The 144,179-nt window shown below is 47.9% G+C and overlaps 1 protein-coding gene across 1 annotated transcript; it reads left to right on the top strand.

Annotated features, from left to right (window-relative positions):
• Positions 1–1,532: 1,532 nt before the first annotated feature.
• BNIP3 (BCL2 interacting protein 3) lies at positions 1,533–108,499 on the top strand. Its single transcript, XM_075702731.1, has 6 exons — positions 1,533–2,113; positions 74,257–74,404; positions 87,178–87,232; positions 89,347–89,414; positions 92,035–92,187; positions 103,199–108,499. Exons 1-6 carry the CDS (start codon positions 2,056–2,058, stop codon positions 103,239–103,241), a joined length of 525 nt encoding a protein of 174 aa, XP_075558846.1. The 5' UTR covers positions 1,533–2,055; the 3' UTR covers positions 103,242–108,499.
• The last annotated feature ends 35,680 nt before the right edge of the window (positions 108,500–144,179 follow it).

Consider the following 144,179-nt stretch of genomic DNA (forward strand, 5'->3'; position numbering starts at 1 on the left):
GAACGGACGTAGAGCTTGAAGTTCTGGACCAATTGGTCTCAAAGAGAAGCTTGCCGAGGAGGAGTTGCTTCTGCTCATTCATTCATTCATTCAGACAGACAGACAGACAGACAGACAGACAGACAGACAGACAGACAGACAGACAGACAGACAGACAGACAGACAGACAGACAGACAGACAGACAGACAGACAGACAGACAGACAGACAGACAGACAGACAGACAGACAGACACCGCCTACATAGCATTCTACGGCCCGACAGCCATAGAATCTAATAGGGATGCTCCCGAGGCTCCCGAGTAAGCCGTGGTGATTTTGACGTCACCGCTTTCGTCACACCTGCCTTGATAATGGAAATTTTGGGCCAGTTAGCATGTCATCATGGATCGGAGTGAACATGCTTTGTGCTAAACAGACAGAGACGGGACGAACGGAGAAATGAAGGAAGAATCGATGCCGACGATCACATGTTGACGCTGCGTCGTGGCACCGGGTGAATGGTTAGCACTCGGGCTGCTCAAACAGATAAACTTCTCACGGGCTGCCAACAGCAGACGCCGTGTACGACTGGCGAATATTACGGCCCCGTCAGCGAGGAACCAATCGTAGCGTGCGTGCTTCTGAGCACGTGCGTTTACCGCAAAAGAATACGAGAGGCCCAAAGTTGAGAGATGAGGAGCCGACGGGGGCAACACGATAAGAGCAGAGCGACAACTATATGTTTATCTTTTCAGTGCCAGTTGCGCGTTCGTACACGTATGCGTGTTTGGTCACCGTTATCTCTGCGACGGCATATCCTCTTATCTGGCTTCCCTGCACTACACTTATGCGTGAGGGGTAAAATGCGCTCAAGCGCAGCTGATACGTTCTCCAAACGCGGGGTGCTATTTCGGGCCGATGGTCCGCCAAGGGCTCAGGACGATAGGACGATAGTACCCTTTGCGGCGCGGGAATTCGGCTTCACGGCTTGAAAGCGTGAACGCTTTCGAACGACTGCTCTGACACCAAATCTGTCAGTATCCCAGGAACACTATGAGTGTCCTGAAAGTCGATAAGTGGCCTGAAAGCCTGTTGACTACCACAGTGATAATCGTTTAAGCTCCGTATTTACGCATTCCGTACAGACACATTCGAAAGGAAAGTTTCAGAAGCGCGCCTCGCAGGCACGAACGAAAGCGAAACTGCTGGGAGCAACCTCAACGTGTTAGACAAAATTAATAAGTGTGTATTGAATTGCATTTATGCTCGCTCTTACACACAGATACCCTACTTTTGTGTACTTTGATATCCACTTTTTATGTAAACAAACAAGGACATGGTTTCGTAGTCGCGGAAGTTGTTCTGCCACCTTTTTTTTTTTTTTTTCTAGCATGAAAATGCGCTTCTGGGTTCTCGCGCAACAGCTGTTGTAGCCAGCGCCACCACAAAACTGAGTAACTCCGCAAGAAGCCGCGAAGCGGCGCCACCGTTTTCAAAACAAACGGTGACGTTGCGCGTGGGGTGATTTCTCGCGTCGTCCCCTCGCGCTCGCTCCACGATAGCTGTGCAACCTTCTCTCGCACTCTCGGTAGGCGGTGGGCGCGTGCTTCTCTGCTTGCTGTATTCCTTTTGCTTGGCGCCGCCAACAGCATTTTCGACGACGCTTGCTTTTCATTTATTTCTTTCGGGGAAGGGGGAAACGAACCGGCAGCAGGCCATCGCCGTTGAACGCGCTCGTCCAAGGTCCTCGTCCGGCCGACGGCGAACGTGACACACTGCACAAGGCACGCGCTCGCTCGAGTAGAGAGACAACAGACGCGACGATCAAGCAACCCCCCTACAAAAGACCAGTGCTGCAGCTTCTGTGTCGACCCGACTTTCGACAACTAGACTGCGGTGCTAGCTCGCGCTCGGTCCACCTCGAGCGTTCGCCCACGACTCCGACGCTTTTCGTTTCTCCTTTCGGATCACCGTCTCATCCGAATCCTGCTTTTCCCGCCTCGCTGGACTGCGTCGCCTAGCAGCTGCTCTTCGACCGAAGCCCGCAGTACTACGTGCGAGTCCGGGCGTCGATTATGTCGGCGACTCCGCCGCATCAGCCGCCGGCCGCTGCCAACGATGACTCGCTGAACGGTAAGTAAACAAAGCGGAGACGCTTCCTCGCTCGTTTTCTCATCGACGCGGCTCGTCGGGGACGGAAAAAAATGTGCGCGAGTTGACGCCGTAGCGCTATCACGCGCGCGCCTTTTGGCACCGTTGTGTTCGCGACCAGTTTCGTTGGTGATGGCTGCAGCGGCATCAGCATACATGGCGCTCGCTCAGCTGTGCGCGCGCCTCGACTCGCCCGCGCGAAATGTTCCTATCTCCTATTTCGCGGCCAAGACGCTGACGCAACTTTCGTCCTCGCGCCTTGGTTGTCGTGATTTGCTTTCGCAGCCGAGCGGCGACGGTTTCGCGCGCCACACTGCACGTATGATCAGCGTTTGCGCCAGTTCAGCTGCGATTCCTCGATGCACGCTACGCCTTCCGCGCAGTTTACGAGACAGGTCGTCGGCTTGAAAAGTACTACACGACGCGAGTGCGCCCGTTATGGTTTTCTCGTGTAGTTCGCGCTCGAGGAAGCGTCTTGGAACCGGCTGTTCCAGACGCGTGCGAGTAGCGACATTTGACGAATCGCGTCGTGCCGCCATCTGCGTTTGCTTTGCGGTGCTCCATTGTAGCCGCCTCTCGTTCATTTAATTAGCGCTGGCTGTCATAAGGCCACCGTCAAATCAACAGAACGAAATGCGCTCAGCTGGTCGGGCAGATGAGCTTCGCTGCGCCACGAAACGCGATCGCTTGGCTCTTTGCGTTTCTTTTTTTATTTGGTGCAGGTTTGTTTTTCTCAACTCGCGCGTTTTGTTTAGTCAGCTTCCCGCTCGCACGCGTACTCGCTTCCTGGTATTTTTTTAATTTTTTTAACTTGGCGGCTATGCGTACTGCACAGAAGAAAAACCTCGCGACCGAGTCCTCCCCACTCCTTTTCCATGCGACCCTGTGTATCCGCGAAGTTGTCGCGCCATTTGTGCAACCAATTATATGCAGCGAAGCAGTGAAGCAGACGACTCTATAAAACTGCTGCGACGCAGCGTGGGCTCGCGCTATCAGTTTCGCCTTTCTTGTTTTCGTTTCTCTTCCCCCTCGTGTTGATTGAACGTGACGTTCCGCCCTACGTGTTGCTATAGGTCGGTTCGCGCATGGGAGGCGCGGACGCGTTATTTGCGGCTTCGCGATTCTGCGTTGCGTGGTTGCTGTGCCGCGCTCGCGATATGCGTCTTCCTACTCGCTTGCATATGCTGCCAACGGAAGCTCGCAAGGGCAGCCGCGTACTTACTTTCGTTTTTTTTTATTTGCTTTTTTCAGTCTCGCCGAGTGTGAAATTTATCGAGAACCGGACGCTACCGCGCAGCCGGCTCTCTCGCGTCAACGGTATCATTCGTGTGCCTGCAAAACGATAGGAACGCTACGAAAACTGAATCAGAGGATGGTGTGATTGGTCGCATCTCAACACGGGCGTTTCTTGCCGATCGCCGAGCAGACGGTTCGCGTTTAGGAATATATTGAGGCGCTTTTACTGTGCTATAGGCCAGCCTGTTTTCCCTCCTGAGCCAGCGTTGCTACGCTAGTTAAATGCTGTAAATGTGTCTCTGTGAATAACGTGTATTGTGGAACTAAAATAACAGTAATAAAATACCAACTCAGGTACTCAATTATTATTATTATTATTATTATTATTATTATTATTATTATTATTATTATTATTATTATTATTATTATTATCATTATTATTATTTCAGAATACTGCAGGCCATTGCTTGGCCCAAGCAGGAATGAATTTACATTGTTACATAACCAAGAGAATAAAATTTATACAATATTAGCAGCACACATATATCAAAAGAATAACGGGAAGAATTTACGGGACAAAAGGTACTTTAATGTGTAAATTTTTATACTGCTTGTGCTGCAAGAACTTTGTTCGTTTCACTGCAGTATACCGATCATCTCCGTTCTTATGTTAATGATGAATCGCCCTTTACATATTAGTGTACCATAGTACTCGAAATCCAGTTTCGCAGCAGCGGAGCTTGCCTGCAGCACAATATACCGGTGTGAACGTAATGTGTCGTGGTATCGCATGGTGTAGTAACTCTGTGAGCGAAATAGCTGTACGTGCGTGACGCTGAGCGCGGCCCATACTTTCTGCGACCGATGTTCATTCTCTCTTTTTTTTAACGCGAACTGCTTGTTAAAGGGACACTAAAGGTTACCAGAAAGTCAAGTTAAAGTGGTAGAGCAATGTTCTAGAACGTCTAAGGCGTCAATATAATCGCGAACAGCGCTTTAGTAACCGAGAAATTGAGGTAAATGCATGACACTATTTGAGACCCCCCAGCGACATTCCGGTACTAGCCCGATGACGAAAGCACTCCTCATAATTTGTGTTACTAATACTCAACTACTCGTATTAAAAATATCATTTCATTCGATTATAAGAGGGAAGAAAATGCTACTTGACTACGTCTATTCGATTCTAAGAAAAAATAACATTTTGACGTTACCCTTCAGTAGTATGGGTGGTCGAAAGGTTTCGTTTTCGCTCGACTCTGCGCCGCGCACGCTTTGGAGTTTCAGTAGTTTCGTTATCGCGTCGTGCTGTGCTGGTTCTGCTGGCTCGCGAAACTTTCATTTGGAAGATGCAGCGAGAATGCCACGTCCATGTGACGTCGTGGGAAGCCCTCGTTGCTTTCCCGCTCCTGAGAGCCGGTGTCGAGGCCGCCGTCGTAGTATGCAACGACGCCGGCAGCGCGAGCCCTCAGCAGCAGATCGCGCTCGTCAGTGCTCAAATCGCTGAAGTTGAGCCCAGCATCGCGAGCCAATCTGTTGATGTCAGGGTCCATTGCAACGAGCGTCGAAGTTTGCGTCATAGAATGAAGTACCAGCTTATGGTCGCGCGCTTATCCTTCCGCTAGCCACCATACTCCCGCTTTCGCTCTGCTGTCGGCTCTGTCTTAATTGGCTCTGTTTCTGGCCGCGCGTTTGCGTTTTGCGCGGAAAAGCCGTAGCGCCGTCTGCGGACGCCGTTTTATTCACCGACGGCGCAACGTCACTATGAGACCATGATGTCAGTACTCCTCGATCGGAGGGCGGGCGATTTGAACTGCGCTAGAGGTACGCGGACTCTTCAGAACGCATTTTCTCTTAAAATAAGTCTACTTGGCACGAAACAAGCGTTTCGAGGTTTCTGGGATGGTATTTCAACAGTCCACGTTGAATTAATAGTAACCTTTAGTGTCCGTTTAAGGGGAAGGCGGAGGGCGTTAGATATTATCGACAGCAACCAGGGCATTGTGTTCGTGAAGGCTGTCTCAAGCGACGATATTCGAACGCAAACTGCAGTAAAAAAAAAAAAATAGTTGCACGAATATCGCGGCAACTCGCAAATATTCGTATTAACCGAAATTTGTGTTAAGGGTAATAAATAACAGTTACAGCACCAAAGTTAGGGCAAAACAGTTTGTTTATGGCCGGGGCGGCGCCACGATCTTTTCCTTTTGGGGAAGCGGGGGGTGTAGATATGGGAGAGGTACGCTCTATATGAACTATAAGGCCAGTTTTGTCGCGCCCTTGGGGTGTGACGGGGGTTCAGGTTTTAAAATTTGGGGTCAACCAAAGCCTTCGGAAACTCCTACGCTCACTGTGATTCGAAGCACGGCGAAAATCGTCATTTTAGGGAATCTTGGTTGTTTTTTTTATCTGCTAACACTATGGATCTGATAATTTTTCTTTTACTTCGGTGGACACGCGTCGCAAGGCACATGAGACGTAAGGTCGCAGCGGGAGACTCCGGAATAATTTTGACCTTCTGCGTGTTTTTTTTTTAACGTACGTGCACCTAAATCTTAAGTATCCCCCTCCCCCCCATCGAAATGCGGCCGTCATCGAACCGGCGACCTCGAGCTCTGCATCACAATGCCGAAAGCTACCGCGGCCGAAGACGACTTCATTACGAAGTGGGCCGGTATACAGGATACGTGCTGCGTTTCCGTATTCCTTCCGCCGACGCTCATCTTTCACGGCGGCGTTTGCTAACCAGAATAGCCGTTGGGGAGGTGCCATCATTAGAGAGTTTTAGAATAGGGGCCCCAAACGTTTTGGGGTCCCAAAGATATAGCGTCGAAGCCACTGCGCATGCGCACGACGCAAACTGCGTTTGGGTTTTGCGTTGGGAACGCTTTTTCACCGATTAGCGGGAGCCGAAATAGCGGCCCCAAAAGCTTTGCGTCGGCAAACATGGCGGCACCCATCAAAGCGACGACTCTAACCTAGGACAAAACTGGGTTCGATTCGCGGTAACGCGTGAAGTTCGCAAGCTAGGAGAAGTGACTGCGGTTATCGCTTTCTCACAACTAGCTGGTGTTATGAAGATTGACTCATTAGACGCCGCTGATTTTGAATTCGATTGTGGATTTTATGGCTCGTAGGCCTAACACGCCTAAGCTTGGCTGGTGAAGGCTAGTAAAGTTGGTTTGCTCAAAACTAAGCGCAACTAATTGTTTGCTGCTTACAGAATAACCTCTAAATTGTAATTAAACGCGAATACTCGCAAGTCAAAATTATTATTCCTATCATAAAATGGTATATTTTATTTAATTATTTCTAATAGATTTTTTGACGCCGTATAGTGGCGCTGTCAGTGCAAGACGCTATCCGCAAACGCAAAGCCCTATTCTAAAATTCTTCAGTCCTACGTGCCCCAACGCTAACACCCGCAAAGCTGTTTGGGGCCCCAAGCTATTGTGGCTCCTATTCTAAAACTCTCTATTAGGAAGGCCGTACAACCGTATCGGTGGGAAAGAATCTAATAACTTTCGAGAGCGTCTGCTAGTCTTGCAAATAAATGGTTGCGGTATACGTACGGTTCACCATTTGCGAAAGCTTGCAGCAAAAGAACCCACCGTTGTGGTGGAAACTGGCGACAGGTGGGATTCCTCGCATCGACAGTGCACAAAAGATACATTTCGTTCGTGTGGTCGCGGCAAGTGGTTGCGACTAGCTCTTTTTTGCCCGGTGAGGTGGTGAGACGTGTGGTGCGGGAGGATATCGGAAAAGGGAAGGACAGCGTGCCTAGCCAATCGGATCCTTTCGCTTCCTTTCCCACCATTTCGGGCGCGCGCGCGCCGTTTTTTAACGCGATAGCGTTAAGGAGCTCGTGTCGCAGAAAAGCCGGTGTCGTCGGCGTCGGTGTCGGCGTCGGCGTCCGCGGCGTTGGCCGTGAGCGATAAATCACGGCAGGCACTTCATAAATAAAAAGCAACTTCCAAGATGGGCTGGGTGGGAACCGAACCAGGGTCTCCGGAGTGTGAGACGGAGACGTTACCACTGAGCCACGGGTTCGATGCTTCAAAGCGGTACAAAAGCGCCTCTAGTGAACGCGGTGTTGCCTCAGAAACGAGCTGTTTCTAAGGCTCAGGCGTGCGTCGCTTGCTCAGGCGCACATTTCGTTGTCGCGCCGAACGCTGCGTTGCTCGACGCTCACCGCGTCCGATGCGGGGGCGCGTAGTCGCTGCGCCGTAGCCCATTGTCTTACACCCCTTGGCGGGTCGACGGGAACGCTGTCGCGTTCCACTCTTGAAGGCGAAGCTTAAGCGTCCTCCAATTTTTTTTCTTTTTTTTTTCTTTTACGGTCTACCGGCTCCTACGTGATGCTACACAGCTGTGACGTTTGCACATCGGGTAAAGGCAAGTAGGTGTTTTATAGTTACACTGGGCTTTTATTAATGCTTAGGTGTGTTCCGCGCACACAGTGCACATTATACTATGTGTACGTACGTCTCTCGGTTTTCGCGGCACCTGTTGTGCGAGAGAGAGAGAAATATTTAACTGAGTGACAAGTGCCTCTAGACAATGTGTGTAAGAATGGGAGTTATAGACCGATTTACAACGTTTCTCGCTCTTTGGGGGTGCAAACTATTGTACAGTGTAGCCGGCTACTTCACGATGGCGAAAGGGTGTTGGGGAACAACGTGTTGTGAGCGCCATAACTATAGCTTATCGTGAATAACGTTTGCGTGTATGTACGTAAACACTTTCGATCCTGGCGCGTTGTAGCCTTAGTAGCGCTGCCTTCGTCGTTATCGCCGGCGGCGTTGGGCCCCGGAACGTCAACCGGGGGGGTGGGGGGGGGGGTATTCTGCACGAGTCCAACTAGCGGACTGTCCATTTCGGCCGCTGCTGATTGGATGCAGCTGTACGAGAGAGGAGGAGACGAGCGGCTCTGTAGCCAATCAGCTCCCTGCTCTAGTGGCCACAAAGGCTTCCCTCGCGCGGCGCTGCACGCAACTACCTCCCCCCCCCTCCCCCCGTCATTTTTTTTTTTCCGCGCGTTTGCCTTGCGTCGAGCAAAATCCTTGAAGGAACCAAAATAAAGTTTCTCTCTCTCTCTCTCTCTCTCTCTTGCGTCGAAATCATTCGGGGTCGGTAGCGAGCTTATCGCATAGTCTCGAGTACCGATACCACTATAGCTTCCAGGTCTGTTGTTTACCATTTCTTATCCTAACTTCTCCTCGTCACTCCCCATTTATTTATTTATTTATTAACCAGTTACCCGCTATTACGCTTGGACCAGGTGTCCCTTTAGGAAGGATCCAGTCGTGTAATGTAACGACTATGGCTCTGTAGCCAGCCCTGCCTATCGGAAAGCCATATGCGGCGTTTTGCTGCTATAGTTGTCGTGGAAGCGACACAATCAATTTATCCTCAGGCACCTCACCGGAAGCGGCGCAGGGGTTGCGCCCTTTTCGTGTATTTTTTGAGAAGTGTGTCTCTTTCTGTAACGCTCGAACGGTCTCTGGAGTAAATAAGCGGAACGGAACACAGCCTCCGAGATCGGCCGGTGCGCGCGAACCTTTCCCGCGCTCCGACCCATTTCGCAGGCCCTGAGTGAAACGAAATCGCGGAGACGCACAGCCGTGGAGAAAGGGAATAAACTAGGAGGGAAGCGTCGCGCGATTCCGCTAGCTTCGATAAGCCAGCCTCCTCTGTCACTACCCCTGCCACTCTCCGGGCCTTGTGCGCGGTGCCTTTTGGTTAGAGTGATCTCGGTTGGGATTCGGCCCACGTGGTTGCCGTTCGAGATTGTTTGGTACGCGGTAACATTTAGCGTCGCCTGCGGTAACAGCCATGGATGCACGTAGGGGGCATCGGGTGATCGGGCGCGTGTCGTTGTTTGCCTCAAATGCGTTGCCTCGAAGATCGGGGCCGCCTGACCCATGGCGACAGAATTTTGAAAGCGTCGCTCGCGATTACCACCGCGGTTAGTAGAGTTGTCCGCGCTCCCGCCTCGAAGGCCGTGAAGAATTTCCGAGCGTGGTCTATTGTTTCGTCAAATCAGCTCTTGTGCACCTTAAACTGCGGTGCGCATTAGCTTGCTAATTTTTGTCCCGCTGTGTTGCACCTATTTTAGGAAGATACGAAACGTATTGGGGGATAACTTTTTGTCGCATTTTCGTTTAGTAAAATGTTCTGCTGTGCGTCTTTAGTTGCGAGAGAAATAAACAGCATTGGCTCTAAGTGCCGAAGTCCTCGCCTAGCCTTCAGATTTACGTGAACTATTTTGTAAGACTGTGTGGTGTGACGTCGTTACGCTGTTGAGACGCGCCCGTTGAGTTCTCGCCGGCCTGAGAAGCCGAAGACTTTGAGCAAAACGACCGCGTCGACTGGGAGTCCTCTACTTTACAACAGCTCACCAGTCCATCATTAGCCACAAGAAGGGGGTATTTTTTTTTTCCAATGGGATCGAAAGCAATTGGTGGGTGCATCGTCTTCACATGTTTTCGGGGGTGAAGTGCACGATTTAGAAGAGGGTCCCCAAACGCGGTGAACCGTCGTCGGAAGGTCGTGACGGTCGGCTGCACACATTTGCATGGCGAAAGGTTTCCTCGTTTGCCTGAAAACGCCCCGAAACACTACCACTCGTCCTTGAGGTGTTCCTCTGGTTGTCGGGCACCATGCCGGTTATACCCGACGCCTTTGTTCGCTACACAGCGCCTGCCTGCTGCAAGCGGCGAGCCGATTCTACCTAACGTGCGGTGGTTCGGTGCGCTACCCGTCTGACATGACGGAGGCTGGACTGCGTCGCACGCTTTTACTTTCACTAACCTCGGCGTTTGTCGTGCCGACCGTGTGCGCCTGTTCCGCAGCCCCCTTGCACCAGATGCAACCAAAGCGAGCCGACTAGAATGTACCACTTGTCTATCTTGTCACTAGGGCCTACTTCTCCTTCGTATATTTTTTTAACGCCTCGGCTTCGAGATTGTCACCTGACGCGCTCCGTCCTCGTCTTTCCCTTCCTCCATGCGCAAAGCACGCTTGCGGAGCCCTTTCCACACCGCGTTGACAGAGCTGAACGGTGACTAGTGGGTCCCGGTCTCGCCGCCGACTCGGCTCCGGGACGTCGTCATTTCTCTTCCGGATCGCGCGTTGTGTGTACTATTTATATCGTCCGTGGGCCTCTCCTCGACCCGTGCTTGACGACGCAGGCGTCAGGAAGTGTGCGTGTGTGCGTGTTCGGAAGGGGGTTGGGGGACACGTGGAAGTGGGCCTACTTGAGTGACCGACTGTTGCGACTACGTTCGCGCGTGGACCCGCTGCTCTATCGAGACGCTGCCACCCTTGTCGTCAAGTGGGAGTGCTGCTGGGAGAAGGATATATAGTGGGAGCAGAGGATGGGACTGATGCGCGAGGGCTAGTCCTGTTCTGCGCCTTCTACGCGTTAGAGAGAAGAGAGAGAGCGGCATCCGAAGAAGGCACTCGGTCGCGCTGAGCTCGTCGTCGTCCATCATCGGCACGGAAGGCGTCGCCGACTGCTCTCTCCGCGATGACGGATGCCGCGTCGTGCCCGGCGGGTTGACGGCGCCCAGTGCATTCCTCACGCGCGGCTCGTGTGTATTGCACGAACGCGTCGCGGATCGAGCTCATGTAGGGCGAAAGCGTTCGGTGCATTAGGTAGGGGACCGGTCATATCCCACGCAGCTCGCTGCGGACGTTTACCCGCGCCGGACGGCGCAATGACGAGCGTCGAGGGTGCAGCACGGTTGTGTGTGATATATACTGTGCTATTGTAATAGCTTTGTCGGTCATTTAAGGGGGGCGACATGGATCAGATTCTGTGGGTATAGTTGCATGTTAGTCGCATGATGTTGGTCATTGTGCAATGAAGTGCAGCCAATGCTGGCAGTTCTCGTAGTGGGGGAGGGGGGGGGGCAGCGATATTCAAGAACACTCGCTTACAGCGCAGGTTAAAGAACCCCGGATTGTCAAGGCTAAGCTGGAGTTACCCGCTATACATAGTATGTATGCACGTACGTCATCCAAGGATACTCCGCGACTTCAGGTTTACGGCGGCGCCATGTTGGGGGACCTATAAGCCTATGCGCGCGCCTGTTGATAAGGTTCCCCAAGATGGCGCAAGGTAGCGGAAGCAGACGACAGCAGCAAATGTGACGTCACGTGCATACTATGTATACAGTGTGCCTCATGATGAGATCGCCGTTATGGCACGTAAAACCGCGAAACTAGATTTGTTTTTCGGTGCTGGCAGGTTAATAAAGGCAAAGGAGATCGCAGATGGCATCGTTAATTCCGTAGAGGCCATTGAACATACTCTGGTGTCGCCAACGCATGTATCACTAACGCATCAGCAGACCTTAGTAGGTGGCGCCATTACTCACTCAAAACGACCATTGGCTCCGTGTAACATGCTGCTTGGCTGGTCTGTATCCGCCGTTCATTGTGCGCAAAAGCAATATTTTGGATGGAAGGCTGCGGCTCCTGCTAGTTCTGGCGTTTTCGATCTAAAGTGTACCAATGGGATCATTACTTAACTAATCATTTTTGCCTGCAGTATGGTTAAGTTGCAGATGACCGTTGTCAAGAAGCCGGTACCTTTAACGATGAGCTGCTGGCGCTCCGTGTGAGCGACGTATGTTTCGGTGCGTGCCAGCAGCAGCAGCAGCAGCATCATTGCCCGTCTGTCACACGTTCGAGTGTGTGCGCGGCGCCAGTTTTCCGACCAGGGTTCTGGGCGTTCGACAGCTCCGAACGAAACGCATTGCAGCGTTCGCGCCGACTTCTTCGGGGGGGGGGGGGGGTGAACACGTCCGATAAGCGTACTCTTTGTTCGGTCGAACAGTGCCCACGTGATTGCCCGCCCAGAAGTCCGGTGCAGCGGTGAGACTGCACTTACGGTACCCCGCGGCAGTGTATTGCCGATGCACGTGTCGCCAAGACGAAGAAGGAAAGAACAAGAGTGATAAAAAGAAAGAAAGAAGTTAAAAGGTCAGGGACGTGCGCGGACGACCAAACGTAGTCCTTTAACTCCTCGACCGGTTGCCGGCCACCTGTGTTCGAACAGCGAAGTAACGTGCACTGCGGTGCAGCCGACGGCTTGGGACGCGCGCAGTTGAACGAGTCTTCCGAACCACGGAGGCGCAAAAATATTGACTTTTCATCCGCGTCGCAGCGGAAGGCTGCGCCCGGGACGATCGCAGATGTTTCTTGGGGGATATGAGAAGGGGGCGGGCGGGGGGGCGTTGAACTGACATCTGCCTTCCGGTGTCGGGAGTCCTTGAACTATGGCGTAAACAAAGTCGGAGGCGTCCGTTGGCTTCGTGCTTGGTGGTCTCCAAACGAATTTCAAGGGTTAAAAAAAAAAAAACTTTCCCATATATATTTACAGTAATAAACGGGTTGACACTAAAGCTTACGAGACAGTGATAACGTAAAAGAAACGAAACAATTTATTTGCAACATGTATATAAAGAAAGGAACATTTGTTTTAAACGAGGGAAGCGCCCGCAGTGGTTGTCGCTGTAAGAAACAAAGCTGTAACGGCCCGATATTGTGTATCCGTAGCTACAACGTATAAACGCAGGCTGCGTGACATCGCTCGCTCGCCGTGTACGTTGCTAGCTTTGCTCCCGGCCGTAGAAGAAGGGGTTGGGCTTTCCAAAAAAGTCCCTCCTCCACCCAAGCAGCACCGCCGATTTTGAGTCGGCGGAACCTAAAGCGCGTCACAGAAAAAAAAACAAAAAAACAAGAAAGCGGTGCCGGCGCGTTCCTCGCGCTCGTGGGGGCCCACGTGCCCACGAGCACGCCTGCCTTCTCTCGTGCGAGATCGGTCGCGTTGCGTGCCTGTGCGTCGGGGAGGGGAATCACGCGTTTCGTGCGCCCTTTCGTCGCCTGCGCTGACAGCAGCGAAAGCAGAAAAAAAATTGTAGCCGCGAACGAGGCTTTGAGAGTCGTCGCGGGCAATTGATGAGGGAAGGAAGGGATAGACAGAACGAGGAGGTCGGGCGCTTGGCAACGCTCCTGCGCGCCACCAGCAGTTGGTGCGCTTCCCTCGAGCTTGCTTTGCCAAGTCCGGCTTATAAGAGACCGCTATCCTGTGGTGTGCAGTGTTTGTTGTCCCCTCGGAGGAGGAGTTCTGCCCTTCGCTCCCTCCTCTGCCACCCCTCCCCTCCACATCGATCTCGCGGCGGGAAACGGCGGGGCATGCGAAACCGCTCACTCCCTAGCCTGTGTAAAGGATTCCAGCGCTTTCCGTCTCTCTCTCTTCTCGATGCGCGTGTTTATTCAGGCTGTCTTGTTCAATTCGGTTCTCCGATTTTATTTCCGCAATTTATTCTTTCGTCCCCGTCTTCCCGTCTTGCCGCCACCTCTTCCCTGTCGTCTTGCTTTGTCGTGCACACACCTGCATTATGTAAAGCCTTCTTCCTCGTTTCACATTTATAATTTGTTTCTACGCTTGCTTTTCCCGCGGTTTGTTCTGCTTTAAGTGCACACCCCCCCCTCCTTTTTCTGTTTTGTTTCCCTCGCGTCTTGGCCATTTCTCTTTTCTGATTGTTCGCCTCGGCGCATTCGCTGAGCGTTCCTCTTCTTTTCGTGCGGGTGCGTGCGCGCGCGTTGTGCGCGATGCGTTGAAAAAGAAAGAAGGAGCCCCCCCCCCCCCCACCCCTTCGGCCTCGGGAGGGTCGTTGCCTGTGTTCCGCCGACGAGCGGCCGCATCAACTGCACGTGTTTGTGACGGCGCCGTGGCCCCTACTGCCGACGTGTTGAGAGGCGCGCTACGAGGGGTTTGAGGGGGAAGGGGGCAGTGGGGGGGGAGGCGCCGGACGAGCGTGGCGAATTAGCTCCGCAAGATGGCCGACGAGCAGCGAGAACCAGTGCGGAGGGTTGCCACGGCGTATGAAAAGAAAAAAAAGGAAAATAATTGAAGCCGCGTTGTAACGGCTCTCGGATAGGCTATGCGAGGCCTGGCAACATATATTAGACAGTTTTAGTATAGCGTACGCTATTCCATTGCGTACGCTAAAAAATAGCGGATCGTCACTGCGCATGCGCTGAACGCTAAACGAAATAGCGGGTATAGCGGGCGTACGCAACGCAAACGAGTTAGCGTTAGCGTTTTTGCGGGGTTTGCGGAGCTTGCGGGAAACATGGCGGCGGTCCGGGCTGCCCACTTCGAATTGAATTTGGCGTTGCTTCTGTAAAATACACTTCGTTCGTAGCAAATGACTGTGTAAACGGCTTTCGCTTAGTCTCAGGCCGCTTCGACGACAGAGTATTATGGATAACCTCGTGGTGTTTTCGAGATCGCTTCTCGTTTCGAACGAGTCGAAGCCTAACGAAAGAAGCGTTCGAGATGTCAGCGCCACCTGTCGCGAAAGGCGCGAAATAGCCGCAACGACGGCATATGGCCTCTGAGATCCGAAGATATCGCCGGCCAACTAAAATTGTAGAAAACGTGCGCTGCTTAGCGTACGCTATATTATAGCGTATAGCGTGCGCTATAGTTGCGGACGCTAAACTAAAACTGTCTATTGTAACTGCGCTCGGCGTTTCCTGTCGTCGTGCGTTTGCGCGAGGACGTCGACCCCGCCCCGTGCGCGTGGCGTGGGCGTCTTGGAGCGCCTTGTGCGGGTTCTCGAGCGCATTTTCGCGGGTCATCGTCGTCGCCTTCTTCATCGTGATCCTAATTTCTGAGTGTGGTTATATGGGGTCGAACCGAAGTGATTGGGAGCAGTACGCTTTCGCCATCTCACTTCTATGCAAGAAAGAGTATTAAAATTGCCGTGGAATTAACAAACAAGAATGATTGTAAAGAAGGGACACTTTAGCACGCGCAACACGTAAAACACTGAAGTGTACAACTGCAGGACGACCGCCTCTTCCAGCGGTCTCCACTTTACCTCTGTCTCGCTTCATCTGACTCCGTCATTAAACGCCTGCAAGTGTGCCAATTTAATCGCGCCACCTAGCGAGTTCTCTATACCGTTTTCGACTGCGTCTCCATCTCCTCGGCGCCCATTATTTTTTGCTCCCGTGGACAACCGCGCTCGTCTACTGTGTATGCATTGCGAGCGCCCTGCCCGGCTCTGCACGTCTTGCTCCTCCTAATGTCGACTAGAGTATCGGCTACTTCCGTTCGCTAGTCACCAATCGGTGCCGCTGTCGCCTTATCTTCTCGTCGGGCATGCGGAATGTAAACGCGACCCAACAATAAGATTTCGGCGCGCCATAAGGAACTTCACGTCACCTTCAGCAATAAGGGTTCAACTGGGTCTAGTTGGCAGGACGTGGTTCGTCCTTGTCGCTCTGCTGTCTTCGCTGCTGAAGCCGTGGCAATAAACCGAACGAGAACTGGAGACGTCGTCGTAATCTGCCCCCGGCCCTTTCCCTCGATGTCTTGGCCAAAACTGAAATTTTGGAAACTGAACCGACGACGTCTCGCGTGAGGGCCCGGCGTGCATAATGTTTCAACAACGCCTTTTCAACCCGTTTTCTTTCGGGTCGCGAGTCGATGATAACAGGGGCGCTATAACGTAAAACTATTCCAAACTGTCCTGTTCCAATTCTGCAATTAGCCCTCCGCGATTGGTCGGAATCTTTTTTTGGACCACCCCCACTTCACCTTTCTGTCACGCGACGTCACGAAAACTGCGATAGTTCCCCATCTGATATGACGTGTACAGACTGATTATGTATGATTTGTCCGAAAAAAAGAAAAAATAGCTATTTCTGATTCGACGCCTTTTCGCCGTTAGCCCCCGGCTGTTGGTCAAAAGTTTTCGGGCCCACTTCAACTGCCTGTCACGCGACTTTACAAAACCGCAAGAGCTCGCCGCGTCAAAGTGACGTGCATGCGTTAAAGATGCATTAATATGCCGAACCAAACTGAATTTTTTTCTGAATAGCCGCAGGATGGGCCCGTTCCGAAAGGAATAAAAGACGGCTGCCGCCGATCGCTCAGGCACTGGCTACTCGCACCTGCCGCAGATCATGGTTTTATTTGCATATAATAAAACCTCTTGCGTGGCCGTGTAACGTTTTCGAGCACTTTCAGCACGTTTACGACCTCGTTCTGCCAACTATTCTTTCGTGAGGATCCATTTTAGCGTCATTCCTAAGCTTCCGTTGCATGCAACCGCGATTTTCGACCAGCCGCCGCAAGCTAAGTAAGGGAAAGCGGACCAATCGCAGATGCCGGCACATCCTTTTTCATCCGGTTATGGACTTTCAGTGCGGTGTGTCGGCCCTATCTAATCCCTCTCCGCTTGAGCGTGCTCCTCGCCTCTTGTCAGGCAATTAGATAAGACAAGTCGCTGACTGTAGTTAATGTTATTCGTTTTCCAAGCAAACATCCTATAAACGAGGGGAGCGTTTGATTGGTTTGTTCAGACAACCCTGCGGGTGGCCGCCCGGTGCTTGCGTCGGCGGTTACGCAAATTTCACGTCAGGAGATTGGAATAAAAGATATTGGAATAGTTTTACGTTATAGGTCCCCAGGTGTGTAGCACAGTGCTGAGCGATTGAAACGCGAACTCGCCAGCGCGAGACTGGGGGCTCTATTTATGCCACCGGTGGCCACTGGAACACCGAGTCGATGCATTTCCGTGTCACGTGGAAAGCGAGAGAGCCTTCGTGGTGCCTCGTGACTGCATTCTCACCACCTGTGTATCCTTGACGCGCACCCAGAGACGTGTATTTTTTTTTCTTTATTATTACTATTATTATTTTTGCATCCCGTCTCCTCGGTATGTGGCCGCCGAATCAGCGACCTCGCGCTCGACATTGTAACTGAGCCAACTCGCCGGGTGGGACAGCGGGGAAAAAAAAAACACGGATAAATGAAACTCTAAAGACTAAAAAACAACAGCAACGTGAAAAGCAGAGAGCGAATGTATAAGCGGAGCTTATAAAGTTTACGAACTTCGCATAATCGGACTTTTATTTACTTATTCATTTTATTATTATTTTTTGGTGATGATGATGACTGTAGCAGTAGTGTAATATATATATATATATATATATATATATATATATATATATATATATATATATATATATATATATATATATGCACAACTAGCTGCGGGACGGTGTGTTTTGCTTCGGGCTCGACGGAGCGTCGACCGTGTACTCCGGAGGGGGGAGGAGGGGGAGGCGTTGGCTGGGGACGGCGATGTTTACCATCCGCGACGGCCTTCGCCGAGGAGAAGGAATGCGCCGTGCGCGGCCGTGTTTACATGCGCGGAGGACGGCGGCGGCCTCGCGTTTTCTGTTGGCTCGCTCGGCTCCCCGCTGGTGCCCCCCCCCATCCCTGCCTCCCCCCCGCACCCCCCCTCCGTCTTTCTTTCTCGCCCCCGACGTTTCGGATCGACGCGCCCTCGGCTTCAGAGCGTATAGCTTGGAACACCTAGGGACTTCTTTGGGGCACCCGCCCGCCCGTCTCGCCTTGTGCGTGCGCGCGTGAGAGCTCGAGAAGATGCTCTTCGGTGGTTTTTCGACCGGAACTGTTGCGGGCGTTTCCTTTCTTATTGTTTCTTTCTTTGTTCGTTTCTCCTTCTTGAAAGCTTTACGGTATGCGTGGCGTGCGTGTTTCTCCTTTCGACTTGCCTTGTGTCACCTCGTCATCGGCGCACGGTTTGCGTGAAGTTACTTTGTGTCATCCCCGCCTTTTTCGTGAAATGCGCCCGCGCCTTCTCTATCTGTTTCTATTCCTTTTTCTTTGCACGAAATATGGGGAGGGGGGGATAGGGCGTGTTCCCTTAGAACAGTGTTCTTTCGCGGATTTGCCAATGAGCAGAGGCTGCAGGCACCCCGCCGTGGTTTAAAGCTCGACCGAGCGACGCCGCAGCCTTCCTGCAGTGCAACGGCCGACGCTCGCATGCTCGATGTCTTGCCGAAGAACGTTCAATGGCGCCCATAGGAGGCCTAAATTGGCAATCCCCCCCCCCCCCCCCTCCCTCTGCGTTTCGCTTGTACAATCGGCATAAATTGAAACGCGAACAGAAGTAAAATAATAATAACAATAATGGCTTTTTCATTTCTTGAGGAAACTAGGCTGTACCGCGAAAGCTACGGTCAGCGTTCCCGTTGCTTATTACGCGGCTCTTTTTCTGGCGTCGCCTTTCCCTAAACAGCGGTTTTGTGAAAGGGGGGGGGGGGGGGTGCTTGCACGCTTGCTTCCAGGAGCTGCTACGCCGCGACTTGTTTCGGGTGCACGCGGTCCGGCTGCCGGTTCGCTATCCTGGCGGTGAGCCAGTGGACGACCTTGGCAAAGCGCAGCGGCAGGGACTCGGTCCCTGCCTTGGCCCGTTGCTTCGGCCGCGTTCAACTTAGTCGAGCTCGCTTTTCGAGCGGCGAAAGTTGAATCTCATTAGACGTCGCGGCATCGTTGGAACAGTCTTGCGGGCCCTTCGGCCCTGCACGTATAGCTTCTGACCCCCTCTTCTGCCGGCGTTTGCGATTTGGCGCCATTACTATCCGGAGTTCCCGAATCGGAACGGGACGCCTCCTTTTTTAAGCGGAGAAAAGAGCCGGATTCTGACGACGTGTGGAATGTTGCAATGACTTCGTGTCAGTTATCTTTCAAAATATTAAAGAAAAAGAAACCAGAAACTATAGACAACACGCCGTACGCGGAAGTTTCCAACAAGACTGGCGCGTCAAGAAATTTCTACGGCTGCCCAGTAGGATGATTGGTAAGACAGAAGCGTTCACACGCAAGAAGGATGTATAAATGGCAGAAACGATCAGTAAAAAAAAAAAAAGAGAGAAACATTGGGCGGGCGTGGTCACGGTATAATTTCGATCGGGTATGTGTGGAAGAAAAATACGATTGGGAAAATGGGAAACTACGATTGACACCCGAAGAGCCTAACCTCGCGGACGCTTGCGTGAACTGCAGAAGCGTACTCATCTGGGCCGGTTGATTCGTGACTTGAGCGGAAGCAGCACAAAATAAGAAAACATGAGGAAGGCGACAGACAACGATCCCTTGTCGTCTGCTGTGGTGTTTCCGCTCATCAGGGCTTAAATTAACTTAAGCTAATGGTAATGAATATCTGGCTTGCAGCCAACTGACACGCACTAAATGACACTGAAGAGAAAAAAATAGCTTGCAATAGTGTTAGTAAATTACGCTTCTCTGATAAAAAAATTTAATAAAAGGTCAATCTTACTGTGAGGGGATGGTTACGGTAAGCCAGCATAGGCGCAGTAAAGAAAGGCAAGTGGCGACGCCGTGTTGAAGTCCCCGCAGTAACTCGGCGCGACTTCGTGGATTTTGACGGCTTTGCTCGGTTCCATTTAATTTATTTGCAGGCAGAGATGGACGGTATTGTATCCCAAAAGAGCCAAAGACTGAACTCGACTAGTTGTGAGAACTTTCGTTGGCTCACAACGGCCCGAATGCGAGAAAATACCTTGAAATGGATATTATCACACTGAAGCACCAGCGCTTTATTCGGGCGCGAAAACAAACAAAATAAAGGAAGTCGGGTTTTCATTTTTTCTACCGGTAATCAAACTCTTACCGCGAAAACGCCGCAAGAGTTTTAAAAGGATGCTTTGTCGGCTTAAAATGATTTGGCCGTTTCACTCTACCGTCAGTTTAAACTTAGGCTATTTGCCACAAATGCGGGGAACATTCTGCCAAGCCAGAGGTGGCGCGTTTAGCCAGTCGTTCTGCGCGCTGTTAGTCTGTTTCCTGGGCGATTCGTTTGCTCTTCGTCTCGTTCCGATGTCGATTCCAGACCTCCTCCTGCTTATCAGAATTGTCGCCGTCCATACTGCCGCCTCAACTGTGGTGGCGGCGCACGCGAGGTCTCCTTTTCAATCCTCCGACATGTTATCAGGCATGCGACGCAGCTGGCGAAGCGAGCGGAGGCGAGCGCAACGACGAGGAACTTGGTGTGACGTTATGTGCCTCCTCGGAACAGGGCCACGGCGAAATCGGAAGTTCGCGGCCAGTAAAGCTTTCGCTTTAAAATCAGGTCGCATAAAGTCGGTCGCTCTCTTCTTCATTGCACGAGCCGTCTACAGGTCGCGTCGCTCGCTCCTTCCTTTCGCATTTCGATGGCCGCCGCGCTGCATTACAGCGTTCGGCTTCTTTGTCTCGGAACCCGGCCGCGCACCTTTCGCGCGATACTGCTGCTGCTGCGTCTTTTTTGACGGCGACTGTGATTGCGCGCGCCTGTCGGCGACGCTCTCGCAAGTCCAGAGACGAAAGGTCGTCCGGTACGGCGCCCCCTTTCCTCGCGCATTCACTTCCGCCTCGTTTTGCGTAATACAACTTGCGCGACTGTGCGCGAGGCCGTCGCTGCGTGCGGGACATAATCCAGCTGGCGTGCTGCAGCGAAGAGGAAGAAGAGGGAGCAGACGACGTCGTCGTCTGTCGGAAGCGCCGGCGGCGGCAGAAGGCACGACGGCGGCGAATGGGTTCTAGCGCGTCTGCCCCGATCCGGCAGGGGGCAGCAGCCTCGGAGGACCTCTGTTCTCTGTCTCGCCTCTCTGGCAGTTGCGTGCAGTTTTGCGTGTAGCGCAGAGTCTGGTGGTCTTTAGAGTTTGCGGAATCGGGGAAACGTGCGTATGTGCGAGGAGCTTAGGTCGCAAGAAAAAAAGCCGAGCTTATACTGTGGGTTCTTTGGTATACGAAGCGCCGCTTCCACCCCGTAATCTCTTGTCGCGGTTGTGCGTGTAGCGCCAAGCGGGTTGTGGAAAGACGTCGTGGAAAACCTCCCGTTTTGTTCTGGCCGACTAAATTCTCAAAATTATTTTGTCGGTTTCTTTATCTGTCTTTTTTTCCATGTACGTAGTTTTCCTTTATTCATTTTAATTCCCGCATACACGAGAGCTATTTGATCTCGCTTCGGCCAACGCACCTTTGCAGCAAGAATAGATCGCGGACTACGTAGCCCAACATATCTGTGGCCCAAGCAGAGTCGCTACTACGAGGCGCGCTTTGCAGACCAGTCGCATTGGGTGCTACGGGAAAGCTTTGCAGTAAAACGCCCTCGAACTGCGCGGCGCTACACTTTGCATGCGCGCGGCCTTATCTGTTAACAGCTCCGAGTTTCCAAGGCTACTGCCGTGGCCGCCGGCGTCCAGGAGCCGTTTCTGAACGGCGGTCGCTTCTCTCGTATTCCTCCTGTCTTGCACGCAAATCCTTCTCCCGGTTCGTGTGCACCCAGAGTGCAGGGGTAGCAAACCGGAAACTGGCATCTGGTTAACCTCGCTACCTTCCTTTCCTCTCTCTCTCTCTCTCTCTGTACCTTTATCTTTTGTGGGCAGCAACGAACTGCCGCCGCGTGCATCTGGCGCGGATGTCAGCGTACTGTATACACGCAGAAGGGCAAAACAAACAAGAAACCTCGAGCAGCAGGATAGCGGCCGTTCGCGGTGCTGCACGCATTTTCCCTTTTTTTCCCCGAGTCTCGGCCTTGGCTGTGCGGGCTGGCTGTATGTGGCACGTGCGTCTTGGCTTCTTCCGTCCCCTTATCTTAAGGCGCTCACGCGGGAGAAACTCGTTTTGTGCTCCCGTCTGTGTTACGGCCGGTGGCCAGTTTGTATGTACCTATGCCGGCGGGCTGACACATGCCTGCGTTCGTACAAATAAATAAATAAATAAATAAATAAATAAATAAATAAATAAATAAATAAATAAAAATGAGCGAGAAATAGCGAGATAACGAAACCAGTATCAAATGTTGTGTATTTCGGCCTCGCGTGCCATGCCATTTATTGGTTGGCACGCCTCGCGCGCGCCACCAGTTTAATTGCTCTCTCTTCCAAAGCGTTCCGACGTCTGCTCCTTACAGCCGGTCTTTGCTAAAGTGAAGCCGCCACCGACGCGCCTAAATTGTGCGCATTGAAGTCTGACGCTGGCTGTACAGTCGTCAGCTGTACGAGAGAGAAGGCCGAGTTTTTATTTTAAGCGACAATCGCTCGTCGTCTGGGGATTTGACTTTGGCATGTTATTGATGTGTAACAAATAGCTTTCTATAGTTGAACATTAACAGTCTCAGTGAACACTTTTATACGGGACATTGCACCAAGTCACCACAGTGTCTTTAAAGACATCGAGTATTCCCTTTCGCAACGCTCCACGAGGTACACAGAGAGAGGGAGATGACTAGACGAAAGGCAAATAGATCGGCCCGAGCTTGTATGCTCTGGCCTGCTGTCTCTACATAGGGGTTAGAAAGAAAGGAAAAAAGTTATGCGTGATGATGATAATAATGTCCCTCAGGACAGCCGTGATGACACTGGGGCTATATACATATATATATATATAGCATACCTTGCGTTGTGGCCAGGAGGCGCACATGCATATATCGCGGCGTGATGTTATATCTGCACACTTCGAACTGGCGGGCACCTCTCCGCCTCGGACCGCGTTGCCGCGGAAGTGTGAGACGAAAGAAGTCCGCAATAAGCGCGGCCAAGCAATGCGGCGACGGCGAATTCGCACAGCTGTGCGCGCGTGTTTGAACGAGATCCGATTGTCCGGCTTTTCCGCGTGTTTGGCGCGTGACCCGCAGAGATTACGGGGGGGAGATTGCGCGTGGCCGTCTCGCAGCTGGTGGGAGTTGAGAAAAAAAAAAAAAAAAAGGCGTCCGGGGCGCGCGCGCTGTGCGCGCAGGTGATCGCAATACGGGCTGATAAAGCGGCGTGTGCGCGCGTGGATATGAGTCACCTAAGGGCCTCGGCTTGCACCGCACATGTCTTTCTTTTTTTTTTCTCTTATTTTGACTTGCACGTCCGTGTGTCTCTCCGCTCACGAGCGGGCCTGTCCGAGCGGGCAGGCAACGCCGGTCACCGAACCTTTTGGCCCCGCCTGCTGGTGAACCAGGCACCGGGAAGGTGCGCAACTTAAAGCAGTGGCTGTCGTTTCAGCTGAAGCACACACTGCGCCCATATAAAAGAAGTCACCATGCGGTGATGTGCGTTTTTTTTTTTCGCATAAGAACGTAAAAAAAAAATAAACTAACGTGAAGAGCCATTCCATTCTGGATGACGCGCGGATCTGTATATATGGTCATAAAATGTGATGATTGAAAAGAGACATGTCGCGATGAATCTCGTTTTTTTTTTTTCACGATTTTCTTGCTTTATTAAATTGGACACTCAATGCTTTTTTTTTTTTAATTTTTAGCTTTCCTTCGTTTGCTTTTTTGGATTCGTTATGTGGTCACCCAGGTGACCATCGCTTTATGATCGCCGTGATATACGGCCAGTGGCTCTGTGGCGACAGTGGAAAGGTTCTCGGCCAACGTGAGGTTTATACACGACCGATGACCCGTCGTGGCCACACTGATGTTTGTGTAACATTGAACACTTAAACTTTCCAAGAGAAACGCCACGAACCACTTTCCGCCTCGCCGAGACACGTCTATGTTGAAATCACCCACAATTAGGATGGGAGTAGTAGTTGCCCATGGTATCACGAGGCTACATGGGCAATCGAGGAAATAAAACCTCGCAGTTGAAGAAGCTGGCTTCCGCAGAACTCATTTACCATACCCAGTGACCCTGCATGTGATTCGAGTTGTCAATTCACCCTCGCTCTGGCATCTCGCCTTGACCAGCTCCTAGTTAGCTTGGATAGTAGAGCGACCGCCTCGGAAAGGTGCTGGTCCTGGGATCGAATCCCGGACCAGGTCGAATTTTTTTTTGTTCAATTGGGAAGCTTTATTTCTCAGAAACTCGTATGGGTTTCCTTCGTAGCTTCGTGCTACAAGACTTCTTCAGTTTTCCTTTCGTTAGCTTTTTTTTTTCTCCACCTTGCAGGCTTGCGCCGAACTGATTAGACGTATATTAACTTTATTATTCACCGTTAACGTGAGGACGGAAGCACGAAGCTAGCTTACGTTACTACAGGCATCCTCTAGCTGTGGCTGCTTTCGGGGAGAGAGAAGGGTCTCCTCTGTCAACGCCTCCCACGAAGTCTTCCGACACGCATGCTGTTCAGTGGAGCAAACTGCGGCGACGGAACTATGGTTTCGAAACGGCTCCGTGTGTCGTGTTTGTGCAACGGTCGTGTTTGCTCGTCGTGTGTGTTTATGCCGGCTCGCAATTGGGCAAGCGAGCGTACACGGCGGTTCGTCCGTCGGTTTCAACAGGCACTTTTTGCTCCCACGTCGCGACAGGATCACCCCGTTCCCGTTTTGCCTGTCACGTGCTGTTGTCGTTGCCGTTCATTGGGTCTTGCGTTGAGCGGACTTGAGGAGCGTACACATGCAAACAGCGCTCGCTTGCACGCTAACTGGGCAGTGACGTACGTTCAGGAACCATAGCGAAATGCGCGGTACTTGACGATGGCCGGCGGAGAGGAGGATTCAGCACGATTGTGTGTGCAGTGTTTCCCGAGGGCCCCGCGCACATCGTTCGAAGAGAAAGAAGCCTTCTGCTTACGTTTCTTCGCGACAATCGGACTTTCAGTCGTGTGATGGTGCAGCTCTATGCGTGACCCAAGAGGGGCGCTAGCAATTGCTGCAGGCCTTTTCTGTACCGTACCATAGACCCATCTGTTTCAGCACCCCCGCAATAAACGAGTGTTTGAAAGATGTAGAGAGAGATTAATAGAAAGGAGGAACTGAGATGTAGGCTTTTTACACCTGTGCATTCTAGACGTCTGCTCGGTGTGGGTCGAAATAAAAAAAATACATTAAAAAAAGATTAAAAACAACAGTAAGAACGAGAAGACACGTAGGTCAGCGTGAAAAAATTTCAAGCACTTTGGAGTTTGTTGTTCATTCGAGTGTATACAGACACTAATCTGGTGCGTCACTGTAAGATTGCTATTCCCCCCTTTCCGCTGTGTACAGTGGCCAACTGGACGCTTCTGAGGATATAAACTCCCTACCTTCGTCTGTCGGTACCGACCTACACTTTCCTCTCGCGTATTAGCTGACCCCTTTTCGAGACGAGCGGTGCAAGTTTCTTAGTAAACGTCGCGCGCACTTCTGTTGCACTGGTCGTCTGCTCCTTAAGACACGGTGCACTGACCGACTGCCCGCTCCACCGTTTTCGGCGCGCCCAGCACCTCGTCTGGGGAAATCTGAATTGACCTCTTCTTACAAAGAAACGGCGCGGCGTGCGTCTAAATTTATCCGCGACGCCGCGCGCTAACATTGGCGACGCTCTGCGCACGGGATGGTGCGGTGGGGCGACACGCATCATCCCGAACGACTCGCGGCTGCGATTTTCGCAACGTCGCAACTTTGCATATGCGACGACGCCGAGAGTGTGACCCCCCCAGAATCGCGTCACATGAGAAACGCGCCTGTCTGAATCTGTCCGCTGACGCTCTGGGTGACGTTCCACGGCCAGTGCTTCCTCGTCCTCCTCACACAATATATTCGAATGCTGCTTAGTGCAGACGTACCTTTCCGCCGTGACTGTACTGCAGCGCATCGACCGAATTGCGGAATGTCGTCGGGCCGTACTCTTGGAAGAGACACGAGCCGAGCTGTATTAATAAACTACGCTTCTACGACACGAGAGATTACTGCACTTAACGACGAGACGGGACTCGCGGTTAACCGGAAAGTACGAAAAAAGAAAGAAAGAAAAAAGAGACGCGTGACACCTCCGCCTTTGAAGTTCCCGCATCGCAGCGAGCAGTGACGTCATTGATATTTATGGCGCCTGCTTGGGAGTCGTTCAGTTTTTATCGCCAGATATGCACTGCGTTCTATTCTAACGTAGTCTAAGGCTGAAGTTGCCGAGTTTTGAAAACCTTTACGAAGCCACGACGGCCCGCGGGCACGAGAAAAAAATACGTTGGAAGTCGTGACGTCATAATGACGTATTCCGGCGCCGGTGTTTCGGCGCGAATGAATGGAAGTTCGGCATTTATTATTTTTTTTTTCGGTACTACCTTACCAAAATTGTTTAGACACGCTGTTGTTTCCGTCGACTTTTTGTCACGTCCAATAGAGTGAAATGTTGACGCATTGTCTCCTCATGGAAGTAATCGACCTGTTTCCGCGAAAACAACGCACGTACAGTTTTGGAAGAATACTTTATCAGTTTGGTGCGTTAGTTTCTCTTTAAGCTTACTGCCAAAACACCTCCGCTAAAGCCCCATCCATGACGTTTTCGTCCACCGACAAGCGGCCAGTCACGCAAGGGTGGAAGGGCTTTACGACGAACGCTTTGTGGTACCGGACACGCGCTGTCAGCTTTCTTGGAAGCAAGGAAGGCAAATCCGGCAGATGAAAGAAAGAAAAAAAAAAAACCCATTCCCCGAGGGCAGGGTTGATCTCTCTGCTCTTCTTCGACGAAAATCGGCGCGAGCAATCGTGACATGTCGAGGGCCTTATGCGCGCGTGCGCAGGTGTACGCAAGAGTGCGTCCGTCCTGGCTTGCGCCATTCGCTTGCCGGGCGAGATGATCGGACGGGAGACCATTAAGCAGGCAGTAATCTCCGCTGGGGGCACGGGGTGGGAGGGGCGCTTAGCTTCGCCAGTTCGCTGCAGCGCTGTATGGAGCCGTCAGACACGTAGTCACGAGTGGATGACGTTTACCATACCCGAGGAGCGACTTTTCGTCCACAGCGGCGTCCCCAAATTACCGCAAGCAGTCGACTTTGCAGAGCTGACGTTGCGTTCCCTCGCGTATACGGTTTCTTATGCCGGCGCGCATAGTAATGCGTGTTCTGTCCAAGGTCTCGTTACAGCAGTATCTGTCTACTTACCTACCAGTCCGTCTGCCGGTCTGTCTGTGTTGGCAATTTTATCCGATATCAACTTACGACACTATAGCGGCCTCACGGCGAATTCACGAATTTTCGAATTTTAAAACACAATTGGACATCGTGTTTACGTGAAGCTACGATTCGCCCCCAATTTAAAATATGCCTGCCGGCAGGTGAGCGCTTCCTATAACCGCGGGATGCTGCGGCCTCCGTTTTACCGGTGATGTAATCCGGCTGTCTTAATTATGGCTCCCAAAGTGTCTCTCGGAGCCTACAGTATCGTAAAAAATTGAGCGAGACACTACAGCGAAACGGTTGCCCCGCAGGCCTTTCTATTGTTTACCACGGTCGCGGTTCTTTCGACCGCTTTTGTGGGGCAGTCGCAGTTCATGTTCGTTTATACTTCGTGAGAATCCCTTTACGGGGCATATTACATTAAGGGGTGGGGTACGACATAAGTAATGGAAAGAAACACCAATGTGCGTGCCACTTTGCTCATGCGGTTTGTGATTCGGCCGTGAAAGATAAAGGCTGGCAGGTGATGATGGCAACAATATCGAGAGGAAGGGCATTCCAGTCTGTCGCAGCTTCGGGCAAAGAACGAGGCTGAAAACTACTCCATGTTAAATGTGCCGAAGGTTCTTATACGTGCCAAAACCACGATATGATTATGATTATGATGCGATCCGTAGCGGGGGATCGATCGAGACGCCGCATTAATTTCTTGAACACCCGGGGTTCTTTAACGTGTATCTAAATCTTGCCACAACTTTTGAGCTCAGTAACGCGACGCCGTAGCCACTGTTACCGCGGCGGGTAATCTCGGATTTTGTTTGCACGAGGGCGTGAAACTTGATGCTGATGGTTGTTCCGATAAGGTGTACGCACGATACAACTATACGATGTACCGTGCTCGACGATCGAAGGGTGCGTGTAGAAAAATAACGTAGCGGTAATGACAGTTGGTATACGGTGATGCGGCGATGAGAATATTGCTGGTGGGAGGCTGGAATCGGACTTCGTTAACGCCGATGTGGTGGCAGTGTTCTGAATGCGCGAACCGTGCAGCACGGTTTTGTTCCAGTTCAGCCCCTTGCAAAAAAATCAATATAGGCATTCTGTTGCGCTTCTATTATGTTATTGTTACGTGCAATAAAAATGCATGTTGGGATGCAGTTGAATGTGGTCGCTTATGTCTTTATCGGAAGTGCGTCGACGAAGATATGCTCGACGAGGCCTTCGGACTGAAGAAGCGTGTTATACAGCGTTGACCGCTCGAGTGTTTTGTGTGTAGGCAAGCAGTTCCACTTGTTTCGGCTCGCGGCGGAGATAACGTTCGATGAAAGCCTGGTGTTCCGTTAGAAGTTGATATCATAATGTGAGTAGATCACGTGAGCACAGTTGGTCAGATCGTCAGATACAGCGGCGCCCATATATAGGTATTTGTACGTCTGAAAGGATTGTAGGAGCGAGTTAGTACACGCGTATACTGAAAGGTGAGAGGATTGCGGCTTACGCGAGAATGCCATCGGTCGTTTTTACATTTGCTAATCGTTATGTGTTGACATTAAACGAGTGTTACGCTATTCGGAAATCCGAGTAAGAAATCACTCCCGAGTGGTTGTGTGGCCATCAGTATAAGGTATGCGGTAGGACAGATGACGCATCATCGGCAAAAAGAAAAGGAATGCGGATATTGCAGGTTGATGCACGTTCCGGCGTCGCATTTGTCTTTAGGCCCCGGAAAATATTATGTCAGGCGAAGCAGCTGCAGGCACGAACCGCGTTTGCTACTCGTCAAAAAGAAAGAAAGAAAAAAAAAAACCCAGTGATTCCCCGCAATCACGGACAGGGCAACACTGTCTCGCGGGGCTTTTCGTTATCGACGAAACACGGAGGCTCGCTCTTCCGGGAAATTGCGGTCGCACTCGCGGTATACGAATAACTCCGACGATGGAGGGGGGCGTGCACACGGACGGACCGACACGGCAGCGCAGAACTCGGCACGTGTTATTGTACTGTGTGCACACGCGCGAACCTATAATTCACCGTTCCCGCTCGTGTTGCATCTACGTGGCGTGTAACAGTACGAACGTATGTGCAGGTGCACCCGGAGCACGTGCAGAATTGACGACGGCAGCAGGTACACGCATTGCGCTGTCGATGTCTCGTGTCGACTGCCCGTTTCCGAAATCTTGCCGTGCCGGAACGACGTGTTTCGCTTACCTTGGCGTGAAGCATAACCGCTGTATAGATAGCTGGTTGTTCGTTCTTACACTGCAAAGCTGGGACAACGAATGTGGGTGTACGTGTGCGTGTGGCACTGCCTCGCGAGGTTGTTTGTGCGTCCCCGTGCGTTCTTCTATACGCTCCTCCTACAAGTAGCGCTCGAAAAAGGAGGCTTAATTAACGTATCGGATGTGCACGACAGAATCGTCGCGAAGCTTGCTTGCTTGCTTTCGCTTTAACCGGCAACTTACGGGCAGCACTGCTGAGAGCGTCCTATAAGAAAGCGACACTTACGAAACGCGCCGCGTGGTCGAGCCCTCTCCGGCTTCTTGCCGACTTCCGTGGGGATATTGTAACGCGCCCATTAAGTATGTTTGCATATTTACGGGAGAAGGAGAAGTAAGAAACTTGAAACGTGGCCGCGCGCCATATGTGCTGCATGCAGGTGGCGCGCGTGTTCTAGGCACCGTCTTTTTTTAAGTTCGCGAAGCCCACTGCTGCAGTTTCTGCGTGAGGGTTATCATCCGAGCTTGTATTTAAATAAACATCTACGCCGCAGGGCATTAAGGTTCGCGAAAAAAGGAAGATTGCGCGCTCACCAAACTGTGCCCCTAAATTTTACGCCGCCTGGTGCCGACAAAGCACACCAGCTGTTCCACGGTGGCTATATATATACTATATCGGCGGTCAGCTTTTTGCGCAGCGCGTCCTGTGCAGACTGCCTAATTCTCGAGCGGCTGCGTTTTAAGGGCTCGCCAAAGGTAAACAACCTAATCGCGGCATGAGAAGCTTCGTTCGTCCTCTTATTTTTTTTTATTTTTTTTTTTTAGAGCGCGCGCTCGCCTCTTGGCAGAGCCTCATTGTTTGCTCCGCTCGGTGTAGAATAATCGTGTTGACAACATGCCAGGACACCCCTAATGAGGCCGTGCGTGGCACTCCCCTATAGTCGGGAGACTTGCAACGAGGATCCAGTTCGAGACGAGCGAATGCAATTTTGTGCAGTGTATACGACCAGTGCAGTATAGTGTTATTGTGGCTTATAGATATATATGGCAAAAACAACATAATTTCGTTTTTTTTTAATATATAAACGTCCAGTTTATTATATCAACCGCCATTTCTTTCTTTTTCTTGTAAAGGCGACGATATTATTCGGTTCTGTTAGATTTGTTGTTCATAAGGTGTTCCCTTTAACAGTGCACTGCATATTCTATACTCGTCAGTATGCAGAGAGCTCCCGTAATACTTTCGATTAAGCCTTCTGGAAAAACAAGTTTCAATACCCTATATATATAGATGGCACTCCTCTGGCCTCAGTTCTGTCGTGCAGTTGGAGTATTTTACAAGCGTCTCTTCTTACTGCTAAAGTAGAACAAGAAAGCTGCGTGAGCTCTAAGCATGGGACGCGTTCCTTATACCTGTACTTCGTCAAGAACACGTGCCCGTAGTGTGCACTATGAGACAAAACACTTCTTTTTTCCTTGGCTAACTTGATTGTCCAAAATACGTGACCGGAACTTAATTTCCTGAGCGATCATGGGCACATTGGGCCTCTTCGATTATCTGTCCCCGACAGTGTCCCCGGACTGCCCGAGGCGGTGCTTTCAGCCAATGAGTGTTACGTATGCAGCGTGTGGGGACAATCCGGGACAGTCGGGGATGGACAATCACAGAGGCCCGCTGCTCCCCCACCACGGACAAGAGAGTCTCACCGCGGATATGCATCCTTTATCGATGACGCGACTTTATCGACGACAGGTGCGACTTTTCGTTCGACCGGCGGTCACCTCCGCGTCAAGTGCAGCCGGATTATTTGATCCCGTTGGGAGAGCGACGTAAGCCTTGCGAGGACGCTATAGAATAGGCAGCACCTGCGGAGGCATGGGCTGCCACCTGGCCGACCCACGGCGTCAGGTGCTCCGGCACCCCGTTTTACCATAGCGCCGGCGTGCTTCGATAACCATCGAGAGTTTCCTGCAATTACTGGCGGGAACTGTGGCGCTGCGATCGTTCAGCCACCATGGGGAATGGTGGGTAGCTACACGGATTTGCCTGATCTGCGTCCTTGGGGCTTCGGACGTTCTCGTGGCTTCGTTTATTACGCTTTATGTGGGCTTAAATTGGCCTAAATTTCAAAGCAACGTATCCCCCCCCCCCTTTTTTTTTTAGGAAGAACTGCATGCATGAAAGCGCGAATGCGGGGAGAAACAAAAAAGACTAAGTAGACGGAATGTCTACCTCGTTTTTTTTTTTTTTCCTGTGTTCGTCCTTTCATACGCGCAACTCTTCCTAACATAGCCGTGCACCGACTCGCCCAGCAAGTAGTTCTTTTATACTTTTTTAAATAATGCACAGGGTAATAAGACTGAAAAGCACGCGTAATCGCTGTTGATTGCAGTGAATGCGCTTGTCCATGCGTACGGGCATAATGGTTTTAATATCTGGATTATGTGCTAGAGGTTCTGTGTTGGGATGCTGCCATCGGACAATTTTAATAATGCCTATTTAATTATTTATATAGTAGCAGAATACTGGGATCCGACGGTGGCGTGAACGCCCCACGCGTCGTTGACTCCCTATGCGAAAAGGAGCGCTGTCGGAATATATAGTCGTCTTATCATTGCATTGTGCCTCTCTTGGAAGAGAAACAAAATTCTTATTATTGCGATAGAAATGATAAGGACACTTGAAGCGAATTTCCTCCGGCGGCTTCGCACTGGTGCTCCGCATATACTTACGTACGTGTACGCTATTTGCTCATCCATGCATGGCGCATATGCGGGCCTTATTGCTACACTATTCAATCACTGAAATAGCTACCTGGTACCAGGTCCTATAGCGTTCTTGACTAAATTATTCCTCAGAATTTCGAGAATGGCAGCCCACAAGCAAACGTCATCAAACGTAACGCTCACAAAGCATGCCTTTTATCCTAAACCACCTCGGACTATTAAACATTAAATGCACAAAACAATAGCAGTGCTCAAGCCTGATATTAATGCAATTTTACGAACGCATATCCTCACGGACAGATTAGTGGCGCCTGTGTGATGTCATTGCGGGTCCTATACACGGCGCAGAAATTTAAAGCTGTTAAGGGTGCGCCAGGCGCTTTGCCGCAGCCGCGTTTTAGGCGGACCCGCGTGTGGTTAGAACACCGGCCGAAGAATTCAAGCGAAACGCCAAACCTCGCCATCGCAGTGAGTGCCTCGCGCCCTTCGGGAGGTATATGCTGCCAGCTTTTGATTTCGGGAACGCGCTTACATGTAAGCGCGAAACGAATAACAGATACGCACATACGTTTACGAAAGGCGACCGACAACTGTTTATTGTTTGCCATACATTGTCCTATTTGCGCGCTTTGTGCTGTAATACCGCCTGCGTGTGTCTTCGTTCGTTTAGTGCTTCCGAGTCGGCGCGTTCTCGAAATTGATGCGCACCAACTAGCCACATTTATTGCTCTGCAAAGAAAAACTCTCTCTGCCGCTGCGCTTCCTTATGTCGGTTCTGTAAAAAAAAAAAAAAAAAAAAAAAAAAAAAGAAGAAGAAGAAGAAGAAGAAAAAGCAAGAAATCGCTTCGACGTCCTCGTCCTCCGGGCTTCATCCCGTATCCCGCATCCCGTTAACCTTACAATAAACGCGCCAACGAGTGCGCGGTTTGTTCGCTGCATGGATCTAAGTTGCGTCTGCAGTTCAAAAAGCTATACGGTATAATGGATACAATGTTCCCCACGAGTTATCACGCCTAGTATAGTTCTATAACACCCGCTTCCTGATTGATTTATCGATGGCATTTGGCGTACATTCGCCTTCAACGTGAGCTGCAACAAGGTGCCCGTGGTCAAAGGGAGCTCTGATGATGATGATGATGATTTGGGTTCCTCTTTGAAACGGGGTGGTGGCAAATAGTTTCCTAGTATGCTATATACAAACGTTTCTTTATGTATACTATATACAAACAAATGTATATATATACAAACGTACAAGCATTTTGTATATATACAAAATACACTCTAAGTGTATATACATATATACATGTGTATATACACTGAGTGTATATACATATACATCTCCTCTGTCTTTTCTTTCTTTTCCTTAAAGCTTGTATATCTAAGCTATACCGCTGCCTACACGTATAATATGCCTGTAACGGATCCGACCCTTTCAATCTTTTTTTTGTTTTTCTCCAATACTCCTAACGTCTCTTGCTTATAACTCGACTGCTGACGGTCTGATGCTTATGTCCACTTATGGAAGGTGTAGCGCTTATGGAAGGCGTAGGTTCCCTACGGTTCTCACTGGGCGAATCCCTTCGCATTCCATTATAGCTTGTGGAAGACGTAGGTTCCCTACGGTTCTCACTGGGCGAATCCCTTCGCATTCCATTATAGCTTGTGGAAGACGTAGGTTCCCTACGGTTCTCACTGGGCGAATCCCTTCGCATTCCATTATAGCTTGTGGAAGACGTAGGTTCCCTACGGTTATCACTGGGCGAATCCCTTCGCATTCCATTATAGCTTGTGGAAGACGTAGGTTCCCTACGGTTATCACTGGGCGAATCCCTTCGCATTCCATTATAGCTTGTGCCGAGTGTTCTCCGAATTTTCGCTGCAGTACACACGTGCCTCACCTTGTTGCGAATATTTGCTCCTGTATGTTTTCGGCCCCATAGGCAACTATTTGGAGCCTCAAAGCGGGGCACTGCCCTTTGTGTTATCGTACGAATTCTCCCTTCCAATATCTACCTTGCCATTCTTGTAAATCTACGTGGTCTTTTTTGTTTCGATTCTTTGCACCCGAGTCGCTGTCTCTATTTCTTTCACTTCCTTTCAGATGACTCCCGGTTGTCTATTTACACTTTCAGATACCCTGTACTTGGTTGCCAAATCTCGTGACCTCTTCCTCCGTTCCGTGTCCACGCTTTTAAGGTACAGATACTTGTGCACCTTAGCCGCCCGTTTATTTTCATCCACGCTCCTCAGTTTCTGTTCGAAACTTATTTTGCTCTGCGCTTCTCTGACTTGAAAAGAGGCTCAACCCGCGTCACCCCTGCAAAAAAAAAAAAAAAAAGAAACATTTAGCCATTTAAGTGTTCTATATATTTCATAGCGTTCTCGCTCAAACTACTACGCTCCTCTCCGGCGTCCGAGTGCTCGCCGGCTTTCTAAGCAGACGACGGCGTCACAGCAGCGGGAGGACGATTCCGAAATGATCGCGGCGGTACAGCGACAACTGCGTGACAACGGCGTCACGAGGACAGTGGTATGACGAAGATTTTGTCCGCTGGCCTCTACTAAAGCAACCCCTTCAGCTTCTTACTGCAGCTCGATTCGTTCGGCTTTTCTCGAATATATACTTCAGTTTCGCCCCGGAAGAGCGAAGCAGTTACGCGATAGCTGGTGAAATATAATGCCCAGCTTTTGTATATATCATGCGTTTTAACGTCTTTTCTGCTCGTACTTCTTTATTTTTTCTTAAAGCTCCTTTCCAATTAGAGAGCGGAGGGTCTCAGACAAGAGTTACGTGACCTTTGTGTCACTGGTCCTGGGCCGTGGCTCAGCGAGGAAGTAAACAAGTCTTACAGGTGCGGCTAACCGGTCTCGAGCCGTTGTGCCCTTGCCCCTCCTCCTGCTCCTCCTCGTCGTCGCCTAAATGTGGTCGACCCTGTATAAACCAGCGAGCGTAGCTAGTGGTTTGTTTATATACCTCCCCTCTCTGCCGCGATCGCATAACGTGGTCCGTTTGAGAAATAACTAGGCGCTGGAGCGGAAGCTTCCTGCTGGGCCGTGCTAACGCGCTCGGGAGCGAGCAGACGGCAGTCTGGTCGCAGAAAGAGCAGGGTCACGTGCGCCCTCGACGATCGCGCTCGTCCTGATTGGCTGGCGCCGGCTGTCGTGTCCTCCATAGAGTTTCCTACAAAATTACTAGAGGGAACTCTGGCGCTGCAGTCGTTGTCCTACCATGGGAATGACGGGAAGTACATGGATTTGTCTGGTCTTCGTGCTTGTGGATTCAGACGTTCTTGTGGCTATGTATATTACGCTATATAAATCTTATTGTCGTATATTTCAGCGCAATCTATATTCTTCGAAGTGTAGAAGACGCCGGGGAACGCGTACAATTGCTATTAATTGCAATGATTGAGCTTGTTTACGTGCCCAAATCGAAACGCACCAAGCGTCTCAAAGCACTGGCATGCCCGCGATAAATTCATAAGTGCGTTTCATTCGCTTGTCGATACATGCATCCGTGGCTTAATGGTTTCAATATCAGGCTTCTGTACTAGAGTCCCTGTGTTCGAATCCTGCAGTCGGGCAATTTTAATGATGTTTATCTAATTATTTATTACGCAATAAACTGTTCAAAATGACGAGTTTACTAAGTCACAAAGCCGTTTGAAGCCAAAAAGGACGAAGTTTAGGCAAATCCATGTACTTCCCATAATTCCCATGCTGGGACAACCGCTCCTATTGTAGCTCACGTAGACACTAGCGCCAGAGTTCCCTCTAGTAATTTTGTAGGAAACTCTATGGTGTCCTCCACTCTAGTGCCAAGTGCGTTATTAACGCGATAGCGTTAAGGAGCTCGTGTCGCAGAAAAGACGGTGTCGTCGGCGTCCGCGGCGTTGGCCGTGAGCGATAAATCACGGCAGGCACTTCATAAATAAAAAGCAACTTCCAAGATGGGCTGGGTGGGTATCGAACCAGGGTCTCCGGAGTGTGAGACGGAGACGTTACCACTGAGCCACGAGTTTTTTTTTCTTTATTTCACTGAGCCACGAGTTCGATGCTTCAAAGCGGTACAAAAGCGCCTCTAGTGAACGCGGTGTTGCCTTAGAAACGAGCTGTTTCTAAGGCTCAGGTGTGCGTCGTTTGCTCAGGCGCACATTTCGTTGTCGCGCCGAACGCTGCGTTGCTCGACGCTCACCGCGTCCGATGCGGGGCGCGTAGTCGCTGCGCCGTAGCCCATTGTCTTACACCCCTTGGCGGGTCGACGGGAACGCGTCGCGTTCCACTCATGAAGGCGAAGCTTAAGCGTCCTCCAATTTTTGTCAAGAGACAAAAGAAAAGTGTTACCTAACACATCACTGTACCCTCTCGAAAAGAGAATGTATAGATGTGCCTGGCTGGTGCCACTGCCGTTGCCAACACCCTCCATCAAGCACTGTGTACGTTGGCAATAGTAGCACATCTACGCATATGTCTGCGGGTTCCTATCGGGACGCTCCGCGCAAGCCGTGCAGGAGAGATGAACGGATTTAGCGTCGCCCGAGAAAGAACGAGGGAAAAGCTCGTTTAGGAAACGGCGTAGAGGTCGGCCTGATGTGGACTCTTCTTGAATTTCTGCGCTGCCCGCTGGGGAATGGGAGAGATTAAGGGCCGCGGCGATAGGCACGTTAAGACACGCGCAGGCGCTTGACGGACACGGACCAATCGCAGCCGCGGGTCAAGGCCTACGGTGCGCAGGAACGTTAAGGAACCAGAGTGGCCCTGGCTGGTGCTTCCAGGAATAGCTTAATCTGTAAGTGCACGCACACACCTGCACGCAGTTGCTCCGTCCGCAAAGGAACACCGAATTTGCGGTTAAAGCCGCCGATTGCTCGTCCTTGTTTTTTTTTTTTCTGCGCTGAAATAAGCTTGCACGAGGTTAGACTCTTAAACGCAGATGTTCAATGGCACGTTGGCAGGAATCGCTGTTTGAACTCAGATGAAGTGTTCCCTTTCGTGTAGGTGCACCGTGTACGTGAGTACACACTTGAAAACTGGACGAATGAATAGCCGCTGTCGTGCATAGCTCAGTTGGTATAGGGCGTCGCACGCGGCACGAGAATCCGCGGGCATCGAAGTTTTTCTTCCACCTTCTATTTTGCTTAATTGAGACTGCGTAGTTAACTATGAATTTGCTTCTTTCATCTCGAGTAATAAAGCTGAAAAATGAAAAAGAAAGATTGCTCTTTTCTTGGCTTCGTTGTTTGTTGACTTAATATGGTTCTTTATCGTTAACTACAATAGCTGCATATATATAAACACTACTCGTGGCACGACAACGCATGTTAATAATCATGTGGCGTCCTTCTTTTTTTTTTTTTATATAGTGCACGGTCCTCGATTTTCGCGACACTTGTCGGTCGCGTTCCCAGCTTAACGAGACGCGAGCCTGTTTTCGAGAGTTTTGGCACGAGCCCACGAGATGCGACGCGCAAACGAACCGCTCTTGTGGTTAGAGCCCGCCGCTTCCGCCCGCGTCTATCGCGCGGAGGCAGTCGACAGTCGGTGCCCTTTTTCCTGTTTGAGCAACGCGTGCGTAAACCAGCTGTCCTGTAACTCCGTCGCCGGTGCGTTCCGAGTGATTTACGCGGGCGAGCAGTTTCGTTGGTAAAATATATATATATATATATATATATATATATATATATATATATATATATATATATATATATATATATATAGAAGAGAGAGAGAGAAGAAACTGTGCGCATATATTCTGCAAGCTTGAAGGAATTCATCCGTGCTTTTCGTGGCGTAGAGGAGCTGGGGAGCAAATTTTTTTTTTTTGTCCGCGTGCGTTTTATGCTCCGCTCGAAACAGCTATAGGTCGTGCGGTATCGTTCCGAGCGCATGCGCGTAGTGAAAAAGTCTGACGCGTTGCTGACGCGTTGCTGACGCGTTCGGTTGCGTTCGGCAATGTCTGTGCGCAGCTGCCCGCAGGCGGAATTGCGTGACTCATTACGGTGTCACACGCATGCATGCAGTCACCGTGAAAAAAAAGAAAAAAAATAAAAGAACGATCGGTTCGAAGTACACGCGCGCGCATTGCAAAACTTGGAAGGCAAAGTTACCCTATATTGTTGCGGAGCTAGCCTCCAAAACATTTGCCTCCAATTTGTCTCTATTATAAGACACTGGCGGTTGGACGTGCTGGCAACCGCGCGTCTACCGTCCCATATGCCTGCTTAGGTATATCGAGTGTCCAACCGGCTGGGGTTCCTGCTAAACTAAGTGTGTGTGCGTGTTTGATTTTGCATGTTCAAATAATTCCGGGGAGTATAAATAAAGCGGGAACAGTCCTCCGTGCGGCGGGTGATTCAGTGCCAATTGGGAAAGCCTCGATGACGTCAGGCCTCGTAGTTTTTCGTTTTGATTTTTTTTTTTGCGCATTAAGATACCGTGAGGCGATAACACGAACCCGACACGTCGCGCCTCGCTGTTACTGAGAGCGCCGCATCCCAGCCGGTGTAGCAACGATGCTATTTTCTGCCGCGCGGCAACGGCGATGGCTATACACAGTGTTTCCTGTGCAAAACCTGCGCGGCGCAGTTCGTCTATGAATGACCCTGCAACATATAGGCAACGTCGACGGAGCGTTGCTATTTTGTCCCCGCACCATTTGTGCGTATAGCACACACGGAGTGCACTGTAAAATAATTTACACCCTTAAAAGTGAAAAAGGGTGTAAATGTGTCTATAACTCACACCCTTAGGATGTTTATTATGTAACGGACACCCTAAGGGTGTGAGTTATAGACACATTTACACCCATTTTCACTTTTACGGGTGTAAATTATTTTACAGTGTGACGGCAGCTTCCGACGGGAGAACGCACATCGATCCGGGCAGGTGTGTACCAAGAACGAAAATGGGTCGAAATGTTAGTCAAAACGCATTTCGCTTTTTTCGCAGCAACACCAAGCTTTCGCCAACACGAGCGCGCCGGTCTAAGTTGACTTAGGACGGAAATCGGAAGAGGCTGGACAAACGCGATATGTTATGTAACCACGTAACAGGGAAAAAAAAAAAGACGCGTTTAACGCGCTCTCCCGTGCCTTGTGTAGCGATAGGCGCGGGCAGTGAAGCCCTCCGTCTCGCCTTCCTTGTGTTCGCGAACGTGTTCGCCGCCGAGGTTGTCCCCCTCAGAAACGGTGCCTGTTCCGAGGAGAGAGCGAATTTCGCCGTCATTTCGTCGACGGGACTCTTCCCCCCCGGACGTATGCGCTGCGCGTTTTTTTGCGCTCATCCCAGCAAGCTCACTCGCGTGGGGCACGTGTATATAAAAGAGAGCGCGCTTGTCGGTCCCTGTCTCCCCCCCCTTCCCCGTACGATTTGTATGCGGTATTTTTTTGTTTTGTTTTTCGATGTCTGCTGTTTTTTTTTTTCTTAGTGGAAGAGTCGCCTTTGAGATTAAAGCTTGGAGAAAAGTAAGGCCGCTGATAACTCGGAAGGTCAATAACGCTGCTTCCATTGCCCTCTTGCCCTCTGCATAACTTCCATTGCCCTCTCTTCAAAACCGCCGACTAATAACATTGTTATCACATTTTCACGCGCTTTATCATAGTAGATCCCCGTTCCGCGAATCTTGCATCAATGCAGCTTATACTATTTTTCAGCGTTTTGATCACCCATTTAAAGTGCAACCCCTTTTTGCTCGCACTAATCTGTACCGTCATTCGCCATTACTTTCGGCAATATATCATTGGAATAGACTACCGAGGGACATTGTATCTGCAATTAACCACGATGTTTTTGTTAACAAGTTGAAGGTTTTCCTAAATGTGTGATTATCTCTGTGTTGAATGCCTACTTGCGTATGTTATTCTTTCTGTATACAATTATGTCACTGTCACTGTATCTTACCAATGTTCTTTTTCTACACGTTTCTAATTGTAACTGGCTCCCCCCCCCCTCCCCCCTATGTAATGCCCGAATGGGCCCTTAGGGTATATGAATAAATAAATAAATATACCTGTTTGTTTTCTCCTTCTTTAAGTATATTTTACCTCCGGCAGGCAGTACTCGTCGGTTCTAAAGACAATCTTATTATCTGGGAAGCGCGGTAGAGCAGACGAGCGGCCCCAGCCATTCAGCAGCGGCCGAAATGGACAGTCCACCATGTGGACTCCTGCAGAATGCTTCCCCTGGCTGCCTCGAAGCTTCCGGGTACAGCGAGGGCAGACGATTCGATCGAGCAGCTAAATCCAGGTGGCGTGAGCGAAACGTCGTTTCTTTGCGTTCATTTTTATGTGCTCGGTGAATGCATAAAAATGAGCGCCCACGTTTTTTCTTTCTTTTCTAATGCACGCATGCAAATCGACGTTACTAGATTATTTATCTAGTTGCGATGCATGCAAATAGTACATTGCTCCTGAATTGCAAGGGGAAAAAGAAATGTCTCCGACCGCTGCCGTATAAATGTGTTAACACATGTCAGTACAGCGTGAAGCGTGCATGCATTCATATGTATTAGCGCGGACGATGAATCTAGGAAAATGAAATTTAAAATTGCACGGATTACAGGGGGAGGGGGAGGGGGGAATGGTAAGATGCAGATTCCCTTATTTAGCAATTCTTCCACTTTAAAACGGAAGAAAACGCCAATGCTCGAAAAAAAAAAAAAAAGCTGCCACATCAGTGTACGTTGACCGGGTTCCCGCCTATATCTTGGCACGTGGGACAACGAACAAGGCATACCGTCTTTCCAAACATCTGTCACATAGAAATGTTTTTTGTACATTTCGAGAGGTGAAAAAACCATAGGCAGGCGTTCATCTTTCAGTAAACTAAAAAAAAATAATAATAATGACCTGCATACAGGTTGCACGTTTTAAGGATTATGTTTGCTCAGCCAGGTGCAGTATATATGTTATACCGTTTACGACTAAATCTCCCCACGCTCTTCCCTATTGGAAAATCCCATATTCCCCGTACCACAATCCTGTTTGTTCCCACAAACCCACGTGATCACATAGGGTTATGGTAGAGGACGTGAAGGATTTCCCGATAGGATGATATTGCACCGTTATTTCTGGAGTGAACCAGTCGCACACGAATGTGAATCGAATCTGCGAAAGCCCTTCTATTTTTTTTTTTGTCTTCGTGTTTGAATCGTTCCGTTGTACACGCACGGTGTGCGCAAGTGATACAGCGGTAAGAGGTGCGTACCATGCAGAGCTCATAACGAGTGGCGAGCGTCCTCACACAAGTGTTGAAACCCTATCGGAAGGCATTTTCCTTGAATTTTTTTTCAAGAATGACTGTCAGTTGGCCGTGTTGGTAAACGGTTGTGATAGAAAGAACGCTACTAAACCTGGATACTTCTTTTCTATCGCGAATTTTCTTCGTAACACGAGTGCCGCTTAAAAATAGCACGTAACCTCGCGGAGTAATTATGCACATTAAATTCCCGTACTCGTCGCCTCACGGCGATGGCGTCCGGCTTTTTCTTTTCTTTTCTTCTTTTTTTTCTTGAGCAAGGCACTTTAGGGTTCTCTTCCCGCGATCATGGCGACCTCCATCCGACGGAACGAAGTGAAAAGATAGAAAGCGAGATACCTATTTACGTACCGCTTCGCGCAAACAAATTCGTGGGGTCGAAATTAAACCGCACTCTACCAATACAGCGTGCTCGTGTTTTCATGCGCATTTTTCTTTCGCTTTCGTGGGCAATTTTCGCCAAAAGCTTGCACAGAAAGCCCCCCGATCTGTTGCTGAAAAGTAGCCCGCGCGTCATATTATCGTGACGCTCGACGCGTGATTTTGAGAAGGATATGTTAAAAGGACATTCGATTGTATTCTGCTCTATAAGAAACGAATAAATAACCTTGCCCGGGCGACTCCATTTCAAGAGGCTTAATCGAGACGGCGGTAACAATCAATGTGCTGCTGCTACGCACGACATTCGAATGTATAAACGCTCGAATGAATGAATGCTGTACTTTGGCGGCAGCGCCGGGCATTGCGTCTTCGGAGAGCCGTTAGCGACGCCTCGAACTGTATACGCGTGTATGGGGCCAGCAGCAGTCGCGTCGAACCACGCGTCTTTCGCCTCGTGTCTTATACGCTGCTTGGTTGCGTAGGAAAGAGGAACTCGCCCCGCGTGTTGGTTGGTGTCTCTCTGCCTGGGAACAGCGGGGGATTGGGTTGCCGCTCCGTTCTCGGCACGATAGACGGAACAATGCGAGGGCGTTGTGGTGTGTAGGAGACACCGGTGCGCACCCGTGGAAGGCGACGGCTGCTGGTGTGACTGGCTTCGTCTCGTGTTGGAGCGGAGCCTGTTTTATTTGCATTCGCGTCACATTGCGAGTCTTTGTTCTTGCAGCACGATAAACGAGCCGTATGCGTCGTTGCTTTGTCTTTTTTGCCCTGTCCTTATTGTTTGCGAAACCCAATTGCCTGAGACAGAGAGAGAGAGAGAGAGTCGCGGTTACCAGGCCGGCCGAACTCACACGATGAGACGACTCCCGGCCTTTGTTCTTTTTGGTTTTAGTTTTGTTAACATTATGGCGCTGAGGCTTACGGGTCGGCCTCCCTGCTTCATTAAAATATCGCAGGCCCTCTTTGGGCACACTGGGACATGCACAGTCAAACGCAAAAAAAAAAAAAAAATTACAGACCGCGCGGGATCCGAGAGAATGTTGAGACTTCGTAGCACTTCTAGACCGTAGCCAACAATAATCGTAATCAACATTGTTTTTCGTCGATACTGTAGCACAGGCTAACCAGCTATGGACCAACTGCGCTAAGCGCCCGCTCGCAGAAACCAGAATTCTTGGGACACCACGGACTACAGCGCGAGCGACAACACAAGTGCGCTGCTGGGTTACCTGAAGCAGCCCGGATTGCGTGACAAGATTGTGACTGTGCGACACTGTGCACTGAGTGACGTCGCAATGTCCTTTTGTCTTACACTTTGTGTGACAGTGTGGCGCCTCGATAGGCTGTGTGGCAGTGTATCGCGACACTCTATCGTGTGTGACAGTCTTTCATTGTTCGTCCATGCTTTTCTGCTTGCCTTTCTTTTCTCTCATATTTCGGGACCCCTTTCCCACTTATGCAGCGCAGGGTAGCCGGCCGGAGTTACCCTCTGGTTAACCTTTCTGTCTTTGCTTTTGCTGTATCCCTATAGTAAGAGCTGGAAATCCTAATATCAGCCGGCGTTCTAAGGCTGCGCAGGTCTTCAGCGTTTTCTCACATTCCGTGGTACGTATTATTTTGCGGTTGACTGTACAGTCGGCCACGGGAACTAAAGGGACACGGGTTCCATGACAAGTGGGAATTTCCGCTCTTTTAAGGCGTGGAAATTATTACTTAACGGATCTCTGCGTAGTTCGCAAAGACTACTGCAGATCGAGTCAAACGTTTCTGAATTACAGTCAATGTGGCCTTCGCGGAAAATTTAGTTTTTTTTTCTCGCCCACTTTCTGTTGTGCAAGCTCTTGCGGCCGACTGTGCGTAATTTCTTTAGCAGTTTCATAACCTGTTCACAATTTTGTTGCTTTGTTAATATTCGAGAGAAAGACAGACATATATAGACATGTGTTGCCTTCTGAACCCCTTGTACGAGCTTACGCGTTATGGTTGTAAACCGTGGCAGAACACAGGCTGGGCGAAGGGTCGTGGTGTTCTTTTTCGCAATTCGTAGACTTTTGCTCTCTATAGTGTTTTGTTATTTCGTTACTTCGTTTCTATTTTAATCTTTATCCTCCCTAAGATTTTGGCATTGCTGGCCATTTAAGAGGGCAGACTCTCGATCTTTCGCATCTGATAGAGATGACATGGCTTAGCTTTTTTCTAGTTACTCGTTTACAAAAAAGCTGACATCGGACGTGGTAGCGTTCTCCGTTCTTTGCAGATGTAAATGCCTCCGCTGTGCAGGCTCTCGCGTAATGCGCGCGGCACGGCAAAAGCGGGCTTCCCCGCACGATATGTATTATTGCGGAGAAGCCAGATTTAAAGGGTTCTCTATACACGTTCAGACACGTCCGAAGCCGCGGTAACCGCTTTTTGACTGAAACCGTCATTCCCTCGTCAGTGGCGCGTTCTGCAAATGAAGCCATCGAAGAGTTGTTGCAGTCCCGCTCGTAATAATGGCGCTACTGGGTTATTTTGGCTGCGCTGTTTGCGACTGCTCTGTCGATCACGTGTACAGCTTTTCTCGAACGAGCTTCGAAGCCAGCTCGCTCGATCGGTTGCGTATACGGTTTCCGTGGAAGGTTTAGGCTGAACCGAAGAGTAACACAAAAAAAATAAATAACAATAAAACTCGGAGAAAGGTCACAAGCGCGACGCAGCTTCTGTTTTGAGGGAGCTTTAGCAACGGGGGTCGCAAAGCGGGGCTTTGCGACTGCTTTTAAAGGAAGCTGCACGTAGTCCTCCGTCCCTCGAGAGAAGAAAAAAGAAAGGCAAACGTCGTTGGGAAACTGTAATGTGCGCACAATGCGATTTTTTTTCTTGTATAGGCCAGATACCGATCCGCTTGTTTGAACAGTTTGTTGCGGACTAGCCAGTATCATACGATCACTGGAAACTAATGGAGAGGTTTATGGTGCCAGGTCGGGCAAGTCCCATAATCCTCGCTGCCGATGTTGTTCTCGTCGTTAGCCAGGAACAAATGGCAAAGGGCACGGACCGGCTAAGTACAAGGCCAGGAGAGGGCGCTTTGGTCGAGCGCTGTGTCCGGCTATTTCTAAAGCTTCCTTTTGTCTCCTTCGGGGCTTCCTGTCGGTGGCGCAGGTAGGGGGTGGGGGGGGGGGGCGCACTTCCGTCGCCGCTATAGGCGAGTGCGTGTCTAAACAGGCGAGCTGCGGGGAGCGTCATTTGAGCGCCCGCGCCTCGCCGGTGAGCGTCGCGTCGTGTGCGACGCCGTCGCGCGCGCGGTTGTTGAGCGCAGCGCGGAACGTCCTTGTCGCGTTTTATTTTCTCTCCCCTGTAACCCTCCTCCTCGAAACTCACCTGCCATCCTTTGTTCCCAGAACCGACGCTGTTACACGCGCCGCGTGGCGCGCCGCCGTCATCGCGGCGTGTCGCGTGTAGCGACGGCGGAAGGCGCGCGCGGCAGACGGTGCGTATACGCCACCGTGCGTAGTTGACGGCCGCGCATTGCGCAGTCGGCGAGGCCGTGCTCTGTGGCGAAGCAGCCAGTCGGGCAAGCGTGCAACGTGTCGGCGTGAGAGAGAGAGAGAGAGAGAGAGAGAGAGAGAGAGATAGTGTACGTGTGCATGAGAGAGAGAAAGAAAGAGGGATAGTGTACGTGTGCATGAGAGAGAGAGAGAGAGAGAGAGAGAGAGAGAGAGAGAGAGAGAGCGCTTCAGGAAGCTGAAACGAGACCTGGATGATTCCAGATACGTAAAAAAAAAAAAAAGCTAGAAAATCTAGGCGAGCTAGTCCTCCATCGGAACGTAATCACAGAAAGAAGCGAGATGTGGACGGTTGCGTTGAATAAACAGCCGTGGTAACGACGATACCCTTCAGTTTCTTTGTTTTGTTTTTTTCAGCTCGTATATTCGTTTCCCTCCCCCCCCTCCCCTTTCGTGTTGCCTAGCGCATCGGACGCTCTGCGGCGCAGCAGGAAAATGTAGGCGAGCATAGGTACACGTCTCCGGTTTCTCTCTTTTTTTTTTTTTTTGCGCGAGCAGCGCGCTGTTGCAGCAGGGCTGCCCCGCGTATGCCCGGGAGATTCTTCCCTAGGGCGCCAGGGGTGGGGGTGGGGGGGGGGGCTTTATTCCTGTAAGTCTTGGCGCTCCGCGAATGTTCGTTAATTGGGCTTCGGGCCAGTTGCACCGAAGCGCGCTTATATAATTGGCCGAGTCGCGGTTCTTCGAGACGGGGGAATTTCGGGCCAGTCGGTCCGAGATGCATGTTTAAAGCATTCCCCAGACAAATCGCGGAATGCAAAGCTCGCTACCTCAAATTCAATCAAGCCGTCATTGTAGAACGGGGAGAACCTATAGACTCGAGCGAGAAATTCTGGAACCGGCACACATGCGCAGACTTGGCCTAGACGCGTGTGTAACTGAGCCTTCCGTGACTCTCCTATCCCGGTTTTTGATTAACCAGTGATTGTTGTTTTTTTCCCTCTTGGCACTTTTCATTGTCATCTATAGGGTGCTTTCTGCCACGTGTGTTTCATCTTGTCCTTGAGTACGTCAAGGCGCGCCACGTTTTGGTGCTATACGTGTTTCGTGGTAATAAACATCAGTTGCTATACATAGCTGCCGCTCGTCCTGTACACTTCGTCGTCTTGCGTCCCGGTCTGAAGTCGCGGTTATTTTCCTCTTTAAACGTTCCCGGCTCTTCCGTATTGTCGACGCGTCGCACCTTCGTCTTGTGTTTGTCACAGGTTCGCAGGCACCTCCTGCTCGCCTTAACTGCTTTCGGCGTCTGGAAATACTTTCCGCAGCGACACGCGAATGCTTCGCAGAACGGCGATTCCCTTACTGCGTCGCATGTCGCGATAGCTCTCTTCTTTTTCATTTCTTTATTTTCTCCCGCGTATGTGTAGATTTCTTAGCTCCGTTTCGCGCGAGCGAAATGAAAAAGAAAGGAAAGGGGAACACTGTGGAACAGACGAACAGCATCGTTTTCATTCAGTTTCATTATACATTATCTCGTCATTGTTCTCTTGTTCGCACTTACGCGCAGCTATAGGATTCGTGCCAGCTATATAGTCTGCTCGCGCATTGCTTGGTGAAATTTAAGTATACATTCTTCCGAGAGTCCTCTGCAAGAAGAACCGGTTCCTTTCAAAGCGGAGCAGACCCTCCACGCGATCAGTTCGCAGTTCGGTGCATCTTCAGCCCCTGCAGGTCGCTCAGACTGCCTCGAAAACGATGGCGTTCTGACTCATCGGTATACGACATCCACGCTGCTTGGAACTGAAGACTGCATTGACGCTATCGCTGCGCCAGTTGCGCCCACACTGCGCCGAAAGGTTCTCTCTGGGGCTTTTGAAAACGAAACTATAAAGTCCCGAAGCGCCCTTTCTCCGCATCGTCGCGAAAGCGGCTTCGTGCGCACCAGCGGCTGCGTGCGTTAGCACCGAGCCAAACCTCTTCAATGCAGCCTGGATTGTATGCCGCTGTTATTTTTTTTTTCCGTGGGCTGTTGGCTGTTTTCAATGCGTTCCGCTCCGCCGCTGTCCTGTTGCGTAGGCAACCGGACGGCGTCGTTTTTTTTTTCGTTTTTTTTTTTTCGGGCGGCCGCGAACGATTGCGGCGGCGCGGCCGGGTCAGATCCGCGCGCTGCTCGTCTCCTCCTGTATACGGCCCGTGTAAAACGGCGACCGAAGTTTCGGACGATGAATGCTGCGTCTTGCTCGAATTTTCGAACCTAACGAGCACGATGTCGCGTGCTTCGGGGCCCGGGAACAAAGTTGTCGCCGTTGAACTTGACGTCTATCCACCCACATCTTCCTTGCCGAGGCGATTTCGCGGCTTCAGCGATGCCGCATGGTTGCTGTCTGGTGCTCGATCGCACACGTACCAGACAGCGACTGAGGAAGCGACGCAGGCCTAGTTGCATCATAAGACCGTGGCAAAAAATTCGCTTCCAGCCGGCGTGCTGGCGGACATCGCGGAGTCGCCGAAAAGGTGGCCGTCAATATTCATGAGCCGCCTCTGCGATTGGGCGTGGTATGGCGGGCTACACCGGCGGCCATGAAGCAGATATTGGGTCGGTGGGCGACATGGGTGCGATCTTGTACGCGTTCCAAAATACAACGGAGGCGGTCCGTTTCACCGAGCCGCACACGATTGGTCAATTTGAACCGTGACGAACGTCATGACGTCAATTGTGACGTGTTATCTGCTGTCAATAATTCCGTGTCGTCTGCTAGTCGGACGAACGCATCGGAACGGACCGCCTATTTCGTGACGTAAAGAACGGACCGCCTCCGTTCGGTTTTGGAACGCCTGCAAGATCGCACCCATGGCATGATGATGTTGTCAAGTATACCGTGAACGCTTTCGCGAACTTTGTTTTTTTTTCACTCCCTGGACCGAACGGCGAAAGCTCGCGTGTAGGCAGAAAGCTCCGAAACAGAATTTGCACATCACGCGCAGGCTAATGTGGCAGCGTCTGCGCAGTCAAAGGCCGCGCGCGCATATCTGCGCTTCGCGACGGCGTACGACGCTCATCGAGCTGCGCGACGAGCGAAAGCGAAACGCCCACCCGCCGTGGTTGCTTAGCACGGGCTGTATATACGGCGTTATATACGCTGCTAAGTTCGAGGGATCAAGTCCCGGCCACTGCGTCCGCATTTCGACGGGCGCGAATTGCAGAAACGGCCGTGGCGGGATCGGGGCTCTGCAGAATCGGGGCTTCAGCGTGTGCGTACTTTGGGTACACACGCTGAAGAACCCCGGGTGGTCCGAATTAATGCGGAGGTCCCAGCATTGGCGTGCCTCATAATCAGTATCGTGTTCTTGTCACGTAAAACCCCTGAAGTTAATGTAATTAGAGGACCCCTGGGCTGTGGAACATCGCGGCATATTAACTACGGGGATGTATACGTATACCGATGTATACCGACCAGTGAAGCACAACACAGCGCAAAATGAGGTACATTTTTTTTATACCTCTGGTGTTCGGAAGAAAAAAGTACCAAAATTTATTTCACTGCTAAGAGTTCATGTTTTTGTTCTGCGCGGTTACGCTGACTATTTGACTTGAGGTTATGAACCAGCGACCACTTATTATTTTCATATGGCTTGCCCACAATAAAGGCTTCATATACCTATGAACGTATGAATAAGACTCTGGCAGACATGATGAGTATGTACATCGACGCGTCGACCACGAGAACTGGGACGAGATTTTACCATATGTTACATTTGCGTATAAGACGGCTCGCCAAGAGACAACACGCGTGACGCCTTTCAACCTCGTGTACGGACGCGAAGTGACAACAATGGTGGACGCAATGCTGCCACACGAGTGCGCGCTGACGACGAGACTGGTGCCGAGGAGTTTGCGCAACGCGCAGAGGAAGCCAGGCAGCTTGCGCGTTTGCGAATCCAAGAACAACAGGAATACGATGCCCGACACTACAATATTCGGCACAGACCCGTCTCATACAACGTCGGTGACCAGGTGTGGGTCTGGACTCCGATTCGTCGGCGGGGGCTGTCTGAGAAGCTCCTGCGAAGATACTTCGGCCCGTACACAGTTCTGCGCCGCATCAGCGATGTGAATTATGAAGTTGTCCGCGACAGCCATAACTGCTCCAAACGCTGGCGGCATCTGCCCGAGTTTGTGCACGTGCTTCGTACGAAGCCATACTTCTCCTCATGGCCTCAACTTTGCACCGTCTGTGCACAGCCTTCGGCGGTTGGTGCATCGGGACGATGCCTTTTTTCTTTCAAAGGGGGGGGGGGGCAAATGCCACATCCTATATGGTCGCCGCGGATGTGTGCCAGGTGGTGAGAACGACGCTCAAGTAGCGCGCGAGTAGAAAAACAGAGGCGACAACGACGTCGCGTTGACTGCTCTGATAAAGTGCTTTCGTACGTCCTCTACACCGGCTTTCCCGTCTCCTACTAGGCTGCGACAATATATATTATGTAGTTTGCTATCGCTTTGCGTAAACCTGTTCCGAAAGCTCTACGTTTACTGCTCCAAATGCTGCTCCGAAAAGGCACGGGCCAGTGTCATCGCTTATAGATTGCGCTCACGCACTGTCGTTCGCGGCCGATCGAGCGAGCGGTCTCGTTGTGCCGCCCGCGGCTGGAGCGAGGCAGGGGGCGCAACAAAAATCGAGCGACGAATTCGGCGGTGCGCCCGCTAGCGTGTCCCCGTGTGCGTTTACGTCGCGTACGGCGGTGCAAACATGATACAAGGCATGATCTTAAGACCTACAGTGTTTGTTCGTATGTCGACCGAACACCGTAGCACTGAAGATCTTACCTTGCACCGTGGTTTTAAATCTTTTGTTTTGTTTCCTCGTGGAAGAGCTTGGCTAACGTTACCTGGGACGCACGGCACATAAACAACTGGAGCACTTATTCTTATGAATCACAAGCGTGCTGCGCTGCGTTGAGATCTTTTCAAGTAAGGGCCAGTGCGTATATACGTTGCTGTGCGAATGGTGAAACCGACTCTGTACATGCGGTCCCAGCTGTGCGACGACAGCGCTGCCGATTTCGACTTGCTTTCCTACTTCCGCTCTCCTGCTCCGAGGAAAAAAAAAAAAGAAACGAGAACGAAAAAAACAAAACACACAGAAAGGAAAAGTAGCTGCGCAAGCACTCGGACTTCGCGCGCTCACCGTGCGCGTGTTGCGGCCCGCTTTCCTCTCTGGCCGTGCACCATGCAGTCCCCCGTGGTTCTTTCACGCTTACGTGGTGGACCTTGTCGCTGGCCTATATTTCTTCGGCTCTCCCTCGCAGATTTTCTGTTTGCCCCGCGCGTTCTGCGCGGTGGCGTGCCGAGGCCACGAAATGCGAGGCCCACGCTTTCCTATATGTATACTTGGAACCTTGAGAATGCGAACCCTTTCGATGCAAAGGGAGGTTGCGAAGGGCAGGGAACGGGGGTGAGGGAAGGGGGGATGAGGTGGTCCGATTAAGTGCGTGTATCAGAAATGACGACCGTGTTATCTCTCTTCGTCGTGCACTGGTAGCGTATACAATGTCGCAGGCTTTACGATAAAGGAAAGGCAGGCTTCCGAAGTAGAAAGGTAAATAGAGTGGGAAAAGCGAGCCATGCTGACACGTGATTCGGTGGAGACGGAGCACGGTGGGAGTCGGGTTGAAACGACTTTGTTGGTCCCTGATCGTCGCCGTCTGTTATCTCATCTGCAGGACACATCTCTCATATCTCATCTCCTAGAGACCCCCATTTACCTCAGCCTTGTGCTGACATGGCTTCGTACTATGTCTGTTAAAAAAAGAAAGTCCTATCTCATCGCTTCATGAAATCCTCGGCCGTCCTGTACTGCGTTTTCCTCCCTTCCATTGCTCTAATACACCACCGGTTATCTTCTCTATCGATTCACATCGAATGTAGTTGAGGACGACTTTCTGTGGCAGTTTAAGGAAATTCTACGGAGGCAAAGCGCGCGCTCAAGCGACAGGGCTTCTGAGTAGTCTGGCACTTTCGTCCGCGTGATCAGATGGCGGTAGACAACACATAAATACATTGTTTACAGCAGCTAAACGAGACAAAACACGCCGCTGAGCGTTCAAGTCGACTTTGCACTTCCTTGTCTGCATGGGTAAACGCTAACGTTGTCGCACGTGGAAGCTGCGTCGATACAGCGTCTGTTCCGAAAAAAAAAAACCAAAGGCACCGTCAAACGCCGCTGGACTGCTAATAGTAGCGCGGTAACGCTTGCGCAGGAACCGAGGCCTCCGCACGCGTGACTTTCCCTTCGTTGCCACGCAAGGTTGCCTGCGAACGCGACAAGAAATGCGCGTCCTTCGGTTCGCTATTCTTTATCCGTCGCGCTGGATTAGCGACTATATGGTGTTGCGCTGCCTAGTACGAGGTCGCGGGATCACGTAACCTAATCCCGGCCGCGGCAGCCGCATTTTCATGTGGGCGAAACGCAAAATGCCCGTATCCCGTGCATTGCAGGCGCGTTATATCTATGTCGCCTGGTGGTCAAAATTAATCCGGAGTCCCCTCCCCCCCTCTCCTCTCTACGGCGTGCCTTTCTTATGTTACTTTCTTATGAAGCTGTGCAACTTCTATGTACACCCCTCCCCCCCCCCCCCATGTAATGTCTTCGGGCCCTTAAGGTTGAATAAATGAAACGAACGAAATACGTAATACCTCGGAATTCAATTCGGTTCGCCAGTTTCGTGCGTTTCTTCTGCAGCTTTAAATTCGCTCGGACAGCCAAGGAACCCGCTCAGAAACAACGGCGAAATGCACGTGCATAAGATCTGCGTATCGTCTCGAACGACAAGCGTGTATCAGCGAACTTTATTTAGCCGTCACCCCGCAGCACGTTCCTCCCCCTCCCCATCAATGCGTCGATATGATCGACCGCAGAAACGCCCACCGCGGGAAACTTACGAATGTCCGCGCCGTCTTCCCGATTTTCTTCCCTCCCTATTTTTCCCTCCCCCCACCCCGAGAGGGAGCAGATCCAAAGGCGCCTCGCGACAGCGGCACCTTCATTTCGGCGGTCGTTCATCCTGCGGCGCGCACTTCGGAGCAAAGCCCGTCGGAGACAACCTTGGCGTGACCACGACGCACGCGCCGTGTTCGTTTCGACATGCCCGCGGATCGAAGGGTTGCCGAACCGCGAAGGTGTACTCCGCGGGGAGTAGAGTGGAAATTGCGAGGTTGTGTGTTAGTGCGCATGCGTGATGCGTGTCGCTCGCCTCTCTGTGCGCGCGCGTGATTGGGCCTTCGTATTCCCGCGCGTATTTTGTGCGCGTACGGGAAAGGAGCTGTACCCTTACCTGGCTGGCTGGCTAGGACGCCCAGTGCAAACCTCCTCCGCCTGGGGTGAACGGGAAGGGCAACGAGGCACCCTATAGGGAGGCCTCGCCTGCACTGTACCGCTAGTATGACCCGCAGTGCGGTCTGTTTTCGTGGAAGCGAGGTGGGATAATTAGAGAAAAAGAGAAGGAAAGGAGCCAGAAAAACAGAACACGCAGACAGGGGGCTCCATTCGGTGACAAATTATGGCCTGCACAGCGGAATGCGACGCGCGGAATTGCCCCCTACGTGTTTTTTACGTCTATTCAACTCGCTTGCACATCGTGGACATGAAGTTCAGCAGTTGCTGTGTGCCTCACTGTTCGTCTCGGCAGTGCAATGGGACGTCGTCTGTTGCCTTCGTTCGCCACTAGTTGCGCCCAGTGCAGGTTTTTCCCGCTGGACGAATGAATCCACTGCATTCCCCGCACTTGCTGTGGATAGTTCGTGCACCACTCGTGCGCACAAGAATTTGTCGAGGCCGCTTCTGCAGCTGCACGCGACTGACACTGCATGCGGCGCAGCGAACTGTAATTCGAGGATTAATACCACTGCGAATCGAGTCCCTAGTAGACCTCGCCCTTGCGCGCACACATTCGCGATTCACGGGGTGTCCGTCCGTTGCACGCGCTTATCGCCGGGCAGCAACGCGTGTGTTTCGGCTGGTGTTGCAAACGGCCGCTAATTAAACTCGGGGGTCGTCCGATGCCTTTTGGAGAGAGAGAGAGAGAGAGAGAGGAATATGCTAGGAGAAAGAGGGAAGCCGTTGGCAACGCCGCCAAGTGTAGCGGCGTGTCGCCGTCGTCCACGTTTCTAGTCGTCGTGACGCAAACTCACAGTCGCGCCTCACTGGGAGCCCGAATGGCGCGTGGAAGCCAAGTGGAAGCGTGAAGCCCTTCCCCGATGACGTCAGTTCTGCGCGGAAAGAAATTGGAAGCGAGCGGATGAATGAGCTACATGAGGCCGGCTCTGCGGCCAAATAAAGGGTCAACGGGGACAAATAAGACGTACGGCCGGAGCCATGCGATTCGCCGCGGACACATCGCGAGCCACAGTTCGCTGCCAAGTCTGCGCTGTGCAAACCCCGGCGCGGAACCTGCTCACTTAACTTCTAAACATGGGGTGCACGGAAGTGGACGGCTTTGAATTCTACTCCTATTTCGTGAATTTATTTTTTTTTTCATGTTGGAATTCGTTGCGGTGATATTACTTCTGTAGTCCCACATTTTTTGTGTATGCTGCCATGTTATTGGCCTGGATTCTAGTGTAGGCGGGCATAATAAAATAAAGCTGCAGCTGTGCAGATTTTTCTACCGCCACTGTACACGTATACCATCTTAATCGCACATAGCTGCAACACGCTTGCCTCGCCACGAGGCAGCCTTGCGTTCCCACGCAATGAAGCAGGCGACACGGAGACGTATTCTGCGACGATCACTTTCGGCGACAGTGTCGCCGTCAGGTGCACGCTGATTGGCTCGTTGAGCAAAATCGGATGGGCTGATTGGCTGGTTGAGCACTACGTCACGCGATGGCGAGAGTATCGCCTGCGCAAGTTTGCTTCGATGCGCTGCCGCGCTCGCTAGCTGCACTGGCGCTGCGGGGGGCGCAGCATTAAGGTCTTGCGCAGCAGTGGGGTACCAACTTAAAAAAATAATAGTAAAACAGCAGTTGGCAACCGAGGCACAGGAACCACGCTGCGTTGTGTTACTGCGCTAGCCAATCACAGAAGTACAACAAAAGCAAACAAAGTCTTTGTCATGCGACGTTTTCAAAATGGCGTCGTACTTGATACCTCCGGAGCGTCTGCTGTTCTTGAAGTCTTTTCGTCGGCAGGACTTCGGAAGCAATGAGCGATGAGATGTGCAACAGACATCTCGCTCTTCAAAAGTCTGCGGTGCAGTTCATTTCACTGCTGAGCCCGTTTTCCTCATGAAACTTCAACGCCAACTGAAGTGAAACTTGACAATAGATAGTTGCAGAGAACCAAGCATATTATTTCAATTCAATAAAGAATAAAATAAAATGACGCGCTTGTAATTTTATTTTTGTCGTTACCGCTTCATTTAGATAACAGGTAAAGTTTCAAGTACGAACTATTCGCAGCCTCGCGGAGGTACAGTAGCTGGTGCTTATGAGGGCGGGGCTTCACTGCAGACTTGAGTTTTGTCCGAGTGTAGCACACCCTAGCGGTGTTCCCCGCTAAGTGTGATTTAGATAACGTAAGGTGTGTATACTTTTGTGGCGAAACAAAATACTCTCCACCTGCAGGAAGGAATTTGCCTTCGCCCGCATAACGAGTGTCGACGTGCCGGTATGCCCCCACGTCGCAGCTGCACGGTGAAATGAATAGCGAAGCGTTGCTGACGTAGTCCAGAAGGGTTTCCGTGCTCGTTGCACGTGGAATGCAGCGCAGTATTTTTTTTTACCAGGTAAACAAGAAACTGTAGAACCGAGCAGACGGCCGTCAACATCCATGACGAGCTCCTGCACGAGCTCCAAGGCGTTGTGCACGTCACCGCCGTCCTTGAATATGAATATATATCTATTTCCAATAGATTGGGGGAGACGGGGAAGAAAAGCTGCAAGTGCAGCTTGAAAAAACACCCTGCCCCCTATGACCACAAGACATGGGCAGCGCGGAGCTGCCGCGTGTTTTTAACAAAAAAAAAAAAGAAATATATACAGTTTTGCAAGAATGCATAAAAAGTGAGTAGTTGTGCGTAAAGAAGCTACAAAACGTTTCACATATGACAGACAAAAAAAAACATATATACACATATATATGTAATATAAATGTGAACAAAAAGCTGTAAAAACTCATCTAAACTGCACTTCTGAAATAGCTGGCCATATAAACATTAATATTAGTCACACTGAATTAGTCGAGAAAATTCTGATGGGGTAAGGGCATATATATCAATGCATATATATCATATATAGGCATATATATCATATAGGCATATATATAGGCATATATATCATATAGGCATATATAGGCATATATATCAATATCCTTTCGTTTTGCTTTGCCAGGTCCCTTCTCAACGGGCTTAATTGGGATGTTCTGGAAGAGTAATTTATTACTACAACTCGGTATTGTAGAGTTTTAGAATAGGGGCCCCAAGGAAATAGCGTCGAAGCCACTGCGCATGCGCGAGACGCAAACTGCGTTTGGGTTTTGCGTTGGGAACGCTATTTCACCGATTTAGCGGGAGCCCAAATAGCGGCCCCAAAAGCTTCGTGTCAGCAAACATGGCGGCACCCATCGAAGCGTCGGCTCTAACCTAGCACCAAACTGGGTTCGATTCGTGGTAACGCGTGAAGTTCGCAAGCTAAGTGACTGCGGTTGTCGCTTTCTCTCAACTAGCGTGTGTTATGGAGATTGATTCATTAGACGCCGATGATTCCGAATTCGATTGTGGATATGCCTAACACGGCTAAGCTTGGCTGGTGAAGGCACGTAAAGTTGGTTTGCTCAAAACTAAGCGCAACTAATTGTTTGCTGCTTACAGAATAACCTCTAAATTGTAATTAAATGCGAATACACGCAAGTCAAAATTACAATTCGTATCATAATATGGTATATTTTATTTAATTATTTATAATAGCTTTTCTTGCGCTGTCTAATAGTGTCTTGCGCTGTCAGCGCAAGACACTATCCGCAAACGCAAAGCCCTATTCTAAAACTCTTCGCTCCTGCGTGCCCCAACGCTAACACCAGCAAAGCTGTTTGGGGGCCCCTGTTCTAAAACTATCTAATCTTACTTGAGTGTTCTCTTTTAAAAGGATGCTAAACGGAAATACGAGATCGTTCCACGCCGATAAAGCACTCTCTCAAAACTATACTTTCGTTAATTTCGCAGTAGGGGTCAAACTTTAATTCGACTTTCGCGCAGGTGCGCCATCGCGTAAACGTCAGTGCGACGTCGCGGAATCACGGGCCTTCTTTTTTTTTTTCGTAATTAGGCCGCTGTGGCGTATATAGTTAAGGCTACTGAAACTTACAGTAGTGCGACAAGTTGGGCTAGTTGGTGGAAGTTCATCTTGTAATACGGGGATTACTGCGCTATGCAAACATACGGACAACAGATAAGTGGACAGGACTGCGCGGAAATTCGCAGCTGAATTTTATTGGTTGAAAGATTACATATATATATATATATATATACATTGGTCTGCCAAGTTCTGACCTGCGGCTGCATCCTGATTACCTCCTGTTGTATGGCGGGTCAACGGTCGTAATGTGAGAACGCCAAAAAACCTCCGGATTTCCTAAAACGGTATCGGATTTTAACATTTTGCTTTGCCAAAGCAGCCTTTTTTAACAGAAAAGCTATGTATAATGCCCCAGACGGTCCACTAATGATCTATTCGGTGTGTCTTCAGAAATAGGATCGAGGCGCATATATTCCTCGTTACGACAAAACAGAGGCGAGGCATTGAACTTAGGTGAACTCCCCTGGGAAATTTCACCAGAGCAGTTATAGATGTTTACGTCAATAATAATAATAATAATAATAATAATAATAATAATAATAATAATAATAATAATAATAATAATAATAATAATCCAAAAAGTCAATGTTGTCGTTATCGTGATTAAATACTTACTAAATTTAGCGGCCATCTCGATAGGTTACCAAGGCTTGTCGCTGTTCTCCGGACCACCGTGATGTGAACCACGATCCGAAATTCCGTACCCTCTCAATTTGGGGGAAGGCGTGGGAGTTCGTGCGAAGGGCGAAAATTACCAACAGCCGCTTGCGCGAAATGTGCGTTTTGTCGATTTTCGAGCAAGCTGTGTCACTGATAGCGTCATTCTAGCAATTAAGCGAATATAGCACGCCTGGCGTGCGGTATTTACGGCGCGCGCTCTCTCTGTAAACAGAGGGAAGGGGGGGACTCGGGGCGATTTTGGCTCGCTTCCGCTGCGTATTTACCACGACTTCTTTCTTTTCGTTCGTCCTTTTTCGGAGGATGATACCGCATCGGCCGCGCTCTTGCCACCAGAACGGAATGCTCCGTGCACCCGCACTCCACGACTGTCGTTTGGTGCTAATGCGCGCGGTAGCGCGAGCGCAGCGAACTCCGGCCATCTTGGCCATCGGCCCTGGCGTACGTCTGTCATTGGCTGGCGAGGGCTGGGCGCCGTAAACAAGAACGGCGCTCGGGCGGAGTGCGTGAATCGAGGCGTGCGGGGCCAAGGCGCGGCGCCCGCGTTTCTTTCTTTCGCTCTTTGTGCGTCTGTTGCTCAGCGCTGTGTGCGTCCGATGGGCGGCGCGCACATCGTTTCTTTGTTCGCTTCGCGTCGAAGTTTGTGCGTCTCGCTCCCTGGTGTCCTTGTCTTTTTTTGCGCGGCGTCCTTTTTTCCAATGAATCACCAACGAGCCCAAGCTTCCACGCTATATAACTCGCTTCGTTCCGCTCTGTTCGTTCTCCCCCCTCCCTAGTACTTATATGACGTCTCGATAGCCAGTGTCAAATCGGGACGTTAACCCACGAATGGATATGTCAACACTCCTGACGGTCTCTCCTCGACTTTATTTCTGTTTCATAAATGGTGCTTTCTCTGCTTACTCCTCCCTTTACACAGAGGTGTCGTGAAATCCTCGTGTAAAAAATAAAAAAATAAAAGGGACTAAAAATAATTTGTCACTTGGAGTTTTTTAACGAGCACCTAATCTGGGCAGTTGGGCATGTTTAACTTCACCCCATGCCGAGAGTAGGTAGAAAATCAAAACGAAGTGCAATATTCCACATGTTCGTAAATATTTGCTGATGTGGCTGCTACTATGTATCTTCTCCAGGAAAGTTCTTGGCTTGCGCAAAAGTGTCATTCGACTGTTACTCCGGCAGTTGGGTTTTGTCGCATGTCCACGCCCTTCAGATACTGGGGATGGTAGTGCCTTGCCTACTGCACCGAACTAAGCCGGCACTGCATCTTTGCTGTCAAAGCAAGGGACTATTTTCTATAGCATTCACATATAACAATCGTGGTAGTAGCTTAGCAGCACTCCCAGGTTCCACTTCGCTCCAGGGAATTGATCCACTTCAGTGAACCATGAGTGTGCCTTATGTCGATCCCATACATAGTGCGCAGTTGTGTGACCACCTTTCTCCCCCCCCCCCCCCAAGTGCCTCATCAACGCATTGTCTTTTTGCAAGAGAATAGACAGCTTTAGAATAGCATTTGCAAAACAAACATAAGCACATTACGTACGTAAATAAATGGCGTTGTCCTCACTGCACATGCTGTGAAGGAGGGGCAAATATTGGCTTCACCTTTCGTGGTAAGAAGCTATGGGAGCTTCCACTCCAGCAGTTTTTCTGTAATCCCCTTGGCAACAGCAGGATGGTTCCTAATGGATCATCTTGGCTTGGATACGTTTGGCACGAGACACCAGGTGGTGGCCTGTTTTATAATGTCTTCTTTACATTTGCATTTCCATGTGGTAAATCGAAAGACTTGAAAGGACGCGCACTGTAACCACCCGTGAAGGTGCTTACGTTTAACGTATGTAAAAGCGACAAATGGTATTCTAAAGCTGTCTAATGTGATGCGTGGATTTTTTCGACTTGCCGCCGGTTTTGGAATGCAAGCATAGCTTGGTGAGAACTGCCTGTAGCCATCGTGTTATGAAGAGTCTGGCTGGCTTAACGTGACGTTAACTGAATTGTTAAAGGGAAGCTTTAGCTTGGGGCTAACTCCGATGCCGCCTGTTCAGAAACATGTAAAACGCGGAAATTGCTTTTATGAGGCAACCGCTGAACTGATTTGAGCGAAATTTGTTGCATTTGAGAGAGGAAGTGAAATTCTAGTGACTGCAGGAAGCCAAACTTTGATTTAGTATATAGATTATTTTACAAAATTACCGAAAATTGGTGTTTCAGAAAAATTGATTTACAAATCCGTATCTCAGCACCAGAAACAGACCTTGCAGCTCTGGAAACTGCATTCGTTGTAGCCTTTAAAGTGAAGAAATAGGGTTTTGCAGAAGTCCTACTGATTAATTAATGGTATATATTAGAGTAGTGTACAGTATAACAATTTTGTCTGCTTTATATGTATTAATTATAAGGTGCAGTTTAAAGAATTGCAATGTTGTTTTTCATAGCCGAGTAAGAGTTGTAAACTTCATAGTTGAGTTTTTCTATAGTGGCAGTTTTTGAAAATTCTGTAGAATACCTGGCACTAGAAATAATAATTAACATACTGTTTCATTATTTTAAGAACATATATTGGCCATGGGGAAAGGAAGGAGAGGTGTTGGTAGCTGCAGGTGGACTGCAGGTTACAAGATCTGCCGGAGTGCCGTGCGGATTTCTAGTGTCAGTCAGATTCTGTGCAGACACACCACGGCATTTTCTTGTACAGTGGCCTAACACAATAACGTTAGGCCATGACATGAGCTAGAATGAGAGCAATGGAAAAGGAATTTGAGGGCAGCTGGGGCACTTTCTTTTCTAGCTCATGTTGTGCAGCTCATCATTTAGTGATGTACTATGTCAAGTGACTTCCACCTTCCTAACAGTCCATGAAAGAATTGCATGTGTGATGGTGCTTCTCATAGCTCCTAGATCATGGCCATTGTTCTCTGTACAACAAAAAGTGGCAGTCTCAAAGGCCTTGGTTTAAGTACTACTGTGGAAGTAATTTCTTATTAGCAAGAAAAGTGCAGCATGTTGCTGTCAAGCTGAAAAGTATTGCAAATGCTGGGCTTTATTCTTCTGCATAAAATTTTCAGCATGCGAGTTGCGGCTAGGTACGAACAAACTCTGAAACAGTCCCCATCGTGTTTGCACACCAAAGAGACAGTATGCATAATTGGACGCTGGAGAACTGTGAGAAACAATTGGTGATACGTTTATATATAGTAAAGCTTGTTGGGTGTGTCAGTGCTTAAATGCCTGGCCTGCCCTTTGTATTTGTCTATGTAGGCTACCTATTGGTGGCGAGTTCCTCCGTCAAAAGAGCACTTATATCTACGCCTTTTGCTCCAGCATCTGTCTCAGCACCTGTCATCAACGTTTCGAGCGAGTTGGGTGCTTCAACCATCGAGTTTCTTGGTCATTACCTGAACTTGATTGGCATTCGCCCACTCTCTTCGAAAGTTCAAGCTTTAGCTGACATATAATGGTTTAGCTGGTGCGGAGGTAGCGGGCAACAAAAACAGGACAAATAATTTCACCATTGTTTTTAGCAGTAGTCATACAGGGACACTATTCATATTTACAATTTACTTACGATATGGAAGCGCGTTGTCTGCAGGCAATGTACCAGACCATTTTTTTCCTTGCTTAGTTTCGGTAATGAGTATGAAGTTTCTGGCCAAATGTCTTTGCCTAACACTGAAGGACAGGTGGCGAGTGTCATTGGTTGGTTCAGAGCAAGAACAATGCACGAGAAAAAAGAAGCTTGGCACGCGACTCTTTTGAAAGCGTACATGGTCAGAGGAGACAGACTGATGCAAGATCTCCAGCTACAGTTCTCACACATGTTATGCCAAGCAAATGAAATGTACACCTATGGTTTGCATATGGCGAGAGCTGCCCGTACAAACTTCAAAGGAAGCCAGTAGGTTTCTGCATTTGCACTTGCAGTTTTCTGCCAGGTGTTTTTCACCCTATTGCTGAAACAGTCTCCACAAAATATTTTTTCGTTTCATTGATTGTGCTTACTCTCTATGTGTGTTGCACATTTAGAAGCATTTTTGGGGGGTATTTATATGTGCTGTCATTAAAGGGTTAAACTCTCATCATGGGATCAAGGCTGCCAAAGTTGACACTGTTGCCATGCAGCGAGTTAGAAGAATAAGTTGATCTGAGGGGCTCAGTTGTTTCTTATAGCACTGAATCCTATAGTTCTGGGTACCATGCTTGTGTTGTCTGTTTACCTTGACCGTAATTTGCTGTCCACTTCCAGAGGTGTGTTTATATATTGTTATTGTTCTAAGCAATAAAGAATTGGCTTGATATTGCAGTTTTAAAAGTTGTGCCATTTGTAAAAAAAAAAGAAAAAGGGAATGCGTGCACAAATGTCTTTGTGCACTGTGTAGAGCCTGTTTACGGCGATAGTACCAGTGCTGAGGCACTGTTACTGTTCACATGACCATGTGGACTTCCACCACTTTCTTGGGAATGGGTGCAAGCTAAACCATGTGTTGTGCACGGGCTCACTGCCCAACTCTGCTATCAGCTAGGGCAAACAGATTGTAATGGGACACGCCTTGCTAAAAGCAGATGCCACAGGCTTAGCTGTTCCCGTCCTAGTCTTTCTTTCCGTGTTGTCCGGCGGATAAGCAAAGGCTGCGATAAGAGCCACTCTTGTCACTCGGCCTTCCGGCATCCTATCGTGTTCGCACGCTTGGCTCGGCTCTTTATGCAGATGTGCGCAGCAGTGACAGAGAAGCACCAGTCTGGTGTGTCATTAGGCACATATACATGTGAGACCTTGCTTTTGCTCTCTCAAGCTTTGAACAGTGTTACCTCGTTAAAGAACATATGGTTGGACTCAGTTTGTCGTGACTTGCAGGCAATGGGAAAGCACACACGGAAGACAAAAAAGAGACAGAAGGGATGACCACCAGGCATGGCACATAAAACCAAGTTTATTTTTGGTTGTGCGAAATAGATGCTGGATTACACGTAATGGACTGCTTGAAAATGCTGAAGACAATAAACTGAGGAAACTTAAGCAAGCCCTCTGTTATGTTATCAATGAAGGATATGTGCTTCGTTTAGGAATCTGGCATTGATATGCGGTAGATGTGTTTTGTTTTGTGTCACTGAGCCTATGTGTGGCTTCAGTTTGTGGCTGCCAGCACTTATTAATCTTCAGTTGCTGGTTTGTGAATAACTCTTCAGTTGTTAGTTCGCATTGTCATGCATCTTGCTGCCTTCTTTACTGTACTTCATGTTTTGTGGGACCATTTACAAATGTAAACTCAATCTCCAAGCAGACAGGGCAAAAAAAAAAAAAAAAAGAATACACCACCATAACTTGGGAACAACATGCATCTGGTGATTTCATTGCACTTTTGGGGAGAACATTATAGTGAACATGATTACAACTGTAATGCATACTTACGCACTGACATAGAAAACCTAAGGGACTCCCTCATACCAAATATTTGGAGTTTGGGCAGTTCGTTGGCTGAAAGAAATGTGTATTGTTGTAAGAAAACTTTATCAGCCTGCAGTGCAATCCCAGTTCAGTACCAGCAGCTTTCTGTCAGGACCACATTAAACCAGCAGCAGACCAGTCGGTTTTCAACTGGGGCCAGTTCAGACCAGTTCATTCCAGTTGAAACCAATAGATGCCAGTGGTAAATTTTTCCTGTGGGTAGCCATGTGTGAGTGTACACTGTATGTGTGTATGCCTTTTATGAAAAGGAACAAGTTATAATTACAACACAGGAGAACCCAGACTATACCACAGTCATAGCATGCTGCTATGAACAGACAGGACGCAATGAGTCACCGAGCCATGCTCAGTATTTCGCTGTTACACCCATTAACGACATGGAAACTCAGTGTTATATATAATGATTGTGAAAGCACAGATTCACTGTGGGCAGATTCACCTATCATTTTATCAGACACAATTCAAGTTGACTAAGCAGAGGAGTTAGATGTTTTCCTCCACTAAACAATATGCAGGGCTTTATTGGTGAGTAGTGAAAATTTTAAAGTTTTTGTGCATTGAACTTGCATGGTGCCCGATACACTTGGTGAAGGAATGTTGGGAATAGTGTGCAAATAGTTATTGCAGAAGTACAATATTGAAGGGCTGAGATATTCATTTTCTCAAATGCTAGGCTTTTTGAACCATTGTGGAGTCTTCAGCATAATTTTATGGCAGTTCACAAATTTAGGCTTACATCTAGTCATTTGGGCTGGAACTTAGTCAGTTTAATGAGTGTGGGAGTTTTAACTTCTCCTGTGATCTCTTTTGCAAGATATCGTAGAAGATTGACAGAAAGAATAGTGGTATTCACGGTACAATTTTGATTTTAGTTCTTACACACCGTAAGACTAATATAATATGCTCATGTTTTCGTGTGTGCCAGCGTGTTGAAGGATTGGTACTACTTAATTGTCTAACCAGTCAGTTCCAGGCATTCCTGGAAGATTAGCTGTGAACCTGTTAGTTTGCAAAGTCTCGCACATCAAAATTCACGGCTATGGTGTGCTGAAGCAGTAGGGCAGTTTCAGAGAGCCAAGAAGTTTCGTGTAGATGTCATTTCTGTAGCACTGTGTAGTGCTGCTGCATGTTGTAGGTGATGCAGATACCTTTGTTATCTATCCTCATCTCGTCGCATAAGCACCGTGACATCACTGCGGAACATGCCAGCCTCGTGTTATCTTATCGGCAGACCACACTCGCCCTTCTTGCTTCACTGCTATCTTAGGAGCTCAACATTTTGCCCATTGCATGACTTCACTGTTTCTACTTTGTGTGCGACGGACTTTACTCACCCATGGTGTCATTGCACTGCCATTGTGTGCACGGTAGTTGACAGGCTGCTGTCAGCTGTCGGAGTGATGCAGACATTGTCATGCTGGAGTGTTCCGCAACAGGGCTTTCTCCAAGAGTCACATGCCTTCCGCTTTAAAGTGCACAGAGGCTTGGAAACTGTTCTCTTCCCGTTATTGACCTTAGTCATCATTTTTGTGTTTTAATGCTCCTAGTACAGCAGCCATGCTGCTTGCCACACATCTGCACAGCACTGTGGCGTTTCTACTCGCTTTCATCTACCTTATCACCCACACTTTATTACTACATCAGCACTCAGCAATGTCTCGTGGCACGTCCTGCCTTATCTGTCATGAGCAGCTGACGTGTTCGAACAAGGCACATTCTCGTGAGATGTCCTCTGAGGTGTATCTTTCCATGTCTTGCTCTTGTTGCCTCATTACGCACTTGTTCAAAGTAGAGTATAGTACCTCCTTGCAGTTTGTCACCCTCACTTGATGAATCTTTTTGTCGCAGTGCACTCTGTAGTTAAAGGGACACTGAAGAGGAAAACACGTTGTGGCTGTATTTTTGAATTGTGCTTCTATGATCCCAAAACAGGCACCTTGAGAACAGGCTTGGCGAGCCTGGAGTGGAATTGAAGACTGAAATTAACAAGTTTGATGAACATTTAGCGAACTAAACTGGTCCAAATATTAAAAGACTCTTTGAAATCCAAAGTGCCACACTGATGTACCGGAGCTGGGGTTCTGGCTCAAAATAAAGAAAAGAATAACTTCTACCTTCGTTTTCTTTTCTAATAATCAACCTATTACCATGAAATTAACAAAAATACAGTCTTGAAAGCACACTTTCACAGTCATAATTGATTTAGTGTTTCTCTGTAGTGTACCTTTAAAAGGGCTCGCCAAGCACATTCTTCTGGTGTCAAATGCACCCTTGAGGTAGCACTGAAGTTGTGTAACAACCCCCTCTTTTATCACCTCAGTGTTGGCACCTGCTTCACCCCCTCGGCACTGGGTGCAGGCTGTGCCGACAGTCAAAGTGCTTGTTAATTGCTTCCCAGTGGCAACACTTCCAGTGTTGGCAGGCACATTGGTGTGTTGCAAAGCGCGCTTAATATAGTGTGCCTGTGCGCTGCTATGCAGCGTCTGTGCTTTGCATAGTGATGTTTCCTTTTGGCTCGCATTCCTTCTGGCCTTTGCACAACCTTTTTCGTGAGATATGTCTTGGTTTTTAGCTGTCTGCTCTTTTCGTTAGTGCCTGCAAGTGTTTTAGTTCTGAGCATGATTTATAAACTGCAAGATTCTTTATTTTGCTTTTTCCAGTGCATCAGGCAAATGCACATGTAAATGGCGCACAGCATAGCTCAACAAAAAAATAAGTTTATACCTGACGTGTACAGAGTAGAGAAAGCTTTCGTGCCAGTACAGGCGAACCTCGTTATAGTGAAGTCACATCCGAGTTTTATCGAATATTCATTATAACATGCACACTGATACCAGTGTGGTGCATTTTGGATTTACTTCTTTATATCCCATAATTCATTATACCTGCGTTATACCGAGGTTTCATTGTAGTACAGAGGGAAAGCTGAAAGAAATGTTTTCTTATGTCAGTTGTTTTCTTGCATGTACACTTTCTCCATTGTTAAACTCAATTCGGCTTATTAACTATACTAAAGTTGTCCACTATTATCTACGTTCTTACCTGTTTATTCTCGGTTTTGCTTTTCAATAAGTTTTCTGTTGCAAGGGGAACAACCCTAACTATGGTGGGACACCAGCTCAATTCTGCCGATGAGAAAACATAAACTGACTGTTTGGACGAAGGACCTTTGAATAATGTAACTTCAATAGATGAGTCAACACACATTTTTTTACGCTGGTGTGATGTGTCATCTGCATTTATTGGTGTCATTGACTGGAAGTTCATTTAGCAAAAAAGAATTGTTACTACTTACTGACTTTGTCTTTTGCTCACTTAAGTGCTAACACAGATGTGCTCGGTACTTGACTGCCTTTCCTGAACATTCACGGCTTTAGCTGAGGCAGTTAGCTTTATCTTTGTGGCGTCTGGAGAGCTTGATGGATCTGCAGTCTGCAACAGCAGATGTGGGTATGCCACATTCCGTGCTGCTTACCGTAAACGTTGCTGCCTTGTTGTGTCTTTGTTTTGCTGGTTGCGTGATTCCAACAGCTCTTCATTCCATGTGATGTGGAGTGTCTGACGGTGACGCTCGCTGTCTTTCCTCATCCACTATGGGGCAATGTGCGGGACTTGGCAGCTGTCACCTTGAGAGGAGAGGGTTAGGAGGCTGGTAAGTGTCGTCGTCTGCCGTGTGTGTCGACAGACGGCAACGCACTGAACAACATGCTGGAATGCTTCCAAGAGCTCTGAGAGGTGCAGCTTATACCTACCGACTTTCTGAGTCAGAGTCAGGGACACTTCTTTGTTTGTTTGCACCTGGTCTACAGGATTGAATCGTCTGCACTGTTTTAATTTCTGTTACCCTCGTCTGTTTCCTGGTCCCCACTTTCATTTGCCAGTCATGTTTCCTGGGCAGAGGTTGAGAAAGTGCGAGTTAAGAATACTTGGAGAAAGTGCTTGGTCACCACTTTCTTTAACGAGGCAAGAGGAGAGAATGGGAATTAAAGTTCATGGTTAGTGAGGTCACCAGGGTAATCTTCCTGATGCCGAATGGCAATAGAATCTTGTGAAAGATGTCTTTCGTTAAGGCTACCTGACGCTGTGTGACCTGGTAGCCTTTCCATCTTTACGACTGCTTCACCCAGCCTGATTTTTTATAGCGTTTCGAAGATCTTGTGGAATTGACAAAACAAATTTTCCATTTGTGTCAGTGGTGTCAGTATTATTGCTCAAGGTTAAGACGCATCTGGAATTCCCTGCTTCTTATTCCATGATAAAGCCATTTGTCATGGCCATGATTGGTATCCTGTCTGTTCGAAGGAAACTAAATGACGAGGTATGTTGTTGGAATTGATTGTGCTGACGTAGAGTTTTTGTTGCAACTCTCCCAGATTATTGCATTATTGCACTCGGGGTCATCTGACAGCTGCGATAAAGACGGCGGTCCAACTTTGTTTACCCTCATTGCTGATGTCGTGCTGTTATCTTGCTCCTATGATTCTCGGTAGGTGATGGGCTTACTTTAGAAAGAGGTCGGGGTTGGGGAGGGGGGGGAGTTGAGGGATGGGGCACGTCGCTGCTGCCTTCATCTGTTGAGGTCAATACTGTGTGGCATTATAGCAGTCCTCAAGTGACTGCTGAATGTTGTCCTGCAAACTTTTTTATACACAAAGCATTTTGTCATTCAGTATAACCGGCGTTTTTTAGTAGTATAACATTTAATTGCTCAACCTAACTTGGCAGTTATCACTAAATTAAGCAAGCTGTATACTTGACATTTTTACGATGATGTAAGTTTAGGACAGCATGAAACCATCATTGTCTCCTTAGGCAGTGGGGAAGAAAACTGTTGGCACGAAAAAAAATTCAAAAATATCCAGTTGTTTTTGTGAAGGTAATTATATATTCTTAACCCAAGTTAACCAAACCAAATGAACCAAATGCCAGTGGAGAAATGCCGGAAGTTTTTGCACATGAGGCATTGTATAATAAATATTCTTGATTGATCACTTCGTTGACTGGTTAATTCGTTTATTGTTATTTAGTCACAATATGCGCAGACTGTGCTATAACTGACTGCTGTCCTTCTTTGTTGTAGTTCACCTATTGTTTCATTGCAGTAGCTACAGGAGCAAAGTACCGAGTTCTTGATTTCAACAAGCTAGCTGGTGTTTTCCTTGCACAGTTTTGGCATTAAAATTTATGCTCTTTAAGCATTGGAAGCTATGTTCGTCGCACATTCTGCAGTCTCATTTTTTTTATCGGCCATAAAGTGACGAGATGCACTTGGGAGCCTTAAGTGGTCTGAACGCTGGCGCTCACCAGAATGTGGCTGGTCGGCTGTATGGGGCTTTTTTCCAGTCTCTCTGTGATCGGCAGTCACAGAGCACTACTGTAGGTAAACAGGGCGAGGGCTTTGTGCACATTTCGTTGCTCTCATCTGTATGTAATCATCATTCCATATGTGCTTGGTAGGTTGGCCTTTACACCTGGCAGAATGAAGGTTCGGTCTGCCTCCATCACATAGTAAGTGTGTACTGTGCTGGCTTTTGTTCAGATAGCCAGTTTTCGTGAGCTTGTGCACCTGCTGTTCTCGAAACAGGGATGAGGGCCCCTCAGCAGAGATGACGAGTGGTGAACACATTGGTACTGGCATTTAGGTCCAAAACCCCATTGTTTTGCTTTGGCTCTTGAGCAATACTGTGAATGTCCTTGTGGCTCTTCGAATATTTCTGTGTGGTCAACGGTGCTTGGAAAGAATGGGTTGTTCTTGTAGCTTCCTTACTTTCGAGGCTTTTATGTTGTGTCTTCAAAATTTGCCTCAGATTTTTGTACATCTATGGCCTTTCCGTGGCCTCAGCACTTGCCTGGGAGAGGGGAGTTGCTGAGATGAAGCAGTTCTCTTGGAGGGGAGGTGGATGGGTAATAGAGTAAAGATGAGGGAGGCGACGTGCCAACCGTCACGCGGTACAAGAACAAACAGAAATGTCGGCCCGCACATATATCTGCGATGAAGCTTCCGAGAGTAGTGGAGAAACCGGGATGGCATTGTGGCTGGCGCAACCTCAGTCCAAGAACATCTGGCATAGAATTGGGCACTGTCTCTCTTAGTTCCTTTATCACATTAGGATGAAGTGAAAGGACTGATTGGTTCATTTTCACCTGGCTTGTCTTGCTTTTTGCCTGCCAGGGTTGCTTAGTGGCTTTGGCGCTGCACTGCTAAGTACGAGGTCACAGGGTGATGGGGACAAAATGCAAGAATGCTGGTGTACCGTGCGTTGGATGCATGTTAGAGAACCCCAGGTGGTCAAAATTAATTCATAGTTCACCAGTATGGCACCTCTTTCATCAGGCATTGTTGCTTTCAGATGTCGAACACCATAAATTGATACATATGTTCTTAAATTTAAGGAATGGTTTTGCTTTTTCCTGCATTTTATCTAACATAAGGCTTGCTCCTTGTGTTCTAATCACTGTGCAGCGTGATGTTGAAAAGAAAGGGGCTCTAGAAATATGCTTTATGCGGCTACACGATGGACTCTGCTGATTCAGGAAGGGGTAATTGGAGCTTAATGATGGAGGCATCTGACCTGTAGAGAACTTAATATGGACTGATAGCGCACTTGCCAACTTTATGATTTTATTGCAGAATGCCCGATTTTTGAAGTTCGGTAGCAATTGTCTTATTGATGCCATTAATTTTTAAAATTTTTCATTCGCGGCCTCTTTAGGGTGAAAATGATTTCCGCAGAATGCAAATGTAGTTCTAGAACAATTTTTCAGGGCCCTACTTTTCAGGTTCGCTCGAATATTTGGAGCTATGGGCTGCAGAGCCATCAGTAAAACAACAGGTAAAATTTCGGCCACCGTTACATGAATATTTCAAGAATAAATGTTATGAACATTTTCTGTTTTTGTGTGATGTAGATAATTTTGGCTGAGAATATAGAGCAGCATGCCTTTTCATAGTGTCTCTAGTGAACAAAGTCAGCTATGTTTTTTAGTAAACAGTGTGCATCGTGTGGAGCAAATAATTATTATTTCTTAATTCTCACTGAATTTTAGTGTTTTTTGGTTTTAACGGTAGTACTACGGTTTCTTACAGTTTTAAGGTTGGCAGGTTTGTGATTGTCACGATGATGAAGTATCACCCAAACCAACAGGGAGCAACAGGGTGCAAGCAACAGTCATATTAAAAAATTAAAATTTCCTCTAGTTTCTTTGTCACATGTTCCCCTGATCCTCATCTCTGTACATGCGTAGCACGCACTCTTGTGGAGGTAACAGGATGTTAAAATTACATTCTGTGGTTTTAACTGCCAAAAACATGATCTGATTACAGGGCACACCATAGTGGGGGACTAGGTCATGAGCCATGACAGTGCTCTCTGCTTTCTTGTTTTTTGATGTACAGCAAATACACACCGAATTTGTTAAACCTTAATGCGAACATATCTTTTGCTGTGTACTTCAGGGCAGGATACAACAATAGTGGCAACCAAAGGTGATGAATGGAGAGGGGTTTGGTCATGCCACTATTGACAAGAAAATTCCAGAGCCCAATAATGATTTAGTGGCTATTAAGAAAGAAAGATTGTTTAAGGGGGGATGCGGGGCTGAAAGGTCAACTTTTGAACTGACTTACCAATTTTAACAAAATTTGGCAGAAGGCTTTGTCATTTTTGTCTTTTTGTCATTAGAACATGTAGTAAATTTGATTACCCTAGCACAAATACAAAAAACGTTATGCATGTCCCATTCAGTAAATGAGTGTATTGCCTTAGGAAAACTATAATTTAAAAAATTTTAAAGTTAGGTCAACTTTTCCTACATAAATATCTTCTGAACACTCTAAACTACAGGATAGCGGCTGATGCTGGCAATTTTATGCTGTCTTCCGTAGGAACCGCATTACTTGAAAACCAAGTTTTTTTGTTAATTATGTGTTCTGAAAATCTACATTTTTTTCTTAGTAGAAGCAATTTAGAAATTCAAAATGTTGATAGTCTTCTTCGTGATAAATTTTCAGCCTAGAAACGACCTTACAAATTGCTTTTGCCTTTCCAGTTCTAAAATGATAGTTTTTCTAAAAGTGCACATTGACCAAGAAGTGTAAATAACTGAGAAAATTAGACTCAGAAGATCTCAAAACTTGCCAAAACACGTGCAATTGCCTAATACAAACAGTCATTTTCTTGTTTTTGATTGTGCAGATAGTAACCAAACTTGGCGAGGAGCTTTCTTATATGCTTAGACATCCAAAACAAACAAACAAAAATGCGATTTTCTGGGCAAGATTGTGATCTTAGTGCAGCGTCTGCCCTTAAATGTCGGGTGGTGCAATGCATTTTATTAGCCATACATTGGCTGGCCATAAAGGGGCATCCTTCAAATGTAGCATACTCATTAACAAAAGGCATGGACAGTGCAGATTTTTAACTATAATGAATCATGTACAAGCCTTGTGCGTGCAAACAGAGCTGCCGTGATTCATTGCACTGTTTGTGACACAGGCAAGCAGGCGGATGATGAACTTTGCCGGTGGAAGCTCTGCTGGACAAATTTATGCTCGCAGAATGAGTGTTCCATCCTGCGGAGAGCAGTAACAAGGCTGGTGGCGCAGGCAACGCTTGTTTGGTAGAATGACGCTGCACTCCGAGTCCCACCTGCTGTTTATAAGCACACCAGTGTGCGTTCCAGAGTTAGCAGGTTCAAAGATGTACAGCAGTATTCGTGGCGCACAGGCAGTCTGATTAGATAGGCCAGTCTTCCCATTCAAAAGGGAACAACAATCACATAGTCTCCGGTACAGCAAGTTTATTGTGTGTGAGAGCTGTAGCAAAATGGGGATAACTCACTGGAAGCCATTGCTAGTAAAAAGCTAGCACATGCCTAGAAGTATTATGTGTTTGCAGAGGTCATTGTTGCACAATTGTACAGCGTTCATCATTCGGAAGGTGCTTTCTGAAGTAGTGTCAGATATTGGGCTAGTTCATATTCCGCAAACAAACTTCTTAGCGTGGAAACAGTGAACAAGACGGAGAGATAATGACATACACAAGCACTAACATTAGCGCTTGTGTTCCTAGCTCTGTCTTGTCCATTGTTTCTGTGCTGAGAAGTTTGATTGTGTTTTCTGAAGTACAGTGGAATCTCGATAAACGGAAATCGCTTAAATGGAACTGCTGCTTAAACGGAACACCACCCTTTTGGTTGGTTGGTTTTCTGTTCATGCAATGCTCTCTGCAGTGTCTCTGAGTAAATTGAGCTACTGATAAACAGAACCAATTTCCCTGGTCCCTTGAGGTTCCGTGTAAGGAGAGTTTACTATAATAGGGAAACCTTTGGCTCCAGGAGTGGCGGCCTGCTTACTTTTGAGGACTTCTGAATTACATGGGCTGCCACAGTCTATGAATCTTCACCAGTGGGCTGTGCCTGATGGTTAAGCTTTCTGCAAATGTTTTAAAGTGTGTCTATTTCAGCCCCTTTAACTGATCACAAGAAGCCACACTTATTGTGCATCTTTTAAAGGGACAAACATTAAAACAATCTGGACTGTAATGTGGCCCTCCAATCATACGTGGTATCATCTCTTTGTTTTATGTCGACAGGCGACTATGTTGGTTTCGAAAATCGGGATTGAAGGAGATGCACGTTTCTTCTGTAGTTCAAATCGCTTGTGAAGAATGGGCTCTGTGACATAGGCATATGATGCTGCATTGCTGATCTGGTGGTGACGGGTAGCATTGAAGGGTGCAAGGGCCAAGTATGGCTAGAGTGCACCGAGTGATGGTTTAAAGCTCCAGCAATCTTGGAGGCCATACACCGCATGGTGCTGCTGCATGTTCTGAGTCAATAATTTGCCCAGAGAGGGCGCTACACTCATCTAAAATGTGCCAGCATGGGGTGTGAAGAGATAGCATCAGTGAGTTCCTTCCCTGGCATTGACACCAGCATGAAAAACAATGGGAAAAAGTGAAAAGAGGGGGAAATAGGTTGTGACAAAATAGACCCTGAGGTGTTACACATTCCCATTTCTTATGCCGCTGCATCTGTGTTAGTATGCATCCCCAATTCATTTGTTGGTCGCCTGCATAAAAGTAAACATCCTGTCCTTTTGTCTCGTCATGCTGTCTAAAGCAGGCTTGGTGGAAGGAGATCAAAAGTAGAAAGAATGAAAGCTTGGTCTGGAACAAACAGGATGCCCTGGAATGGATGGCCTGCAGCTGTCTTTTTGACAGGCCAGTTGCTTCGAGTGCCATTTATGCTACACTTCTTTCTCCCCTGTTTACTTTCCTTTTGGCTCTCTTTTTCGACTCGGGTGGGACCAACTGTGTCTGTACGTTTTGTTCTGCGCAGCTGGCTTTCAACAGGCATCCTGCTTTTGTTTTGTTTCATTTCATGCTAGGTGACAGGGTCGCGGCCTTTGCAGTCTTTTATTTCTCTTCTGTGTGTTGTCTTGGCAGCAACGATGTGTCCAGCATTCCTCCTATCATTTGTGGGCTCTATCAATTTCCAAAGATCTAGTATGCCCAAGTGCAGTCGGAGCTGCACTTAGGCCTGCACTTGGAAGAAGAGGTGCTGCCGTATCTTTTCGGGGGAGGGTGGGGGTGTTTTCTTTGTGATCTCTTCTTCCTCTTCCTTAATAATAAAAACGTGGGCTACTTGTGCACTTCCTGGCCTGTGATAAGTATGCATTAACCGTCCATAACTTTTAGTACTATGCTGAAATCGTGAGCTTGTTTGACCAGGGAACCAAGAGCAAAATATGGTGCAAACAATAAGAGAAAACAAGCGGCTTTTCCATGCATCTATCAAAGCCTGGAGGCATTGGAGGATACTTTTCGAGCATTTGTTTGCATTTAGCCCCTTCCATGCCGCATAATTATCTCGAATTCTCATCCTAAGTGGACCAATTATTTTTAATGACGCCAATTTCCAGCATGTTTTACGTCCTTGGAAAGCATAAACTTGCTTCTGCTTGCACCGTTGCATGGATTGTGTGCTGCCAAGTACCAAAAGCTCGACAAAGTACTGAGACAAAACGAGGCTCAACCATGGCATGGCTAGAATATGTGAAGTAGTACTGCTGACGAGCTGAACTCGTCCTTGGCCGTTTTTAGAAGAAATGCATAGACGAACCTGGCTTGTCGAAGATGCGGAAAGGGTTAACAGAGTAGCAAAAAAGTTGAACCACATCAAACTGCGTGCTGCGAAGCTATCTGTAGTAGAATGTGAATGTAAAGAAAAGTAAGGCATCAGATGCAAGTATGCAAAAATAAAGGAATTGGAATAGCTTTTTGGCACATGGATAAATTTAAAAATATATATATAGTGGTGACAGGGAAGATGTTTTATTTTTCTCATGTTGCTTGCAGTGGCGAGATGGATAGCTGCTGTGCTCCAGCATTAAATGTAAAGTTGGCATTAACTTAGTAGCAGTATAATGCCGCTATGGGGGGAACTTGTGCTAGTGTCTCAAACACTCCTTTCTAGTCTCTGTTTAATAAGACTCGTTAGTCGAAGTACCCTTTCCGCTTGTGTATGTTGATGTAGCAGATTGTCTGGAACAATTCTGCCTCTCCGTCTTTCGTGCCTACTCACCACTGTGTCATTGTCTCCTGCCCTGCAGAGTCGTGGGTGGAGCTGTACTACGGTGCATCGTCTTCAGCGTCTGAGCGTGCCACGCCCCCCTTGACGGGCAACATGCACATCCTCGAGAAGCTGCTGCTGGAGGCCCAGAGAGACTCTAATGTGTCCTCCGCACGTGGCAGTGGCAGGTGAGTTGCGGTCGTGTTTATTGTGGAAAAATAAAGGGGGGGGAGGAGGGAAACGGCATGGCATTTCTGCTTACGCACCCGTTTCCCACATTTACGGTAGGTTAAAGGCTGACTGCATCGAAATTTGGGACCCCGTGAAAAGCCTGATTTCCACTAAAGAGACTGACAACCAATTTTCATGGTACCCATTTTTTCTCGTGCCATAGAAACCTTACCGATCAGAGTGTCTAGTCACAAAGTGCTAATGCGTAAAATGCTGTGGAACATTCTTTATCAGAATTTTTCGGTCTGCAGTGAGGATGTAGTCGTTCACTGGAAGCATGCTGAAAATGGTGATAGGCGAGCGCGATAGCGATTATACATTGGCATTAGTGGGAGGCAGACGACAAGTGTGGCTGTAGCTGTTACAAAGTATGGTATTGTTTATCAGGTCGACGTTCCAGCGATTCAGGTTTCCTGAACTGTTAAATTATTTCTGCGATAATAGCTACATGCTTTCACAGTTTCCTGTCCAACTGCTTTGGTATGCAACTAGTCCAAATGAAACCAATCGGATTGAAAACGAAACGATGCCTTTACACGTGATGCGGAGTTCAGCGTGTTGCCGTAGCCAAGTGTGTGTTTTTGATTTCCGAAGCATAGAATAATGCGCGAGTGTCTAACAATATACCAACTGTAACTTTAAGCAATAATTATGCTGTACTTTACAATGGTCAACCTATGTACAGTAATCTCGTAGAATACATCCGAAGTACCAAGATTTCATGGCCAGGTCTCTCCTCTTACTGGTTTTTGAGACTTTCTTTGCCAAGTTAAAGTTATAACTGCTACTTAAATTGCGAACAGCGTGCTGGATTCTATCACTATAAATCATGGTCATTTCGTTGCCATCAACGTCTTGCAACACATTCTGGCCAGTTCTCACTCCCTTCAACACGGATATACAGGAGCTTCCGTGCAAAATTTTACCTTTGAAATACGAGCAGGTGCGTCGTGAAAAGCTAGTGAAAATGGCATGTTGTCGATACTGAAACTGAAAACCTTGAATTGCAGCTCCTTGACCCAAGCTTAGAGATTCATGTAGTGCCAGCGGCTGCCTGTGTTGTGCTGAGAAATCGCGGCAGTGACGTGTCATGCATGCTTACTGCCAGGTGCACACATTGTCTGCTCAGATGCTGTTTGACAGCTTGTGGTGACAAGATTGCACTGGTGCACTGCCAAGGTTGCTTCGATAGTATATGTACTACACATGCACAACCAATTTCGCCAAAGGGAAATTTAGTTTTATTTGGCTTTTACGACAAATCAGTTGAGTGGATGAAATGTCACAAAAAAGGAAATTGTTGTCGTCCCAAGAAGAACACAAAGTTCCTGTTTTTTTCCATTGTAGTTTTGCTCTAGTCTGGTGTTGATGACAATTCCCTATTTCATGGACATATGGTAAACACATGTTCCTATGCATGAACGTGTCCTATGCACTTACTTCTGTATTCTCAGTTGTGGGGGTTTTGTATTCTGATTTCTTGTCTTTAATACCCCCGAAATTTGTAGGTTCGGTTGGCTTGGTGTAATGTAGGCATCATCAGTTTGCTAAGGACTGCTTGACAGAGGGTTTGCGGGACATAGGGGGGGAGTTTTGTGCTGTGACTTGATTTCTCATATTCAGAATGTTTGCTTTTTGCCCTGTTGCTGGTAAAGAAAGGCTTATGTCTGAGTAATCGCCCTGGAACTAGGGTTGCCAACTGTTCTGAATTGAGCAGAACAGTGCATAGTTCTGAGTAAATTCCCCATGTTCTGCCTTGACCCAGTCGACATACTTTCCTACAATAATTAAGCTCTGGTGCAGCAATCGTTCAGCCACCATGGGAATGATGGGTAGTCTATAGATTTGTTTGAGCTTCACCCCTTTAGATTCATATGTTCTTGTGGCTTTCTTTATTACGGTTTATCTCCCTTCATTGTGCTCAATTTGAGAGCAATCTATACTTTTCCAAGCGCAGAAGGCTCTCCGGACACGCACAATCATTACTAATTTAATTGTAGTGGTTCAGCCTGTCGAAGTGTCCAAACCAAGGTGTGCCAAGCACGTCAACGTGTTCCCTTGACCACGAGAAATTCATAAGGACGTTCTATGCCGCTTGTCGATGCATGGGTCGTGACTTAATGCTTTCAATATCGGGCTTCTCTGATAGAGGTCCTGTGTTCAAATTTTGATATCAGGTAGTTTCAATAATGTTTCTTTAATTATTCATTACACAATACTAATTTGTTGAAAATGATGAATTTACAAAGTCACGAAGTCGTTTGAAGGCATAGGGACGAAGTTTAGGCAAGTCCATGTACTTGCCATCATTCCCACGCTGGTTGAACTGCCCCGCTTGCAGCTCCCATAGGACACCAGCGCCAGAGTTTCTTCTGGTAATTTTTCTATAAAGCTCTATGGGGGGGGGCCAGTTGAGACAGCCAAACGTCCCGACTTGCATTTTTTTTTCTACTGGATAACAATAAATTGACCGAAATTCCTTTTCATACTGCCCGACAGCTCGTTTGCACATTCTCATTTATATTGAGTTGCATTGTTACAAACGTAAACGCGGTTTCGCTCTTGCTGTGGTTCTAGTTCTGTTGTAGGCCCTAGCTCTTCACAGTACCTTGACCGTATTGGTAGCTGTGTTAGTCGGGTAACTATAGTGCACCTTTGTTGCTGTAAGTCATGACACAGTGGGATTAAAAAAAAAAATTTGTTCACAGCTTTGCTGCACGTACAGACTGGCAAGACTAACAGAGTTGATCGTCTCCAGCTGCTCTCCCTGTGCTCCCATCCACTCAAGATTTCGCAACCCTACTAAGTGCACTTGCTTTTGATAACAGAAGCGCTACCTGAAGCACTCTGTTAGTATTTACGTGTTGTACAGAGCTGGACTAGCATTTTGTAAAATACTAGTTTGGCTGGCTGGTTTACTGTGGTTACATGCTGTCATGAGTTAGTTACGTTTCACAGGCAAAAATCACTAATAAGCTAGAAAGGTAAAATAGTGTGATATGCCCAGGTCTGAAAGAATAGAATTTGACACATGAGCGCTAACTGGACCTGGCGCATGCACAAGGCCAGCCATAATCACTCCGAACGCCGAGTTCCACTGGAGTAAATGTTTTTCATCAGATTTGTCAGTTGTAAGTTGGTGCTCGTTTGTCTCATTCCTTTATTTCAGTCCGGTGTGTATCATGCCATTTTAACCTTTTGACGACATACCAACCAGCCCAAATGTCTGATCTTCTGGAAACACTAGCTGAAACAATGAAGGGAGAGATTAGGAGGATGGGGTCATTGGGCAAACTTGTGCTCACAATGCAAAGCAACATATAAGTGACCATTATAGCTGCAAGTCAGATCACATAAGAGTGCTTGCATCTGTCTGCTAATTATACATGCGTCGTCACACATTCCAGAGCAGTTGGTGGTGCTTTGCGTAGCTTTGCAACTACACTATTTGCATCACGTCTACATATCTTATAAGGATGGGCCCATCTTAGGTGAAATGATTGATATATTTGCAAAGTACTGAATATAGCAAGGTTGTCTTGGGCCACAGCGATAAGCTGGTAACAGTGATAACACTATGGAAGTGATCATCAGTAAGTAAAAAACAGTGTGTGCATGGCATTGCGTTCACATGCGCAAAGTTCACACCTTGCTCATGTGAACACACATGTGAAAGCAGAAAACTGAAATACGGTTACAGGTCACGTGTGCATTGGGAGCACCACCTTACATTTATGAGAAAGCGTGATGCCCTCATGTGCGAGTGTATCAGTGTACTTTTGTGCAAGAACATGCTACATTTCTCGTATCAAGCAAATGTACACTCAAACTTCGTTATAGGGAGATGGGACATCATGAAATACTGGCTATAACAAAGTAAATGCAATTTCCATTGAAATCCCCATAGATTCATGTATTTAGAACCTCGTTTTAACAAAGTAAGATTGCCCTGCCAATAAATGTAATGAAAATGCATAGATTCTGTTAAATGTGGTTAAATCATTGACTAAATAGTTGAAATTGACATCTTAGTTGAAATCAAGAAAAAGAAATGGGCATGGGCAGGACATGTCATGAGGAGGGAAGATAACCGATGGTCATTAAGGGTTACGGACTGGATCCCAAGGGAAGGGAAGTGTAGCAGGGGGCGGCAGAAAGTTAGGTGGGCGGATGAGATTAAGAAGTTTGCAGGGACGGCATGGCCACAATTAGTACATAACCGGGGTTGTTGGAGAAGTATGGGAGAGGCCTTTGCCCTGCAGTGGGCTTAACCAGGCTGATGATGATGATGATGATGATGATGATGATGATGATGATGAAGAAACACTAACCTGGCTACTGTGCGTCTTACTTGAAGGTCTCATTTGGCTGTCATCAGATAGACGGGGGATCAGTTCTCTCATATTTATTGAATATGAAGTGAACTGTATGCCTCTGATTTTCTATTTGCAAAATATGTTTTGACATGAGATGATGTTCTTGCTGGAATGATGGAATCAGTGACTCAGCCTAGAGAGATTTTGTAACTTTTTATGTACTAAAGCAGTGAATGTATGTGAAGGTGCTTCAAAATTCACGATCTTGCTCTACCAGTGCTGCAGTTCAGCTGTGTAACTCAAAAAGAGACACTTTGCGCGTGTCCAGCGCCTCACAAAAGGCAATGGACACAACAACCAGCCAGATGGCGCCACCAGCACCTGAGGAGCGGCGAGCCTCTTTCGACCGCTCAAAAAAAGACAAAACCTGCGTCACGGCGCCTGTAATTAAAGGGCCGTGAACTAATTTCAGTCTCTTAAACAAACAGCACCAAACACACTTATCACAATGGAGACACAGATACTGCAGTGGAATGCCAGAGGACTTCTTCATAACCTCGACGACATTGCAGAACTACTGCACAAACACAATCCAAAGTTGCTGTGTCTTCAAGAGACACATCTGAAACCTACTAACATTAATTTCCTTCCATTAATTTCCATTAATCCAGAATGACAGCGACGAGGCTACTGCCTCTGGCGGTGTAGCAATAGTAGCCCTCAAATCTGTCGCTTGCTAACCCGTCTCCCTTAACACGTCCCTTGAGGCACTGTCAGTTTGGGCCATTCTTTTTAATAAATTGGTAACTGTGTGTTCCATTTATATACCAACGAAGCAGCATCCCGCAAAAAGACTTTTATAACCTCATTGATCAGCTTCCCGAGCCTTACATACTTGTGAGAGATTTTAACGCTCATAACACGATGTGGGGAGACTCACGATGCGATGCGAGAGGTCGACCCATTGAAAATTTCCTTTTAACCTCAAGTGCGTGCCTCTTTAATAAGAAAGAACTGATGTATTATAATCCACATCATAAATTATACTCGTCAATAGACCTGTCTATCGGTTCTGCTTCTATCTTTCGTGATTTAGAGTGGTCTGCAATTAAAAATCCGTTTGGAAGTGACCACTTCCCATTAACTCTAAACCTAGTAACACAACATGACTTCCCTCCGCCTGTTCCTCGCTGGAAACGAGCCAAAGCTAATTGGAAATGCTTTAAAAGATCCACCTACATATCACAAGATTTTATAAGTGATTTTAGCTCAGATCATGCCGTATCATATTTTACCACTTTTATCATTGAAGCAGCAGAAAAGTTCATCCCTCAAACAAGCAGCACTTCATTGAAGTGACGAGTCCCCCTGGTGAAATGAACATTATAGAGAGGCACGGAGGAGACAAAATAAAGCTTGGGGCAAACTACGTGAATGCCCTACGGCTGAAAATTTAGTAGAATTTAAACAGGTGAAATCTCAGGGAAGAAGAATGCGGCGACAGGAAAAGAGGGCAAGCTGGCAGAGGTTCGTTTCAGCTATAAATTCATATACTCAAGAGGCTAAAGTATGGGACGGGCTTAGAAGGCTAACGGGACAAGAAATTCATCAGTTGCCCCTAGTAAATGATGGAAGGGAATAGCTTGGAAGCTCAAGCTGACGCACTTGGGAACATTTTGAGCGCATTTACAGCACAAATCATTATTCCAAGGCATCCCTAATGGACAAACAAATAGCAGTACATGAGACCATCAACCATAAATGCAAACAGAACGAATCCTATAACCTCCCTTTTAACATTGCCGAGTTGACAGCTGCCTTGGCTGCATGTCAGAACTGCGCACCTGGACCTGACAGGATCATATACGACATGCTTAAACATCTCCACAGCGATACTGGTCAACAACAGCACAAAGGGCGCCTTTCGATTCTTCCGGTCTGCACTTGTGGGCACACAACAAATCGCGAGTGGCAACGATAGTGGCCACGTTTACATTGATACATTAGAAGTGTACCCTATTCATGTACCGATGCTTGTAATGCAGCTAAGATATTCGCCCACCCTTAGCAGACACATGCTGTATTAGGATAGCAGTGAAGACAAATGCCGCAGTTTCCGCAGCATGCCCGCGGTGTGTTCCTATGTCACTGGCAGCTAAGCGCGCCCATCTCTGTTTCTGTCCCCTTAAAGTGGACATGGCTACGTTATTGTCGCAAACTTGCCGATATTAATGATATTATTCATTACTGATACGGAATAAACTTTCAATGCGCCTAATATACTCAAGAAAAGAAAAATAATTGCGTTCGGCGCGTTCGACTTGCTCCGCCAGCTGCCATTTTTGTTTTGGGGTCCCGCACTAACAGCGGCAGCCGCTTGCTTGTCATCCCGCAGCAAATGTGGGATGAAAAGAGAAAATGTTTCTTTTCGTGGGAAATTTAACCTGCGTAATGATCGCACCCCTGAATTTGCATCAATTTTTTTGACAAGAAAGTGCAATCATTATGCGAGTAAATACGGTAAATAGAAAGAAGCTATTGTGATGCCTGTTTTAAAGCACAGGAAAGGTACAGCATTGTTAACCAGCTACCGTCCTATAGCTCTTACGATCTGGCTTTGTAAGCTCTTTTAGAAAATGATCAATCGCCATCTCGTATATTTCCTGGAGTGTAGCGAAACGCTTGACCCATTTCAATGTGGCTTCAGGGAAGGGCGATCTACAACCGACCATCTTGTGCGCATCGAAGCAAACATTCGCGATGCCTTCATCCATAAACAATCCTTCTTATCCATGTTTCTTGATCTGGAAAAGGCGTACAACACAACTTGGCGGTACGGAATCCTGCGCAACCTGTCGGCACTGGGCATCCGCGGCAATATGTTAAACATTATAGAAAGCTACCTACAGAACCTTGCATTCCGGGTGAAAATAGGTGGATGCACTGTCACATACGTTCATATTGGAAACTGGGGTACCCCAGGGTGGCATGCTCAGTTGCACGCTCTTTGTAGTTAAGTTGAACACTCTTCGTGCATCATTACCACCAGCTATTTTTTATTCCCTCTATGTAGACGAGATACAAATTGGTTTCAAATCCTGCAACCTCGCAGAGTGTGAGAGACAGGTACAGCAGCAAGGTGCCCAAGTGGGCAGACAGAACTGGATTCAAAATCAACCACCACAAAAGTTCTTTTGTTCTCTTTACAAGAAAGAGAGGTCTGGTTCCAGATCCTTGTGTAGAACTATGTAAACAGCAAATACCTGTCAATAAAGAGCATAAATTTCTAGGTATTATACTTGACTCCCGGCTTACTTTCATTCCACACATTAAATGTCTTAAAGAAGAATGTCTAAAAACAACGAACTTACTGAAACTTCTATCCCACACAACATGTGGTAGTGACAGGAAGTGAAGTGTTTGATGAATCTTTATGATAGCCTAATTTGATAACGATTGAATCATGGTGCCGTTGTATATAACTCTGCCGCTCCGAGCGCGCTAAAGATTCTCGACCCTGTCCACCATCTAGGTATCCACTTAGCCACTGGCACTTTCAGGACAAGTCCGATTGAAAGCTTGTATGCAGAAGCAAATGAGTGGTCAATCCACTTGCAGAGAACATACATCAGCCTCACATATTTTCTCAGAATACACTCTAATCATGAACATCCATGTTTTAAAACCGTTACCGATATGACGTGTGCTACACTTTTCCGCAATCGTCCCTCTGTAAGACAGCCTTTCTCGCTGCGTGTGAAGGAGCTTAGCAATGAAATGCATGCATCCTCGAGCATCGCTAAATGCATCCAACCACCTGCATCAACACATCAACCACTTGCCACTCCTTGGGAGTGGCAGGTGGTAGAATGCGACATGTCCTTTCTAGAAGTTACAAAGCATGCTGCAGAGGTCGAATACGAATGCATTTCCTAGAACTTCAGTACAAGCGCTTGTGCATAGAGTACACAGACGCTTCCAAGTGACATGCCGGAGTGTCCTATGCAGCCGTCAGCCCATCTCGGAATCGGATGTACTACATCCAGAAACAAGTATCTTTATGGCCGAGGCGTGCGCACTATTGTCGGCTGTAAAGCATTTATAGAAATCAAGATGCCAAAAAGCAGTTATATGTACAGACTCCTTAAATATCGTGAAGGTCTTCATGTCACTCTGGAAACATAAAAATCCCGTACTTATTGAGGTCTATTTCAGCCTGTGTAAAGCTCATCTATTTACCAGCATATCATTATATACTGGGTACCTGGCCATAGGGGAATTGAAGGTAACATTCTGGCAGACCTGACGGCCCATGAATTGCATCCCATGCTGTTAATGCTACTGCTGCGATCCCAGTCACAGATCTGAAGCCTTTTTTACGAAAGAAACTGCGAAACCACTGGCAACGCATGTGGGACAGAGAAATAAATAACAAACTGCACGTGATAAAGCCACAGTTAGGTTTTTGGCCCTCCACAACAAAATCATGGCAAACGGATGTCCTATTCTGTCGTCTCAGAATAGGGCACACATTTGGGACCCATAATTTTCTACTTCCTGTAAATGAACCTCCAACCTGTGGTAGATGTGGTTAGAGGCTGAGCTTCCTCCATGTGCTCCTGGAGTGCCGGGAAGCCGAAGCTGAGAGAAACATTTTCCTCTTGCATATCGTTGTTACATCCCCCTTCACCCAGCTATGTTTCTTGGTAAGGAACTGCTCTTTAACACCAAGGCAGTCCTAGATTTCTTAAATGACGTTGTCCTACATGTTATAAGCCCATTAAATCCATAGTGCATCCTCTTCCGAGAGGATGCTGCTGTGATAATGTTTTGTATAGCACATGCCTCCAGGCCCTTGTGTTTCAAGGGCTCTAATGAGGCAGTCATGCTCTAGCAAATTTTAGTACCAGACATGTCTTGTACAAGGTATCATTATCTCGCAATGCATCTGAATGCTCATAGTTCCCGTCATTTGTCATCGCTATAATCTTATTACAAATAGATTTTATGCACTTTAGAGCAACTATATTTAAGGCCCCTTTACAGCCACATCACATCAAGCACATAGAAATCATACATCAACTGCAAGCCCATTAACATTGGCATGGCGCTCTTTGACCATACCTGGCCCTTGCACCAGTAAACATCACACATTCATTCATTCATTCATTCATTCTCCTACCACATATAGAAGCAAGTTAAGTAAAGAAAAATAACTGGACCAGAATGGTGTCCCTGTTCAACTTTAAGGGGAGCCAGAGTGCAATTGACAGCATGAGGAGGGAAAAAAACATATACTCGGCAATGAGGTGTTTGCATCCTACGAAGAGAAGCTTTTGTTGTCCGCCCAAGTTTTGCCTCTCCACATCGTAAAATGAAGTGGTGTGGTGACATGCCACTGTGTACAGCAAAGTGGCATGTGCCACCTTCACGTGAGTGCCCCTTAGGGCCGATTTACGCTCGAGCCGCCCACTGCCGCAAGCCACACCGCACGCGTGCGGCCGCGCAAAAAATTGCACATATCAAACACTTGTGCATAAATTTCGGTTTACAGTGTGTAAGGTATACACTGTGCACACAGTGTAAATGGTAATTTGCGCACAAGTGCTGGATACGTGCAATTTTTCGCGCGACCGCAAACGTGCAGTGCGGCTTGCGGTGGTGGGCGGCTCGAGCGTAAATCGGCCCTTATGGCACCGCAAATTGCCATCCTGCTTTTGTAGAGAATAAGTCTCATTTCATTGCGATAGCTATTGTAGGAACACACTATAGGCATGTTTTTGCCACTGCTGCTGTCTCGTCACAGTATCGACAGTGCATGTGCAGCCTGCATGCAGAGGTTTAGCGAAGTCTTCCGAGGTGCCAGTAATGCAGACTGCATTGGGCTGCAAAAGCGATGAAGCCAGGTGGGATGCACTCTCGTGCTCCACTCGCTCGGCGCGGCAGCTGAGCCAAGAGCGGCTTCTACCTTCCGCTGCTTGTATGTTCGTTGTACGCACACACACTGGCGTTCCCATTGAGCAGCTGTTTCCTGCTGAACAGATGTTTGAGCCGAACTGCCTGTAAACATCAAGCTATATCTATCTAAACCTTTCATTGGGCACTAACAAGCGTGCACGATTTCCGGTCGGTGCTTTCCCGTGTGCCATCAAAATGCGATGCCTGCAACCCCATTGCCACCTTTTTTTCAACTGCCACTGCCTTTTCCGCGTTGCTTATCATAAGCTGATAGATTACTTCGGCAGTACTTATATACTATTCCCTCATACTTGGGAGACATTGGTGTAGCCACACAAATACTGCAGTTATGAAAATGTCACTCCATGCGCAACTCTGGGTAAAATGCCATCTACGTCACAACTTCTTGACATGTTGCTGTTATAGTGAATGAAGTAATTGTTGTGTCAAACAATGTATCAACCTATTTTGCTTCCAGTATGTGATGCAGTGATACACTGCGATTCCTTGCTTTTAAATGCAGGCAACATACTTGTCTGTATCGGCAAAGGTCTTATACTATGAACTTATCACTGTTCGTGTCTCATTATAAAGTGGTTTATACCTGTACACCTTCAACGTAATCTTCTTCATATACAGAAGGCTTCCTTTAATTCGACTCTGGTTATTTTAAACCTGAAATGAGCTTTCATTGAATAATTCAAACTTGGTTGGTTGTCACGCATGTGCCCAACCCCAATGGTGACCGCTGTAGCGACTTGACTGGTGGCAGTGTCTGTCTTGGTTCCACTCTGGCTACAGAGAATGCGTCAAACAATTGTCATCTTGCATCGTAAACACCTATTTTTGGCATGGCCCATGAAGATTTGAGAGTGATAATGATAGCTCACAGTGAACTATTAGTGTTCACCTGATTTTAAAGCACGCCATTTTCTTTTCAAAGAAAGTTGGTTGAGAAATTGCTTGTGCTGTACACTCCAATACGAAAGCAAAACCACATATGCAACAGCCTACCGTCAGAGCCAGCCTGGCCAGCGCCACCATCAATGCCATTAAAATATTGCGACCATGGTTGCCAACAGAACAAGCTGTCAATTGCATGACTACGATGATGCACCGTTGTTTGTTTGATCATGAAGGTGCATTTAAAGAATAAGTTATTTTACAGGTTAAGCTAGCAGTAACAGGTCGTGTCAGATGTTCTCAGTGTTCCGGAGAATTGCATATGCCACATGAAGAACTGGCAAAATGGTTAGTCTAGGCATGCACCATCATTGCAGTTGCGATTGTTGCAGAGTTTGATAAATGCGGAATACCAAACGTGTTGTGGACCATACGGAGGACATGTTGCGATTCTTCATGGACAGTGACAATGATATAAGGCGATAAAGTCTTAGAGTGATGATAATGAACATCATTTATTTATTTGTTTATTTATATACGAAATTCCTGCAATAGCGTAATGGCATTATGCTTGGGGGGAGTGCATATACAAAGCCGGCATAGGAACACGTTACTATGACACATTGCTAGAAAAGAATATGAAAACAGAATGCAGAATATAAAAGTGATAGCATATCACTACGCTTAGTACAATATATGCAAATGCAAATGGTAATGCAATATGCAAATGGTAAAACAGTGAAAAGTTATAATACAAATGTCACAAGTGGCAAAGAGGAGAAAAAGACACTGTTATCAGTTATGTTTACCATGTTCTCAATGAGTTGGTTCCATTCTATAATTGTTTTTAAAAAGAAGGAGTTCGCAAAACTTGTGCTTCTGAAGAAGTATTCTTGTACTTTGTTCATGTGCTGACAACACTGAATATACGTTGGTGCCAAAAAGTATTCCATTTTATTAATTCCTGTTTGATTGGAATATATCATCATCACCATCAGCCTGGTTACGTCCACTGCAGGGCAAAGGCCTCTTCCATACCTCTCCAACTACCCCGATCATGTGCTAATTGTGGCCATGTTGTCCCTGCAAACTTCTTGATCTCATCTGCCCACCTAACTTTCTGCCGCCCCCTGCTATGCTTCCCTTCCCTTGTAATCCAGTCCATAACACTTAATGACCATCGGTTATCTTCCCTCCTCATTACACGTCCTGCCCATGCCCCCATTTCTTTTTCTTGATTTCAACTAAGATGTCATTTGACATCATATACTGTGTAAAGATTTTAATTACAGTTTTTGCCTTCAAGGTTGAAGGGGCAATTAGGGGGCGGCAGGCATCGGCTATGCCAGTGCTATAGAGTGCAAAACTTCATTGAAATTACTTTAAAAATGAGCCTCGGTTCACTGATCAAGTTTGCTCAACTGAAATGTTCACCATTCAGAATTTTTGTCAGAAATTATTTTGACAGTATTGTCGTGCTGAGCAGGTAGCCTCTTGAACTTTCATGATGTGAATTGCAGCATCAGTTTTATTTGGCGTCTTCTTGTCTGCAGTCCCAAGAGCCCACACAGTCCGGCAAGTGAAACCGTCCCCTTCATCATAAACAGGGTACGTGTGGCTTCTGCACGCTCTCGCCTTGCCCATTGTTTGTTTGTGCCGAAGCGAAGCACGTATTTTGTCTTCTCCATTTCAACTGTGTGGCACAGTTGAAATGGTAAAGGCAAAAGCAGCATGAAACATTATCCTTAGTGATTCGATTGGCAATTAATTGAAAAAAAAAACAAATCCGTTTCCATTTAATTCACCCTGTGAAAATGGATGTGCAGCGCATCTGGTGTGGATGTTAGACAACGTTACACAAGCACCACCATCCCAAGCGATGTACATCATGCACGCGCATGTGCGGAAGTGCAGCCTACATCGTCGTTCTTCTAGGCTGTCCGTGAAACGCAGGTGCCTTATCGAATTAACTTAATGTTTAAAAGTAAATTGCATCAGAAAATGAATAAAGTATTACTTACAAGCTGTAGAGACGATAGCGTCATATTCGAATATACCAGAAAACATTAATCTGTTATGCGGAAACTGAAAGGCAAAGACAGCCCCTTTCCTGCTGCCGTTTGAGGTCTGTCTGAGTGGCCGCGGCCGCTAGGTGGTGGTACTGTTAGCACACCCTACATCCTCATTCTTGTGGGCCCTCTGCGTAATGCAAGTGCGTCATTGAACTGATTGAATTAAAGTAAAATGTGTCAGAAAATTCATGAAATATGACTTGCACACAACCTAGAGATGTAGTATGGGATTGTTACTTAAATATACAAGAAAACATAATTCTGTTACACAGAAAGTCAAGCACAAACCTCTTTTCCAACTGACGTTTTTTTGGGTGAGCATGCCCCGGAAAATCCTGACCAACTAGAGGGTAACAGCTTCGCTGTTAGCGTTGCTGCAGTGGGACTTTCGCCGCACAATCCTAGTGATTACACTGCTTGGTAGCAGGGACCGCATTATCAATCCCTCTTGGACCTTGTTAGATCCGCAAATCTTTTGTCATTCATTTAAACATCCTTATTCGCCGATCACATCCCATACTCCTGTATGCCCTGAGGCATTTACCCTCGCAGTAAATAAAACAGCAACAAAAAACACAGCTTCACTGTAAGATACCCCACATAAATTAGCCTCAAGAAACACTTCATGCAAACGAGCTGTCACCAAGTCAAATTTTTCAGTTTTGTCCACAGTCAAATGATATATGTTGTCTAACAGGCCAGCAACAAGCTGTATAGAACCTACTACGCTGATCTTATATGTCTGATCTATTCTACTGTTACTTCTGTTTGAACTCTGTTAGAACTTGTGTTGGAATTTTTGCTATGGTTTACTTTGGGACATGCACACATGATTCCTGCTGCTAGCACTCCTTGTCACATCAGTTTTATGATTGTGAACGGTTGCAGTCATCGAGTTAACTCTGTTCAGGTGCGCCACTGGGCGTGTGACAGCAGCCTTGTATTGTGTAAGCAAATGTTTACTGCCTTTAATATTGCTCGTAAATCTACAATAGTTTAATGGTACATGTTATAGCATATAGTACTTTGCTGTCGATGTCGATGCTTCACCTTTTGGGTGAAATTGCCACTCTTTTTTACCAGGGTGACAATTTGTGCCATTGCTAAGGACCAGCCTGGTTGCGCAACATGTACAGCTTGCTGGTGTGAATACACCTCAGTAATGACTTTTCTGGGGTCACATCTCTGTGCAGTAAACATGATGAAATTATAGTTGGCTTGATTGTTTAAATGTGATGCGCGCCCCTAGCTTTTTGTATGAGGGTGATCTGCCTGGCTGTTAAGTATGTTGTAGTTTTCAGCGGAGTTTATTTTCGGGATATGTTTGAATTACTTGAAGCACAAGTAGATTTATTTCTATAAACTTGGAGGTGTTGGCCTGTGCTGCTTTGAGAATGTTGGGCCTGCAAGATTGCCTTAATGCAGCTCCTTTCCTATCCTCTACAGTGCCTTATACCTTTACATGTCATGAAAAAATAGCATCAAACTTAAATACGAAATAAATGAAACAATCTCGGTGTCATTGTTCTTCAGTAAATCTCACTAAATTTTCAGTCTCTCAAACCTAGCTCCTCCTCAGTGCCTTGAGAGAGGCACTGAGAACTCCTAAAGTTTCAAAGTTTGACATTGCCTGGCTCTCTCACTGTGTAGGAGGAGAAGCAAATTGCGACCGATTGGATCTGGGACTGGAGCAGCCGCCCTGACCAGCAGCCTCCCAAGTGAGTCTCATTCTGTGCATCATTTGCATGGAGGAAGGAGAAAGGCCTGGAGAAAGAATCATGGCGACAATTCCAAAGCCTAGTCGTAAAAAGATCTGAAGGAAAGGCTGATGTGAAATACGCCCCCACCACATCATATGCAAGTGTTAATTTCTAGTTGCCAAGAGAGAGAGCCCTCACGCTGCAATCTTCTAGCCTCCTGCTTAGCTCAAATGGTAGAGCAACTGCCCCAGAAAGGTGTTGGTCCCGGTTTCAAACTCTGTACCAAATAAAGTTTCCTTCAGCTGCAAAACTTTCTTTCTGAGAAACCCATTGGGTTTTCTTTGTAGTTTTGTCAACAGTTTGGTGTGTGACAATTTTTTCCTTGAAGGCCTCTAGGAAGCATGGTTCGAGCACCTTGGGGATGGGGATTGAGACATAAAGAGGAAATAAAGGAGAGAGAAGGTCATGGCGGTGACAGGGCCAGTGGCTGTCAGCGGCAGGCAGGAGCTCACTTAACGGTTAGACACCACCCCAGTGTACTCCAGGAACCTGAGGAGACACCTGAAGGTTAAGCTGTGGTGCCAGCCGAGGAGTAAAAGTTGTGATGCCAAGCGTGCGGAGTGTATGAAGAGTATAAAATGTAGAGTGAGTGGCAAGGGCGATTGTGATGAGGGCATCACAAAAAGATACCACTAACTGAACAGTGGCTTGAAATGTCTGGCAACCAAAAAGAGCGTATTTTTCAATTGACAGCACGCAGGTGAGCCCGAAGGAAAGGAGGGGGGCATCATAGGAGTTGGTGCTTGCTGATCCTAGCTGCCCGACGTCATGGGCGCTTCCAGTCTTTTTCCTTCCTCCATGCTCGTTTGGAGCACTACAACATTCTGTCCTTCCTTCCCCTGCATCGTGTCATGAAACTGCAAAATTTTGTCCCCAATAAATAAATGCCAACTACCTTTGGCAGCAAGCTATATTGAGGTGTGTTATGAACTCCTCCTTTCTCATAGAGTGGGATAGGATTACAGAACCCACCTTTGCCAAAAAAAGAAAAAGAACCCACAGTGCACACTGCAAAGTGACATAGGCCCTGTACACATGACAAAACCGGTTGTGTAATATGTAGTCTAGAAAGCCTTGAGAGCTTAGCATCATGAATATGTAGCTGCAGAAGGTGGTGTATTTTTGAACTCTGGGAAGTAACTAAATGTGTTTTGCAGGTTCTGGTAATGCTTTGCCTTGTCAATCTTTTCAACTAAGCCTTGAAGCTAGGTCAGAAAGTTAGATGAAAAACTTGGATGAAACTTACCAGACCCCTAATCCCAATTACTTGTTTCTTAGTCCTAAGTGATCCTAAGTCCTAAGTTAGCAGCACACATGAAAACATGTTGTGCAGGCTTTTCTTTTTGGCTTCGGGATAGGTGCATCGGTGATTGTGTTTAATGAAAGTTAAGTCTGCTGCATGCCAGATATATTCAATCATTACTCCATTACGTGAACAATTCATTGCCATACATTTATTATACATGAGCTATTGTTTTTTAACCAAGATCATATTTATGATACAGTATAGCACTTCATTCATTGTCCTTATGTTAGGTTGTTCAGTAACAATATTATGTAGTAGACCTGGACAATGCCTGTTGTTATGACGGGCAGTCAGGAGTTGCGCTGTTATACCTGGACTGCTTTGTGCTGCTACAGTCACCCTCAGTTTATTCGACCCTAGCGGGACTGACAAAACTGATCGAATCGTCTGTCGGGTCGAATTTAACAATGTACAAAAAAGGAAAGAAGCTAAACATATAGCTAATTGATTTGGCAGTATTAGCCCAGTTCAAATGTGTCTCCTAATTAAGTGCATGCGCACTTTCTGTGTGTCCAAAGTCGAAAAATACCTTAGACATTACATTAAAGCTCCTAAGCTAAAATGCACATGCGATTTTTTTAGCAGGAAAAATAGGCAAGGGTCTTGGCACCTGTTACGCAATGGTGGCTAGTTTCCTAAAATCAGCTTTGCCGCAATACATCCGTATTTTGCGGTAAGGCACACATACGTCATGACGGCGATTTTGATATCCGATTCCACCGTGCAGGCAATTTAAGGCCCCATTTTCTTGGGGAAAAAGAAAGCATCCTTTAGAGTAGGATAAATATTCTAATCAGACATTGTAACCTATGGTTAATGCTTTGAAAATCTTATGGTTATGGTTAATGCTTTGAAAATAGGCATTTTCTACAGGAGAGTCGTGTATTCAGCGCACTTACTGTCCCCTTAGCTCCATCAAGAAAGATACTGCTGCTAGAGGAGTCACTATTCAAGTCACCAGGAGGGCAGATGCGTGCGTGCTGACAGCTCAAGTTTTTGAATGGTTCGGCAAGGGCCAATTTTAAAATTAAAATAAAGAAAGTTCCGTTCCATGGAAATGCATGGGTGATTGCCAGGACCTTTGGTTGGAATCTAATCGATTGAAAAATCGAATTAACCAGGGTCAACTGATCAGAAGTCTATTGTATTGCCATTCATTTACTACATGCACTGCCATATATTCACACTATATATGTATTGCTCCTGTGGTCCGAGTTCCAGGTTACATTGGAGGATGCTCTGCTCAAGCTTGGATGCATTCTTTTTATGCAGGGATTGGAACTTCCGTCACCCACCAAGTGTGGGTGGCATCCGGAAACGCCCCGTGTTGAGTTTGCGTGGTTCGCGCATCATCCGCCTGGCCGACATCTTTCCCCTACTGCTGCTCAGCAACATCCTCTCAATACTGCTGGGGGCTGGCATAGGGTGGGTGCATTGCTGCTGTTTGATACTTTCATGCATGCACTTGTATTTCCTATTTAACTTCTATGTCGCTGTGTTTACATGTAGATAAAGTGCATATGTATTACCAGGAACAGCTTGGCATTTGATCATGCATGTAACAATGTGTATTCCAAAAAATGCAAGACATTCGAAAAGTCATAAAAGCTGGGAATGTGGAAGAAATGACAGTGAAACAGTAATCAGAATTGTCTGCATCAGACTCTATTGTCTTTATCATTAGCAATTGTGGTCATCATTTCGTCGCAGACACAGTGGAAGAATTGCTTCATCTCTGCTGTTTGCAGTTCCACCAACTGACACCCTTTTATCCTCAGACCAGTGATCGTATCGAATGTACAAACAGAACCCTAATTAACATACTGGTCATGTATGCTGTGGGAGTCTCACCCGTGCTCTTGGGACAAAGGAATGACAACACAGTAGTGCAAACAATCACAAGGGCATTTATTGCACCTTTCATAGATCAATGCCTGCTAGCCAAGTTGCTATCCACAAAACATGCCGATGGGCGCGCGACGAATCTAGAAGTACGACTCACCGCGACCGGATAATGAGCGAATATCTTCGCCCATGCTGGATCCCAACGCCTAGTCATTCACACGTATGGTCACGCGAACGGTGGCGTGTTCGGAGGAGGCCACGCGAGACGGTCTCGCAGAAGCATGGATCGGCGCACTCGCGGTATGTCCGCGGCGCTCGCCGACCCGCAACCCAAGTGGAAGAGCTTTCTCCTCTTCGCGCCCAAGGAACCCCGCCGGTAGGCGGCGCTAGCAGCGCAACATTCGCGCCATCTCTTGCACTGCGCTTCAACCACACTGACCGCCGTGGGCCCCAGGCCATGCGGCGAAGCCGCAGTGCAGGAGGTGGGAGTTATGCGGGAAAACAAGATATCAGGGGACGCGTGAGAGTTGCGCATCCCCACAACCACCCAACCTTAAATCACTACATATTCCGGCGAAACATGTCACGCGGTCTAACATCAACGCGTGCTTCCCGAACAAGGTAGTACATACAACAGTGGCCGCGCCGAGGAAATGTCCACACGCTGTCCATAACATGCGAGCCGACATCGCCCCTGGGGACACCGCTAGTCCACTGGTCACAGCAGCAGCTCTGCAGACTCGATGGCACGATTCCAGGCCAGGACTCCGGAAACAGCGACGCAGTAGTCGGCACGAGCAAGCATCGCTCGCGCCCTGCTGGCGAGAGCCGCAGTAGCTGTTGGTGACCGCTGGCTCTTTTCTCCGCTGCTGAGGTTTGCGAGCTGGATACAGGCCGCCGCCGAAGTCACTGCATCAAACTGGCCACAGCATCACCATCGCCCGGGGTGGCTCGATCGTAGTCCGGGGCAGCAGCGCAGACGATGTGCAGGTGACAGCAAACCGGGGGTGACTCCAATCATGCTGCGTACACTCAGCACACTGGACAAAAACTAAAGTAGTGCAAGGGAGAGAAATTCTGCATGCGCATCGCCCATGTGGTACACTGTTCAACTCGGCTAGCAAAAGATTGGGCGGCTACTCAGATGCTAAGTTCACGTGAATGAAGCTCGCTTCCTTGAGTCGAATGAGTAATTTCAATTCGTGCAAGGCTAACTAGAATGAGGGGAGCAAATTGCTACACGTAACGCCACGGTCCACCAGGTTGTGTCCCTCCACGTGCCACAGGCAGCTTCGTAAAGCCTTAGGCCTAAAGCGTCGCTACCCAGACAATCGGCATCCAAAAAGCAACACCCGAAATTGGCACAAAGCAGGCAACCGCGAGGAGACGTCAGCTCTCTTAGGCGGTCCTACCCCGCTCAATACACGCAGCATCCAAGTTGATGGCGCCAACCAACCCAGACGGTGTCGGAGCACCCAGTACCAGGCCGCAATACCAGTCAGCCCGTAGTGGCACTCGTGGCCTGCGGCCACCCGGCACCCAGAGCCGCGACTTCATCAGAGTTAAAGAGATAGAAGAAGCTATTTACATGAGAAATTCGGACCACCCACGAGGCTTCCGTACTCACTCGCTTGAGGCTTGCCAATGCTCCACGGGTGCTATGTCTTGCTCTCCCTGGATGCAGACCACATGGGTCTCGTACCGACGAATGTCACAAAAAGAAAAAAAAAAATACCACTTGCGAAAAGGCTTAGCATGCTGACAAGTTCAAACACACTACAGCCACCGTCGCCTTGCTCAAGAAAGCACGCCGTCAACACTAGCTATCAAAATCCATGCTAGCCCTATGCTTCGGTTCAAATAAAGGCCTCGAACGAAGCAAAACTGTTAAAACTATCGTCCGATGCACCAAGAGGTCCACGTTGGGCGCCAGATGTGGGATTCTCACCCGTGCTCTTGGGACAAAGGAACGACAACACAGTAGTGCAAACAATCACAAGGGCATTTATTGCACCTTTCATAGATCAATGCCTGCTAGCTGAGTTGCTATCCACAAAACATGCCGATGGGCGCGCGACAAATCTAGAAGTCCGACTCACTCCGACCGGATAACGAGCGAATATGTTCGCCCATGCTGGATCCCAACGCCTGGTCGTTCGCGCGTATGGTCACGTGAACGGTGACGCGTTCGGAGGAGGCTGCGAGACGGTCTCGCAGAAGCATGGATTGGCGCACTCGTGGGACGTCCGTGGCGCTCGCCGACCCGCAACCCAAGAGGAAGAGCTTTCTCCTTTTCGCACCCAAGTAACCCCGCCGGTAGGCGGTGTTAGCAGCGCAATACTCGTGCCATCTCTCGCACTGCGCTTCAACCACACCGACCGCCGCGGGCCCCAGGCCATGCGGCGAAGCCACACTGCAGATGGGAGCTATGCGGGAAAACAAGATGTCTGGGGACGCGTGAGAGTCACGCATCCCCGCAATGCATCTTCTGACCATGAGGACTGGAATGATGTGCTCCATTCCATCATTTATGCTTATAACACTGCGAATCATTAAAGATTAGTCCTTTTTATCTGCTTTCTGCATGTTCACCTGTTAGCTGCAGTGACAGAGTCCTACCATTCTACTTTCACAATGAGTACTTAATTGCCAAGACACTGTGCCTCCAAAGAAGCCTGTTGTTGCTCATATTTGTACCATGACATCGCAGCACCGATAGAAACAGCACTGTGACAGCCGACACCAGTCTTTCTCTTACACTAAAGGAGACTTGTGTAGCTAAGGACTCCTCAATGCAAACGTTACGTATGTCAAAAGTTCTTCTCCCAGTGTACTGGCCCACTCATTCTAGGTTGCTTGGGTGGCTTAACATGCATGGTGATAAGAAGTGGTAAAACAAGGAACATTGCTGGAGCCAACATTTTGACACAGGCTTGTCTCCTGCTTGCCAATCTTCCATTACATTTTGCCTTCCTTTATCCTCACCATTGTCTTGGATATAACTCGCACATCGCTGTGCCATTCTTATCACTAGTATTGGCCATGTTGAAACCCAAATCAACAGTGTGCTTTCTTTTGGTGCTTCCTCCGAGGTAGCGGTGCCACCGAGATGTCAACAGCACTGCCCGACGCAAACTGTGACGGGCAAAGGGGCACCCCAAATCGACAGTCTGCATTCCTTGTGCTTTCCCCGAGGCAGTGGTGCCGCCGAGATGGCAACAGCACTGCCCGACGCAAACTGTGACGGGCAAACGGGCACTCCAAATCGACAGTCTGCATTCTTTGTGCTTTCCCCGAGGCAGTGGTGCCGCCGAGATGTCAACAGCACTGCCAGACGCAAACTGTGACGGGCAAACGGGCACCCCAAATCGACAGTCTGCATTCTTTGGGTGCTTCTTCCGAGGTTGCGGTGCCGCCGAGATGTCAACAGCACTGCCCGACGCAAACTGTGACGGGCAAACGGGCACTCCAAATCGACAGTCTGCATTCTTTGTGCTTTCCCCAAGGCAGTGGTGCCGCCGAGATGTCAACAGCACTGCCAGACGCAAACTGTGACGGGCAAACAGGCTCTCCAAATCGACAGTCTGCATTCTTTGTGCTTTCCCCGAGGCAGCGGTGCCGCCGAAATCATAACAGCATTGCCTGACGCAGACTGTGATGGGCAAACGGGCACCCCAAATCGACAGTGTGCATTCTTTGTTGACTTCCTCCGAGGCAGCGGCGCCACCGAGATGTCAACAGCACTGCCCGACGCAAACTGCGACGGGCAAACGGGCACCCCAAATCGACAGTCTGCATTCTTTGTGCTTTCCCCGAGGCAGCGGTGCCGCCGAGATCGTAACAGCATTGCCTGACGCAAACTGCGACGGGCAAACGGGCACCCCAAATCGACAGTCTGCATTCTTTGTGTTTTCCCCGAGGCAGTGGTGCCGCCGAGATCTCAACAGCAGTGCCCGACGTAGACTGTGACGGGCAAACCAGCGGCTTACTTATAAGTGACCGTGTCCGCCACCCTCCATAGAGGCGGTAACGAGCATGAACTGTTTTGTGGAAGGAGCACGAACGAAATCTATTTCAAGATTGCCTCGTCGTTGCTTCAAAGGTTGGACATCAGAGACAAAAGTTCTGTCAACTGTGCAACATGTTGAATGCCCTTGTCTAGGGAACAAGGGAAGAACGTTTTAAAGCGTACCTTTGGTGCAGAGAGGGAGTGCTGAGGTGTCCCATCATCTGCAGACATGGCCATCCTGACGTCTGCAGACATGTGTGAGCTCTGACTAGAATCTGACTACTTCTTTCAATATATAATGAAAACTTTTTCTTTCGCTCTTACTCCCAATGCACTCATCTGTATGGCACAAAGGGTACCTTGCCTAAACGCTACCGCGAGTCTCCACACCCACTTGACTAGCTGCATGAAGAAAAAAGGAATGGAAAATGAAGTAAAATGTTACAAAATGTGGGCCAGACTTTGCACCTCTTGTAATTGTACATTTTGTACAAGGCGCAAGTTTTGACGAGGATACAAGGTGAAGAAAAGACAAGGGCAAGAGCTGACATTCAACAGGGAATACCTATTGCAAATGTCCTTGTGTGCTCTTTGGTTTACGCCCTCGTCCAAAGTCTCGTAGGTAGGTTTTGAACTACGCACAACCAACTGGCCTAATCTTAGATGTTTCCAGTCTTGAGTGATGGTCGTGCGTTTCGGTTGTGTTGCATCCTCCAGAGTGAGCACCTCCACAGCTACCATCATGGAAGTTTCCTTTTCAGTTTGTTGTGTGTTTGAATTCTCAAGTGGCTCACAAACGCTTTTCGACCATTTGACTAGGATGAAGACCTGTGGGATCCTGTGCAAGCTGCCGTCAAAATATTTGGACATGGGCCAAGTTGCTTTTGTTCCTAGCACTGGTGGATCTTGTTTCTTGTTAGGAATTTGTGTGTGTGCTTCACAAAGCTGTTCTTATTAATGAAAGAGCAATACATGGGCAAAAATTAGAAATTTCCTGTGTCGACTACCACATTTAACAACAAAGTTTTGGTTGAAGTGCTCCAAAGTACGGAAAGCATGACAGCTTGGCATGGAGCAAGAAACCAGGAGCACTGATAGTCGGTGCAATATGGTGCCATCTGGCGGAGGGCAGTGATCCCACTGTGCTGACATTAAATTTTATGTGACCATACCATGCATAGTACAGTTGTACTACACATGAGCGGATTATGTACTATGTACACGGGCATATTATTCATAGACATACTATGCACATGTAGTACTTGTGGGTGCCACTCTGCCTGGCTCCACCTGACAGCTGCCAATATAGAAGACACAATAGAAAGTAATGGATGGTCAAGAAGGCGGGACTAAATGTAATTTGTTGGATACTGGAAGCACAGAGGTAAAGAACAAATATGTAATGTGACGTCACGTTACATACACAAGTTGTAGTTGTAATACAGTGAACTTGTGTTCATTCGACTGTGACAAAACCGACGAAATTGGTCGAATTATCCAGCGGGTCAAAATAAACAAGTTTGAAGTTTATTACAGACAGAGCGTCTACTGACCGGAAAAACCGGGAATTCTCAAGGATTTTGCATAGTCTAGAAATACTCAGGGAAAACCCAGGGAATTTATGTTTATATCTGGGAAAATTAGCTGTAATTTTATTGAAAGAGAATGAAAGTTGTGCGAATGCTGGCTCGAGTAACAGGAATCATAATGAATCGTCTTCGACGCAGTGTCGTCGGCTGGAGGAGTTACCAGTGTACAGTCCACGACCGATTTTCTGGACACACGATTTTTGGTACATACCCGATAATAAGACGGCTTCGCGGCACCACCATGTACTCCATACAGTAAATGTATAAGAACGCCTGAAAATTTGGACGCAACAACTCTTTGCCGTCCAATTTTTCGGACTTTTTGGCATGACTGCAGGTCCGACACGGCATTAATCAAAACCACCACCGCCGCCATTTTGATCATCTCGCCGCCTTGAACCAACACTCTCGCACGCAGATCCGCCTGTAGCCGTAGCCACCGCCACGGCAACGCGAGGCTTAGCTGCTTCGATATTCGCTATTAGGGTTCTTGCCGTTCGGTGCCGTGTTTATCATTGAAAGAATTCGCCGCTGTCAGTAATAGCACCGACTCCGCCTCTGTACTCCTCACGGTTGGCCTCGAAGCTTAGAAAGCATGGCGCATTGCATAAGGCCGGTTCCCGAATGACAGCTTCGCCTCATGACAGGGATGGTACACGGTGAAGCGTACGTGAAGTATTGCGGCGAAGCTTAACAAGTGTGGGAAGGGGCAATTGTCGCGGGGTACAGTACGTATTCCATAATTATACACGCATGTACCCGCCGTCTCTTGTCACAGTGCGACTACCGATATGCCTAATAAGTGTACTGGCAGGCTTTCAGAACTCTTTTGAATGTGCCTGTGACGATTTGAGCCCTTAAGGGCAGTAAAAGACATGCATAAATTTTTTTGGACTGCCCGGTTTGATTTTTCGGACATTTTTGTGGTCCCTAGGGAGTCCGAAAAATCGGACGTTGACTGTACAACTGGCCAGGAGGATGCTTCAAATGGTCCGTGGGGCGAACACGCGTCGGAACGAGGACAGGAACAAAAATGACTGTCGCATTGAGGAATGATTGGGAAAGGAACTGTGCCACCTCTTCTTTGAAGGAGCTTGAGCTCAAAAAGCAAAGTGTTGGCTGACGCAAAGATGCAGGTGACCCTTATCCAAACGAAAATAAACTGTTTAAAGCAGTGAAACACAAAATTGAGGCATTGTGCGTGGGCTGAGCGTATGTGAGCACAGTTGAGGTTGACTTTCCAGCTGCTGAGATAATCTCACTTGTGACAAAGTTCGGGCCTAATACCAATGATCTTTCTATCACTTGATAGAAATAGCTCGTTTTCAAAAATATTTGCTCATTTTATTTAGATTTGAAAATGTTCGACTTGATTTACAATGGGCTTTGTCATTTTGCTTTTTCAAATATATTTTATTTGCTGTGCATTTTACCATCCCCTCTGTTCAGTTTTCTATATTGAATAAGATAAACACTACTTCTTACTATTCAAACTGGATTAAGTTGTCTTTATTTTTTAAAATGCTTACTTGAGAGTGACAGCATCGGGCAACGTGGTGTCCAGCCTGTCTTGACATAAAATAAAGTTTCTGTCGCTCAGGGAAAACCTGGAAAACTTAGGGGAAATTTAATATGTCAACTTGGTAGAAACCTGGAGACTTCCTTGAGCAGCACGATGCATTTTAGACATTTCCTGTACCTAACAAAATTAAAAGGGTCCCAAACAATTTGCACATCAAGAAAAAAAATCATTGGAGAGTATGTGAAACAAGCATATTTTTTTAAACAATTATTTATAAAATCAAGACAATGGACATGCATGAGTTGCATGAACAAAGTATAAATCATGCACACACACAATTTTTTAGCAAAAAGAAACATAGTGTGCTTCTGAATCTGGCAATAAAAGAAAGACAAAACCAGCTGACTCTACCTTCCCAGAATAGAAATTTATTTACCTAATGCCCACCATCACCACTCGCAGATAGTTTATCGCTGTTTATGAAGAACAACAACAGGTCATTCTCCATGGTCCATAGTTCGTGATGTTTATTTTGATGTTTCGTGATCTATTTATTTACCATATTTACTCGAATATAGCTTGGCTCCTCAATATTGAACTCTCCGAGAGTAGTATAAACTTTATTGAACTCACTGAGAAATAAAAAAAATAATTTGTGTTTTTGGCATTGGTGTGACGACACGATAGTCTAAAAACGCTACGAACCATCAACCTCTGGTGGGAGTTGAACTCACAAACTTTGGTGTTAATGAAGGTAAAGTTGATTAAGGCACAGTTAATAATGATAGAGTTAATTGAGGCACTCGGACCCACAAGTTTTAGTGGGAGTCGAACCCGCAACAATTGGTGGGAGTCGAACTCACATGTTAATGAAGGCAAAGTTGATTAAGTCAGAGTTAATAATGATAGTGTTAATTGAGGCACTCCAACCCACGACCTTTGGTGGGAGCTGAACCCGCAACCTTTGGTGGGAGTCGAACCAAGAACTAGATGTCCCAATAACTAGTCATTCAACAACTGAAAGAGCATAGGCGTTGCCTGGTGGTTGTAATGCTTTCACATTCATCCATGTAGGGACAACTAAGTGCCCCATAAATTTTTTACCATAAGCTCGGCTACCAAATGTCGTTGGAACTACCAGAAAAGTTGTTTTCATTGGATGCTTTGCACCCACTTTTGGCACCATATATGATGTCTGCCTTGGTGCCATCAATTGCGTTGGAGATGCAACGTTCCCCAAGGTCAGTCTGAACAATCTCCAGACTGGCCTTATGGCAGATGTGATGGAGGAATTCTGTTAGCTCCATGCTTTTGCCAGCTTTGTTTACAAGTATGGGCCAAGATTCTTTGGTCATGAATATAAGTTGATGGTTCATTTTTGGGTAATATTTTCGAAATAAAAGGTAGACCTATATGCAAATAAATGCTGTAATTTATTTTTGGTGGTACTGCAGGCTCCAAAGTGTGGGGCCTTGCCAGAGGGACATCAAAGAAATCATGCAACAAGCACTGGTCTAAAACAGCAAAAACAGTAGGGAATCACAAACCATAAACAATGTTGAAGAAATATACATTGCGACACAACAATGAGCATCTGGGTAATGTTGACAATAAATTCTCCAAACAAATTATTAGAGCTCTTGGAAAAAAAAAGGTAGCTGTAAAAGAAGCAACACTTCACATTATGATAATATTGTCAAATGAACCACTGCCATGAAGCATAGATTGTGGGCATTGCGTTCCAGTGTGTGACCATTAGAGGGAAAAAAGGCAACTTAAATGCGTTAATTTGGGTTAAAGGTGTCCATGTATAACGCACTGTTTTTCTCAAAACTGTCCTACTGTAATCTTGTATGGGGTACGACTACGTCTTCAAATTACCATAAACTACTACTGCTGCAAAAAAGAGCCTTGCGTGCTATTGAGGGCTATTGCGGCGCTCCACATAAATTACGTACACAACCCTTGTTTGTTGAACATAGCATATTAAAAGCTGAACAAGTGTATTATCTACGGCTGTTGCAATACATTCATAGAAACAGTTTGTACTCTATTGCTGACAGTACTATAAAATACAACCTTCGTGAGGTAAAACTACGTGTACCGCGTACACGCATGAATTATGGTAAACAAAAGTTAAGTTTTCAAGTACCCAACGCCCTCAACAAATTTCCCTTTAGAGATGATTTCTTTTTATCTAAAAATGTGTTCAAGAAAAACATGAAACGACGTTTGATTGAAGGCGAAATTCCAATGTAAGAAAATGTATCTACCGTTTCTTCATAAATACGTTTCTTTCTATATTTCTTGCAGACAAGCAACAATAGTTTGCTGCATTTGCATGTTTTCACGTCTTAATTCAGCAGCCATGTACGCATTGCATTTGTACGTGTATAACTATGTATGCTTGCATATTACCTTGCACATGTTTTTTTTTTTTTTTTTTGCCGAATTAAGTTTCACTGCGCACATTGTAGCTTTGTTTTGACATATTTGTCGCGCCTTCTATGTACATTTTTCTTTTTTGCATTTATATTGGTATTGCCAACTGTATGGGTGCCGGGGCCTCGTCAGGCCTTACCGCCTTTTGTCCCGGTCCCCTCTTTTCCTTGAAAAGAAGAATAAACGTCACTTCACCTCACTTCACTTCACTTCACTTCAAAATGGTGTTATCAATTCAGCATTCAGTGACGTATGCAATTCTTCAGAGCATTAAAGAATATGTGGTGCAACTTGTCGCTAGCTGAACATGTGTAATAACTTATTGTTTGAATGAGCTTTTGTAATGCTGAAATCGGTGCATTGTCGTCACGCTATTTGAGAACTCATTCTGCCGCCATCCATTTTCGTTATCTTGTAATGGCAATGATGATGGTACTGGCTAAGCTGGCACTTACGATAGGCTGTTGCAAACATTGTAAATGCTTTTTTTGGTTTCGTATTAGATCGAATTTTTCTGCAAAAAAAAAGGTGTGCACTAGACTTGCGTAAATACTGTAATAATTCATTGTGAGCTGTTATTTTTGCTTTGAAATCTTTTTGCTGCAAGCCAACAGTCGGTGTTTTTGATGGGAGATGATGTGAATTAGATGAATTCACTGTACCCTAGGCGCTGCCAAGACAGGCATGGCCACTATTGGAGTCAGCATGCACTGGGGTCATGATTGACCTTCAGGAGTGAAATAACAAAAGTTCGGGCCCATAGAAATGTGTGGGCACCAGCTGGCACCAGTCAGAATTGAATTTGCTGAAAAACTGAATTAACCAGAGTGAAATAATGCAAGTCCACTGTATATGGAGCAGCTATTTGGTAGGAAGTGTTGGAAATCAAAAACTGCTTTGCGAAATGTGGAGAGTGAAGACTTCTATGAATGCACCATTTGCGCATTTCCCCAGTGTTGCCTGCTAAGTATCAAACGGGACATATAGCCAACGACTGGGGAGTAATTTTTAACTTTTGTCATTTTGCAGGGTGTGCATTGGCCGGCGTATGAGGGTGGCCAACGTTGAGTAATCTCACCGTCATGGTGTCTCCGACGACGCGGGCACAGATGCTGCGACATGGTTTGAAGGCTCTGCGCCTGTCGTCGATCAACGCTGCTTCTCTTTTCCTCGATCGCCCAGCGCCTGACCATTTGTCGACTCGCTGTGGACTGGCTCACCAGAGTGGTTGCCAGATGAACCCCCCAGAAAATGGCAGTCTTGCCCTTTCCACACGATGCGTATCCAGAATGATCCGGTCTGCAGATACGGCAGTCTAATGTAACTTCCTGTGTCTTACGTAGTGAGATAATCGCTCATCCATATTGAGTGCAATTAGTTTTGACAGTGGTGTACATCTTTTTAGAAAAAAGGAAAAGAAGAGAAAAAATAAAGAAAAATGGTTGTGCTTTTGGAGATTTGCAAATTCAGTCACCTGCTGCATATCCGTGCAAAATGTGTGCACAACGCCGCTCGTCTACTCGATGCCGGCCGTGCAATACCTAAGCACTGTCCTGCAAGAGGTGAGCAAATTCTGTGAGTAGGCAAGGCATGGCTACGTGACTGGTATAGCATTTAATGACATTCACTGTGGTATGTTCCTGCCACACCAAATTATGTGCATATGTCATGTGTTTGAACCGGATTGAGTTTGATCTTGTGCTCTTGAGGCAACACACCGCTTGCATTGTCAATGTACTCGGCACAGAATGAACACGTCATGCCCACAAGTTGTGCTGTGTCATGCTTCCAAGTTGTCGCCAGTAAGAGGCTGCGAGCGGTATTGTATGCACACATTATGCAGCGTGATTAGGTGTTCCGCTTCCTTGTCCCATACTCTTTGTCTTTCAAGCTATTCAGCGTGGACCCATCTTTTCGAAAGCTCTTCCACTGTTAAAGAAAAAAGCTTTGCAGCCTGGTATTTAATATGGACCTTTGCTGCAAAACACTCAACTTACTGTACAAATCGGCAGGCTTTGGGAAATGTAGATTACTTTGTGCATTTCTAGAATGCCTTTCTTATGAAATCATAGGTCAATCATCGGAATGCCATTTTTTAAGCTTGTGCCTGTGTTTTAACAACGTTAGCATGACTGGCCTAATACAAGTGATAAACTGCATGCTATCATTGCAAGTGGATTGTACTTTGGTAGCACTGTGTATTCATTAAGTGCTGTAACATTCTTTCAATTCATAAGCTTTACTTATGCATGGTCCAAGCACTCCTGTTGCTATTTTGTGCTTTATTCGGTATCTGGGATGACTTTACGGTATGTCTTGTCCAACAGAACTGCAACGGTTGTTTTTCTATGCCGTATTCTTCTGCTGTGTAGCCCGCAGCTGGCGCGTGTCGCCTACAGCAGTAAATTCTCGCACAAAATTTTCCCCTTGGTTTCTCATACTTGCTTTTGCAGGGACGACTTCTTGCTGAATATAGTTTTTCTTTATTTTCTCAAATGTTCACACATTAGTTTGTGCATTTGTTAATTTATATGCGATTCCTTGTCCGCGGGCAAATTTATGCAGTGAAAGCAAGCGGCTTATCTTATTGCAAGTGATATTCACTTGCATGTAGGTAGTTGCCTATATAAACTGAATACATTGCTTGTGGGCCGGAAAAGTAGTGCTGGAACTTCACTCCATCATTTTAACATGGTAAAAATTTGCCAGTGCTGTCGGTCTTATCTTTTTTTCTTTCTTTCCGGTGTCCCGAAGTTAATAGGTCATAATAATTTTGATATCAACACTGGCACTTCTTTGGCTTTGACCACCTGCCATAACCTATGTAAATTGCTTATGTCACGCAAGATATTCAGCTTCTTATATATATCATGTGGTCTATACACCAGAAAATGCACCAGATTCTGTCTGTCTGCAGTGCCTGTCCTGCTTCATGCCACCTCAACACCCTTGCACTGTTACTTGCGATTAAAAAGAAGTACATTCCCACATGAAAGCAAACTGTACCAGTGTGTATTTTCAGAAACCTTAGTCGATGTTCTCTGCCCTGGTGTTCGTGGTTGTGGGTTGACTTTGGCGGCATAAGCTTCTGGGTGCCTGTATATATCTATCCTGAAGTATGCAAACTTGGGTTTTCGATGACTGCGAGTGGCACCGGGAGCGGGAGGCATTCGGGAAACAGTTGCTGTGTTTACCTCCGGTTGTCGAAACTTTAACCTGTCATTGGAGGAAATGCAGTTTGAGAGAAACAAATGAACAGCTTAGCGAAACTGCACAAGTCATTTACTGTTAGAATTTGCACTTTTTACTGGCCACTTATGTAGCTCTTGCGTGAACGTATTCTTGAAGAGTCACTTTCGAATACATTACTTTCAGTGTACATTGATTGGCTGGTTAAGCAAAATCTATCAAATCGTACAACACATACATACTACGCCATGTGAAAGTGATATCGTCGAAAGTCGTCGTCCAAGGATATGACCCCTGGACTTCACTGTGCTCACTTCTAGATGCTTCAGATTTGCTGTATGTGCCCTGGAATAAGATTAAAAGTGAGACTTAAAAGGCAGCTTCACTGCAGGTGGTGTTGTTGGCCCAGTGGTACCATGTCTTGTTCGATTTTGGCGGCATTGAACTTTTATTTGGGGAGGGGGGGGAACAAAAGAATCGCATAGCGACATGAGTATTTGGCCTGCTTCCAAAGATGTTGACCCACTGCAGTCGGCATTTTTCTGTGGCACACGCTTTCATGTGTGCCATGTAAAACACATCTGCGACCTCGCCCGGCAACTTTTAGCATAGCTTGAATTTGGCAAGATTTCCATGGCTCTGATATTTTGCTTCGGTGTGCACTGCGCTGAATTGCGTGACAGAAAGCAAATTTTCAAATGCTTAGCAAGATTCAAAAGGCTGATCTCGCTTCACATCTTTCCCAATGTGAAACCCTCACTGTTCGTTCAGTGCTGAAAGGCCGCATAAACAACCGATGCTGTCTACCATTCCTCCTGCGGGCCTGTGTAAAGTGTGCTTTGCTTTATCGTACATTTACATACTCGAAATAAACGGCTCACAGACTTCCTGTGCCATATGTCTTGTTACATACTCGAGTTTTTGTGCTGTGCTATTCTATGGGGTTGGCAGTGATGTTTCCTTAAGTCGCTGGAAAAAGAATGGACAAGTAGTGTATTTTCAGTCGTTGCAATGTATAATTTCATCACGTGTTACTATAAGTAGAGAGCGTTGCTCATAGCTGGGCTGTTACGACCATAACAGAATGTACGCCAGTGGTGGCATGTTCTGCAACTAGTATAAGAAATTTGTCGTTTATGTACACATTTATCATGCCAGGCTGCAAAATCTTATTCTTTGTTGCTGTGGTTAGGTCTAACTGGTTTTTCATCTAGCGTGGTTTTAAGTAGTTTGCATCCTGCATGAAAATGTACTTTTGTATTTACATCCCCTCCTTAAAATAATATGTACAATGGTACTTGCAAAAGAAAAGTTTGTTATATCAGATGATTTGTAATATGCATGTTTGTTATGCCGAGGTTTCCTTGTATTGGCTGGGAGACGTCTCTTAAACAATATTATTCCTATTGTCTTTTGGGTTTATAGGCCTTCTTTAAAGTCCTTTGTAGGATTAAAGGTTTATAGGTGTTTTTGTATTAAAGAAAGAAAACCTTCCATCTGCCAAGGTGATTTTATCCGCATGTAGCATGAGGAGAGGTCAGAAAGCCAATGTGTATTATGTCTTTCAGTTTTGAACTTTCAAGTTCACAACACATTGCAGGGTGCTCGCCGAATGGCTCGATGTGCATTACCTATGCTGGAACAACTTCATAGATTCGCCTGAATTGAGGCAGGGTGCGTGTTCTTGCACATTCACAAGGGTCCTTCATGTCTGGTGATGAATATTCACACTCCATATCCAACATTAAAAAGAGGGAGATAATTATTTTGCTGCTATTTTCACTCAAATTAGTCATATTGGGTAGAAATGTAGGGATCTGAGCTTGCAGTCTCCTTTTGTGCAGAATGTGAGCTAAATTTGTCACATTTTCACAATACTCTGCACCACTATTTTGACGGTGTACTAGTGCTGGGTTCTTGGATTTTCTTGGTAGCCTTTGTTTTGTAGCGAGGAACTTGTTGCTCTCGCATCTAGTACAGTTTTTTTTAAAAAACACTTGATGGTGAACAAGGTGCGTTTCTGTACTCTTGGTCGACCTGCAGGCATACGGGATTAGATGAAAAGTGAAACGCTATATTTCATAACCATTTTGTAAATTTTTTGATGCTTTGAACCCTGTAGATTTGTAATATTTTAGGATGTTGGGGACATCGTAGAGAGCCTGGTGCTCATGTTCTTTTGGTGATGTGAAAAGGGAACAATGTTTGAGGGGTTGGCTTGGGATTTTCATTAAGTTTTTTTTGCACATAAATTGGGATGTTGCATCAGAAGAGTGTAGTTCATTTTCTCCTGCTGTGTTGGTTGCATGCATGCATGTAGCCATTGCACCCCAATTGGCAGGTGCTTATTGAAGCTAAATGGCTCTTGCTGTGCCACCAGCTCAGGGTCCCCTAACATGTAATGACTCGGTAAGTGCAGACGCTCATGATATTGAAGGATTGGTGATGAGCTTCAATGTGAATAGTTTAGGACTGTCATGAGTGAGTAACCAGCTATTGCACGGTTAAGAGTCAAGCTGTAGGTATTGAACCTGTAGGTATTTTTGTTTCAGTGACTCATTGACTCCAGTGCCATTGAATGGCTGAACATGGTCTACGGACACTGCAGGCATTTAGTTTAGTAAGATGTCAAAAAAAGTTGGTGGTAATTGTAGCTAAATCAGTCATCCTTTATAAGCAACTTGTCCAAAACTTGGATTGATCACTTTTCGCTGGCACCTTGACTTCAGCTCTTTGACTTGACTGTGCAACAGCTGTCGTAACCTAGGTGGTGTGTACATAACTTTGAACAAGTGTTGTTGTGTTTGTTTTTTGTGCTTGGGTGCACTTGGTTTTATCGTTTGTCTTGTGAGCTGCACTTGGCAGAGTTTGCACTTTTTGTATATTACATTTTGTCTTCGGTACATATGGCGCGCTGGCAGTGCGCTTTATTTTCGTTCTCTTTCTGACAGTGCTCCAACACTTATGCCCAACATGTGGCCCATCAGTTAGTTTGTGTATAGAGGGTGCACTCGGTGTAACTTGCAGAGGGTGGTATTTGTTTGACGTTTTCTCTTCACATTCTCAATATGTAGAGAATGTATGTGGCGAAATGGTGCAGCCCTTTGTATGTGTTGGTTGAAATAAACAGATGACCGTTTACTTTCTTCTGCTTTGGACTGATAAAATGATGCAGACCTCTAAGTAGCTGTGTTGGGCATGGTGTTATACAATGGACAAATAAAACTACAATGGCAGCATTGACGGAATCGCCTTCGAAATATCGCCTTGGCAAGTTTGGGACCTTATAAGTTTAAAGCGCAGCTCTTAAGCGCCCGTACCTGCGTTGAGCGTCGGCGTGCCTCGGTGTTGTTAAACCTCACAACTGAGCGAACAAGCACAGAGCAAGATGAAAGCGAATGCGGGGCGCAGCGGGAAATGAAATAAGAGCGCGCGAGGAAGAAAGCGGAGAAGGAGGAGGCTACAGTAGGGAGTGTCGCTACAGTGAATTTACGGTGTACTACATAGTGAAAGCATGAAGCGGAAAGCGGAGGGTAGACTGCCTGCGCATGCACCATATTGCTGGCGGCCACGGCATCTGCAGCTGCATGGCCGACCTCGTCTGCTTTTCTAAGGTGGGGCCAGGCAACCTTACTAGTAACATTGGGGCCAGGCTCGTCCGCGCCGTCAGCTGCTGAGGTCAGTCTACGATACCAGCGTTTGTTACGATCATTGCTGCTCCTGCAAGGGCCGATGACGAGCAGCTACGAGTAAGGCTCGATGTGATGCTCCCTTGGGTGTTGTCGCAGCTTACGCTGGTGGCACAATATCGCCGTGATGACGCGACGCTCTTGTTCGTCGGTGGAACGAAAGCGCGAGAAGAAAAGCATAGTGCAGCGCTAAAGGGGCTGTGCGGCGACGATGGCTACGATAGGTGCCATGGTAGTGCGCGTCATCTGTATGGAAACAAAGTGCTTCATGAGCTGCATGGTGGCTGCTGGACTCCTCTGGGCGTCCGCTGGACTACTGCTTCTGGATATCTTGGTCATCAGTAGCACATCCGCAGCTCGCCTAAGGACGTACGGCGGACATTTGCTGGACTAGGAGGTGCATACTACGTGCCAGTCCGAAGGGTGTCCCACGAATGTCTAGAATGGATACGCGGACGTTCCAAGGACGCAAGAATTATGTTGTCATTGCTAAACGCCCATCAGACATCCCTACGACGAACCGTGGACTATTAAGGATGTCTGCGGGAGGTTCATTTTTTATTTGTAATCGGATAAATTGCACAATTGGTGTAAGCATTTGCCTTCTCTAGAATCTCTGCTGCAAAGATGACGCAGTATTGACATCTACCGATGGAAATACAACTTGCACCCATGGAACACAGATTCCAAATGCCAGCTATGTTTACCTAAAATGGACAGACAGTGACTTTCACAGATAGTATTTATTCCTTTCTATTACGAAAACCTGATAAAGAAAGATCTGATCAAGAAACGCTAATGTATGAAAGCCTCTAACCCTACAGCTAGAATAGAACTGGCAGAACTTTCGAAGTTAATCAACAAGCGTAAGACAGCTGACATAAGCAAGTATAATATGGATAGAGTTGAACATGCTCTCAGGAACGGAGGAAGCCTAAAAGCAGTGAAGAAACTAGGAATTGGCAAGAATCAGATGTGTGCGTTAAGAGACAAAGCCGGCAATATCGTTACTAATATGGATGAGATAGCTCAAGTGGCTGAGGAGTTCTATAGAGATTTATACAGTACCAGTGGCACCCACGACGATAGTGGAAGAGAGAATAGCCTAGAGGAATTCGAAATCCCACAGGTAACGCCAGAAGAAGTAAAGAAAGCCTTAGGAGCTATGCAAAGGGGGAAGGCAGCTGGGGAGGATCGGGTAACAGCAGATTTGTTGAAGGATGCTGGTCACATTGTTCTAGAGAAACTGGCCACCCTGTATACGCAATGCCTCGTGACCTCGAGCGTACCGGAATCTTGGAAGAACGCTAACATAATCCTAATCCATAAGAAAGGGGACGCCAAAGACTTGAAAAATTATAGACCGATCAGTTTACTGTCCGTTGCCTACAAAGTATTTACTAAGGCAATTGCAAATAGAACCAGGAACATCTTAGACTTCCGTCAACCAAAGGACCAGGCAGGATTCCGTAAAGGCTACTACTCAACAATAGACCATATTCACACTATCAATCAGGTGATAGAAAAATGTGCGGGATATAACCAACCCTTATATATAGCTTTCATTGATTACGAGAAAGCGTTTGATTCAGTCGAAACCTCAGCAGTCATGGAGGTATTGCGGAATCGGGGTGTAGGCGAGCCGTATGTAAAAATACTGAAAGATATTGTCACGTGGTAGTGACGGTGAAGAAAGAAGCAGTACGGTGGAATACAAAACTAGCTTTTATTGGGCGAACCTGTGCCCACAAAACAGGCTACACTTATAGCACAACGATAGCGGCGAACACGGTCGGCGATCGTCGGAAATCTGATCAGCGGGTCAAGCGCGTCGGCTTTTATAGAGCAGTCGTCGAATGTTCCAGACTAATCGTTCGGACCCGCGTGCCTTCCACAAAGTTCTACACCATTCGCGTTACGCGATGGAATCAGATAACACAAGGTTCGGCGACAACAGACAGCCGGGTAGAAGCATCGATAACTTTCCAGAAACGTCGGATACATGCAGGCGCGTCCCTCGCTGTGCGATTACATTTGTTAAGCGGCGAAACGTGGTCGCCCGATAAAGATAAGTACACGTGTCAATACCCCCCTCTTAAAAAGCATCGACCCGATGCTGCAAACAAACGAAGGTAATAAACAAAAGCACTCGTAGCAAAGAAAAGAACAAAAATGGCGAATTTGTCAGCGTCCGTAAAAGGGTTTAAGGCGCACCACGTGGACCACTTCAGATCGTGCGCGGCGCCGCTGTGAATGCGAAATGCCGTCTGGCACGACCTCATAGTCCAGAGCGCCAATAGGTCGGATGACTTTGTAGGGTCCGAAATAGCGTCGGAGTAGTTTCTCACTGAGTCCTCGTCGGCGTATCGGGGTCCAGACCCAAACACAGTCGCCAGGTTGGTACTCGACGAAGCGTCGTCGGAGGTTGTAGTGTCGGCTGTCGGCCCTCTGCTGGCTCTTGATTCACAGGCGGGCGAGCAGGCGGGCGAGCTGTCGGGCTTCTTCGGCGCGCTGGAGATAGCTAGCGACGTCAACACTCTCTTCGTCAGTTACGTGCGGCAGCATGACGTCAAGCGTCGTCGTCGGGTTCCTACCGTAAACCACTGGACGACGTGATCGTTTTTTCTCCGACACACCTCGAACACCTGTCGACGATCCTATCTGTTTTCCGTCAGCCGAGGCTACAACTAAATTCGTCCAAGTGCCACTTCGGTCGTCATGAAATTTCTGTGCTTGGGCATCTCGTGTATTCTTCTGGTGTACGCCTTGATCACGATAAAATACGGGCCGTCAAAGACTTTCTCGTGCCAACATGTGCCAAGGATGTTCGCAGCTTCTTGGGCCTTTGCTCCTACTTCCGTCGGTTTGTCCGAAATTTTGCGAACGTTGCGCGCCCGCTTAATCAGCTCCTCAAGAAAGACGCTGCATTCATTTAGGGCCCTAAGCAAGCTGGTGCTTTCACCGAGCTTATTCGGCTGCTTACGTCCCCGCCCATTCTCGCTCACTTTGATGCGTCAGCTCCAACAGAAGACCGTACCGATGCCCGTGGCCACAATATTGGAGCTATCTTGGCACAGAAACAACAAGGGCTAGAACGTGTTATTGCCTACGTCAGCCGCCTCCTTTCCTCTGCGGAGAGCAATTATTCTATCACCGAACGCGAGTGTCTGGCTCTCGTTTGGGCAGTGTGTAAATTGAGGCCCTTTTTGTACGGCCGTCAATTCACAGTCATCATTGATCACTGCGCTCTGTGTTGGCTTTCGTCCCTCAAAGATCCTTCAGGGCGCCTTGGCCGCTGGGCTCTGCGCCTTCAAGAATACAACTATTCAGTTGTATACAAGACCGGCCGATTACATCAAGATGCGGACTGCTTGTCGCGCCATCCTGTCCACCCTCCTGACGTTTCTGCGGCCGGCATACCTGTCACCGTTCTCTCTCTGGCTGCTTTTCGCGACATTGGAGCCGAACAACGTCAGGATGCCTCCTTGCAGCACCTTATTCAACGGCTCACTTCAACGACGCCCGATCCATCCCTTCGCATGTTTGAACTTCAAGATGATTGTACCGCTCTAACATGTGACCGGACGGCCCTGCCCGACTCTTCATTGTGCCTGAGGATCTGCGTCAGACTGTTCTCGCCCAGCTTCATGATGTACCAACTGCAGGTCACCTTGGTGTGTCACGGACTTATGACCGCGTTCGTCGGCGCTTCTTTTGGAGTGGTCTATACCTTGACGTCTGCCGTTATGTCGCTGCGTGGGATCTTTCTCAACGACGCAAAAAGCCGACCATGAGAACCATTCTTCCGTGTAGCTGTCGATATTTTAGGCCCTTTTCCTACGTCTGCATCGGGAAACAAGTGGATTGCTGTAGCAACAGACTACGATGCCCTATATGTAACCGCAGGGGCTCTTCCGACAAGCTGTGCAACCGATGTCGTGGACTTCCTCCTAGAAAACGTCATCCTTCACCACAGCGCCCCTCGACAGCTCCTCACTGACCGAGGCCGCTACTTTCTTTCTAAAGTTGTCAATGACATTCTGCACTCGTGCGCCACTAAACATAAACTTGCTACTGCTTACGCTTGACAAACGAACGGTCTAACCGAACGCCTTAACCGCACCCTCACTGACATGCTGTCCATGTATGTCTCCGATGATCATCGCGACTGGGACGTTTCGCTGCCGTTCGTTACTTTCGCGTATAATTCGTCTCGCCATGATACCGCAGGCTTCTCTCCTTTCTTCCTCTTCTTTGGCCGAGACCCTACGTTACCTTTCGACACAGTTCTGCCTGCTAGTCTGAATTACACATCCGAATACACCCGTGAATCCATCCTCAAAGCACAAGAGGCACGGCATATTGCTCGACGTCGACTTGTGGAGTCGCAGGACAATCAGCGGCGCTTATATGACGCCCGCCATCGTGATGTCCATTACACACCGGGCGCTCTGCTTCTCCTTTGGTCGCCGTCGCGGAGTGTTGGCCTCTCGGAGAAGTTACTACCGTGTCATGCGTCAAGTAACTGACGTCACGTACGAAATCGCCCCTCTTGAGCCAACCTTGGCTCAGAATCGCTCCGACGTGGTCCACGTCACGAATCTTAAGTTGCATCACTCGCCCACCTCCTAACCAGCGCCGAGCCGGTGCTTCAGCCGCCGGGGGTCATGTGACACGCTGACGAAGAAGATGTTTTAATCATCGTCGGAAGACGACGATGTTCTGGCCTTCGCGCGCTGTCTACCATCTTGTCAGCTGCTATAATTATTGTAAATATTCTGTAAATACACGTCTGACTGTTTTTAACCCCGTAACAACACGGATAGAATTGAACATGCTCTCAGGAATGGAGGAAGCCTAAAAACAGTCAAGAAGAAACTAGGAATAGCCAAGAATCAGATGTATGCTTTAAGAGACAAAGCCGGCAATATCATTACTAATATGCATGAGATCGGTCAAGTGGCTGAGGAGTTCTACAGAGATTTAAACAGTACCAGTGGCACTCACGACGATGATGGAAGAGAGAATAGTCTAGAGGAATTTGGAATCCCACAACTAACGCCGGAAGAAGTAAAGAAAGCCTTGGGAGGTAAGCAAATGGGGAAGGCAGCTGGGGAGGACCAGGTAACAGCAAATTCGTTGTAGGATGGTGGGCAGATTGTTCTAGAAAAACTGGCCACCCTGTATACGTAATGCACCATGACTTCGAGTGTACCGGAATCTCGGAAGAACGCTAGCTTAATCCTAAACGATAAGAATGGGGATGACAAAGACTTGAAAAATTATAGACCGCTCAGCTTACTGTCCGTTGCCTACAAAGTAGTTACTAAGGTAATCGCAAATAGAATCAGGAACACCTGAGACTTCGGTCAACCAAAGGACCAGGCAGGATTCTGTTAGGTTACTCAACAGTAGACCATAATCACACTATCAATCAGGTGATAGAGCAATGTGCGGAATGTAAACAACCCTTATATATAGCTTTCATTGATTACGAGAAAGCGTTTGATTCAGTCGAAATCTCAGCAGTCATGGAGGCATTACGGAATTAGGTTGTACACGAGCTCAGGGTGTACACAGGTCTCTGAATACCTCCTATAATATGGTATTCAGAGACCTGGATTGGGAAGAATTGGGGATAAGAGTTAATGGAGAATACCTTAGTTTTGCCTTGCTTAGTAACTCAGGGGACCAATTGCAATGCATGCTCACTGACCTGGAGTGGCAAAGCAGATGGGTGGGTCTAAAATTAATCTGTAGAAAACTAAAGTAATGTTTAACAGTCTCGGAAGAGAACAGCAGTTTACGATAGGTAGCGAGGCATTGGAAGTGGTAAGGGAATACGTATACTTAGGACAGGTAGTGACTGCGGATCCGAATCATGAGACGGAAATTATCAGAAGAAGAAGAATTGGCTGGGGTGCGTTTGGCAGGCATTTTTAGATCATGAACAGCAGGTCGCCATTATCCCTCAAGGGAAAAGTGTATAATAGCTGTGTCTTACCAGTACTCACCTACGGGGCAGAAACCTGGAGGCTTACGACAAGGGTTCTACTTAAATTGAGGACGACGCAACGAGATATGGAAAGAAGAATGATGGGTGTGACGTTAAGGGATAAGAAAAGAGCAGATTAGGTGAGGGAACATATGCGAGGTAATGACATCTTAGTTGAAATCAAGAAAAAGAAATTGGCATGGGCAGCACATGTAATGAGGAAAGAAGATAACCGATGGTCATTAAGGGTTACGGACGGGATTCCAAGGGAAGGGAAGCGGAGCGGGGGGCGGCAAAAAGTGAGGTGGCTGGATGAGATTAAGAAGTTTTCAGGGACAACATGGCCAGAATTTGTACATGACGGGGGTATTTGGAAAAGTATGGGAGAGGACTTTGCCCTGCAGTGGGCGTAGCCACGCTGATGATGATGATGATGATGATGATGATGATGATATGTGGTGTTTTGTGGCGCAAGGGCCAGGTTTGGCCAAAGAGCGCCATGACATGTGGTAATGTTGAAGATGTATTATGGAAGATGTGACTTGGCTGTAAAGTGGCCTAAAAATATTCGCTGTAAAGTGCGTAAAATCTACGTGCTATAAAATTATGGCGATGACTTATGACGAATACTATGAAGATTAAAATTCATCGTAGAAGAATGATGAAAATAATAAAATATATAAGATCGTAAAATTACTTGGAGCACTGCTGCCTCGACAGAGCCCTTGAAAGACAAGGGCCTAGAGGCATGTGCTATACTAAAGAGATATCGCAGCGGCATCCTCTGAAGAGAGGACCCGCTACGAAAATGTGGGGCTAAAAACATGCAAGACAACATCTTTCAGAAAACTTAGGACGGCGTTGGTGTCAAATAAAGGTTCTGGGCCGAGTAGCATTGCGGGATGAAGGGGGATGTGATGCCGGTATGCTAAAGGAAAATGTTTCTTTCTTTCATATTCAGCTTCCCGACACTCCAGGAGGACGTGGAGGACGGTCAGCCTCTCCCCGCATCTACCGCAGGCTAGAGGATCATTTTCAGTGAGTAAATAGTTATGCGTGCCGAACGTGTGTCCTATTCTGAGACGACAGAATAGGACATCTGTTCGGCGCGATTTTGTAGTAGACGGCCAAAATCCTAACTGTGGTTTTATCACGTGGAGCTTATTATTTGTTTCCGCGTCCCATAGGCGTTGCCAGTGATTTCGTAGTTTCCTCCGCAAGAAGGGCTTCAGATCTGTGACAGGAACTGCAGCGGTGGGATTAGCAGAATGCCATGCAACTGACTTGGCCATCTGGTCCGCCAGAACATTACCTTCGATGGCCCTATGTCCTGGCACCCAGCATATAATCACATGCTGGTTAGATATATATGCGTTACATAAGATGGAATAGAGTTCAATTATAACAGGATTTTTGTGCTTACAGAACGATATCAAAGCCTTCACAACACTTAGGGAGTCCGTATATATAACTGATCTTTTGAGTTTTGATTTCCTTATATGCTTCACGGTCGATAATATTGCGTAGGCTTCAGCCGAAAAGATACTAGTTTCCAGATGCAGTACGCCGGATTCCGAGAAGGACGGACCGACGGCTGCATAGGACACCCCGTCGTGCGACTTCGATGCGTCTGTGTAGAACTCCGTGCAGGAGTGTTTGTGTTGGAGTTCCCGGAAATGCATTTGGATTTCAATGTCTGAAGCGTGCTTTGTAACTTGAACGAAAGATGTGTCGCATTGTATCAGCTGCCACTCCCAAGGAGGTAGCAGCTTGGCTGGATGCATTAGGCGAAGCTCGAGGAGTGGAACATGCATTTCTTCACTAAGCTCCCTCACACGCAGCGAGAAAGGCTGTCTTACGGAGGGACGATTGCGAAAGAGTGTAGCGTATGTCATTTCGTTAACGGTATTATAACACGGATGTTGAGGATTAGAGTGGACTTTCAAAAAATATGTTTGGGTGATGTATGTTTTCTGGATATGAAGTGACCACTCATTCGATTCTGCATATAAACTTTGTATAGGACTCGTTCTGAAAGCGCCCGTGGCTAAGCGGATTCCTAGATGGTGGACCGGATCTAGCATCTTTAGCGCGCTCGGGGCGGCAGAATGATAGATCACGGCACCATAATCTAATCGTGACCGAATCAGGCTCTTATAGAGATTCATTAGGCACGTCCTGTCGCTACCCCACGTAGTCTGCGATAGAAGTTTCAATAGGTTCATTGTTTTCAGACATTTTTCTTTAAGATGTTTTATGTGTGGGATGAAAGTGAGTCTACTGTCTAGTATAACACCTAGAAATTTGTGTTCTTTGTTTACAGGTATCTGTTGTCCACACAGTTCTAAGCAAGGATCCGGAACCAGGCCTCTCTTTCTTGTATACAGAACACAAGAACTCTTGTGAGGATTGATTTTAAATCCATTTTTCTCTGCCCACTGTGACACCTTGTTCAAACCGTGCTGTACCTGTCTCTCGCAGACTGTCAGGTTGCAGGATTTAAAACCTATTTGTATATCGTCTACGTAGACGGAATAGAAAATAGCTGGTGGTAAAGATGCACGAAGCGTGTTCATCTTTACGACAAAGAGCACGCAGCTGAGTACGCCACCCTGCGGTACCCCAGTTTCCTGTATAAATGTACGCGACAGTGCAGGACCTATTTTCACTCGAAATGTACGGTTCTCTAGGTAGCTCTCTATAGTATTTAGCATATTGCCGCGGATACCTAGCGCGGAAAGATCGCGCAGGATTCCGTACCGCCAGGTTGTGTCGTACGCTTTTTCCATATCCAGAAATACAGATAAGAAAGATTGCTTGTGCACGAAGGCATCGCGAATGCTCGCTTCGATGCGCACAAGATGGTCGGTTGTAGATCGCCCTTCCCGAAAACCACATTGAAATGGGTCAAGCATTTTACTGGACTCTAGGAGATGCACGAGACGGCGATTGATCATTTTTTCAAATACCTTACAAAGGCAACTTGTCAGGGCTATCGGGCGGTAACTTGCCACTGAGGAAGGATCTTTGCCTTGTTTCAAAACCGGGATCACAATGGCTTCTTTCCATGTAGTCGGGAAGTATCCCGCAGCCCAAATCGTGTTGAAAATTCTGACTAGTGTAACTTGGGTGTCTTTATGTAAGTTTTTGATCATTTCATACATGATTCTGTCAGATCCCGGTGCAGAGCTCTTGCATGCGCTCAAGGCAGCTCTCAACTCGGCAATGCTAAAAGGACGGTTGTATGGTTCATTCTGTTGACATTTTCTCATGAGTGGCTTACATTCTTCTATTTGTTTATGTTTCAGAAAGGATTGCGAGTAATGGTTGGCACTTGACACGCTCTCAAAGTGCTCCCCAAGTGAGTCCGCCTGATCTTGTAGGGTATCGCCTTCTGTGTTTACCAAAGGGAGTGCATGTGCTTGTCGCCCTCTTATCCTATTGACCCTGTTCCAGGCTTTCGCCTCATCTCTGAACGAGTTAATACTCGATAGAAACTTCTGCCAACTTTCTCGTCTGGCCTGTCGGCGGGTTCGCCTGCCTTCGGATTTTACTTTTTTAAAGTTAACTAGATTCTCTGCAGTGGGAGAAGCGCGTAGCAACCCCCACGCCCTGTTCTGTTTTTTACGAGCGATCCTACAATCGTCGTTCCACCATGGGACACGCCGTTGGCAGGCCAAGCCTTTTACTTCTGATATGCATTTAAATGCGACATCTATTATGAATGCTGTAAAAAACTCGACTGCAGCGTCAATTCCTAACGAAGACAGGTCAGCCCATGAGATACTAGTTAGAGATCGAAATTTCTCCCAATCAGCTGTCTCAATCTTCCACCTAGGAGCGTGTGGTGGATATTCGTTTTCTTTATGTGATCTTAGCAGTATAGGGAAGTGGTCGCTACCGTAAGGGTTGTCGGTAACTTCCCATTCAAGTTCAGGCAGTACAGACGGGGAGACTATACTAAGATCTATTGACGAAAAGGATCGGTTTGCAAGAGAGTAATATGTGGGTTCTTTCTTATTGAGAAGGCACGCTCCAGAAGAAAAAAGGAACTGTTCAACAAGGCGACCTCGCGCATCTATACGAGAGTCGCCCCACAGGGAGCTGTGCGCATTGAAATCGCCAAGAACAGCATAAGGTTCTGGCAATTGATCGATCAAGGTGTGAAATTCATGTTTGTTCAGTTGGTAATGCGGGGGTATATAAAGGTAGCAAATGGTGATGAGTTTGTTTAGTAGGACAACTCGAACCGCCACTGCTTCAAGGGGCGTTTGTAGCTGTAAAGGTTGACACGCAATACTTCTATGAGTAAGAATCGCAACACCACCCGATGATGCGACGGCATCATCGCGATCTTTGCGAAACGTAACATACGTACGGAGAAAGTTTGTGTGTTTAGATTTTAAGTGTGTCTCCTGTAAACACAGCACTTTTGGATTATGTTTGTGGATGAGTTCTTGCAAATCATCAAGGTTTCTAAGGAGACCTCTGATGTTCCATTGAATTATTTGTGTATCCATGTTTAAGGTAAATTGGTGCTGTGTTTACGGAAAAGGAGTGGATGCCTTATATTACAGAGCCCTTTCGAGGCCCTGTAATAGGTGTTTTGTTCTTTCTGAAGCGCTCGAGCGATTCTCGACGCTCCTTAGGCGTTTGGTGCGCCTTGGGGACAGGTGTAGTGTCCATTGCCTCCTGTGAGACGCCGGACAAGCGCTCTTGCGAGCGAGAGGTTTTCCTAGAGAGTCCTGCCCCGGAAGGCAAGACCCCTGCGCCCACCAGCCCGGAGGTCGATGGGGCTCCCTGAGGGATTTGGCTGCGCTGGCCGTTGCCAGCGCTGGAAGGGGCCTCGGAGGTTGGGGCAGCCTCGGCTGCACCCACCTTCGGGGTGGATGGTCCCTTCTCCTCGGTTGACGGAGCAGCGCTAGCTGCAACCGCCGCGGGGGCAGATGGCGTAACTGCCGACTCACTGCCTGTGGGTCGGACAGCCGCCGGAGGCCGTTGTGACGCTGCCCCCTTACGCGCCACATCGGCAAAGCTGCTCTTAGACAGGTATGACACCCGCCTACGTGCCTCCTTGAAAGATATATTTTCTTTTACTTTGATTGTCACAATCTCTTTTTCTCTTTTCCAGGACGGGCAGGCGCGCGAGTATGCGGCGTGCTCGCCATCACAGTTGACACAATGTGGAGTCTTCTGGCATGTTTCGGAGGAATGTTCAGTGTCACTACACTTGGCACATGTCAGCCGGCCTCGACAGTTCTGTGAACTGTGGCCGAACCTTTGGCACTTAAAACATCTGAGAGGATTGGGCACGTATGGCCTAACACGAAGTTTGATATAACCGGCCTCGATGGACTCGGGGAGGACACTTGAACCGAAAGTGAGTATCAGGTGTTTCGTATTGATCTCTTTACCGTCTCGCCTGATCTTAATTCGCTTAACATTTATGACATTCTGTTCACTAAAGCCCTCCAAGAGTTCAGCCTCAGTGAGCTCTAGCATGTCATCGTCCGAGACAACGCCGCGGGTGGTGTTCATGGTACGGTGCGGTGTTACTGTTATTTGGGTCTCGCCAAATGAGACAAGTTTCGGCAGTTTCTCGTACTGCTTCTTATCGTGGAGCTCCAAGAGAAGATCACCACTTGTCATTCTCGACGCCTTATATCCTGTTCCAAAAACTTCAGTTAAAGACTTCGAAACAAGGAACGGTGAAATGTTACGCACTAGTTTGTCTGGGTTTTCTGAGTGGATCACATGATATCTAGGAAAGTTCTGGACTTGTCGTCCGAAAAACTGAAAGAGATCTTCGGTGCGCCCTCGTTTGTGAGGGTGATCAGGGAGTTTAGGAAAAGCGTTTTCCATGAGTACAGTAGGGTTTTCGGCCGCGATGCCGACCACCCACCATGGAGCCCAACTGGGGGACGTGACAGGAGTTCCTGCTGGAGAAACCCTGCCAACGCCAGCCGTACATCGCTGCTATAACCAAATACAGCATAACCAAGGCTGGCTAGCTACACAAGGTTAACCCTTGCCGCCGGGAAACTAGGAAGTGAGGAGAAGTGATGAGAAGACAGGAAAGATGAAAAAGGCGAGAGAGAAAGACGAAGATTGGAGAGGAGGACAGGAAAAGGCGACTGCCGATTTCCCCCGGGTGGGTCAGTCCGGGGGTGCCGTCTATGTGAAGCCGAGGCCGAAGAGGTGTGTTGCCTCCGCCGGGGGGCCTTAAAGGTCCAAACACCCAGCTTCGGCTCAACCCCCAGGATCCCCTTTTCCCCAGACACGGCTAAGCTGCGCACGGCTACACGCGGGAGGGTCCAACCCTCGTGTGCTCGGGTACGTGGTGTCGCAACACACCAAACGCCTCTGATGATGATGATGAAACCGCTGGAAATGTCAGGAGAGCATTAACTTAACTACAAAAAGTTAACGCAAAGATAAAAAGAAACCGTATCGTTGACAGGGTGACCAAATTTAGAGACAAATAAATCGGCTGTAGGAGTAGTTCAGCTGATACTTGATGGTGTGAAATACGGGGAGAATTGTCGGTAAGTGTTGAACAGAGGTCCAGTAGTCCTTGTGACCTACGCCAGCGCACGCGATATGTCGGGCGACTGTGCATATAAGCGAGATGCCTGATCGTCAGTCATTACAGAGTGAATGGGGTCTGAAATTTGGGACGCGGACTCCATCACATTAAATACAATGCTCTCTAAGGAGTCATCCTTCGACGAATGGTACCGATTTTAGCGCAGTGAGGATGCGTAGAAGTTGTCTCATGCTCCGACTGTCACCTTCCTCGATATGCCAACATTCCTTGATGACATCCTCCACAGTCGCACAACTCGTGAATAAAAGCGCGAGAAGGATCGACCCAGGATCGACGTTATTCGGCTCCTGCGCATGTTTGTCGAATTCAACGGCGGGAACGGAACGGCTCTACGCAAGATCATCACAAAAACGGACAACGCTTTCCGCCGCGTTCGCAGAATTGCAAACCGGCAACGAGGCTTGGAGCAAAACAATCTTCTCAGGCTGATCGACGCCTTCGTACTATGCCACCTCACGTACGCGATTTCTATGCACAACTGGCTCAGACCTGAGCGAGACAAGCTCAACGCTCTCATCCTCAAAGTAGTCAAGAGGGCTCTCGGGCTACCCATCAGGACCCGTACCGAGGACCTCCTCAAGCTGGGGGTGCATTACACCACAGACGAGGTTGCCGAAGCCCAAGAACGCGCGTGACTCACTCTCCTGAGCGCTGACACACTCGCCTGAACGCTTCCTGGAAGAGCTGGGTTACCACCCTGCGGTATTCCCGATGGTCAGTACCCCGATCCGTAGGTGCATTCGAGACAAGTTCGAAGTGGCCCCTGTGCCCCGAAACGTCCATCCCCTCCACAACGAGGGCAGACGCAAGGCCAGAGCAGCAGCCATTCTCAAACAGATCAAGCAACAAAACATTTGAGCAAGCTTCGTCGACGCCGCGGAGCACGGCGACGGGACGACCTTTGCCGTCGTTGTGGTCGACTCCAGCGGCAAGATTTCCAATAGCGTCTCCATTCGCAATCAGAGCCCGGAGTCGCCGAGCAAGCAGCGATCGCCCTCGCACTGCTAGACGGTCGTGGGTCCTAGATCTATAGCGATTCGAAAACGGCAGTTGGGACTTTTCAGAAGAGTTGCATCGTCAAGGAAGCTGCTCGTCTGCTTAGCATCTCGAGTCCATATGCTCTCACGCATCATTCAATCCACTGGTCTGCCGCTCACGTACGGTCGGTCGAGGTTGCTCCCCCGGACCTCAATGATTCTACTCACGAGGCTGGGCGTGACCTCCCCGACCACGCTTCCTCTACAAGAAGCGCCGACTCCTCCCCCTATAGGGACACAGGGACGCTCCCGCTATTCACAATGAGGTTAATAATAATTCTACATGTCTAGAAGGGCGTTTCCACCCCATCACCTGAAGGTAAATAGGGTGCAAGCCGTTTCGCTTAGACTTCTACAGACCACCGCATATAAGTGTCTGTCCTTTCCCCCAAGACGCTTACCCCGACGTGTTTCGCGATGACGCCTTCCTGTCCCGCGGGCAGACCTCCACTCTAGCGCAGACACTCCGGGAGTGCGGGTTGCATACCCCAAGTTCATCAAGGTGGATTGGGACTCGCTTCTGCGTAGCCCCGCTCTAGAAAAGCATATCGTGGCTGCTCAGCATGCCCGCGACCGGGTCGGTGGGCTAGACCCACGTCCTCGCCAGACCTGCAATAATATTTCTTCACTCACTCACTCACTCACTCACTCACTCACTCACTCACTCACTCACTCACTCACTCACTCACTCACTCACTCACTCACTCACTCACTCACTCACTCACTCACTCACTCACTCACTCACTCACTCACTCACTCACTCACTCACTCACTCACTCACTCACTCACTCACTCACTCACTCACTCACTCACTCACTCACTCACTCACTCACTCACTCACGCATGTGAATAACAGTGAGAGGGCGGTGCTTTCAGCACTAATTGCAAGAACTTTATATGTCATGCCAAAGGTGTACCTGGCCCGGTGGACAGTAAATGGGGTGTAATATTGTGTAAAGGAATGAATGGGGCTAATTGGTGGACGTTCATGATTATATGGGGCTTAGTGTGACACTCAAGAATATAAGGGAGAAGACGCGGACGTGCATAGCGCTACGTAAGTACGCGTCTTGTCCCTTATGTTCGTCAGTCTAACACCAAGCGCAATATAATCACGAAGGGACGTAATATTGTGAGCAGTTTCGGCCATACCATGATAACGGACGACGACGCAGAGACAGTTTGCACAATTCTCCTCTCACGCCCCTTTCCTCAGGGGGCAAAACCAACTTTTCAATGTATCCATGTCAATAGTTAAGCGCCTCTCGATTTGCAGCGGGTGCGACAGCCAGTAAGTGCGGACAGCGAAGTCGCCAGGGAAATAATTTGCGGCACCTTAACGAAACCGATAGGCCAAAATCAAAAGCCGTCCATGACGGCGTCTCTCGTACACGCTGTGTGATGTTTGGACGCTAAGAATGTTGCCGCTCTTTTCACACACTCAACAAGATTGAAGAGGAGCTGGTTGACACTATTATCAGAGGCGCCTACAAGGTGGCCTTGCGCTTACCGGTAGGCACCCCGACAGACAAGCTCCTTGGCCTTGGCGTATACATCACATACTCCGAGCTCAAAGCGGCAACTTTAATTTCACAAAGAAGCCGACTTAGTCAGACGAGATCAGGCAGAGATCATGGTGAGGGCGGGTATTCGACCACACCCCCAAAATTTGGACGAGGTACTGGTGGTTATTCCAGGTCCCGTCCGAAGCAGGATCTCGGTCGCTCCTGTCCCGAGAAATAGGCACAAAGACAGAAACAAAAATCGAAGAGAAGAGAGAGTGAAATGGCTAGACAAACTAGTCAGAAATAATAAGAACACCGTTTATGTTGACGCCTCTCAGTACAACTGGAAGCGTGCAGTAGTCACTGTCATAGGCAATGACAAGACTAGCCTAATCTCAAGCGCCTCCCTGATCACGTCCTCTATTTCCAAGGCAGAATGCTTCGCCATCTTCTTGGCAATTAAGTACCGGGAACGGAAGGGGCCGTCGTACAACACCATCATCTCGGACTCTCAGGAGGCGTGCCGCTTCTTTATGAGTGACCGTCTGCCTTTCAAGGTTAGCCACTTCCTGGGAAAGGAACTCAAGAATACATACAGACTGGTCTGCTGTCCGGGACACGCAGGCCTGTAGGGGAATGAGAGGGCTGACGCTCTAGCTCGAGAGCTCACCAACCGAGCGGAGCAACCATCGCCCTCCCATTCACAACCCGCCGCTTCACAGAAAAGCCGTCGGGAGGAGGAGGATAACGATCCGGCACGTATAGCACCACGCGATATTCTTGCTCACCAGCGCGGCATGCGGCAAAAATAGGGCGCCCCCCACACATCTTTGAAAGGGGAAGACGCAATAGATCTCCGCAGGATTCAAACGGGGGTCTACCCAAATTTATTAAGATTGAGCAAAATTTTCCCAACGATGTACGGGCGTGCCTGTCTGTGGTGTAGCGACTCGCCACCGTCTTTGTACCACATATCATGGGGATGCCAAAATGGACTGCCGAATTTAAATGCCTACTTAGGTATGATCTAACCAACACACTTGAGCAATGGGAGGCACAACTCGCCAGCTCAGACCTGAAGGGGCAGAAGGCTCTTCTTGGTCACGTTCGGCTAGCGGCAGAACCCAGTGGAGCACTGGACTTCGGGCACCACCCATCAAGCTGCTAATCCCCTATCCCCATTTTCTCAATACAATAAAGTTACTCTCTCTCTTGCTGCCTGAAGAAAAGCTGCCGCAGGGTGCTCCCGACGATTGTGCTAGCCCGTTTGCTCGGTAACATAAAACAAAGAGAAGAACCGCAATTGGCTTTCGTGAAGCCTCTCAAAAGCCCCGAATGAATCATGGTTCTTCGCAACTTAAGGGTCTTAGGAGTTGAGGTCCCATGATCGCCGAGCACCAGGCCAGAAGCACGCTTGAACAATCTCACCAGCCGGTGCGCAGTGGCAATCCTAGTCTACCTCCACCAGCTACCGCAGATTCTGTTCATCAAGACCATCCGTGGTTGGCCAAGTGGCGCCCAGAGCCTACGTACATAATCTTTGTGGGGCCGAGCACCGAGCTGGGGGAAACCTCAACCCATTTGAAAAACCGGTGCCTTTCCGGCGCAGCAGGAATCTCAACCGAGTACATATCGCATAGGAGGCTGATGCTTAACTGCCATACCATCGCTGCGGTTAAGAGAATGCGTGCCAATATGTTGCCCGCAGGCAGCCTTCGCCAACATCTATTGGGCGTCCTTACGTGATGAAAACCGCTTATGAAAATGGCGATGCCGGGCCCATGGACAATTTAGACTATTGGACAAAACAAGTGGGTTCCCGGCGGCACTCTGATTCGATCCAAGCGATTTCCGCCTACGATACGAACGCTTAATCAATTCACTACCGCTGGTGTGCTGCAGAGAAGACGTTAGATAAACATGCGGTCATATTGCTGAAAAATTGAATTCTTCATTTCTTTCTGGAATCATTATTACCAATTAGAGCCAACCAAGTCGGATTACTTGCTATTATGCGATTCCCCCATTTCACCCAACTGCCTAATCTGCGAGTTACCACGTTCGGTCAGGAGCATTCACTCCGAATTTTCTGGACAGTCCCTGTTCATCATTTATTGTGGCAATACATGTCATATACGAAAAGGAACAAAACCACAAAGTAATAACCTACATCAGCCTAAGAATCTTATGCAAAAGCTTTTTTTTTAGTGCGTACCTGACACCACACTCTGTTCGCTTTCGCTACAGACAATGAACGAGTGCATGCATCGCAAAGTGCGTTTGATCATGGTTCTTTGAATTGCTGGAGAAGTTTCTAAACAACTTGCCGCAGGTGGGAACTGACAAACTTCGCATGCGAAGGTTGTGGGTTCGGTTCCCACCTGCGGCAAGTTGTTTTTTCATCCACTCTAATTACCATTAAGTTATCGTTTGTTAATTTCATTTCTTAAGCACAAGTAATTTGCCCTATGTTGTCCTTGGTGTCAGTGTTTGTTGGCTTCTTATGGGATGACTAATAAAAATCGGGCCCCTTGGTTAACCCCCTTTCTCCTCGTTTATATATATATATATATATATATATATATATATATATATATATATATATATATATATATATATATATATATATATTGTGAGCATTATTCGTACGCTTCATATTCTCACCTGTACATACTCATCATCACCGTTTTGGACCCTGGTGGTGGGGCTCTCACTCGGGAGAATAAAGAAGAGACTGGCTGCCTAAACCTCGTCTCACAAGTGGTGGAGTGTGCTGTCCAGTTCCTTCGCCCTCTCGCTCCCGGTCTCTCTCCAGCTTCACCTACGCTACATCCCTGGAGCTCCGCTCGGGTCGCCGCCTCTACCAACTGCACTCAACCATGCCGCAAGACCAGCAGACCAGTACCACGACATCCACCTTGCCTACTCCTGCGGGAATCCCTTCTTGGACAGTCACCACCCCTCAGAAGGATCCACCACTATTTGCTGGGCTTCCAGGCGACGACGTTGAAGACTGGTTGGAGCTATACGAGCGCGTGAGTGACTTTAACCACTGGAACGAATCAGCAAAACTTGCTCACGTCGCCTTCTACCTAACCGGAGTTGCGAAAACTTGGTTTTACAATCATGAGCTCGATTTGGTCAACTGGAGCATCTTTAAACACCATCTACGCCAGATTTTCGCGAACTCGTCTGTCCGCTCCGATATCGCTAAGAAGAAGCTTGCTGAGCGTGTACAGCACTCAGGCGAGTCCTACATTTCGTACATAGAGGACGTCCTCGCCTTCTGCCGCCGCGTGAACACCTCGATGGCAGAGAGTGACCGTGTACGCCACCTGCTCAAGGGTATTGGGACTGCGGCATTCAATGCTCTTGTAGTGCTGAATCCCACTACCGTCGCCGACACCATCAGTACGTGTCAGCGTCTCGATGACCTTCATATGCTCCGCTTACACCCTGACAAGTCTGATTTCAAGGCGCCCAACTACAGCGAGCTACGTGCTTTGATTCGCTCCACCATCCGTGAGGAACTGCACGCCCAAGCTTCGTCAAACCCTCCTGAGGTCCATCTGATGCCCCCTGGTGGCGGCCTACGCCATATCGTGAGGGAAGAGATAGCTGCCGTGACCTGCCCGCAAATCACGAGCCCGCGCCCTATCCATACGCCAACGTACGCTCAGGTTGCCTCTATAGCGCCACCCTCCCAGCAGCCACCACAACAGGCACCTGCACCGCACATGTCCCTGAATCCTATCACTGCAAGGCCATCGCCTGTTCCGTCTTATAACGCATGGAGCCCACCTCGACCGGTTTGTTACTACTGCGGCATCCGTGGCCACATTTCCAGGTTTTGCCGACGCCATCAGCAAGATGAAAGACGTGGCAATGTCGGCTTTGAAAGGGATCAGTTTTCTGGCCCTGTACCACGACGTCGGCGTTCTGACTACGATTATTATCCACGACGTTCCCCATCTCCACAGGACTTCAACACTGCCGGTTCATTGCGTTTCCCGCGTCGTCGCTCTCCATCACCGATGCGGCGCTCTTCTTCCCCTCTACGACCGGCTACTTCGTCCTCCGATCACCGCCCGGAAAACTAAAGGGTGCAGCTTTAGGAGGGAAAGCTGCATCTTTTGGACAACGTGAAACTCCTCCGGAGCGCCCGTCAAATGTACTTTTGGTGTGTGTTGAAGGTGTCCGAATCGAAGCCTTGGTTGACACAGGTGCATCGCTTTCCGCTATTAGTGCTGACTTGTGTTCTCGATTGCGAAAAGTGAAGTCACCGTATAATGGCCCTCCCCTTCGTTGTGCTAATACAGTTCTTGTTCAGCCCTCCAGTGTTTGCACTGCGCGCGTTTTCATTGATGGCATCCTCCACCACATTCAGTTCGTCGTGCTATCTTCGTGCACTTACGCGATGATTTTGGGATGGGACTTCCTGTCCTCCGCCTCAGCTTTCATCTCTTGCCGTCTGCGAACTATTCATATGACGGACACTGAATCTTCGTCCGCTGTCAATGCTCATAGCCTGCGTTTTGTCACGTCTACCGACTGTTTCATTCCCGCGGGTAATGAGCATATTCTGACGCTGACTTCCGACACTATTATTAATGGTGATGTGTTCCTTGCACCGAGCGGTTACTGCATTTCTGGTGGGCTTAGCCTTACTCCTAGCCTAGTACGGTTTCAGGACGGTAGAGCGTTAGTCGCTGTTCATAACCCTACTTCTTCGCCAGTTGTGCTCTCCCAGAGCTCTACTGTGACATGCTTTATTGACGCCGAACCTCTTTCGCTTGTACCGCTTCACACCGAATCACCACCTTTGTCTACCACAACTGATTATCACACTGCTACCGCTGCTTTAACGGCCGCGATAAATCCCCATTTGACCGCTGCGCAGAAAGAAGACCTTCTGGCACTCCTGCACAAACACAGAGCCTTATTTGACGTCCACTCCAAGCTTCTGGGGCGCACTTCCGTCGCAGTACATCGCATCGAAACCGAAGGCAGTTCGGTTGTACGCCGCCGCCCGTATCGCGTGTCTTCCGCAGAACGGAAAATCATTGCGGATAACGTTGATGACATGCTCAAGCGAGACATCATTCGGCCATCCTCCAGTTCTTGGTCGTCTCCTGTCGTGCTGGTTCGCAAGAAAGACGGCTCTGTACGATTCTGCGTCGATTATCGAGCCCTTAATAAGATAAAGCGCAAAGACGTATATCCGATGCCATTGACTCCCTCCAGGGTGCAGAATATTTCTCTAGTCTAGACCTCCGATCCGGATACTGGCAAATCCCCATGCACGATGCGGACAAGGACGAGACAGCCTTTGCAACACCAGACGTACTTTACGAGTTCAACGTCATGCCATTCGGTTTATGTAATGCCCCTGCAACATTTGAACGCATGATCGACACAGTTTTACGTGGCCTTAAGTGGAAGACCTTTCTGTGCTATTTAGATGACATCGTTATTTTTTCTACAACTTTTCGTCAGCACCTTGAGCGCTTGGACGAAGTTTTCACATGCATTTCCAACGCTGGACTCCAACTCAACACAAAGAAATGCCATTTTGCCAGAAAGAACATCAAAGTGTTGGGCCATCTTATCAGCAAAGATGGCGTTCGACCGGATCCCGAAAAGGTTGCTGCCGTGCTTCGCTTCCCTCGCTCTGAAAATCAAAAGCAATTAAGAAGTTTCTTGGGCCTGGCATCCTACTTCCGCCGCTTCATCAGTCATTTTGCGGCCGTGGCGTCGCCGCTACACAAGTTGCTCACGTCGGGCACTGCTTTCCCTTGGACAGATGAATGCGAACTTTCTTTTCAAGCCCTCAAGCAGGCATTAACCACCGACCCTGTCCTCTGTCACTTCGATGAGAATGCACCAACTTGCTTCCACACCGACGCTAGTGGCCATGGGATCGGTGCTGTACTTTTACAGCGTGATACCACCTCACGAGAGAGAGTTGTTGCCTATGCCAGTCGCGCACTAACACCTGCCGAAAAGAATTACTCGATCACAGAACAGGAATGTCTCGCAGTAGTTTGGGCAATCCAAAAATTTCGACCATATCTTTACGGACGCAATTTCACGGTCATAACCGACCACCACGCCTTGTGCTGGTTGTCGTCAATCAAAAATTTGTCCGGACGACCTGGTCGCTGGGTGGTACGCTTACAAGAGTACGATTTTGACGTTGTCTACAAGACTGGGAAAAAGCATCAAGATGCCGACGCTCTCTCTCGCTGCCCGCTGCCACTATTAGCTTCGAGTACACCTCCCCATTGCTCGCCACTTGATGATGAGACTAAGTCGTCACTCCCGTTATTACCGTTATTACCTCTATCGGTTACTGACACGTTATCTTCCAATCGCGTCACTCACCTCGCCTCGTGTCAACGTTCTGACCCCTACTGCGACAGCATCATCCAACGCCTGTGCGGAACTACATCTGCACCAAATGCCAGATTACGTCGACAACTGCGACTATTTAAGCTTGACAACGATGTGCTGTACCTCTACGTATACAACTCCGACGGACACCGCTGGGCACCTATTCTTCCACGTTCGATGCGCATACAAGTCCTTGAAGCCTTGCACGACGACCCATCTGCTGGCCATTTGGGATTCCACAAAACATACCACCGCGTTAGGAGCCGTTTCTTTTGGCCAGGCATGTCTACCTTTGTGGCCAAGTACGTCGCTTCTTGCGTTCAGTGTCAACGGCGGAAACGACCGACTTCGCCTCCTGCTGGGCTTTTACAGCCCATTCCATGTCCCGAGACACCGTTTGCCATCGTTGGGATAGACCTAGTCAGCCCTCTGCCCATAACGCCAGCGGGTCATCGATGGGTCGTGACAGCTGTTGCTCCTCTACGCTCTAGTTCGGCCTCCGACGTTGCCACCTTCTTTCTAGATGTCATTGTGCTGCGCCATGGTGCACCTCGTGTACCATTAAGCGACCGCGGCAAGACTTTCATGTCAACAATGCTAGCAGAAGTACTCGGAGCTTGTGGCACAGTTCATGAGACAACATCCGCATATCACCCACAAACAAATGGCTTAACCGAGCGATTTCATCGCACACTAATAGATATGATATCCATGTATATCGGGCCAAACCACGACAACTGGGACAAACTTTTACCTTTCGTGACTTTTGCTCACAACACCGCTATCCAACGAACTACGGGATACTCACCTTTCTACCTAGTTTACGGCCGTTCCCCGACATTCACCATCGACGCCGCTTTCCTCAATGCCCCAACTAACACCTCGGCCAGTATACCCGAACAGTTCGTCTCGAGACTTGAGGAATTCCGTCAACGTGCTCGCTTCAACACAGAAGTCAGTCAGATAGATCGCAAGCAACGTTACGACATCTCTCGTCGCGACGTCTCCTTTCGTCCTGGAGAGGAAGTGCTCCTTTGGACGCCCATTCGTACACCCGGTTTGTGCGAGAAGTTTGAATCCCGCTTTCTTGGACCCTATATTATTAACGAACAAACATCCCCCGTGAACTATCGCGTTACTCCCGTAGACGTTTGTTCCGACCATCGTTGTCGTGGTTCGGAGATCGTTCACGTTTCGCGCCTAAAACGATTCGTTCGGCGTTCCCCTCCTGGCTAAGTCGCGGCCTGGCTGGCCGCTTGCGCGTGCGGGGAAATTAGTGTGAGCATTATTCATACGCTTCATATTCTCACCTGTGCATACTCATCATCACCGTTTTGGACCCTGGTGGTGGGGCTCTCACTCGGGAGAATAAAGAAGAGACTGGCTGCCTAAACCTCGTCTCACAATATATATATAACGGAAGAATGCGACCAGACCAAACTCTTTTATTAAGGGAAGAGAGCAGCAGCAGAGAAAAAGATTGTGCACGACGACGATAATCGTCCGTATCGGCGTCGCCATGACGTGCCGTATAATTCACAAGGGCGATAAAGTCGTCGCCACTCGTCGTGTGCTGTATGTGCGAATCTAGACCGCTCAATCTTGAAACCCATCAGCGACGGCGACATAGTCCGCCGCACGCGGCGTTCTCGTGGCTTAGTTCGCGTTGATGCGAAACGTAGCACAAAGGTCAATTCGTTCGCTGCTGCTACGGCGCTTCCTCACTTCAGCGTTTACAGCGAGTTTCTGCGGTCATCCAAACAGCTAACTTCAGGTTTGCTTGTGAGCGCCGGACACCATGCTTGGTAATGTTATTAGTAGACCTGCGTTTTGCACGGTTATATGGGCAGGAAATCTACTATCCTCACTTCGTGTTGCTAGTTGTCCACTAATTTGCTATCGGAAACGATGGCAGACAAACATCTTTAAATAAGGATCTCTTATAGCGAATCAACGAAGTTTGAGTTTTCAGTTGTTTCGACCTCAGGTAAACAGGTTACATTATGAGAAACATTTCAATGCAAGAAATAGTTACGTCGTAGTGAAGTCCACCGTTAAGCCTGTTAATCCGAAGAGGCTAACGCTCAGATGCGCGGCCGGTCTCTCTCGCTTGTATTTCTGACGAATGACGCATACATCTGGCTCGTCATTCGCTGATTTGCCTGTCGCTAGGCAATGGAAGTAAACCGCAAATTTTAATTTAGTTTATACGCAGTCCAGCCGGAAAAAACCTGTCCTACAACAATATGTAAGAAAAATCCAACCCAAGCCCGATGTGATAATGCTACCAGAAACCGTGGGCGCGTCGGCAAACATTCCGGGCTACCACGCCCTCGGCCCTAAATTCGAAAACCATAGGGGCATCGCCACACTAATCAGAAAGGGCCTAGTAACCATAGAACATGAGATTAAAGGCCCGCAGGCCGAGCATATCATGATATAAATTATTCCTAACAGAACGCAAAGGAATAGCATCTTTATACTAAACATATACAGTAACCCATCAAAAAAAAAACGCCAGCGTTTTCTCTCCCTGCTCAAAAAGGCGGCCGAGCTCGCCGGCCTGAACCCGCTAATGATGGGTGGGGACTTCAACGTGCCGTGCCATACCTGGGGATACGGCCACACCACAACGAAGGGTAAACAGTTATGGCAGGACTCGCAAGACTTGGAATACACGCTCATCACGGATTCTAGCGCCCCAACGCGAATGGGCGATTCGGTTGCAAGAAATACCACAGCGGGCTTAACAATGTTCAAAAACATCGAGAGGGCTACCTGGAGAAACACCCTAGAAGACCTAGGCAGCAACCCCCCCCCCCCCCCGTTCAAAAGCTTACTATGGACAGACTGGGACAAGTTCCGCAAGCACCGGGATATTAGGCTAGACGACGAGCCGATCGGTGACATTGACAGATGGATCGCGGGCCTGACCAGGGATGTCGGGGAGGCCACGCAAACCATCACTCCCGAATTCCTGACGGAGAAGATGGACAGTCGCCTCGCCCACCTCTGGGAAGCCAAGAAATCCATGCAAACCCGATGGCAAGGCCAGCGGCTGAATCGAAAGCTGAGGAAAAATATAGCCGAACTAAACAAACAAATTGAAGAGCACTGAAAAACCTTGAGCAAGCAACAGTGGGACGAAGTCTGCAACGCCGCGGATGACCAACTCCACAACGGAAGTACGTGGCGACTGCTGAGTAACCTGCTGGGCGAAACCCAAAGAAAATCCAAGCAATGAGCCGACATGCAGAGACTTCTGCACGAAGAGAATGGGGCGGCGAGCGAGAAGCAAATCGTCATGAAACTCTGCGATATGTACCTCCGGCAACGACCGACGGTCGAGCAGGGCCGGTACACTGGCAGTCCTAGTCCCAAGCCAGATGAGGACTTGAGTGAGGTGGAAATCAGAACGCCACTCCATGGACTCAACGGCAAGTCAGCCCCAGGATCGGACAGGGTTAACAACAAAACGCTCAAAAGCCTGGACGACAAATCTGTCACCAAACTCACGGGCTATATGAACAAGCGCTGGAGAGAAGGCCGCGTCCTGGAGCAGTGGAAGAGGTCCAAGGCTATTCGTACCCAAGCACGGAAAGCCGTTGAGTTTGGAGAACCGGCGCCCAATCTCTCTCGCGTCGTGCGTGGGTAAGGTCTTGGAACAAGCCTTCCTGGACCATATCAACAGCCATCTAGAAGAGAAGGAAGCCTACCCCCCACCATGATAGGCTTCCGATCGCGCCTGTCTACGCAGGACGTCATGTTATAACTGAAGAACCAGATCCTTGACGACAAGAGAAGAAACACCAGAGCCATCCTAGGAATAGACCTGGAGAAAGCATTCGACAACGTCGCTCACGAGTCGATCCTTAAACAAGTGTCTAATCTGAACCTGGGGGAAAGGGCCTACAACTACGTGAGGGACTTTCTGAACGATCGCAAAGCCACCCTGACGGTTTGCCACCTCGAGTCGGGAGAACGAACCCAGGGAAGTGCAGGTACCCCCCCGGGCTCAGTTATATCTCTGCTCCTTTATAACTTAGTCATGCTGGGTCTCCCCAGCAAACTACGGGAGATCGAAGAAATCCACCACGCTATATATGCAGACGATATAACGATTTGGGTGGACCGCGGCAGTGACGGCCGAATTGAACACGCACTACAAATGGCCATTATCAAAGTCGAAGAGTAACTCCAAGGAACGGGCCTCACATGCTTCCCGAGCAAGTCCGAACTAGTCCTTTACGGGCCCACGCGCAGAGGCATGCCATCAAAGAGCTACACAGGACCCCGCGAGTATGAGGAAATCGGCCGGCACACCCAAGACGGAAACGCAATCCCCAAAATAAACAAGATCAACATCCTCGGAATGATCATTTAGGCCAACGGAGCTAACGGCGAAACCGTGTGGAAGATCGAAGGCAAAGTCACCAGCGCCACGGGACTCATAAAGAGAATAACCAATAGACACGCAGGCATGAAGGAAGAAACATCATTCGACTGATCCACTCATTCGTTGTCAGCCACATCACCTACGTAGCCGCCTACCACAACTGGTACGTCACGGAAAAGAACAAGATCAACGCGCTCATAAGGAAAACGTACAAGATAGCCCTGGGCCTCCCGGAATCGACGAGCACCGAGCTCCTGGTTCCAGCTGGGCATATACAACACACTGGAAGAAATAGCCGAAGCACAACGCATCTCGCAGCTCGAACGCCTGTCGACCACCACGACGGGAAAGTACGTTATGAACAGGATCGGCATAACGTACCACAACCAGCACGGCCAGAAAATGCAAATCCCCAACAAAATCAGAGACACCATTACGGTGGCAAACATACCAAGAAACGTGCGCCCCGATTACAACCGAGGTAGAAGAAAGGCAAGAGCCGAGGCTCTGCTCCGTTCATTCGGCAGGGAGAGAAACGCGCGCTTAGTCGACGTAGCCGAATATGCGAACGGCCAAAAATACAACGCCGTAGTCATAGACACAGAGTCCAAAATCAGAACCACATGCAGTCTACACACCAAACACTCGGAAATAGCGGAGGAAGTAGCGATTGCGCTGGCCCTCACACAGCAGGAATGCGAAGTCGTACTAAGTGACTCGCAAACGGCAGTAAAGAATTACGCCGAAGGTCGAATTTCTAAGGAAGCCCTGTCCATTCTGGCCGAAGCGGGCAGATCCAAAACCGCGAGCTCGAGGATCACATGGTTCCCCTCGCATGTCACCACGGAAGGCGACGCGCTCCCGAACTTAAACGAGACGGTGCACCGGAGAGGCGCGAGACATGACCCGCCGCGCCGAACAGGGCAACGCCGCTCGCATGATAGCGAACGCTTCTCGAGCAGAACGGGACAGGCTCACCAGATAGAATGACATAACCAGTGCATATTTGAACGCCAGAGGGATATACCCACCACCGAGTCCCAAATTGAACAGGAGGCAAACCGTCGCCTGGTGACAACTACAGACGAACACCTTCCCTAATCCATTCCGTCTGAAACGTACCTCCCCAGATAAACATCAGGACGACACGTGCAAATTGTGCCAGAAAGGACCAGCAACACTCAAACACATGCTGCGGGAGTGCAATGTAGTTATAGGAGGGATGGCAGTTACTCCGGAGACCCTGTCGTCGAGGTAGGCCGCCGCTCTGCGCAGCTCAGACCTCGGAATCCAGACGGGGGCAGTCCAGCAAGTCCGTGAGGCGGCGTTGAGGCAGGGCCTTGACCTTCCTCCGTCGGAGATCTGAGCCCGGGTCGCGTTAAACCTTGCCGGACGTACAAGAAAGTTGTATCCATCCATCCATCGATCCATCCATCCATCCATCCATCCATCCATCCATCCATCCATCCATCCATCCATCCATCCATCCATCCGTCCATTCGTCCATCCATTCGTCCATCCGTCCATCCATCCGTCCATTCGTCCATCCATCCGTCCATCCATCCGTCCATCCATCCGTCCATCCATCCGTCCATCCATCCATCCATCCATCCATCCATCCATCCATCCATCCATCCATCCATCCATCCGTCCATCCATCCATCCATCCATCCATCCATCCATCCATCCATCCATCCATCCATCCATCCATCCAGATATTTTTACTTTTGCCCGGAAAGAACAAAAGAAATAAAACAATTTCTATTAACCTCATTTCACATTCTTTTTCTTTTCGATGGTCGCGGCAGCACACGGTCGGCGTTAAAACTATAGCGCGACGTAATTCCGGTTTCCACTTTTCGCCGAGTCTCCGCTCTTGTTATATTCGTTTCTCTGTGGCTCAGGCGCTTCTTTTTAGCGTTTTCTCTTTCAGGAAGAGGTAATAATGCAATAAATACAGTGTCATTGTTTCTTATCCCGTAGATTTAAATATGGGTTTAAATTTTGGCTTTCCACAAATTTGTAATGAATCATGACTGGTATAAGTTTTTGATGACTGTTCCTCCAGGCGACGCCTATGACAACTTTGTAACACTGTTCACCGATATCCGGCTTGCAGCTACACGGGTCTGTAAAATCAAACAACGTAGCTTGGACTAAAAATAAATGTCGACAGAAATACTCGCGGCAATAAAAGCAAAAGACTTGTTATGGGTTCAAACAAAAAGATGTCTTAATTGTATTGCTTTGCGGCTTCGGTTCAAAGAGCTTCGAAATAAGGTCAATGCTATGACACGTCTAGCAAATCGTAATAACATACGAGCAAAATTCACGGACGCTCGTTGTGACAACAGGAAAACATGGTTCCTAATTAACAATCTTAGAGGTGCGGATGTAAACGATAATCGCCATGTTGATCTGATGCCTTGTTTTTCTTCAAATGGTACTGCCACCGCTAATGATTTTAACTCATTTTTTTTCAAAAGTGTCTGGTGTAGCGAGACCTCATCCAGATATTTGCACATTGGAAACTAGCATTTCAGAGTCCGCCTTTCTTCCCATGTTTTCGGAACATGATCTGAAATCAATCCTTTTCAGTCTAAAACCAAATAAGTCCCCAGGAATTGATGGTATTTCAATATTAGAGCTGCGCAGAACTTTCGAAGCAATAAAAGGTGGTCTACTACTCATTTTAAACAATTTAAACAATAAACAATTTATAGAATGTAAACAATTTAAAAAATTTTAAACTGTCTTGAGTACAGTTGATTGGTCAAAATTTAAGAAGGATATGGATGACACATGTCGGGAAGGCCTCTGACACACTATCGAAGAAGTAATCGCAGAGGCATTGAAAACATCCATCTGCTCGCTTACAAGGTCAACAAGGCGAACAGACTTGGACATGGAACTGGAGAGGCTGCGTGCGGCACGCCGGCAGGCGGAGAGGAGGTATCGGCTCACGAAGTCCGTCTTGGATCTGAGGGCTTCACGACGCATACAAAAGAAAGTCCAGCGTCGCATGGATAAATTGGAAGATAAGCGATGGAAAACATTCTGTCAGTCGCTTGATCCTCGAAAATCGCTCTCGCACATATGGAGAACGGTTAGGGGTCTTCGCTCATCTCCGCATCAAAGGAAGCCCTTCGCTGCTCTGGCCCTCTACCAACTCCGCTCGGAACTTAAAGTGGCTGAAGAGTTCTGTGCACGGGTTGCTGGGTCCGTGGCCATCATCACTGACGAAGCATTGCATGACATCCCTGAGGCACGTGTACCAGAAATGAACGTGCTATTTTCACTCGAAGAGCTCGATGCTGCGTTGGCGACCTGCAGGCGTTCTTCGTCACCTGGACCTGATGGCATCACGTATGCTGCCCTATGCCACCTTGGACATGACGCACGTGATGAGCTGCTCAACTACTACAATGAGTCTTGGCAGAACGGCGCCGTTCCCAAACAATGGAAATCGAGCCGCTTGATCCCCATTCTGAAACCTGGAATGGCTCCGCTTGAGATCTCATCATATCGTCCGATTGCGCTTTCGAGCTGCGTCGGCAAAGTGATGAAAAGAATGATTCTTGCTCGATTGGAATGGTACCTAGAACGATTCAACATCTATCCGGACGCCATGACAGGTTTTTGTCGAGGTCGCACGTCCATCGACAACGTCATTGACATCGTAACATGGGTCCAAAATCAAAAAAGCCTCAAGCGCCTATCTGCGGCACTTTTTCTGGATATAAAAGGAGCATACGACAACGTCGCCCATGAGGCCATACTAAACTCACTTGAGGCTGTTGGAGTTGGTGGCCGGATGTATCAATAAATTCGGGACTTTTTGACTGAGAGGCGCTTTTTCTTACAGACCGAAGACGGCCCAACTTCAGACCATTACATCTGCCGTGGTGTGCCGCAGGGTGGAGTGTTGAGCCCTATTTTGTTCAACCTCGTCTTGGTAGGACTAGCGGATTACCTACCGCAGACAGTACATGTGTCAATATACGCCGACGACATTTGCATCTGGGCCTCTGCGGTGACTCGCCCTCAGCTAAGAGCCAGGCTTCAGCGGGCGGCAACCATGATGGATTCTTATCTCCGAGAACAAGGCCTCAGTGTGTCTGCTGAAAAATGCGCATTACTTGGTTTTACGCGGAAACAAATGTCATCGTATCCTGTTACCATCAATGGTCAAGCTGTATTCTATGTTAAGACGCATCGCTTTCTGAGCGTCATCATTGACCACAACCTCTCGTGGAGCCCTCACTGCTTCTATCTGAAGAAGAAGCTAGTCGCCATTGCTCAAGTCTTCAAATTTCTATGCGGGAAATACTGGGGTACACCAGTACATTCTATGATGCAGCTGTACAGGGTTTTGTTTCTCGGACTCCTACGTTACAGCCTACCAGTATTGTCAAATGCATGCAAGACGAACTTTCGCGCCTTGGAGAGCATACAAGGTCAAGCCCTACGCACATGTTTAGGGCTGCCTCGGTGCACCTCAACCGCAGCAACAATCGCCATCGCAGGAGACCATACAATCCAGACACACGTAGCTGTCGACTCTCTCAGAGCGCACATTCGCCATCTGTCAAGGATCCCCGGCCAACATTTGGCCTCCCTACCAGCCGAGAGACCTCAAGCGACCTTTTCACGAGTGATTAGCGCTCATCAAGAGTACATACCGGCATCTTTTACACCGGCGGCGAAGCCTTCCTCTCCCCTGTGGTGCCTGCGACAGCCTCAAGTGAATTTTGCTATTCCTGGAATTACAAAAAAGTCCAATCATCCATCACCGGCTCTGAAGCAACTTACGCTCCTGTTACTGCACCAGACGTATCATGACCGCATACGTATATATACGGATGGTTCGACCTCACCTACCAGCTCAATTGCCGCATTCGTCGTTCCAGCCAAGAACGTTACGGTTAAATTCAAATTGTCGCACACGACTACATCTGCATCGGCAGAACTTGCAGCTCTCCATGCCGCTATGATGTACATCACCGAAGAGCCAACAGAGAAATGGGTCGTATTTTGTGACTCTAAGGCAGCCGTTCACAGCATCAAGTCCGCATTACGTCACAGAACTTGCGAGCAAATGACATCTGAAATCAGGGAACTGCACCACCATGCTCTTGAAAGAGGACACCACATTATATTTCAGTGGATTCCTGCTCACTGTGGCATCGTCGGCTACAACCTAGCTGACGAGGCTGCCCAGTGTGCCCACGAAGATACCAAGACGCGTCCAACACCTTTGGCGAGGTCGGACGCTGCCAGAGAACTTCGCCAACTTGCGCGCAAGAAGTCCCAAGATCTCTCGATTTCAAATGGCTTCAATTGCAGAATACGTAAACTGGACCCCACGCTACGGCTACAACTGCTTTCTAGCCTTTCCCGCGGCTAAGCAACCTTGTTGTGTCGCTTGTGGCTGGGAGTGGCGTTCACGAACGCATACTCCTGCCGCATGGGAATGGCCTAGAGCCCGATGTGCGACTCCTGTGGGTGCGAGGAGACCATCGAGCACCTATTGTGTACCTGCCCTCGCTACGATGTCCAACGCCTCTCTCTGCGGGCAACTTTACGCAGACTGGACTCGAGGCCTTTCACCGAGTCAAAGATACTCGGACCGTGGCCACACCCGTCACTGGCTCGAAAAGCGATTCGTGCACTAGTGCGGTACTTGAAGGGCACGGGCTTAACAGACCGTTTATAGTGTCCCTCGTACACATACTCACTGGTTACTCTCTCCCTTTCATCCTCTTTCTATTCCCCTTTCCCCCACCCCCAGTGTAGGGTAGCAAACCGGATGCTGTTCTGGTTGACCTCCCTGCCTTTCCTACCCTTGTTTTCTCTCTCTCTCTCTTAAACAATATTATTACCACTGGTATGATTCCCGATAATCTGAAAAATGCGCTGGTCATTCCTCTTTTTAAATGTGGCGCACGCAACAATATAGAAAACTACCGGCCTATTTCAATCCCTTCATGCATTGGGCAGATATTGGAAAAACATCTGCTCAAAACAATGAGCAGCTTTTTAAACAATCATGGCGTGTTATCTCCTAGCCAGTATTTCTTTCTGCCGAATCGGGGTACGCAGTTGCTGCTTGAAGATTTTTCCGATACACTAAACTCTGCGTTTGAACACAAACAGATTGCTTGTGCACTGTTTCTCGACGTCCGGAAAGCGTTTGACAGCGTCTGTCATAGTATACTACTAACCAAACTTTCTTTGCTAGGCTTTCGGGGGGCGTTTTTGCGGCTTCTGAAAAACTTCTTATCTCATAGGCAACAACTTGTGTCTACTGGAAAATTTCGTAGCAACCTGACCGAAATTAAAGCTGGCGTCCCCTAAGCTTCAATGTTAAGTCTGTTATTATTTAATTTATATCTTAACGATTTATCTAATGTTGTGAACGTCAAATTATATCAGTATGCTGATCACACTGTCCTTGTTTCACACGCACGAAGTTACACTGACGCCATCTCTTCTTTACAAATGTCAACAACAAAAGTGATTCACTGCTTTCGGAATGTAGTCCATATCAATGCGTCCAAAACTTAACTAATCTGTTTCCGCAACACTGTCAAGCAAGTTACCCTATCGTCCCCATTGTATTTGCACACATCACGTTGCAATCCCTGTTCGTGTGACCCTGTGCAATACGGTCGTTCAATTAAATACCTTGGCGTTTTTTTTAATTTGATAGTGATTTATCCTGGAACTCTCATTTCGCATATATTTGTCAAAAACTTCGCGCAGCGTCTTGTGTTTTGTATAATATTAAATTTTACATGCCATTGTCTGTCCGAAAGCTTGTAGTAAATGCCTTATGCTACAGTGTAATCCGGCATGGGATGTCTACATATGGTCATGGCACTCAACATTTGGTAAACTGGGTCAACTCCGTCCTTCGTGGCATTCTGAAGCATGTTGCTTATGATGTCCCCCCCTCCCCCCCTCCCCCAAATCTGATGTGTTCAAAACTTTGTCTTTACCTGATTCAAATTCTTTGCTGCTAGAAACTGTTATTTTAATGCATTTTTGGATAAGCCCGTATAGAATTCCTTAAGTGCCTGTTCGTTGCCTGAGAGCAAAGAATCCGTATGTTACACCCCGCTGTAAGACGAGATATGGTCGAAGACTCCGTAACTATTACGTCCCAGCAATGTTTAATTTACTTCCCCAAAGCATACAAGATGTGAAGACGAAATATGGTCTCAGAAAGGCTCTTATACACATTACTGCGTGATCGGAAGCTTGTCTTGTGTTTTTTTTTCTCACATTTGTCTACAAACTAAACGTGTTATTGATGGCTCTGTCGCTGTCTGCCAGGCACTGCCGTTCACGCCCACTGTGGCTTTGGCAGGCCCGATTCTTCCATTGTATGATTCTCAAGTCATCAATAAAGTATTATTATTATTATTACTAAATAAACTCTATTTCCCATTCATACCCGAGAATAGGTGTAAGCGGGGAAATGCTTTCGTTTGCTCGCTCGTGAACACATCCACGCTGGCACGCACGCACGCACGCACGCACGCAGGCACACAAACAGACGCACATAGAGGTACGGCACATGTTCGCCCGCATACACATTTACACGCCCCCATGCATGCACACACGCACGAAAATGCGCGCACGTACGCACATGGAATTGCACGAACACAAAAACGCGCGTATGCTCGCACTCGCATACACGCACTCATGCACACGCAGATTCAAATACAGAGACATAAATACGCATGCGCACTCACATGCAAGTACACACGCACGCACGCTCAAGGCGTGCACACGCATTTTCTCTCCCTCCCCTTCCCTGCTGCCTCACAAAAAGGTGTGCGTGCAAACAGACTGAAGGACACTCGCTCTGCAGTTACCGTTCAAACTCCAGCTGTAATAAACCACCTTACGGCTTAAATTTAGCCCTTCTTTAAGTCAATGTCCCCTCTGCCGAAAGGGTGAAAAAACATAATATCGTAGGTTTTCACGTAACAAAACCACGATCTCATTATGAGGCACGCTGCAGTGGGTGACTGCGGAAATTTAGACCCCTTGGGGTTCTTGAACATGCATCTGAATCTGAGTACACGAGTGTTTGAGCATTTCGCTCCCATCAAAATGCGGCCGCTGTGGCCGGGACTCGATCCTGCGACTTCCTGCTGAGCAGCCCAAAACCATATCCACTAAGCAACCATGGCGGCTGAGGGTGCAAAAACATTTACTCCTGTCGTGTGACATAATCACCAATCACTGACCAAAACACTGCTTTAATGTACCACCTATGACCCGACTAAGTGCTACAAATGCATATGCATAGTGGAAACCTGTTGATTTCCACTATGCATATGAATTTGTAGCACTTAGTCAGGTCATTGGTGGTACATTAAAGCAGTGTTTTGGTCAGTGATTGGCATATCTACAAGTTGATGATAAAAAGCAAGAGCGTGACATTTTTTTCCACTCTTCCCTCGCGGCTGCTTTGAGACGCCGTGTTGACCCACTTCCGGACTTGGTCTAATTAAGTCGTAACGAAGCAGGTTGAAGCAGGAAGAAGAAGACGACGCTGTTCGATCTGTTGTCACCTCAGCTCTGTATTTTTTCCATAAGTTTGGTATTTATTGAGTGAGTTATTTATATCCTTGGAAGACGGCCGCATCTTTAAGGAGGTACTGTCCCTATGGAAAGGGTACGGCTGCTCCGGCGCCGGCATCTTTAAAGGGACAGCGCCATCCGAAGGAAGCCAGCGTGGCGGAGGCGGCCATGGCCTCGCAAGGCGTGGAGCTGCCAGTCATCAGGGACGATCAGCAGTCCAGTGCGTCATCATCGCTCAGTCGGGACGACACAACTATCGTCGACCCTGAAGAGGAAGTGGCTGATATAGCGGAAATGGACAGCGACGACTTCAAGGTGGGGAGTCATTGGAAGCAAAGAACGGTCGGAATCCGAGTGATAGTTTTACCAACAGAGGAAAGTGCTGGTCTGAGGGAGCAGAACCCTATCAGGCTCTTCGAAGCCATTAAAGTACTGCTGGGATCTGCTCCGATTCGCAGTCGCTTCACAACGCAAGGTGCTCTTCAACTAGATATCGCAACGGAAGAGCAAGTTGACGTTCTTCTCCGGTGCTTTCAGATTGGTGACATAAGAGTTAAAGCCCGGTTGCCCCACTCCTACATGAATAACACGTGTGTTATTA

The sequence above is a fragment of the Dermacentor variabilis genome, chromosome 8 (assembly GCF_050947875.1).
Source record: "Dermacentor variabilis isolate Ectoservices chromosome 8, ASM5094787v1, whole genome shotgun sequence".
Lineage (NCBI taxonomy): Eukaryota > Metazoa > Arthropoda > Arachnida > Ixodida > Ixodidae > Dermacentor > Dermacentor variabilis.

What these genes read in the sequence shown, in the direction of transcription:
- BNIP3 (XM_075702731.1), top strand. Translation starts at nt 2,056, where the DNA reads ATGTCGGCGACTCCGCCGCATCAGCCGCCGGCCGCTGCCAACGATGAC. An exon ending in CAACGATGACTCGCTGAACG is followed by an intron (nt 2,114 to 74,256) that starts GTAAGTAAACAA and finishes CCTGCCCTGCAG; the next exon opens with AGTCGTGGGTGGAGCTGTAC. An exon ending in TCCGCACGTGGCAGTGGCAG is followed by an intron (nt 74,405 to 87,177) that starts GTGAGTTGCGGT and finishes TCTTGTCTGCAG; the next exon opens with TCCCAAGAGCCCACACAGTC.